Source organism: Salmo trutta, chromosome 17 (genome assembly GCF_901001165.1).
Source record: "Salmo trutta chromosome 17, fSalTru1.1, whole genome shotgun sequence".
NCBI lineage: Eukaryota > Metazoa > Chordata > Actinopteri > Salmoniformes > Salmonidae > Salmo > Salmo trutta.
In genome coordinates, this window is record NC_042973.1 from 11,373,321 (window position 1) to 11,507,943 (window position 134,623).

Genomic DNA, 134,623 nt, shown 5'->3' on the forward strand with positions numbered 1-134,623 from the left:
AGACTACCATTTTAAAATATGTACTTCATGCCATGAAACACGCAGAAACATGTGTGTGTGTTTTAAGTTTTCAATGAAATGTTTACTTGCAGGTTCCTTCTCTTCATGTGTTAAACTGTGGAATACCACAGGGCAGCTGCCTTGGGCCAATTCTTTATTTAATATATACCAACGACCTTCCCTATGCCTTAGCTGAAACTCAAGCTACTATATTTGCAGATGATACTACAATTTATGCAGCAAGACATTCCGTAAATACTAGGAATAGATTGTCCACCATCTATGCGTTATCCAGACAGAAAAGAGAAATAGGCAAAAGAACATTTCGATTTAGAGCAATAAAGAAATTGAATAAATTATCTGAGCAAACCAGAAACCTTTCAATATATAAATTTAAACATTATTTTAAAACAATTTAAATATAAGACACAGAAATGTTGTGGGATTACAGTAGATGAAGAATCAATATTTTTTAGATTGAGTTTATTGGTTCATTGTTAGTATATTGGTTCATTATGTTAGTATATTATGTATGTTTGTAATAGTGTGTTATATGTGAAAATGTGTTCGTATATAAATTGTATTTTAATGTTTGAGGACTCTTGGAAAATTAGTCCAAATGAGGACTAAAAGAGATCCAAATGAAATAATCTACTATCAAATGAAATAAAATTCAAAATCGCAACAATGCAACAAGAGTAAGAAATAGAAAAAGTTACGAACACGAACATAAAGTAAATGGATCAGTAGAATAGAATAAACATTTTAGCATAAGTATAATACAGGAAGGTACAATTTATACTACAGTATTTACAGGTGTTTCAAATGCGCAGTATTTCGCAATAATAATAATAAGAGTCTGGTAGTGTCACGGCTTACGTCGGTGAAGGAGGACCAAAACGCAGCAGGTATGTGCAGGCTCATCTTGACTTTTATTAACTATCAAAAATGAACACCAAAATAACAAACAAATACGATCGACAAAAAAACAGTCTGGTAAGGCACAAGGCTAAACACAGAACAATCTCCCACCAAAATACAAGACAAACACACCCAACTAATATAGGACTTCCAATCAAAGGCAACACCAAACAGCTGCCTTCAATTGGAAGTCCAACCCCAATTAACTCAACATAGAACCACACACACTAGACTAAACATAGAAATACATGAAAACTAAACAGTGCCCAAAAACCCCGGAATACTTATTCAAACACCCTTTTAACAAACACACCACGCTGAACCACATAAAACAATTACCCTCTGCCACGTCCTGACCAAACTACAATACTAATTAACCCTTATACTGGCCAGGACGTGACAGGTAGCAGTAGTTGTGATGTGTGTGTAGCATGTATGCATGTATGTACCAGTCAAAAGTTTGGACACAACTACTCAATCAAAGGTTTTTATTTATTTTTACTGTTTTCTACATTGTAAAATAATAATAAAGATATCAAAACTATGAAATAACACATATGAAATCATGTAGTAACAAAAAAAGTGTTAAATCAAAATATATTTTATATTCTTCAAAGTAGCCACCCTTTGCCTTGATGACAGCTTTGCAAACTCTTGGCATTCTCTCAACTAGCTTAACCTGGAATGCTTTTCCAACGGTCTTGGAGTTCCCACATATGCTTATTACTTGTTGGCTGTTTTTCCTTCACTCTGCGGTCCAACTAATACCAAACCATCTTAATTGGGTTGAGGTCGGATGATTGTGGAGGCCAGGTCATCTGATGTAGCACTCCATCACTCTCCTTCTTGGTAAAATAGCCCTTACACAGGCTGGAGGTGTGTTTGGTCATTGTCCTGTTGAAAAACAAATGATAGTTCCACTCAGCACAAACCAGATGGGATAGCGTATCACTGCAAAATGCTGTGGTAGCCATGCTGGTTAAGTGTGCCTAGAATTCTAAATAAATCACTGACAGTGTCACCAGCAATGCACCTCCACACCATAACACATCCTCCTCCATGCTTTACGGTATGAAATACACATGCGGAGATCATCCATTCACCCACATCGCGTCTCGCAAAGACACAAAAATCTCCAATTTAGACTCCAGACTAAAGGACAAATTTCCACCAGTCTAATGTCCATTGTTAACGTTTCTTGGCCCAAGCAAGGAAGGCCTGATTCACACAGTCTCCTCTGAACAGTTGATGTTGAGACGTGTCTGTTACTTGAACTCTTATTTGGGCTGCAATTTCTGAGGATGGTAACTCTGAAGAACTTATCCTCTGCAGCAGAGGTAACTGTGGGTCTTCCATTCCTGTGGCGGTCCTCGTGAGAGCCAGTTTCATCATAGCTCTTGAGGGTTTTTGAGACTGCACTTGAAGAAACTTTCAAAGTTCTTGACATTTTCCGGATTGACTGACCTTCATATCTTAAAGTAATGATGGACTGTCATTTCTCTTTGCTTATTTGAGCTGTTCTTGCCATAATATGGACTTGGTCTTTTACCAAATAGGGCTATCTTCTGTATACCCCTCCTACCTTGTCACAACACAACTTATTGGCTCAAACGCATTAAGTGTCACGCCCTGATCTGTTTCACCTGTCTTTGAGCTTGTCTCCACCCCCCTCCAGGTGTCCCCCATCTTCCCCATTATCCCCTGTGTCTTTATACCTGTGTTCTGTTTGTCTGTTGCCAGTTTGTTTTGTTTCTTCAAGCCTACCAGCGGTTTCCCCTCTGGTCCTGTCTCTCGATTTGTTCCTGTTTCCTAGTTCTCCCGGTGTTGACCATTCTGCCTGCCCTGACCATGAGCCTGCCTGCCATCCTGTACCTTTGCCCCACTACTCGGGATTACCAACCTCTGCCTGACCTGACCCTGAGCCCACCTGCTGTTCCGGTGCCTTACACCCTCTCTGGATTATTGACCCCTGCCTGCCTTGACCTGTCGTTTGCCTGCCCCAATTGTAATAAACATTGTTACTTCGGCAGTCTGCATTTGGGTCTTACCTTAAACGTGATATTAAGAAGGAAATAATTTGCGGAATTTAACTTTTAAGAAAGCACAGCTGTTAATTGAAATGCATTCCAGGTGAATACCTCATGAAGCTGGTTGAGAGAATGCCAAGAGTGTGCAAAGCTGTCATCTAGGCAAAGGGTGACTATTTGAAGAATCTCAAATAAAATATATTTTGATTTGTTTAACACTTTTTTGGTTACTACATGATTCCATATGTGTTATTTCATAGTTTTGATGTATTGAATATTATTCTACAATGTAGAAAATAGTAAAAATAAAGAAAAACCCTTGAATGAGTAGGTGTTCTAAAACTTTTGACCGGTAGTGTATATCTGTGTGTGTGTTTGTGCGTAAGTGGATGTGTTCTAAGGTGTGGAGAGTCAGTGCAGTTAGTCAGTCCAATTCAAGTGTTCAGCAGTCTGATGGCTTGTAGATAGAAACTGTCTCTGAGCCAGTTGGTATCAGACCTCATGCTCTTATGCAGTCTTGACAGAAAGCGAGTGAACAGCTCACGGCTGAGGGGTGTTGGGCCCTTGATGAAGTTGCAGGCTTTCAACTGGCATCGTTTCGAGTAGATCTCCTGGATGGGTGGGAGCAGGTCCCAGTGATGTACTGGGCTGTCTTCACCACCCGCTGGAGGGCCTTGCAGTCGTGGAGGGAGCAATTCCTGTAGCAGGCCATGATGCAACAAGTTGCAACCGCTCAGGACGCTCTCGATGGTGCAGCGGAAGTAGAGATGCTGATAAGTAGAAAAAAGTAGAGAAAGCCATGCAGTCGTGGCTCGTACCTGTGTTAAGGGTCAGTGTGGAGGAGGTGCGGTTTCCAATCTTCACAGCCTGTGCTCTGCCCTTCAGGAAGTCCAGGATCCAGTTGCAGAGGGTGGTGTCCAGACCCAGGGCTCTGAGCTTGGTGTCATACTTGGAAGAAACAATAGTGTTGAATGCTGAACTGTAGTCAATGAACAGCATTCTCACATAGGTGTTCCTATTGTCCAGATGTGTTAGGGCCACATGAATAGCGATGGTAATGGCATCTTCCATGGATCTGTTGGAGCGGTAGGCAAATTGGACTGGGTCCAGCGTGCTTGGCATGCTTGCCTTGATCTGGACCAAGACCAGCCTCTCGAAGTGCTTCATGATGACCAGGGTTAGTTCGAAGGGGTGATAGTCATTTGGGCATGTCACCTTTTTTCTTGGGGCACTGGGAAAATTTACATTTTACATTTTAGTCATTTAGCAGACACTCTTATCCAGAGCGACTTACATTTCATTTCATACATTTTTTTTCCCATACTGACCCCCCGTGGGAATTGAACCCACAACCCTGGCGTTGCAAACACCATGCGTTGCAAACACCATGCTCTACCAACTGAGCTACAGGGAACATGGTGGTCTCCTTAAAGTAGGTGGAGACTACAGCCTGGGGCAGGGACAGGTTGAAGATGTCTAGGAAGATGGTGGTCTCCTTATAGTAGGTGGAGACTACAGCTTGGGGCAGGGACAGGTTGAAGATGTCTGGGAAGATGGTGGTCTCCTTAAAGTAGGTGGAGACTACAGCTTGGGGCAGGGACAGGTTGAAGATGTCTGGGAAGATGCTTGCCAGCTGGTCAGCACACACTCCGAGGATGCGGTCAGTGATACCATCTGGGACGGCGGCTTAGTGAGTATTCACAAAGTTTTCCTCCCGTCATCCTCGGAGACTGAAAGCACCTGGAGCAGCGAGAGTCTTCCTTGATGCCTCGCTTTTGTCTGCCTCAAAGTGAGCATAGAATGTGGGAGGGAGGTGTAGGTGGGCACCACACAGCTGGACTTGCCTTTGCAGTGTGTGTGTGGCATATATAGTACTTTACAAAAATAATATACAACTGAGATTTCTATAAAAAGAAAGGGGGTACCTAACATGGAGGGGGGGGGGGTCTTAAAGGCAAGTACCTGCTAATAACATGTCTAAAAGATTGCTCTTGGCCAGTTGCTTTATTACTCTTGTCACACAAGTCCCCAGGTAGCAGTCAATTCTCCCCATACATCAAAATGATTAATTTAGCGTAAATGAGCACAGCCCTGAATAACCTTGAATGAGAGCAGGAGAGACGAAGAGTGGGAGGATTGGAAGAATATAATAATGTATTCATTAAGTGGCGAAAACCTCATAGTTACTCAATGCGCTTTGAGAGACTCAATTTTACACTCTATTAATGCAAAATATCAGTCTAAAATGTGTTCCATTTTTGAGCGTATGCGTAATAAACATGATTAAATTGTAATCGAAAGTCCTTTAGTTTCCATTTAGTGTTTTACCGCTCGAGTTAGTTTATTAAGGCATGTGCTGCCAAAGTCCTGATATGACTGGATAAAGTTGTACATCCTGAAAGCAGGCAGGCCTACGTCATTCAGAGATGATGAAGAGCAAAGACACGGATCAGTCGAGGCTTCAACATGATAAATTCTGAACTGAGCAGATGCCGGGTATGCAGAGAACAATGAGCCCTAGAGCAATAAAGCCCTTAAATTGAATTGTATTGAGAGAGAAATATCGCTGTAGGCCTAATATAAATGTGTCTTTATCATGACCCTTGGCTTTAAACCCTTTCGAAGCTCTGGACATTAGCCCGCATTAAGTTCTGGAGAAAGATGATTTGAGGAAAAGCAGCTGAGGGGAATACCTTCTCGCTTTAGAAAGTGTTCCCACAAAGAGACACTGCCCAGATTTACCTCCCGTTTATGTTCTTATTTGCATCAGTTCACAAGTTAATCCGATTTCTCTCCCAGACCCAAATACTCCGTGATATATGTGCTGACAAAAGATGGTCGGCTTGAAGGAATAAACAGTTTCCCAAAAATAAGAACAAACAATGGGAAACGAATGTGCATTTATACGAATTAACTACCAATTCAGCTTTATTGATGCATTGCCAAACGTGTTGTCGTTATTTTCATTAGGTCTATTAACCCTATAGTTAGTCTAATTGTCAGTTAATAGGCTTATTCGTTGAATATTGAAAATGATTATTAGGCCTAAATCATTGTCATCATTATAATAAGGGATTATCATGGCTATTAAGTCACCAAGACCCATCAAGACCCAAATCAGGAACAATTTTCTTCGACAATAAATCAAAGATTTAAAACAAGATAATACTTGCATGCCATCAAAACACCCATTCTGATGTTGAATAAACCTCTCATTAAAATGACTGGATCTGCCTAGATCATTGTTGTAGTAGATAGGCCTAATATGATAAAGTATCACAAATAAACATGGTTCATAGAGATATTGAACAGTCCATCTGTTGCGCGTAATGATCTCCAGGGCGCGCAGTAGGTCCTGCCAACCTGCTCAATCTACCAGGCTATGCCAAAACGGCTTATTCATCACATCACTTGATGTAGTCAATCAAGATGTGAAAATTGCACGACCTACAAATAAAATACAACACCATATTCGCCTTGAGTGTATTTTTAAAAGAATTAGCCCAGCATAGTTGTTATTGGCAATTCACCTCTTGACTGGATTGTGACTTTGTCGCGAGTGCCTACACGTTTTCTTTCCGTGTAAAGTCGAAACTTCTATGTATGAATATGGCCAAAGATCAAATTGAGTTTAAGATTCCCTCCCTTCCCTCACTTTCTCTCCTCTCTTGGAGAAATTCAACAAAATATGCAAGCACTACATTAGAAGGCTACTTTTCGCTGCCTTTAATTCCAGCCTAAACGGTTTTTCTCCAGGAGAAGAAATATTTTCTAAAAACCTTGAAGAAGAGAAGGGCATTATTGTTTTAATCCTCTTAGTAGCAGTCATTTTAAGTCCGTTTTTTGGAGGCTGAAATGGCGTCTTGTCTCCGCAATCCTAACCTAAATCCCTTGGGGCCGGGAGAGTTTCTAAAGGCTAGCATCTATTAGCCATCTCTCCACCGCAGTCTCCTCTGCAAGTGGCTCGACAAAGTCGAAAAGCAAATACAATTAAAGCATGAGTAACTTAATAGCCCTTTAAACACCTCAAACCCTGCATGCAAACCATTGTAATGATAGCGTCATTGAAGCCATTGGCACTTCTTGAATGAACAATCATAACTTCTTATTTACCACAGATTTGAATTAACCTATTATTAGTATTATTATTGCTATGATTATATGTAGGCTATTATAATGTTACATGCGTTTGCAACATGACATGGAAGATTTTAGTCAATATTCCGTGTTCCATTTGAAAATAGACTGTATATTGACCAAATATATACACACAGTAGGCTACAAAGGGCCGACATGCAAAACAATTACCAAATGTATATTTGAATTAAGATAATGAGTCTCAAGGAAACACGCAACGTGCGGGTTTCCTTAATGCATGACCTCTACGTACAATTAAAAGTTTATGGCCTAAGAAAATGAAATTAAAATATGTTTGTGTAGGCCTATATGGCGAGAATAATAATAATAATATTGATATTTTGATAGGCTTAATGATACTATGACTATAACATTAATGTCCAGGAAATGATTAATAAATGAATAGTTTAAATCAGTAATGAGAAAGCCTGCAGTAGAAGAAAGCTCTTTTGGTTGACACAGCAAAGGTCCATTTGAAATCCTGCATGACCTCACCAGGCGCTCGAGCTCCTTAAAGCCCATACGTCGTGCGCGAGCCCGTTAGATGGCAGCTCTCGGTATTCTCGAACGACTGGAGAGTGAGAGCACCGCGCGCAGAAAACGGACTACAGTATTCCTGAGGAGTTTGGAGTTCAAAAATGAGTATACAGGACTGAACAGCACGGAATTGAGAAGTAATATACAAGATGATACTTTGAATGCTAATATTTCATTTGAAAACAGCCGGACATAGGCTATAGGCCAAGACCCCACGGTCAGTGTACGTAAGAGGTAAGACCTTTTTGAAAGGCATGCATCTGTATAAAGAATCAGGTTGGACCTGTTAATCAAGTAAAATGATGTGTGTCTGTCATAATTCTAGTTTTATTGCATTTCCTTGCAACTTTAAACCTCTTCCATTTAAACCTTCTCATTATGCATGGTATACAAGCATTTCGCTACACTCACATTAACATCTTCTAATCATGTGTATGTGACCAATACAATTTGATTTGATTTGAAAGATCTAAACTGAAAATTAGACTTCAACATTATTTCATGAAATTGTTTTAATCTCCGGAATAGTTTCTTAAATTATCCACGTCTACCGGCCTAATTTTGGCCAAAACTTGAATATCGGGTTAATGTAGAAGAAAGTGTGTCACCTGTACAGGCATATCGGCGGGCCGATATTTAGCCTCTACGGTGTCTGGGAGAGAACTAAATCCACGGCAATTAGCATAATGAGTGTTAAATCAGCTCCCCAAGGCTATCTGACTTTGTCCACATCGAGAGATTCTTATTTTGAGTGATGAGAAGGATTTAAAGCCTCAATAAAGCAATTGTAAACAATATGTAGGCTACAGGCAATGACACTTATGAGGAACAGCCATATTCAAAAAAGGGCATTGTTAATCACACACACACACACACACACACACACACACACACACACACACACACACACACACACACACACACACACACACACACACACACACACACACACACACACACACACACACCTAGCAGTTGAAACCTATTTGCACCTACATTAGACGAGTAGCCAACAGGGGTTCCCTATGCATATATTTAACCTTACATCTACCACTGCCTCCGGGCAGTGGGGCGGGAGCCGCCATAGACCGGGAGAAACGGCTCCCATTCAACTCCAATACTCAGGGAGCTAAATACATATTTTGATAAGCACCTTCTGTCCCAGTCCCGGCCAAAGTAAAGTGTTCCCTAATGGCCTATGGCATATTCGAGTTTATTGTAAATCATTCCATTGTAAAAAAAAATAAAAAAATAAAATATATATATAAAATAAATGACAGTAAAAAGCAAGCCTAGGATTTAAGCCTGTATTTTAGGCCTATGATAATCCCTGTAAATGTGTCAGAAATGACCCCCTTATTACACTACTGTATTATTGGCAAGGCAAAAAATGAGACAATTTATAATAGGTATGCTTCCATCGTAAATTATAAATCAAGATTTGTATAGCATTCAAACATAGATCTTAGTAAATGTTCATGCTCCTGCATTTGGTGACAATAAGAACGCGACTTGATATAAGGTATATCCAGGTTATGAGCGTTCGATTCTGATTATTATTATGATTATATTAAGCTTTTATTACCCATTTTTATAATGTCACTTCGAGCATTCTACATTTCTGCATGATCAATGAATTACACGCTGAAATGTTAAGGTCGTGATAGCGGTCTGATACTATCATTTTGGTACTGTATTTAGCTTGATTGTTGGGGTACAAATTCCCGCTGTCACCCTTTGGGCTTTTCATTCCCAAGAGCATATAAAACACAATAATACCGTAGACTGTATACTCTTTTCCACATACGTTTCAACTCGATGTAAGCCTACTAAATGAAGAAAATAAACACATCCAAAAGGGGCATATTTTAATCCACATTTTTGAGGGATTAAAATTATATTCAAACAAATATTATTGTAGGCCTAGATACTTTTTTTACAGAATTGTTCAAAAAAAATTGAACGCAATATGAACGCTCATGAAGCTAGGCCAACTTGTCTTAAAATTAAATAAAACATGATTCGTTTTGACTTGTTTAATGCCCAGGATGCGATTAAATCCATAACGCACGGACAAACTTCTGATTCATGTGGTAGATAGCCTTTTCAACTGTAGGCTTGGGTGATTTTTATCGTAATCTATAGGCTTAATCTGTGTAAATAAAAACGGTTAGTTATGCTATTATGCACGCTATTGTGCTACACATTATGGATAATGACAATAATTAGGCAATTTATAGGACTCAATGAAAACATGATTATATCATTTCATAAATTAGTCTGGTCACACCCATTTATTTTGTGTGCTTTTTCAGAGAAAAGTGCCTGATTAATTTCTGATCATTGTGTAGTTTTCTGTTGACGTTTTTAAATTCTGCTACTGCTGTATGGGACATGTAGTTTGCCTATTTAGTAGGCCCACGTCGCTTCGCTATTCAGGCACAACGTCAAGTGCGATATTAAATGAATGAATATCAATATCAGCATTAATGTTGAGATAACACGGGAGAGTAGGCTAATTATTTCACTCAGCCCCTCGGGCTTTAGTGGGGGTACTCTCATGGGAAGGACTGCGAGCTCTCCGTGGGAAACGGGGTTTAAAGGTTTAGTGGCTGGCTAGGTTTCTCAATGCCGTCATATAATAATGTCACTTTCAGCTTGAAACTTCTTAAAGAAAGATATTTACAGTTATAGACATATAATAACTGATGTAATATTGGATCATGTCCAAATGCAGATTCGCCTTTAGGTAACTTGAAATCATCTACTGACAGTTTTAATAAAATGGGCGGCAGGTATCCTAGGTTAGAGTGTTGGGCCAGTAATGGAAGGTCGCTGGTTGAAATACCCGAGACGACAAGGTGAAACATCTGTGTATGTGCCCTTGAGCAAGGCACTTAACACTAATGTTCTCCAGGGGAGCATTGCTACTATGGCTGACCCTATAAAACAACACATTTCACTGCACCTATCCGGTGTATGTGACAATAAAACACCTTAAAACATCTTAAATTAATGGAAATAAAAAACGAAGTTTAATATAAATACATAACCTACATAAATACCAATGTAATACAAAAATGTTCGATAATAATTTAGGCCACTTGATGTTTGAATCCAGGCCTACATCTGCAGCCCAAGACTTGCTTACAGGTACATAAATCAAACACTGATATTACTGGTTTTACTAATTCAACAATAACGAATTGTTTGAAACAACAATTTATCCCTCTGCATTTACAGGTGACGAAGCCATGCAGCACTACGGAGTGAACGGATATTCTCTCCACGCCATGAACTCACTAAATGCCATGTACAATCTTCACCAGCAGGCGGCGCAGCATGCCCAGCACGCGCCCGACTACCGGCCGTCCGTGCACGCGCTCACGCTGGCAGAGAGACTGGCTGGTAAGAACTGGTGCACATTTACTCATTCGACTGCGTAAATCTGTCCATAAATCAGGAATATTTGCAATACAATCAGGCTATCATGCTGTGTGATGGACAAATATTATGTTGTCTTATGTTCAAAATGTGTTCTTGAGTTCAATGCAATAAATTGTTACATTGTTTCAGAAAGGCTTATTGATAAGCACTATCTGACCTGTCCCTCAATTAAATTGGCCCAATCTCTTTTCCTTCAACGGCTGCACATTTCAAGACATCATCCTCGAGGCCCGGTATGGCTCCCAGCACAGGAAGCAGCGGCGCAGTCGCACAGCCTTCACTGCCCAGCAGCTGGAGGCCCTGGAGAAAACCTTCCAGAAGACCCACTACCCTGATGTGGTGATGCGCGAACGCCTGGCCATGTGTACCAACTTACCAGAGGCCCGTGTGCAGGTGAGGATACTACTTAGTCAAAATAAATAAACTATTTCACCTGCATCTTAACTTTCAGTATTGGTTGTGTAGAAGAGGGAGAGTGGGGGTGATGAAGAGAAATACTTACTTAACCGTCTTAATTCCTGGTGGAACATAGGACCATGCTAAAGATCTCCAACGTTGCTGGGAGAACATAGGACCATGCTAAAGATCTCCAACGTTGCTGGGGTAACATAGGACCATGCTAAAGATCTCCAACGTTGCTGGGGGAACATAGGACCATGCTAAAGCTCTCCAACGTTGCTGGGGGAACATACGACCATGCTAAAGATCTCCAACGTTGCTGGGGGAACATAGGACCATGCTAAAGATCTCCAACGTTGTTGGGGGAACATAGGACCATGCTAAAGCTCTCCAACGTTGCTGGGGGAACATAGGGCCATGCTAAAGATCTCCAACATTGCTGGGGTAACATAGGACCATGCTAAAGATCTCCAACATTGCTGGGGGACCATAGGACCATGCTAAAGATCTCCAACATTGCTGGGGGAACATAGGACCCTGCTAAAGATCTCCAATGTTGCTGGAAACATAGGACCATGCTGAAGATCTCCAACGTTGCTGGGGGAACATAGGACCATGCTAAAGATCTCCAACATTGCTGGGGGAACATAGGACCATGCTAAAGCTCTCCAACGTTGCTGGGGGAACATAGGACCATGCTAAAGATCTCCAACGTTGCTGGGGGAACATAGGACCATGCTAAAGCTCTCCAATGTTGCTGGTGGAACATAGGACCATGCTAAAGATCTCCAATGTTGCTGGGGGAACATAGGACAATGCTAAAGATCTCCAACGTTGCTGGGGGAACATAGGACCATGCTAAAGATCTCCAACGTTGCTGGGGGAACATAGGGCCATGCTAAAGATCTCCAACATTGCTGGGGGAACATAGGACCATGCTAAAGATCTCCAACGTTGCTGGGGGAACATAGGACCATGCTAAAGATCTCCAACGTTGCTGGGGGAACATAGGACCATGCTAAAGCTCTCCAACGTTGCTGGGGGAACATAGGACCATACTAAAGATTTCCAACGTTGCTGGTCTCTGCTGCTTTTTTCTTCTGGCCATGAGAAGTGGATGTTTTTGAGTTCCGCTGTCAAGGAGTTCAAATGCAATTAGTTAAAATTATATTAGTCAGAATAAATAATTTACACGTTTGACACACCAAAGCCATGTAACAAATCACCAATATTGACATTATCAGAAGCCTTGGCTATTAGAGGATTATAGTTTATTACAAAGTGATGAAATTGTGTTTTTTACTGTATAACAACTGAAATCCATCCTCTCACCAGGTGTGGTTCAAGAACCGCCGCGCCAAGTTCCGCAAGAAGCAGCGCAGCCTGCAGAAGGAGCAGCTCCAAAAACAGAAGGAGGCCAACAGAGAGGGAGGTGATGAGGAAGAGGTCAAGACCACCGACCCTTCCACCCAGACATCTCCATCTCCCTCCTCCCTCTCGGAGACCATGCGGCCCCAGCCTGCGGAGATGAGTGTGGAGGTGAACGTCACCTCCCCGGAGGCCTCGGACAGCGAGTCGGCTGCGGAGGACAACGGTGAGGGAGATGAGGAGCTGAAGTGGGAGAGGCTGCAGGACACTCAGCAGCATCAGCATCAGGGGGAGGTGCAGCAGGGGGGTGCAGGGCTGCAGCCGGGAGGAGGATCTCCATCCTGCAAACGCTTCAGCCCCACACCAGGTGAGAAATCCCACAGACAATGGGCCATTAGACATATGTTTTTATTATACTGTAGATGCACCCTCAATTTCCTTAGGAGGCACATATGTCAATTTTTGTTAGTGTGCTTATCCCTTATCTGCAGGACTTCAGTGTATTCTATATTATTATGAATTAGTCTTGAAAGCGGAAAATACATCTTTCTCTAAAAGAATAAAAACTATAACTAAACTCTCTCTCTCAGACTCTCCCCTGGGCTCTCCCTCCCTCCCCTCTTCTAGCGGTGGCGTGGGCAGCAGTTGTGTGTCCCAAGGGTCCTATGCCTCGTCCCCCCTCAGCCTCTTCCGTCTGCAGGAGCAGTTCCGCCAGCACATGGCTGCCACCAACAACATGGTCCACTACCCCTCCTTCGACATGGGTACCCCCTCCTCTCTGCCCTACCTGGGCATGAACGTCAACATGCCCTCCCCCCTGGGCTCTCTGCCCTGCCAATCCTACTACCAGCCCCTGTCCCAGGCGTCCATGTCCCAGGCCCAGCAGGTGTGGAACAGCCCCTTGACGGGTCTCCAGGCCGCTCCGAGCAGCCTACTCAGCCTCAACAGCAAGACCACCAGCATCGAGAACCTACGTCTGAGGGCCAAGCAGCACGCTGCCTCCCTGGGCCTGGACACGCTACCCAACTGACCCCCAGACTGACCCCCCTGGGCAGGGCAGCTACCTGGGACACAGTCAGATGTTATGACCCTTTCTACTGACTGGACATTATAGACACTGCATCAGTTTTGTACACTGGGACTGCATGGGACTGGACATTAGATAAGAACCCTACCGGACTATACTTATTTGACAGCCTTGCAGGTGAGATACATAGACCCAGTGCAATCTCACTACTGAACAAAAAATATAAATGGAACATGTAAAGTGTTGGTCCCATGTTTCATGAGTTGAAATAAAATATCCCTGAAATTTTCCATAAGCACAAAAAGCTAATTTCTCTCAAATGTTGTGCTCAAATTTGTTTGCATCCCTGTTAATGAGCATTTCTCCTTTGCCAAGATAATCCACCCACCTGATAGGTGTGGCATATCAAGAAGCTGATTAAACCGCAGGATCATTACATAGGTGCATCTTGTGCGCTGGACAATAAAAAGCCACTCTAAAATGTGCAGTTTTGTCACACAACACAATGCCACAGATGTCTCAAGTTGAAGGAGTGTGCAATTGGCATGCTGACTGCAAGAATGTCCACTAGAGCTGTTGTCATAGAATTGAATGTTAATTTCTCTACCATAAGCCGCCTCCCAACGTTGTTTTAGAGAATTTGTCAGTACGTCCAACCGGCCTCACAACCGCAGACCATGTGTAACCACGCCAACCCAGGACCCCCACATCCAGCTTCTTCACCTGCGGGATCGTCTGAGACCAGCCACCTGGACAGCAGATGAAATTGAGGAGTATTTCTGTCTGTAATTAAAGCTCTTTTGTGGTGAAAAAGTAATTCTGATTGGTTAGGCCTGGCTCCCCAGTGGGTGGGCCTGACTCCCAAGTGGTTGGGCAATTGCCCTCCCAGGCCCACCCATGGCTGCGCCCATGCCCAGTCATGTGAAATTCATAGATTAGGGCCCAATGAATTGATTTCAATTGACTGATTTCCTTATATGAACTGTAACTGGGTAAAATTGTTGAAATTGATGCATGTTGGGTTTATATTTTTGTTCAGTATACTTCCTACCAAACCAGTTGGATCAGAGACTTCAAATGCTACACTCCTAAATCACAAAGCCGTCATCTCATATGGGGCAAATGCATTATGATCGTCTACAGTATATCTGATGATCTCAACAGTAGAGGTGGTGAGGGTGACCATAATATTAAAGATGAGCTTTGCATGCATCCTGAGACAGGGATTACAATGGCACAAAGATTGAATTGGTACAAAGATTGAATCAAGATTCCAGCCTCAGATGAAAACTCCCATTCAAACATTTACAACAGGACAGACTGGCCAGTTCAATAGCCTACAAATCCCACAATGCCCGGCACCTGGCAGATGGACAGTACTTCCTGTTTTAGAGCTACATCCAGAGAGGAAGAGGCAAAGCAAGATGGTTCACTCCGCCCAAAATCTGTCCACGAAAACAAAACTAGGGAGTCCTTTTTGTATGGAGGTCAATGAGTGTTGAATTTGGTCAACAAAAAATGTAATTGCTAATTTGCTACGGGAGGCTTATTTGATTGAATAGAAGTTTCATAGTGGATAGGTTGTCATGAATGCACTGATATAAGTGGACGCACGTGGCATTTTGGAGAAAAAAAAGATATAGGATGTGCCTGTTGTTCACATGCGTATCTGCCCTCTCATTGGCAAAAATGGTCTAACCTGATCTTGCCTCCTCCCGTCTGCCTTCCAACCCTCGAGGATATGTATTTCCATTGTTAGAGCAGTCACTAGACTATCTAGTCAATATAATAGATCTTTGCTACATCCCACCTGCAAGAATTTATTCCACATTGTACTGTTAATACCCCTCCATGTTTGTTTCCATCCCATCTGCTTGGTTAGGGAGTATAAGTCGGTGTCTCCTTTTGTGTCGGAGGACTTAGAAGAAATTCAACCTATTTTTGAATTGTTCCATTGTGGCTTAATGCAAAGGACCCACAGTAGAATGAGCCAGTACCTGCTTGGTACAGATTATAGTCTATGGAATCCTACAGGGCGAACAGAGCGACGTTCAAATATGAAACTGTTCAACCTATGTTATGTTCGCCTGGGTGCCAGGCTGTTTCTGCGTTCAAGAGCGTTGGTACATCCTTAAAAAGATGGCAAGAAAAAGATGGTGTTGTTGACTAAAGCAGAAACGGACTGGCACCCAGGCCACAGCTACAGTATATGTATTTTATCATTGTAGATCCCAGACCTGTACTTCTCAATTGTTTACTTAAATGTGAGTCATTTATCTGTTAAAATGCAAGGGAATAAACCACATGTATGAAGACTGATTAGTTAATGAGATTATTATTTTAGAGGTTTATTAAAATTATGCAAATTACAATTTATGAATGGTTTTAACCAAACAATTTTGTGAACACATCACAGGCTACAGATGACAAAGCTGGTTTGAACTCTTGTATTGTACGGGGAAGACAGCTTTAAAACTACTGTATCTGCACAAAAGTGCACACACATGTAGGAACACACACACACACACACACACACACACACACACACACACACACACACACACACACGACTTCCTAAAAGTTACAACTTTAGGATAGGAGAGACCATTCAGTATGAAATTAATACAATACAAATGACACTGAGCAAAAATATAAATGCAACATTGTTAAAGGATTTGGTTTTTCCATTTATGTTTTGGAGGTTGGACTTTAGCACCTATAGATCATTAGCACGTAGGGCACGCAGATCGGTGTCACCTCGTTAGTCAGTATGTGTTACACCTGTGCTGGTTGGCATATCGTTAGTGGGGAGGTGTTTCACCTGTGCTGTCCCAGGTGCTATTTAAGAGTGGCTGGCCCAGTGTACCAGTTGTCTGGATAGATGCGGAGGATTAACACTTTTAGTCGGCGCTCTCTATTTTGAGTTCTAAACAAACAATCCTGTTTTGCTCTACCTTTTTGGTTTGCTTCCTGTCTTTAAGTTTGGTGTGGGTTTTTCTTTCGTTTGCCTCTTCTTGGGCAAATTTAATTTAATGGGCGTTCATGGTGGTTGTCTTCTAGGTTCCAGGTGTTGTTGCTAATCAACTTTCAGAGGACACCCCCCCATGTGTCTTTCAGAACCCCTCCTAAAACCCCACTCCTTTTTGATTTGGTTGTTGGTCAGTGACTGTTAGTTCCCCCTTCTGTTTGAGCGACATTGTGGTCTTGCTCGGGAATGTAACAAAATGTAAAGGTGGTTTTCTGATTTAAAATAAAATAATCGCAGAAATGTTCCATACACACAAAAAGCTTATTTCTCTCAATGTGCGCACAAATTAGTTTACATCCCTGTTAGTGAACATTTCTCCATTGCCAAGATAATCCATCCACCTGACAGGTGTGGCATATCAAGAAGCTGATTAAACAGCATCATTACAGGTGCACCTTGTGCTGGGGACAATAAAAGGCCACCCTAAAATGTGTGCAATTGGCATGCTGACTGCAGGAATGACCACCAGAGCAGTTGCCAGAGAATTTAATGTTAATTTCTCTACCATAAGCCCCCTCCAACATTGTTTTACCGAATTTGGCAGTACGTCCAACCAGCCTCACAACCGCAGACCACGTGTAACCACGCCAGCCCAGAACCTCCTTATCCAGCTTCTTCACCTGTGGGATCATCTGAGACCAGCCACTCAGACTGCTGATGAATTTCTGCACAAACTATCAGAATCAGTCTCAAGGAAGCGCATCTGTGTGTTCGTCGTCCTCACTGCGGTCTGACTGCAGTTTGGCGTTGTAACTGACTTCTGTGGGCAAACGCTCACCTTTGATGGCCACTGGTACGCTGGAGAAGTGTGCTCTGCATGGATAAATCCCGGTTTCAACTGTACAGGGCAGATAGTGTGTATGGCGTTGTGTGGGCAAGCTGTTAGCTGATGTCAATGTTGTAAACAGAGTGCCCCATGGTGGCGGCGGGGGTTATGGCCTGTCCATACCATAACCCCACCGCCACCATGGGGCACTCTGTTCACAATGTTGAAATCAGCAAACCGCTTGCCCACACAACGCCATACACACAATCTGTATTCCCAGTCAGGGTAAGCTACGGACAACAAACACAATTGCATTTTATCGATGGCAATTTGAATGCACAGAGATACCGTGACGAGATCCTGAGGCTCATTGTCGTGCCATTCAACCGGCGCCATTACATTTACGTCCCCTCATGTTTCAGAATGATGCACGGCCTCATGTTGCAAGGATCTGTACACAATTCCTGGAAGCTGAAAATGTCCCAGTTCTCACCAGACATGTCACGTATTAAGAATGTTTGGGATGTTCTGGATCGACGTGTACAACAGCGTGTTCCAGTTCCTGACAATATCCAGCAACTTCACACAATCATTGAAGAGGAGTGGGACAACATATTTTACAGGTCACAATCAACAGCCTGATCAACTATGTGAAAGAGATGCATCACGCTGCATGAGGCAAATGGTGGTCACACCAGATACTGACTGGTTTTCTGATCCGTGCCCTACCTTTTTTTAAAGTATCTGTGACCAAACAGATGCATATCTGTATTCCCAGACATGTGAAATCCATAGGTTAGGGCCTAATGAATGTATTTCAATTGACTGATTTCCTTATATGAACTGTAACTCAGTTACATCTTTGAAATTGTTGAATTTTGCATTTATATTTTTGTTCAGTGTAACTACGCATCCCTCCCAAATACATGATCACTGTTAACACAATACACTACACAATTAACTTTCCATGTTACACCCAACACCCAATTATTTGGCGCAAACATGCACAGAGCTGAAGTCCCGGTTTCAGGACCCTCATCTCAAACAGAACACACACACAGCCCATGCCACTTGTCCACCGAATGCAGAGTAACTAATCCTAAAGGAAATGACTGAAGCACAGTGTCAGGCTCTAAAGAGTCCCCAATCCCCCTCCTCCACTTCCCTTCTTGGCCCTGTCAGTCAAGGTTTGGCTGCACCGAAACAGAATGCTTTGCCATAAGAAGGATTACCTTGGGTTGGGATATCGATGGATTAAGTAGGAACAGAACAAGATGAAATAGAATTGAAAGGGTTCCTAGAGTGAGCAAAGTTTAGACGCCTGTTTACCGTGGTCCACCCTCTCACTCCCTCAACCCATCAAATCAGAAATCTCTCTGTCCCACTTATGTAACGGAAGGATATCAAGTTGCAGAGTACATAAAAACGATAAAAAGAAAATAAAAAAAAAACTTCCTCTGTCATTATAAATCATTTGTTGATATTAAAAATCCTGCCAGAGAAATATTGTGTTGTTCAAGCCTGTGTGATTATGTGGTCCTGTTACATTAATCAGTGGGGTTTGTGCATGGACACACATTTGTGTATCGTGAGTTTGTGTGTGGACTGGTTAATGTGAATGCTGTGTGTGTGTGTGTGTGTGTGTGTCTGTGTGTGTGTGTGTGTACGACACTGCTAAGCCGCTGAAGGAAGGTTTCCATGAGCTCTTTGATGTGTATCTGGGTAATGTGCTATTAGGAGGGATTTTCCTCGTTGACAGCTCAGAGAATGTGTGGAGGAATTGCGATGCCAGCGGTCTAAGAGAATGCTGGAAACAGGATTAGGATCATATTCTGGCAGCGCCTGTCACTTCATCAATGGGCTAAGGTTCCCTGGGTGACAGCCCTCCTTCTCTGCCCGGCTAAAACCTTTAGTGGGCCCAGAAAGGGAGTGAAAGAGGGGAAAAAAACAATGATTAAATGAATGGTGCGCTATTATTTGGGTTGTGCTGGGACTGTGCTGGGATCAGGGGGGTATTGTGTTGGGAGGTCTAGGGGGCATGGATTTGGAGGGAGGGGTGGGGGGAGGAGGGAGTGCTGGGTGAATGACTGGGGTCTGGGAAGTTATGCTGCATTCATAACGTCTCGTAAATTGGTAAATATCAGCAAGCGACTAGGAAAAATCCACTTGAACACCCCTCAAACAGGTACATTCTAGTGGGAAACGTATCCATCATCTCTGAGCGTTGACTTCTCCCACATGCTAAACTCTGACATGACATATTAAAAGGAAAGTACCTACATAACAGCATTTTTGGCAGTTAAATGCAACAAAATATTATTTATAAAAACAATCAATTCTGAATTTTTAACACTATAAATTGTTTACGAGCATGACACGTGTACTTTCAGTTCATGGTTGACGCAGCTTGTTTGCCATCAGCATTCAACGAGTTCAAAGCCTGTGAAGGCCTAACACATTGGGCCCAGTTTACAAGCAGTATTTTCAGAGTTTCCCCGATGCCGCATTACACATGCATGCACGCACAAAAACACAGACCCAATCCATTGGCTGTTCATAAGGGAGGGTTGTTATACTGATGCTATCGGACAGGGAGGAGGCAGGCATGGCAGTGTCCCCATAAGGAGGAACAGCAGCAGGTGTATGGTGAAGAACAGTGTCCTGTGAACATTGACTTCTAGTAGAACATTCCCTTGTATCCAACTGTATCAATCCTGCATGTAATACATTTGTTGTTGAATGATGAATTGTTTCATACATGTAGTTGTCTGAGCTCTATAGCAGTCTGAATAATCCACTGATGTTTGGTCGACTCGGGAAAGTAAGTAGTGACCAATTAGATGGGTTAAGTATACAGATGTAAGATCTGAATTTGATCACCCTGTTGCAGGAGAACTTTCCTGCAATCCTTTTCAACGTGTAGGGTACTTGAAGTTTAAAAAAGGTTTCTGAAGTTCGTATTTTCCACTGATATTTCAGACTTGATTTTCCCTTATGAATGCATTAACCCCTACAAAAATGTCCATTAAATCATAAACCACATTTCCTGTTGCTGCAGGATTATTTTCCTGCTGTAGCAAACGAGCTCAAATTATGATCCTATATCTGTACTCAACTAGATGGTTTTTGTTGAATTTACTCATAGTTTACTTGATGGGATGTGTTTCTGCATATGACTAGAGGAAAAAGAATAGTTCATAACAATGAACAGACTATATAAAAAAAAAATATGTATTGTCACAAACACCGAATAGGTGCAGTGAAATGTGTTTTTCTACAGGGTCTGCCATAGTAGTACTGTGCCCCTGGAGCAAATTAGGGTTAAGTGCCTTGCGGAAGGGCACATTGACATTTTTTATTTCAGGTTGTCGGCTCGGGTATTCGAACCAGCGTCCTTTCGGATATTAGTCCAACTCTCTAAGCGTTAGACTACCTGTCTTCATATGCATATGAATGCATTCACAGCCCTGACTGCAGGATTACTTCACCGACTTCGCCGCTGAGAATGAGAAAAGTCACCATGTCACCATGACAGGGGTCAAAGGTTAGCGATGCTCCATTCAGCACTACCCACTCTCCCCCCGCAAGGACCAGGTCCATATGTCTGGGGCTCTTTGCCAGTGAACTTCTATCTACATAGCATTAGTGTTAAACAAGGAGAACTATCTGAATATACAACCACTTTTGTTATAAAGACACAATCCCACACATGACCACTTGTTTGAATTCAGCACAGGTCCTTAGAATTAGAACATCTTAGTTACTGAGGAGGATCGGATGCTGACTCTCAGCACAACTCAAACTCCATTAATTTGTTTCCTGACTTAATTTATTAAAGAAAAGATTCCGATTTTGAACGTTATATGATGTAAAACTCGTCATACCAGATGTATTTCTGCCTGCTTGAACAGCAATAGCTGAGATAAATATGAAAAAAGGAAATGACCACAGGAATCGATAGAACGTCGCTCAGAGATGCACAAAAACGATGACATTCAAAAAGGGTGAATCTTTCCATTAAGCAAGGTCACCCCAAAAAAAGTCTACAACCTCTCCTCACAAATTAACCTCACAAGCCTTGACTTAAAACCATGACTTCAAGGACAGAAGAACGTCAAAGGGTTATTAAGGTTAGGCCTGGTTAAGGTCAGGGTATAGGCTGCTACTACTTTCCCTTTAAAGCAGGGGTCTAACTCAATTTCTGGAGGGCTGTACGTCTGCTGGTTTTAGTTACGTCCTTTCAATGTGTTCAATTAAGACCTAGACAACCAGGTGAGAGGAGTTCCTTACTAAGACCTAGACAACCAGGTGAGGGGAGTTCCTTACTGAGACCTAGACAACCAGGTGAGGGGAGTTCCTTACTAAGATCTAGACAACCAGGTGAGGGGAGTTCCTTACTGAGACCTAGACAACCAGGTGAGGGGAGTTCCTTACTGAGACCTAGACAACCAGGTGAGGGGAGTTCCTTACTAAGACCTAGACAACCAGGTGAGGGGAGTTCCTTACTAAGATCTAGACAACCAGGTGAGTGGAGTTCCTTACTAAGACCTAGACAACCAGGTGAGGGGAGTTCCTTACTGAGACCTAGACAACCAGGTGAGGGGAGTTCCTTACTGAGACCTAGACAACCAGGTGAGGGGAGTTCCTTACTGAGACCTAGACAACCAGGTGAGGGGAGTTCCTTACTAAGACCTAGACAACCAGGTGAGGGGAGTTCCTTACTAAGACCTAGACAACCAGGTGAGAGGAGTTCCTTACTGAGACCTAGACAACCAGGTGAGGGGAGTTCCTTACTAAGATCTAGACAACCAGGTGAGGGGAGTTCCTTACTGAGATCTAGACAACCAGGTGAGGGGAGTTCCTTACTAAGACCTAGACAACCAGGTGAGGGGAGTTCCTTACTAAGACCTAGTCAACCAGGTGAGGGGAGTTCCTTACTGAGATCTAGACAACCAGGTGAGGGGAGTTCCTTACTAAGACCTAGACAACCAGGTGAGAGGAGTTCCTTACTAAGACCTAGACAACCAGGTGAGGGGAGTTCCTTACTAAGACCTAGACAACCAGGTGAGGGGAGTTCCTTACTAAGACCTAGACAACCAGGTGAGAGGAGTTCCTTACTAAGACCTATACAACCAGGTGAGGGGAGTTCCTTACTGAGACCTTGACAACCAGGTGTGGGGAGTTCCTTACTAATCAGTGACCTTAATTCATCAATGAGTACAAAGGGAGGAGTGAAAACCCACAGAAACTCAGCCTTCCATGGAATTAGTTTGACACCTGTGCTATAGAGCAGGGTTTCCCAAACTCTGTCCTGCCGAGCTAGAAATATATATTTTTTTAGCTCTGTTAAAATAGGTACTTCGTTTTGAATGGTTTTGGGCTACAGACAAGAGGTTTTTGGCATTGTAAAGGTGCAACCATTCAAAGACTCAATCAAGGACACTCAGTGACAGTTGTGGTTGCTTCGTGTAATGTATTGTTGTCTCTACCTTCTTGCCCTTTGTGCCCAATAATCTTTATACCATGTTTTGTGCTGCCAACATGTCATGTTGCTACCATGCTGTGTTTTCATGTGTTGCTGCCGTGCTGTTGTTTTCTTAGGTCTCTCTTTATGTAGTGTTGATGTGTGTTTTGTCCTATATTTTAAATTGTATGTTTTATTTTTAATCCCAGCCCCCATCCCCGCAGGAGAGCTTTTGTCTTCTGGTAGGCTGTCATTGTAAATAAGAATTTGTTCTTATCTGACTTGCCTAGTTAAATAAAAGTAAAAAAAAAAAATACATACACACAAAGCCATGCTCCGTTTGTTTTATGACATGGGCTTTGGTACAGCTGTCTAATAAGAATTGCCTAGTCTGTTCTAACAATTCTCACAGGCGAAGTATAATGATTCAAGTGATTGCTTGTGATGCGCGCCCCTCAAACTATACAAATGTAACAGCCTGAGCGCACCAGACTTGAAACAACAATACAGATGTAGCTGTGCCATTCAATGTATTATATGAGCGGCATTGGTGTTCCCAAGTCAAAATTCCACAGGTCACGTTTATAAGTGTGTTCCCAAAAATAATCAATATAATTTTTGTTTGCTGCACACCTGAGAGTTCCTCAAGGCGCCACGGCACATCGGTTGAAAACCACTGCACTAGAGCATCACCAATACCAACTGATCCTAGACCTGCTACTGGGCCAACTTCTCCTACGGAAGAACCACCAAGACTCCCTCCATTAGCGGCGCATAGTAACTCCCGGGTCTGATCACCCGTTTGAAACAATACTTTCACAATACGGCGTAAGGAGTTCGATTGTTGGCCGACAAGTTCTATAATTCCCGGAATTACAGACTAGCATGCAAAAGCTAAATCCTGCTCTGAAAAGTGGATGAGCCGGCCTGTATCTGCAGGCTTCACTAGCGGCTCCTCAGCTTTGTACGGCCGAGATGCTCTTCTTTCTCCCCCTGACTTGGGTGCCCAATCCTGACACACACTGTCTGCATTTTTGACTGTATGCGTTTAAGCACATTTGCAGAGCATTTATCTCCCCAATGTAAACCAATTTGGCTATAAGGGCTGCATGCCAAGCATGCCGCCAGAGGGAAGAAAGGAAAAACTCTCAAACCTAGCAGATTGTGCAAGAGGTGGAAGTGATGAGGTAGTGAGAAGAGAGGGAGGGAAGGACGAGAAGGGGGGTTGATGAATGCCTGAAAGCAGCAGAAAAAGAGAAGCGGAACAAACTTTAAAAAAATAAGTGTCCCTTGTCCAGAGGGGAAGCTTTTCAACGTTGAAATAGTGGTTCTTAAAACCGCTAGAACCTGGATCACGGAATTGTTGAGTCACAGAATCTTAGGAAATCATTCAGAACTCTTGGCTAATCCCGTCACAGAGAGATTTTCGGGCATATACTTTCAAGATATCCCAGCCCCTAAGCAGGAAGAAGCACAGTGCATTGAAAAAAGCTCCCTTATGCCACTTGTTCTACTCCATGTACACCTGTGTCAGCTGTCTGGTAATCTCCCCCATTCCTCTCCTCCTCCCTCCACATGCTCCCTCTTCTGATTGGAGAGTAATGGTGGTTGAAACGGACCAAAGTCCTAAAAGCCACCAATCTCACTCTGATGTCCCGTTGGAAGTGGCTTTCAGGTCTCAGAGGCAGAACTTTGAACATGTAGGAGCCAGGAGTCATGTTGCAACAGACATGACCTGCGAGTCTACAGCACTAGAACGACCACAGGGCTCCTTCGTCCCTGAAATGGCATATTAAGACAGAATCATATTAGTTTAGTTGGGGCGATAGTGTTTTTTTTGTTTGCACCCAAGCGGGATGTGAATGGGTTGGTATGGCTTTTGAAGTACCTGATCTCATAGCCTGAGGTTTCTGTAAATGAGGTGTTTGGACCTCTAACCACTGAGCCATGACATGAGGACCCTGCTAGACGGTCTGATATGTTGTGGTGTTTGGACCTCTAACCACTGAGCCATGACATGAGGACCCTGCTAGACGGTCTGATATGTTGTGGTGTTTGGACCTCTAACCACTGAGCCATGACGAGGACCCTGCTAGACGGTCTGATATGTTGTGGTGTTTGGACCTCTAACCACTGAGCCATGACGAGGACCCTGCTAGACGGTCTGATATGCTGTGGTGTTTGGACCTCTAACCACTGAGCCATGACATGAGGACCCTGCTAGACGGTCTGATATGTTGTGGTGTTTGGACCTCTAACCACTGAGCCATGACATGAGGACCCTGCTAGACGGTCTGATATGTTGTGGTGTTTGGACCTCTAACCACTGAGCCATGACATGAGGACCCTGCTAGACGGTCTGATATGTTGCGTTTTCTTGGTCTGGAGCCAGGTAAAGCCACCGTTGAATGTTGAGGTCTCAACTTTTCTCTAACTCTTGTTAGAAAACTCCCCAGTAGTACAGTGTCTATATCAGGACAGCCTTAGTCTCAGACCTGCTGAGATGGACAACGTACCTCAGGATTCAGTCTGAGTAAATGCCGTAAAGGTTTTAGTCCAACCATGCCCAGACCATAGGTTGATCATCAGTACAGGGTTGGTATTAGCAGAATGTGTGGTAGCAGGTACTTCTACCTCTGTGAGCATGATAGTAGGGAACCACTACAGGAGTTATATTAAAAACACACAAGTCATTAACTACAATCAGCTAACATTATTAAAACAATAATATCCTAATTACAGTTTGAAATCAAGCATTTAAGTAGAACCATTTGAATGTTATGAGAGAGAGATGGGGTGAGTGTGTCACTCAGGTATTTGCGAACAATCTACTCTCTCCTTGCTTGTCTAATGTGTCGACGTCAGTCGATCATATTATTCCACATAGTAAAGAGAATAGGAGTTTGTTGTGGTCGAAAACAAAAATACACTGTCCCAATGGGGCCCCATCCTAGGAGAGTTTAAAACATGTACATTTGTGTAAAAACAAAAACTAATATTTACAATACTTGGGGCTAACTCACAATAAGCGGCAGCCGTGGCACTCTGGCCCTGCCCATGGAACCGCTGTGTCATTAGGCCCCCCCCTCCCCCATCTATCCCTGCACTAAAGATACATCCTGTTATTGAGGAAAAGCAGTAAGCACTCAGACAATTATCTGTGCCACAAAGATGGAGAGAGGAGGGCAAAGATGAAGAGAGGAGAGACAAGGAGGGCAAAGATGAAGAGAGGAGAGACAAGGAAGGCAAAGATGGCAATTGGTAAAATGAGACAAGAATAAGAAGAGGAGATATAGGACAGAGGGGAAGGGGGAAGAGTACAGATAGCTGTGGTAGAGGGGGAAGCAAAGGAGGAAACGGGGAGGGAGAGATGGAAAGGTAGAAGTAGGAGAGCTATGGTAAAAAAGGGGCAACACTACAGCGTAAAGGGGAGAGGACAGCAGAAGATATGTGCTTGCACAAATACAGATGAGGAAAGATAGGAAGAGACAGAGTATACGCCACTCCATCATTAGAAATGTCCTATATGATGGCCTGTGAGTAACGGAGCCAGACTGCATCTTCATTTTCTAGAGTGTCTGATGTTAGCGAGGCGCAAGCTAGTACCACATATCTTAAATACCAGAGGGAGCACAATTTCTCCCCTTAATATTGCTGCGCCTGGATAGGAATGTTCGTGATTGACTGGGGACGAGAGTGGCAGAGATTGTTACTATTATCCTGGGTTCAGTCTCACATCCCACTACTGAACAAGATGATCAACCATTGATGGTATTGAATGGAAAAAAATGACAGTCAACACATGATTTGAATAATTCTGTTTGATGCAAATAAAAAATTTAAAAAAGTGTCGTCTTTGATCGTATAAAAATTACAGCATTATTGAGATGTACATAAACGACAATATTATAACCCAGACATGCACTGCAATGTAATGCTTTTATGTGTCACGTTTGGAAGACACTTGACCTCAACATGATAAATGTGCTCATTCCTAAAGCATGCACACACGAACGGCATCACATAGAGGGCTATATTAAATAATTGTTTAATTTGAGATACAAAAAACAGACAATTACATTTTAGTCATTTAGCAGACACTTATCCAGAGCGACTTACAGTTAGTGCATTCATCTTAAGATAGCTAGGTGGGACAACCACATATCACAGGCATAGAAAGGACATTTTTCTTCAATAAAGTAGCTATTAGTAGAGTCATAGGTAGAAGTCAAACTCATTTTCCTATATAATGATAAATGCATATGTTGGGGGGGGGGGGTTAATCTACTGAGGTAAAACATAATTTTTCAACTTCCTTGAGCGTGTAAGAAAATATTTCTTCCCATGTAGTTAAATTACTGATGAATTCCTATTTAAAGGTCTGGTGCGCTGATAGCAGCCAAGAACAAGCCTTAGTGTTTCTCAGTGCACTTGGATCGGTCTTCACTCCAATCTGCTTTCTTAGACATTTAGGATTACCTCGCATCACAAGAACAATGTTATATTGAATTTTTACTACTTCTAAAAACCAGTAACATTTATGTACATACATGTTTTAACTGCTTGATCAAACAGGTCACCGTTACCATTCTCTCCCTCTCCGTCGACCTCTCATTTCTTATCCTCTCTGACCAGCATCTCAACCTCTCTCATGAATCGCAGACAGAGCTCATCCTGCCAGGGCAGGGCCACACACTGGACAGCCACAGGAAGCCCCTCTCCACCAGTGACTGCCTGTAGACACACAGCATCCCAAAAACGTTAGTCCCAACCAATGATGTGCAGATCAGGGCCTGTACTCAAATCATTACATCAGAGTAGGAGTGCTGATCTAGGAAGTTGCCCACAGTCCATCCCTAGTAATCTAAAAGGCAAAACTGATCCTATAATCAGCACTTGTTCTCTGAGACGCTTTTTGAACATGGGCCCAGTGATCTGATCTCTGCAACACAACAACCAGGACCTCCATCTACTGGTTACATGTGGAACTGCAGCCTAAGATTCACAGGTCAGTAGCTACATGAAGACATACATTATTGAACAATTATGAGACCATAGTCTTGTATCATGTGCTTAGGATACAGGTTGTGCCATCTGCAATGGGTAGAATGGCCACTTCAAGTCAAGATGTAAATATGTTTGGAAAGGGCTAAATGTACTGTAAATATTTTAGGAGGAAGAGTTTGACTCCAACTACCTTTTTGTAGAGCTTGTCCCAGACGTCCCCATAGTTTCCCTTGTAGTGCCTGAGTTCTTCCTCATCCTCTGCTGTAACCGTGGAGACAGGAACCACCCCAGCAGGGAAGTTAAGGAGATTGTAGATAAAGGTGTAGGTGATTGTACCTGGAAAGAGAGATGGAGAGGAGAAACAACTTAATCACACCATCTTGTTACGCATTGGAAAACATAGCATGATTAAGTCAAATGAAAAGTCTAAAACCCCCAAAAGGTTAAGAAAAATCTTTGAGTGACTCCTAAGTAAATTATACAAGTGGCCTTGGACAACACAAAATCAACTCTAAGCAAAAACAGTTAACTTCCTATGCTATAAAAGACAAACCAAAACCCCATTTCATAAGGTGTTAATTTGCCAGAGAGAGAGGAGAGATGGGTACATACTGGTGAGCTGGCCACAGAGAGAGGAGAGATGGGTACATACTGGTGAGCTGGCCACAGAGAGAGGAGAGATGGGTACATACTGGTAAGCTTGCCAGAGAGAGAGGAGAGATGGGTACATACTGGTGAGCTGGCCACAGAGAGAGGAGAGATGGGTACATACTGGTAAGCTTGCCACAGAGAGAGGAGAGATGGGTACATACTGGTGAGCTGGCCACAGAGAGAGGAGAGATGGGTACATACTGATAAGCTGGCCAGGGTAGTTATGGATGTAGGCTGGACCAATCATGGGACACAGCAGCACATCCAGCTCACACCTCCTCCACTCTGCAATCACCTCATGCATGTAGTCCTTAGAGAACAGATAGAGCAACATTTCCCTCAGAACATTGACGCTCACAGCCTTCTCACCAAAGCTAGATGTGTTATACAGAACAAAAATATAAAATGCAACAATTGCATTTATTCTACTGAGTTACAGTTCATGAGGAAATCAGTCAACTGAAATAAATTCATTAGGCCCTAATATATGGATTTCACACGACTGGGAATACAGATATACATCTGTTGGTCTCAGATACCTTAATAAAAAGGTAGTGGCGTGGATCAGAAAACCACCATTTGCCTCATGCAGCACGACACATCTCCTTCACATAGAGTTGATCAGGCTGTTGATTATGGCCTGTGGAATGTTGTCCAACTTCTCTGCAATGGCTGTGCGAAGATGCTGGATATTGGAACACGCTGTCGTACACATCGATCCAGAGCATCCCAAACATGCTCAACGGGTGACATGCCTGGTGAGTATTCAGGCCATGGAAGAACTGGGACATTTTCAGCTTCCAGGAATTGTGTACAGATCCTTGCGACATGGTGCCAAGCATTATCATGCTGAAACATGAGGGGATGGCGGCGAATGAATGGCACGACAAGGGGCCTCAGGACTTCGTCACGGTATCACTAAGCATTCAAATTGCCATTGATAAAATGCAATTGTGTTCATCGTCCGTAGCTTATGCCTGCCCATACCATAACCCCACTGCCACCATGGAGCACTCTGTTCACGTCAGCAAACCACTCGCCCACACGACGCCATACACGTGGTCTGCAGGTTGGAAATACTGCTAAATTCTCTTAAACATTGGAAGCAGCTTATGGTACAGAAATGAACATTATCTGGCAACAACTCTGGTGGACTTTTATTGTCCCCAGCACAAGGTGCACCTGTGTAATGATCCTGCGGTTTAATCAGCTTCTTGATATGTCACACCTGTCAGGTGGATGGATTATCTTGGCAATAGAGAAATCCTCACTAATAGGGATGTAAACAAATTTGTGCACAAAGTACATTAGAGTGCCTAGTTTGAGAAACAGGCGCCTCACAAGTCCTCAACTGGCAGCTTCATCAAATAGTACCAGCAAAACACCAGTCAACGTCAACAGTGAAGAGGCGACTCCTGGATGCTGGCCTTCTAGGCAGAGTTCCTCTGTCCAGTGTCTGTGTTCTTTTGCCCATCTTTTCTTTTTATTGGCCAGTCAGATATGGCATTTTCTTTGCAACTCTGCCTAGAAGGCCAGCATCTCGGAGTCGCCTCTTCACTGTTGACGTTGAGACTGGTGCTTTGCGGGTACTATTTAATGAAGCTGCCAGTTGAGCACTTGTGAGGCGCCTGTTTCTCAAACTAGACACGCTAATGTAATTGTCCTCTTGCTCAGTTGTGCACAGGGGCCTTCCACTCTTTCTATTCTGGTTAGAGCCAGTTTGCGCTGTTCTGTGAAGGGAGTAGTACGCAGCGTTGTACGAGATCTTCAGTTTCTTGGCAATCTCTCGCTTGGAATAGCCTTCATTTCCCAGAAAAAGAATAGACTGACGAGTTTCAGGCCATTTTGAGCCTGTAATCGAACCCACAAATGCTGATACTCAAGATACTCAACAAGTCTAAAGGCCAGTTTTATTGCTTCTTTAATCAGAACAACAGTTTTCAGCTGTGCTAACATAATTGCAAAAGGGTTTTCTAATGATCAATTAGCTAATCCAAGTGTACCATTTTAAAAGGCTAACACAATGTGCCATTGGAACACAGGAGTGGTGGTTGCTGATAATGGGCCTCTGTACGCCCATGTAGATATTCCGTTAAAATATCAAAAACAAATCTGCCGTTTCCAGCTTCAATTTACATCCTTAACAATGTCTACACTGTATTTCTGATCAATTTGATGTTATTTAAAATGGACAATATTTTTTTTGCTTTTCTTTCAAAAACAAGGAAATTTATATGTGACTTCAAACTTTTGAATGGTAGTGTACATACTACCTCAACTAACGTGTGCCCCCGCACATTGACTCTGTACCGGTACCCCCTGTATAAAGCCTCATTACTAACCGGTGCCCCCGCACATTGACTCTGTACCGGTACCCCCCTGTATAGTCTCACAATTGTTATTTTATTGCTGCTACTTGTTACTTTTATTTCTTATTCTTATCCGTATTTTTAAAACTGCATTGTTGGTTAGGGGCTCGTAAGTAAGCATTTCACTGTAAGGTCTACACCGGCTGTATTCGGCGCATGTGAATAATAAAATGTGATTTGAAGCACCTTTGGCAGCGCTTACAGCCTCGAGTCGTCTTGGGTTTGATGCTACAAGCTTGACACACCTGTATTTGTGGAGTATCTCCCATTCTTCTCTGCAGATCCTCTCAAGCTCTGTCAGGTTGGATGGGGAGCGTCGCTGCACAGCTATTTTCATGTCTCCACAGAAATGTTCGTTCGGGTTCAAGTCCTGGCTCTGGCTTGGCCACTCAGGGACATTCAGAGACTTGTCCCGAAGCCACTCCTGTGTTGTCTTGGCTGTGTGCTTAGTGTCGTTGTCCTGTTGGAAGGTGAACCTCACCCCAGTCTAAGGTCCTGAGCGCTCTGGAGCAGGTTTTCATCAAGGATCTCTCTGTACTGCGCTCTGTTCATCTTTCCCTCGATCCAGACTAGTCTCCCAGTCCCTGCCACTGAAAAACATCCCCACAGCATGATGCTGCCACCATCATGCTTAACCGTAAGAATGGTGCCAGGTTTCCTCCAGATGTGACAATTCGCATTCAGGCCAAAGATTTCAATTTTTGTTTCATCATACCAGAGAATCTTGATTCTCCCTGACCAAGGCCCTTCTCCCCCGATTGCTCAGTTTGGCCGGGCGGCCAGCTCTAGGAAGTCTTGATGGTTCTAAACTTTTTCCGTTTAAGAAAGGAGGGCATTGTGTTCTTGGGGACCTTCAACTCTGCAGACATTGTTTGGTACCCTTCCCCAGATTTGTGCCTCAACACAATCCTATCTCGGAGCTCTATGGACAGTTCCTTCGACCTAATGGCTTAGTTTTTGCTTTGACATGCACTTTCAAATGTGGGACGTTATATACACAGGTGTGTGCCTTTCCACATCATGCCCAATCAATTGAATTTACCACAGGTGGACTCCAATCAAGTTGAACAAACTTCTCAAGGATGATCAATGGAAACAGGATGCACCTGAGCTCAATTTCAAAGGGTCTGAATACTTATGTAAATAAGTAGTTTTAAAAAATATATATAAATTAGCAAAAATGTCTAAAAATGTATTTTCGCTTTGTCATTATGGGGTGTTGTGTGTAGATTGAGGAAAAAAAGTATTATTTAAACCATTTTAGAATAAGGCTCTAACATAACAAAATGTGGAAAAAGTTGAGGGGTCTGAATACTTTCCTGAATTCACTGTATATACACAAACATAATATTGTCTGTGACTTGTTCAATGGAATGCAACACAGATCATTTTTAATAGACAGAGATATCAAGGTGTGAAATAATATTAATATGGCCTACGCAATCAAAAATAAAATTGTGCACACGCATGAGTCGCCTACAAAAGACTTTGCTTCTGCTGCAGCCGTCACTGTAAAATATAATGCATACGGCAGTCACTTCGCTGACCTCTAGACTGATATGTGAACCACACCGATTACCAAATGTTTACCTACTTCCACATCCGCGTGATGTCTCCACAGGTCTTGCACAGAGCTGGTGAAAAAGGAAATGGAGTAATTAATTATGGTTACTTCTGTATTTCATAAACACTGTTACTGATAGAAACCTGGAGAACAGGGCTGATCAGATAGCTCACCCAACTCCACGCAGGCTATCCAGAGAGGCAGCGATGCGGGGAAACTGAGGGAGGAAACCATGTCAGAAGTATTCCCAGTCGACCAAATTCTCCAGCACTTTAGACCAAATGCAAACTACTCTTCACACCCCTGTTAACTCCTGAGGGCAGGTGCACGTCAATTTGGCGGATGTATGACCCCTATGTCTCTTTACTGAATTTCCTTAAACCCCCAGAAAGTATTTGGAATTGAAAAATGCCTGTGGAATATAATCAAAACAAGTAATAGAATAAAAGCATTGATGCTACAGTGTCATCAATTGAATATGAAGTAGAAAGATGCACTCCTTAACAGGAATTACAATGACGCATAACTGTGAAGGAGTCATTGGGCGGGGGAATGGTTTCTCCAGCTCCTACGTCACTGTTTTAACCTTCCCCTTCACTTACTATAGGCTTGAGGAGAACGGAGAGGATTTTCTTCACAGTGCGAGGCAGACTGTAGGGGATAATCTGAACCCTGAGACACGGGTCGACAGGACCCCCTTTCCTGAAATAACACACAAAACAGAGTTTCTTTCATTGACAACATATTTTTGTTTACTGGATAGTTCATTTCACTCCCAGGGTTCATTGGGGTAGTTTTGCTAAACTCGTTGTGATTACCAGGGTCATGTTCATTAGGCCCAAAATGGAAGTAAACAGGTTGAAACAGGGAACAACATTTTTATTTAACTAGGTAAGTCGGTTAAGAACAAATTCTTATTTACAATGACGGCCTACACCGGCCAAACCCAGACGATGCTGGGCCAATTGTGCTCCGCCCTATGGGACTACCAATCACAGACGGTTGTGATACTCTGGTTTGAATCCAGGCTGTGTCTGTAGTGACGCCTCAAGCACTGCGACGCAGCGCCTTAGACTGCTGCGCTACTCGGGAGCCCACCAACATGGACTTGTCTAATGAGAAACACATTTTTGTTTTTCCGTTTCTAAATATTTTGCTACGGTGTGCCTTACTGAACACAACCCAGGGAAATTTGACTCACAGGTTGCTAAGCAAGGTAGTGCATCCGTCGCCTAAGAGACCCCTGATACCCAGCTCATGAATGGCATAGATCAGCCTTGGGGGACTGAAGGAAACCAACTAGATAGAGAGAGAGACAGAGAGAGAGAGATGGGGTGTGGTGGAGGGAGAGCACGAAAGATGGAGGGGTGGAGGGAGAGAAAGGAATGCAATTACATATCAATACAGTCATCGATCAAATTATAAACTAATGATGCTTATTTTTATGTTTCTGTCATTCAGCAGTCCAAGTCAACACTGTCTGATCAGTGTTCAACCAAGCTCTGATCTGGATTATCACAAATAGATGAGACTGGGGCTGGGGGGGTACTCACCGTGTGCCCTGCTTTCTCCAGCAACGCCTTGGTCTCCCTCAGGGCTCGGCTCATGCTTGGAGAGGGCATGGCATAGCCGTCATTCTCATAGTAACCAATCCTCAGGGGCTTGGAGCTCTGGTATACCTGGAGGAGAACATAACAGATGGAAAATCTTTCTATCACAAAATATAATGGTAATATATATACACTGAACAGAAATATAAACGCAACATGTAAAGTGCTGGTCCCATGTTTCATGAGCTAAAATAAAAGATAACGGAACTGTTCCATCAGCACCAAACAAAAGTTGTGCACAAATTAGTTTACATCCCGGTAATGAGCATTTCTCCTTTGCCAAGATAATCCATCCACATGACTGGTGTGGCAAATCAAGAAGCTGATTAAACAGCATGACCATTGCACAGGTGAACCTTGTGCTGGGAACAATAAAAGGCCACTCTAAAATGTGCAGTTGTCACACATAAGGCTGTGGGGGGGGGGGGAGTCACAAAATTTCGTCACCCGGTGATTGTCAAGCAAATAAGTGTCGGTCTCACTGTAATTGACGGTTAATTAGCAAACACATTTAACATCTCCTGGCTTCCACACATCCATCCATTATTTGTTTTAGACAGGTCTAAAGAAGCATGATATGAAGAAAATGTAGTCTACTTCAGAACAGAATGGCATACAGTGGGTTGTCCTTATGTTTGGTCCTGATCTGACTGTGGGCTACACGAGTTCATTTAGCAGACAAGATTTGCTTAGTATTCAGTGGCATTATTTTATATAATGAAGAATACAAGTGAACAAAGCTGAATAAAATAGGATATTTTCTCAAAACGACGAGGGAGTGCGCTAATGCAGTTAAGAAATAGGTACTCCTATGCGCTTAATTTAGGGTTTGTTCTACAAATGTTGGGCTATATGTTTTGATGTTTAATACATTGTAAGGCTGCATGATGCAACTCCAATGATGATTTGAAAAAAAGTTTCTTAAAAAAAGGCATGAGCTCTGCTTTGTTTTTTTTTGTGCAGGCTGTGCACACTGCCAGTCTCTCATTCACAATTTGAGAAGCACTTGATAATGCCTCGAATTTCCCAGTGGCATCCCCTTTGTGTGGCCATAATACACCCCGAAAAAAAAAAAACATTTCAGCCCTTCTCCCTAAATGCTGCCTGCTCCGAAGCACCGCTCATCTCACTCACACGATCAGGTCTTTCTCACAGGCTACAAATGCAGACACATCAGGGAGGCAACTGCACGCATCCTTATCCAATTCCAAGGTGCATATTGAAGATATTGGAAGAACTTTTCGTCAGCCAACAAGATGAGTAGGCCTAATGAACAGCAAAAGCACTAGCCTATGTCAATCTACTATCCCCCATAGTACAAAAGTTGATCACAATAAATAAATATCTGTACAATAAATAAATAAATATTCCAAACATAGGTCTGGGACAGTTGTGTGATGCGATAGATCCCAAATTAATATAACCACTAGCATCAAAAAAACTTTAACGCAATGTGGCTGACAACAGATGAGAACATTCAGCTTAAAAATGTTGATAAACTATTAGGCCATTTCTTCACATCGTAAGTGTAGCAATGCGCACATGGTAGTAGACTATAAGAGCAAATGTTCCAAAAACACCATTATCAAAAAAGAAACTGACACTTTCCCTGTGGTTTATTTTCATGCCAGCCAGGATGGCTATAATCCTGTGTTAACTAATATTAAGCACATTGCTTATATTTAAGTTAAAAAAATAAATATAGTAGCACTAGCCTATAGAAAGCTGATCCTCCTCTTTTCAGTAGAGGCCATAACTCTGTTTTCACGCGCAATTGCATAGCCTATTGAAATGTTGCGCAACATGAGCTCATGGGCTCTCAAAGTGTTCGATTAGATTTTCAAATACATTTGCATTGATGTCAGCGTGATTAAAGGGACAATAGGGTGCCGAGTAACTGGCAGTTAGCAAGTTTGGTAAGTTACAAATAACCATCAGCAGCATCAGAGCTTGGAGAAGCCTAGTTACCGTAACTAAACAGTCAAGTGGAATTTGACTGCCTTCATGACTCGTGACCGCCGGCGTGGCGGTAATACGGTCACCGCAACAGCCCTAGTCACACAACACAATGCCACAGATGTCTGAAGTTGAGGGAGCGAGCAATTGGCATGCTGACTGCAGAATGTCCTCCAGAGCTGTTGCCAGATAGAGAAATTAACATTCAATTATCATAAGCCACCTCTGTCATTTTGGAGAATTTAGCAGTATGTCCAACCGGCCTCAACTCCAGACCACGTGTATGGCGTTGTGTGGGCAAGCGATTTGCTGATGTCAATGTTGTGAACAGAATGCCCCATGGTGGTGGTGGGGTTATGGTATGGGCAGGCATAAGCTACGGACAATGAACACAATTGCATTTTATCAATGGCAATTTGAATGCACAGAGATACCATGATGAGATCCTGAGGCCCTTTGTCGTGCCATTCATCCATCACAATCACCTCGAACAGCTACTGAAGAGGAGTGGGACAACATTCCACAAATCAACAGCCTGATCAACTCTACGCGAAGGAGATGTGTCACGCTGAATGAGGCAAATGGTGGTCACACCAGATACTGACTGTTTTTTTTAAAAGATATCTGTGACCAACAAATGCATATCTGGATTCACTGTCATGCAAAATCCATAGATTAGGGCCTAATTAATTTATTGAAATGGAGTATTTTCCTTAAATGAATTAATTTTTCCATTTATATTTTCTTCAGTATAATAATAATAAAAAAATATGGATCTACCATTATATTCTTTAGGGATATCTATTGGACCACAAATCAGGTTTCCATCCAACCTCTTTATACGAGTAAAGTACATTTTTGTGACAGGCCCGATGGGCACGGATAATTTGTCACTAAACTTTCCAAATGTCAACAAAGCAAAATATGCTAGACAAGGTGGGATCTTTTTGTGTCTTTAAAATGAATAATGCAAGAAATGTCGGTGTAAGCGCATAACCATCATATGGGCGTAAACTTGGAGCCAAGCGATGACGTGTGGTCCTCCCAATACGACTCGTCAGGAAAGCATGCAGTTTATTAGACAACAGATGAAATAAGTTACGATGAACTTCACAGGGGGGTGAAAGTGCAAGGTGATGAGCTTGATGCTCCTTTCCAATAAATATCGAGGGTCTTATTCTGGTGACATGATGATCGATGCGTGGCTGCCATTTGACAAATACAAATATTGTTGCTCTCTTGTCCATAATAATCTCATCATGTAGACTAAGAACACCTGCTCTCTCTAGGACATAGACTGACCAGATGAAAGCTATGATCCATTATTTATGTCACTTGTCCAACCGGTCGATTGCAATCGACTAGGCAAATCGTAGTCGATCACCAAACATTTCCTATTTATTTTTTCGTTTAGCGCTGTTAGCGTTAGGTGCACTTGATTCAGCAGCCCTCGGGTCAGGAAGGCAACGTGTTCCCATTTTGACCCATTTCATGTGTCTGAGGTAGAACTCTGCATACGCGGCAGGCCCAGAGAGCAAATCAAGCGCACCTATAGGCCTACTGCTGGCCAATCAGATAGCTCAGTTCACGGTGTCTGCAGTTTCCTCGAGCCAGACTGTAAAAACAAGCCACAGGCGCACAGAAAAGTTGATACTGTGAGATTTAAAAAAATTAAGCCATGACTAGAGAGACTCAATGAATAGTGTAAAGAGTTACTGTTTTTATAAAAGTGTTTAGGTTGTTATGCCACACTTTGTTCAACACTTTTATAAGCTATAAAAGGTGTGTTGCGTTATATAGCGAGTGTACCCACTCTGGTATTGGCATGTGCAGGGTTTGATGGCTGGACCATTTTTTTTGTTGTTGGGCAGACTGGTCAAAATGGACACTTCCACTCACACTACAACCAGCACTGCAGCTTCAATGAATGAGTACAGCAAAGTGTTTCGATAAGCTTGCATTGTTATTATCTGCTTTTGTCTTTTTTTAAATCTAGGCATATTTAACTTTCTCTGGTCCTATGAGTAACAGGCAGAAATAATGCAGTACGACTTGAGTTTCGCCATCAGCTGGAAGGAAAACTTTCCCCTTTTATCAGCGGAGGGAGGGGGAGCGGAAGGGCAGTGAGAAATTATTACCAGTGTGATCATATACCAAAAATTTTGAAATATAATTTCAAAATGGTCTGAGAAGAACAATATTGGCAGGGGAATTCAAGCATAGGCCCAGTACATTGCCACTGCATATTGGCTATGGAATACTGCACAAACCTCAATGCTACATAAGTGTTTTTAATAGTTTGTTGCATAGGCGTGTTTTTTAAGCATATATGCATACACATACTTTTTTTTATCAAAGAGATAGATCTCGACTTGCTTTTGGACTCAAAGTGATCTTGACTCAGAAAAGGTTGGTGACCACTGCTGTAGATGAAGAGGTTAAAGAAGGATTTTAAAGCCTTGAGACATGCATTGTGTATGGTGTGCCATTCACAGGGTGAAGGGGCAAGACAAATGATTTAAGTGCCTTTGAACAGGGTATGGTAGTAGTTGCCAGGCGCACCGGTTTGTGTCAAGAACTGCAACGCTGCTGGGTTTTTCACGCTCAGTTTCCCGTGTGCATCAAGAATGGTCCACCACCCAAAGGACAACCAGCCATCTTGACAACTGTGGGAAGTATTGGAGTCAACATGGGCAAGCATCCCTGTGGAACAGTTGACACCTTGTAGAGTCCATACCCCAATGAATTGAGGCTGTTCTGAGGGCAAAGGGGGGGTGCAACTCAATATTAGGAAGGTGTTCTTAATGTTTTGAACACTCAGTGTATCTGCTAGCTGTTGGCTAGTGCGCACATGCCCAGGGGCAGACTGGGACAAGAATTTAACCCTGGCATTTTATCCACGCCAGCCCACATCGCCAACTCTAAATATAATACCCACTGCTAGTAGCCATGTATTCATCCAACAGTAAATTGAATGTCCTTTGCAGTGGTAGGTTACTACCCATGAGGCCTATGCCCTGCCAATAGCCAAATAGCCTACAAAAAACTGACACCCTCCTCTTTGACAGGGACAAGTGGACGAAGCTTCCAAAGCTGTGCTTTTCCTGAAATTGCATTTTGAAATTTTAAGCGATCAGAGCGCATTGGGGGAAGAGGATAATGGCTTGGTCATCACAGCAGCAGGCCCCCGCGAGGGCACAGTGGCAGGGCAGACACTTTCATTACAGGAATCATGAGGACAACGCACTTTACTGTTCGGTCAAATGATGGTTTTAGCCCTCCCAAGAACAGGACGTTTTGTGTGAGGTGACAATGTAGAAGTTGCTCTTTCTACGTTTGTAGGCACCCTTTCTGTTTTTTACGATCCAGGATCTTGGCTGTCTAACTGATTACAGAGTCCGAGCAGGTCTCTTTGCTAATGCCACATTAGACGTTGAATGCGTCTGCGTGACCTCAGTCTATCAGAAAACTGGGCTGGCACATCTTGGTAAGGGGGGGCGGTCATTGCCCACTGATCAGAGAAAGGCTCATTTTCGCTTAGTACAACAGAGAACGTGTGCAAAAATCTTTCAAACAAATCTTAACAGCCCCATGGGCCGCAGGCCATGTCACATTTTCATTGTTTTATTTTTATATGAAAAAAATGTGTCAATTTTGACCAGTCTACCCAACAACAAAAAAAATGGTCCAGCCATCAGACCCTTCACATGCCAATACCAGAGTGGGTACACTCACTATATAATGCAATGTTTTGCGTGAGGAAAATACAATGGAAACCCATTTAACTTGGTAGCATCAGAGCAAGAGAGAGCGAGAGAGAGCGAGAGAGAGCAAGAGAGAGCGAGAGCGAGCGAGAGCGAGCGAGAGAGAGCTGCATGTGAGCTCTCACATTTTTCAACATGTTTTTTTACAAAAAGGAAAGATTTGGAGTTAGATAAACTTGGATTTTTCCACATGGCCTTCGCTCCAGGTTAAAACTCCAAACCTACAACCTAATTTTGGCCAAAATTACCAGGAGAGATTACTACTACCAAGGTTTCCTTTTTCCAAGCTATACAGAGGGTGCTCTGGCAAACAAACAGCAGAGACCTGAGGACACCATCCAATCTGGAACTGAGTAAGTAGTGTTAGGTCTGATGCTATTTTGAACACCAAGAAGAAAGTACATTACAATGATAGATTTTACTTTATGGGGACTGAATGCTGAGTTAAGGCTGCCAGGCTCGCAAGGACAGACCAGACAACTTCAATTAGCACCGAGGTGTGAAGTGAAAGGTGTCGATGCCTTTGGGCCCAACAAGTGGCAGGAGTCCCCTTTGAAGCCCCCTCCTGCTGTTTAAAGACCATCCACTGGCATTTTCTACAATAAATATGCCTCCAGAAATAAAAGCTTCTCCCAAGTGGGACTCCCGTTGCCCGCTGCTTGGATTCCACCTGGCGATCTGTTCCCCGTCTGTCCTCGCCTGTCTCCCCCTTCCTGGTACAGGTACCCTCACCACACTCCCACCTCTCTCCCGAGCCTTCTCTCGCATCCAGCACACACACACTGCTGGGGCGAGTGACTCTGAACTTACAATGGCTACCCCCAAATGGTTATACATTTTGTTTTTTTCTTGCGCATTTTGCTATTTACCTCATGACTCCTGCATGCTTTGTTTACTACGAACCTTCTTTACCCAACCGTGGGACAGACTGTTGGTTCCCACACTCGGGACTCTGACTCTATTGGTTACTGTAAAGGGATTTATTCCCAAAATCTGTCCCTGTCTTCCTAAGGTAACACGCCGGAAACAGTGCACCCCCTGAAATTGGGGTTCCATAACAGGCCGGTAAATATCTAAAGGTCGACAGAGACGGTGACGGGATCCAACCTACATTGCTTTTCCAAGCCTACAAGACGAAGGTCAGTAAGTCTTTATTCACGGATTTGGGGAATTGACATCTAGGCTACATTCAGAGAAATATTTGAATGATTCTTGTGTGGTTTGGACATTGATCTCTAGATCTGACTGCGCATTCTAAGCTGGTGACCTCTCTTTAGAATGTTGTGTAGAGAACCCTGATAAAGGTAGTATTCTATGCAATTGGAAGATAGGAACTGGGAGTAGAAGCCACCTAGGAATGGTTAAGTCCTCAGTGACTTTGTCCGAAATGACATAGGGTATCTGCACTACCAGTGTAAACTAGCTAATATTGAGATCTAAGAGAACGATTTGTTATTAAACCTGATCAAGGATATATTATACAAGCCATAATGACGAGGTATTTACCACTGTAAACTAGCGGAAAGAAGACATGTACATAGATTGTGAGAATATACATTAGAAAAAGACGGTAGCAATTGAGTAAGAGAGTAGAAGCACATACACATAGAAGGCAAATAGAATGAATACTCATTGGAAATTTCCACGGGGGTAAGAAGATAATTGCGTGTGAGGTAGATATATTGATCAGTCAAAAGCCATAAGGAACAACGGAAAAATGGGCTGTTGACCAGGGCCTTACAACCTCTGGTAAATAGCTTATCGTTTTATACATGTGAGACCTAATAATCTATTAAAAGTCATAAAAATAATTATTCTAAGATCCTAGAGGAAATTAACAGTAGGTAAGGAATACACACAGAAGTTTTTGAATAACGGCAGACAGAATAAGATAATTATTTGCGTGTGAGAGATATATTGAACAGTTAAAATGAGTATAACTTATGGTTGTATACGTGTGAGATCTAAATAATATATCAGGATTCATACAAATAATTATTCTAAAATTCTAGGAAATATTAACAGTATGTATTTTTCAACATAGGTTAAGGATAATAACGGTAGAAAACACACACATAGAGAGTAATAGAACGCACACATAGATTGTGAGGAGAAGCATAATAACAATAGTAATTGAACGAACATGAGTAGTAAATCCTCTCAGACGGAGAGGACTCCCAAGGCCCCCACAGAAACACAGAAAGGAGGACAGTATTTAGCAAACTTATTGAGAAAGTGGATAGAGGTAGAGAAAGGGAGGAACTCGAGAAAAGTGGATAGAGACAGTCGAAAGAAAGGGGGAGATAGATGCTTTAACTGTAACAAACCGGGTCATTTCGCTAGAGATTGTGAGGCACCGTGTAAACACTGCAATAAAGTAGGTCATAATCACCGCGACTGTAAAAAGAGTGAACCGGTTGAGTTAGAGCATCAAACAGTAACTATCGGGGTAACTGTTTAAGAAAAATAAATGTGGATAGGAATAATGAAAATACATGTTTCAACTGTCAGAAGTCAGGGCATTATGCAAGGGATTGTGAGGCAACCTGTAAACATTAACAAAACAGGCCATAAAAACCGAGATTGTCAGAAGAAGAAAGAGAAAGGGGGAAACAGGGAGAGTGGAAAATGGATGGAACCAGACGATAGAGTGTTTGAATTGCAATAAGACAGGACATTCCGCCCGAGAAGGTAAGGCTCCCTGTAAACATTGTGACCGAGTAGGACAAAACCACCGAAATTGCAACCCTAAGCAATAGCGTTGGTGGTCCAGTGGTAGAATTCTTGTCTACCACGCGGGAGACTCGGGTTCGTTTCCAAGACTATGCATCAGTGGATTTAAATTTGAGTTGCTGATTGTCATTCAACTGTTGGTATGTTTTGCCTGGAAAAGATACGGTTGTTAGTGTTTGTTTAAGATATAAACCGACGTTCTGATAGCTTGTTTAATTTAAATTGAAAGACGAATGCATTCAAAATAATAGCGAGGCGAATTCAGTAATGTACGCTGTCTGTTGTTTAAATGGCCTGCTGAGAGGACATAGAGAATGGGAGTTGTATTTAAATAACTGAATCAAGGAAGAGACAGTTACCTAAATCTAATGAATTATAATGAGCGGATAGGTGATTGCGATAGAGTAGTACCCACCAAAATGTGTTTTTTAGTTGAAAAGAGTTGAAGTATTTTATAAATTTGGCGATTTACATGGTACTTTTAAAGTAGTAGACATTTCATAAGTGTGAAGCCGAAAGAAAGGAGAAAGTTGTAACATATGTTTTAATCTTACGATAGAGGTAAGGCACAACGTTGTTTGAGTAGGGGTTATATTTTGTGGGGAGGTTTATGGCAGTGTCTGGGAACATTGTATGTCCTCTCTTAGATCTCGCACTTATCCTGTGATAGTATATGGCATAGAGGTTCACTCCCCCCAGTGAGCCTGTCCAGGAGTGGGGTCAAGAGGGGGTTTGCTTGAGATGGGAGTATCTAGAGTTGCCATTGGATGAAATGGTGTTTTTGTTCTATGAAGTACCAGGGACGAGATTAGAACCTCGTCATTAGGGATCAAACTGAACGATAATTTATAGCGAATGCTATCTAGATACTCCTCTCTAAAGTAAACAGTCTTTCTTTGTGAACCGTTCCTAACTATCTGTGGTTTGTCATGTCAAAAGGGGGTGGATCTTTGCTATAAAATATCTCTGCAGCCATTGTGTAATCACCTTATTGAATGGTTCATTCAAGATAGTGCATTATTGAAGGTCAAGAGCTTTTGCAAAAGTATCTTAATCTAACCACACTGTCCGATTTCAAAAAGGCTTTACAACGAAAGCAAAACATTAGATTATGTCAGCAGAGTACCCAGCCAGAAATAATCAGACACCCATTTTTCAAGCTAGCATATAATGTCACAAAAAACAAAACCACAGCTAAATGCAGCACTAACCTTTGATGATCTTCATCAGATGACACTCCTAGGACATTATGTTATACAATACATGCATGTTTTGTTCAATCAAGTTCATATTTATATCAAAAACCAGCTTTTTATATTAGCATGTGACTAGCATGTGACTAGCATTCCCACCGAACACTTCCGGTGAATTTACTAAATTACTCATGATAAACGTTCACAAAAAAACAACAAGAATTATAGATACAGAACTCCTTTATGCAATCGCGGTGTCCGATTTTAAAATAGCTTTTCGGTGAAAGCACATTTTGCAATATTCTGAGTAGATAGCCCGGCCATCACAGGCTAGCTATTTAGACACCCACCAAGTTTGGTACTCACCAAACTCAGATTTACTATAAGAAAAATTGGATTACCTTTGCTGTTCTTCGTCAGAATGCACTCCCAGGACCTCTACTTCAATAACAAATGTTGGTTTGGTTCAAAATAATCCATAGTTATATCCAAATAGCGGCGTTTTGTTCGTGCGTTCAAGACACTATCCCAAAGGTAAAGAAGGGTGACGCGCCCGACACGTTTCGTGACAAATTTTCAAAATATTCCATTACCGTACTTTGAAGCATGTCAAACGCTGTTTAAACTCAATTTTTATACGACTTTTCTCGTAAAAAAGCGATAATATTCCGACCGGGAAACCCTGTTTTCGTTCAAAGACCAAAAAATAAAAACATGGTGTCGGCTCGTGCACGCGCCTCAGTCTCATTGTTCTCAGATCGACCACTATCCAAATGCACTACTGTTTTTCAGCCATGGCCTGCAAAGTCACCATTCATCGTTCTGGCGCCTTCTGAGAAGCCTATGGGAGCGTTAGAAAATGTCACGTTATGCCAGAGTGGTGATCCTAACTGACCTAAAACAGTGTTTTTTTTTTTTACTCGGATTAAATGTCAGGAATTGTGAAAAACTGAGTTAATACTTAATATGTATTTGGCTAAGGTGTATGTAAACTTCCGACTTCAACTGTATCTACTGCAGTCCTCATCCGCCACATACAACACCCGTTCTGCCAGTCACCTTTTGCTAAAGGTACCCAAAGCACACACATCCCTGGGCCGCTCCTCTTTTCAGTTCGCTGCAGCTAGCGACTGGAATGAGCAGCAACAAACACAAACTGGAAAGTTGTATCTCAATCGCTTCATTCAAAGACTCAAATCATGGACACTCGTACTGACAGTTGTGGCTGCTTTGTGTCATGTATTGTTGTCTCTACCTTCTTGCACTTTGTGCTGTTGTCTGTGCCCAATAATGTTTGTACCATGTTTTGTGCTGCTACCATGTTGTGTTGTCATGTGTTGCTGCCTTAGGTCTCTATGTAGTGTTGTCTCTAGTCCTAATTTTATAGATAGATAGATAGATAGATAGATAGATAGATAGATAGATAGATAGATAGATAGATAGATAGATAGATAGATAGATAGATAGATAGATAGATAGATAGATAGATAGATAGATAGATAGATATAGTCAGTTCCGGTGCCGACAAAGATGGCCGCCTCACTTCGCATTCCTAGGAACCTATGCAGTTTTTATGTGTTATTTCTTACATTGTTACCCCAGGTAATCTTAGGTTTTACTACATACAGTCGGGAGGAACTATTAGATATAAGAGCAACGTCAACTCACCAACATTACGACCAGGAATACGACTTTCCAGAAGCGGATCCTCTGTTTGGCCTACCACCCAGGACAATGGATCGGATCCCAGCCGGCTAGCCAAAAACAACGGCGCCGCAGAAGGGGCAGACGGAGCGGTCTTCTGGTCAGGCTCCGTAGACAGGCACAACACGCACCGCTCCCGAGTATACTACTCGCCAATGTCGAGTCTCTTGATAAACAAGGTAGACGAAATCCGAGCAAGGGCAGCATTCCAGAGAGACATCAGAGACTGTAACGTTCTTTGTTTCACAGAAACATGGCTCACTCGAGACACGCCATCTGAGTCGGTACAGCCACCTGGTTTCTTCACGCATCGCACCGACAGAAACAAGCATCTCTCTGGTAAGAAGAAGGGCGGGGGTGTATGCCTTATGATTAACGAGACGTGGTGTGATCATAACAACAAGTTATGAACTCAAGTCATTTTGTTCACCCGACTTAGAATTCCTCACTATCAAATGCCGACCGCATTATCTACCAAGAGAATTCTCTTCGATTATAATCACAGCCATGTATATCCCCCCCCAAGCAGACCCATCGATGGCCCTGAACGAACTTCATTCGACTCTATTTAAACTGGAAACCACATATCCTGAGGCTGCATTTATTGTAGCCAGGGATTTTAACATGGCTAATCTGAAAACAAGGCTCCCCAAATTCTATCAGCATATCGGTTGTGCTACCAGGGCAGGTAAAACCCTGGATCATTGTTAATCTAACTTCCGCGATGCATATAAGGCCCTCCCCCGCCCTCCCTTTGGAAAAGCTGACCACGACTCCATTTTGTTGCTCCCAGCCTATAGACACAAACTAAAACAGGAAGCTCCCGCCCTCAGGTCTGTTCAACGCTGGTCCGACCAATCGGATTCCACGCTTAAAGATTGCTTCGATCACGTGGACTGGGATATGTTCCGCATTTCTGCGAACAACAACATTGACGAATACGCTGACTCGGTGTGCGAGTTCATTAACAAGTGCATCAGTGAAGTCGTACCAACAGCGTCTATTAAAACATTCCCCAACCAGAAACCGTGGATTAATGGCAGCATTCGCGCAAAACTGAACGCGCAATCACTGCTTTTAATCAGGGCAAAGTGACCGGAAACATGACCGAATATAAACAATGAAGCTTTTCCCTCCGCAAGGCAATCAAACAAGCTAAGTGTCAGTACAGAGACAAAGTGGAGTCGCAATTTAACGGCTCAGACACAAGAGGTATGTTGCAGGGTCTACAGTCAATCACGGACTACAAAAAAAATAAAAATAAATCAGCCCCGTCGCAGATCACGATGCCTTGCTCCCAGACAGACTGAACCAGTTTTTTGCTCGCTTTGAGGACAATACAGTGCCACTAACACGACCCGCTACTGAAACCTGCGGTCACTCCTTCACTGCAGCCAACGTGAGTAAAACATTTAAACGTGTTAACCCTCGCAAGGCTGCAGGCCCAGACGGCATCCCCGGCCGCGTCCTCAGAGCACGCGCTGACCAACTGGCTGGTGTGCTTACGGACATATTCAATCAATTCTTATCCCAGTCTGCTGTCCCCACATGCTTCAAGAGGGCCACCATTGTTCCTGTTCCCAAGAAAGCTAAAGTAACTGAGCTAAATGACTACTGCCCTGTAGCACTCACTTCCGTCATCATGAAGTGCTTTGAGAGACTAGTCAAGGACCATATCACCTCCACCCTACCTGACACCCTAGACCCACTCCAATTTGCTTACCGCCCCAATAGGTCCACAGACGACGCAATCGCCATCACACTGCACACTGCCCTAACCCATATGGAATACCTATGTAAGAATGCTGTTCATCGATTACAGCTCAGCATTTAACACCATAGTACCCTCCAAACTCGTCATTAAGCTCGAGACCCTGGGTCCTGGACTTCCTGACGGGCCGCCCCCAGGTGGTGAGGGTAGGTAACAACATCTCCACCCCGCTGATCCTCAACACTGGGTCCCCACAAGGGTGCGTTCTCAGCCCTCTCCTGTACTCCCTGTTCACCCACGACTGTGTGGCCATGCACGCCACCAACTCAATCATCAAGTTTGCAGACGACACTACAGTGGTAGGCTTGATTACCAACAACGACCAGACGGCCCTCGGAGTGTGGTGTCAGGAAAATAACCTCGCACTCAATGTCAACAAAACAAAAGAGATGATCGTGGACTTCAGGAAACAGCAGAGGGAGCAGCCCCCTATCTACATTGACGGGACAGTAGTGGAGAGGGTGGAGAGTTTTAAGTTCCTCAGCGTACACATCACGGACAAACTGAAATGGTCCACCCACACAGACAGCGTGGTGAAGAAGGCGCAGCAGCGCCTCTTCAACCTCAGGAGGCTGAAGAAATTTGTCTTGTCACCAAAAATACACAAACTTTTACAGATGCACAATCGAGAGCATCCTGTCGGGCTGTATCACCGCCTGGTACGGCAGCTGCTCCGCCCATAACCGGAAGGCTCTCCAGAGGGTAGTGAGGTCTGCACAACGCATCACCGGGTGCAAACTACCTGCCCTCCAGGACACCTACACCACTCGATGTCACAGGAAGGCCAAAACGATCATCAAGGACAACAGCCACCCGAGCCACTGCCTGTTCACCCCGCTAACATCCAGAAGGTGAGGTCAGTACAGGTGCATCAAAGCTGGAACCGAGAGACTGAAAAACAGCTTCTATCTCAAGGCCATCAGACTGTTAAACAGCCATCACTAACATTGAGTGGCTGCTGCCAACATACTGACTCAACTCAAGCCACTTTAATAATGGGAAAATTGATGTAATCAATTTATCACATGCCACTTTATATTATTTATATTAGATAATATTTACATAAGCTACATTATTCATCTCATATGTATATACTGTACTCTATACCATCTACTGCATCTTGCCATCCTGATGTAATGTATCACTAGCCACCTTAAACAATGCTGCTTTATATGTTTTCATACCCTACAATACTCATCTCATATGTATTTACTGTACTCCATACCATCTATTACATCTTGCCTGTGCCGTTCGGCCATCACTCATTTATATATTTGTATGTACATATTCGTATTCATTCCTTTACACTTGTGTGTATAAGGTAGTTGTTGTGGAATTGGTAGATTACATGTTAGATATTACTGCCTGGTTGGAACTAGAAGCACAAGCATTTCGCTACACTTGCATAAACACCTGCTAACCATGTGTATGTGACAAATACATTTGATATACCCAGCCCCCGCATGAGGCCTTTTGGTTGGCCGTCATTGTAAATAATATTTTTTTCTTAACTGACTTGCCTAGTTAAATAAAAGGTTAAAGAAATAAAAAAAATGTTTTTATTCGGTACATGGGAATTTAACCGCAAAAGGTAGTTATGTGCACTACGTCACCACACACAGCCTTTTATCCACAACAAGTCAATTTGATGTAAACAAATCTCTGGTGGGGAAAATGCACGTATTGTTCTTATACAGATTTTACACGATTCACATGAAAATCTGTCGCCAAGTGGATGGAAACCTAGCTAATGATACATATATGATAAAAGGCTCCAGGGTGAAGTTTCTATCTCCCACTTTCCTAACCATTCGTGGGGAAAATGCAAAACTGACCCAAGACCAGCATCTGGGGGCAACTTCTCCCTATGATAGAGAACCCACCTGTTGGTTGAATGGGATGGGTGGTACCGTGGGGTCCAGGATGAACATGTGGTCACAGAGCAGAGCATGCATACAGAGAGCCAGGCTGTCTACGTCTCTTGCCATGGGCCCAAGGGACGACAACACTGGAACAAGCACAACACAAACAACTTGTGTCATCGTGACAGTAGAAAGTCAGTCACTAAAAGCTAACAATACCATTAGTTACCATGTCGTTACTATACCAGAGCTACTGTATATAATGCATTAAGCACCCTTTGGAAATAATTACTATATTTTCCGCCGTATCAAAGCAGCGCTCACTTTTCTTTTAAAAATTATTTTTTGTAGACCTTATGAAGAACTGACAGAGGGGTCAAGTAAAATGTTATCAATTTATTTACTATGCATGAGCAGGGATAAAAGTTACATGTTTGAGCCGTACCTGACTTTTGGCCCCGGATACAGGAGCTAGCACCTCGCAAACTAAAAAACAACAAAAGGAACAGAGAAAGTCAGTCAATATCTAACCAAGCCTGGGAGTCTTGTGATGTACTCTTTCTTTGAACTGTGCTCAAGGTTATGAGCATTGTAAAAGATAACATGTTAGGCCAAGTCACCATGAGATACACCAATTCACTAACAGATGCATTTGATAGAAACACTAAGGAACACTGACAGACATACTAAGAGTAACAGACCCAATAACACACCCACCCACCTCAGCCTGTTGGCCGTGGGCTTGAAGCCACAGATCCCACAGAAGGATGATGGGATGCGGATGCTGCCCCCGATGTCGGACCCTATGCCCAGAACCGAGCCCCCTCCTCCGATCAGCGCCCCTTCCCCGCCCGACGAGCCCCCTGACGTCTTCTGGGGGTTGTGGGGGTTCAGAGTCAGCCCATAGATAGGGTTACCACAGTCAAAGCTGGAAATGAGGACAATAAACTTATTTTTAGGACATATTTAAAGGACTGCTTGCTAACATGACACATGGCATGACCAACCAGCTTTACTCTGGGTGTGGACTAGCCTGGTCTTAGGGCTTCAACGAGCACCACATCCACACATTCCTCAAGTCAAAGCTCTTGCACTAAATGACATGGCATACTGTGGTGCAACTGGCACGTCTCACCTACTACAGTATGTCAATGTAGTTCAAGTGAATGTGGCGATCAGTCACCAGTTGACATTGTTTGGTATCCAAATAATATTCTGAATCTCATTTGTTGCATTCACAAGTCTAAAATAACTATTTACCTTTGCAGGCCTTGGGGCACGTTGGTCTTGACGAAGGGAATGGCGCCTTGTCTCTTCAGCACTTCAACTAGCACACTGTCCCCTGTGGCAGGCAGGTCCAATTTACAGATTACGCCACACGTAGAGTCATGACCCTAAACACAAAAACAGGAGGAAAAACTAAAACAAGAAAATCATTCATGTAAAAAAAAAAATACTATTTCAGTAGACGTGAACATCTCTGAACCATGTTACCGGTAGGGCTATTTTAATTTTACCTTTATTTAACTAGGCAAGTCAGTTAAGAATAAATTCTTATTTTCAATGACGGCCTAAGAACAGTGGGTTATCTGCCTTGTTCAGATTTGTACCTTGTCAGCTCAGGGATTTGAATTTGCAACCTTTCAGTTACTAGTCCAACACTAACCACTAGGCTATGCTGTCACGAGAGATTCAACTATACTGAACAAAAATATTAAACGCAACATGAACCAATTTCAATGATTTTACTGAGTTATAGTTCATAAGGAAATCAGTCAATTTAAATAAATTAGGCCCTAATCTATGGATTTCACATGACTGGGAAGGGGCGCAGCCATGGGTGGGCCTGGGAGGACATAGGCCCACCCAATGGGGAGCCAGGCACAGCTAATCAGAATGATTTTTTTCCTAAAAAAAGGCTTTATTACAGACAAAAATACTCCTCAGTTTCATCAGCTGTCCGGGTGGCTGGTCTCAGATGATCCCGCAGGTGAAGAAGCCAGATGTGGAGGTCCTGGGCTGGTGTGGTCTGCGGTTGTGAGGCCGGTTGGACATCCTGACAAATTCTCTAAAACGACGTTGGAGGCGGCTTATGGTAGAGAAATTAACATTACATTCTCTGGAAACAACTCTGGTGGACATTCCAGCAGTCAGCATGCCAAATACACATTCCCTCAAAACTTGAAACATCTGTGGCATTGTGTTATGTGACAACTGCATATTTTAGAGTAGCCTTTTATTGTCCCCAGCACAAGGTGCACCTGTGTAATGATCATGCTGTTAAATCAGCTTCTTGATAGGCCACACCTGTCAGGTGGATGGATTATCTTGGCATAAAATAAATGTTCACTAACAGGGATGTAAACAAATATGTACATAAAATTTGAAATAAATTATCGTTTTGTGCATATGGAAAATGTATGCAATGTCTTATTTCAGCTCATGAAACATGGCACCAACACTTTACATGTTGCATTTATATATTTTTTCAAGTATAAAAGCACAATCTCTGAACCCAGAACCATGTTACCGGTTGGGCTTATGTCATTAGAGAGTCAACTAGAAGCAAACAAACATATGTTACAGACAGGCCTACTGTGGAGCAGCTTCCTGGACACAGATTAAGCCTAGTTCTAAAAAGCATACTCTATCTCCATTTAAAAGTGTTTTAGTCCAGGACTAGGCCTAGGTACAGGGGAAAAGGGCAATGAAACACACTGAAATGACACCTAATCAACACTACCTTGTATCCAATATTTTCCTTGATACTGACAGGGACCCCATAAAGGAGACCATCCTTGTGAGAGTCAATATCCTCCAGCTGATCCCAACTTTCCAGCAGGACCTCAGTGCAACAGTTCAGTCTCCTATTCACCTCCAAGGTCTGTGGGGAAACAGCATGGGAGAAATCAATGGGACTGCTTTAGTAGATTGATAGGCCTAGTAGCATGGTCCCAGATCTGTTTGTGTTGTCAACTCCTATGGTCATGGTAACAAGAGCACAAACAGATCCCAAACAGATCTGGGACCAGGCTAGATTGATTACCACACCCCACAATAAATGTTGCCTAATAGGTGATAGGCCTTCAATACAACAACATGCATTGTTTTATACAATACAGCTGCATTTGTTTTGTAAACACTGCAGAAATGATTCAAGCATGTCATCATAAACTGTGTACAAAACATTAGAAACACCAGCTCTTTCCATGACAGACTGACCAGGTGAAAGCTATGATCTCTTATTGATGTCCCTTGTTAAATCCACTTCAATCAGTGTAGATGAAGAGGAGTCAGGTTAACGAAGGATTTTTAAGCATAGAGACAATTGAGACATGGATTGTGTATGTGTGCCATTCACAGGGTGAAGGGGCAAGACAAAAGATTCAAGTGCCTTTGAATGGGTATGGTAGTAGGTGCCAGGCAAACTGGTTTGTCTCAAGAACTGCAACGCTGCTGGGGCTTTCACGCTCAACAGTTTCCCATGTGTATCAAGAAAGGTCCACCACCCAAAGGTCATCAAGCCAACTTCCACACAACTGTGGGAAGCATTAGAGTCAACATGACCAGCATCCCTGTGGAACGCTTTTGACACCTTGTAGAGTCCATGCCCCAACAAACTGAGGCTGTTCTGAGGGCAAAAGGGGGTGCAACTCGACATTAGGAAGGTGGTCTTAATGTTTTGTACACTCAGTGTAAACATATAGACCTTCAAGGCTGTCGGCTGTGACAATCAATTTAAATACATTAAAGTCAGTTAATGGTTTGCAGAAAACATTGCAGGAGTAGGATATGACCCGTCAAAGATCACTGACTTAGGGAACAAAACTAGGTCACCAATGCCTGCAATGAAAACAAAACTATTAAAAGAAAAATGAGGCAGTCCAAAAAATGCACATTAGAAATAGCTGGTATAAGCTATATGTGAATACTGGGGGTGTTGATTGGATTGTGCATTACCTTTTCCATGTATGAGTGGAACACAGCTTGTGGAGTTAGTGTTCCATCCTTCAGTTGTTTGGACAGCTCAGCCAGGGACAGTGAGAGGATGAGAGAGGTGTCTGTCTCAGGGTGCTGACATGGGATTCAAAGAAGGAGAGTATGAACATTGGGTAGGCCTATACCACCAGATATCTATCTAGTTACCCTTTCTGAAAATCGAAATGAAATGTCATGTTATCTCAGTCAGTGGGCAAGTCGTGTAGGGGGTCCTCTGAATACCCCCTACTCCTCTTTTCATTTGATGCATGCATGGCAAAGTGAAAACTGGTTTGAACATGAACTTGGAGTGAGTTTGACATGAAATAGATCAGTTGTGATATAGTCCTAGAGTGGCTGACAGCACGTTCGAGTCACAGCTGTGTCTGACTAATCAGCCGTGTTGAATGTTCATTCGTTGTTAGCTAGCTTTCGCTTAGCCTATTCATAGAGGCAGAATCCACCCTTGGGTTCTCGAGAGCAAATTTTCGCTAAACTAAAGTCAAACTTACCGACTCGTTGAACTGACAGACAGCATACTCTGCTCGTTGCAGCGACTTTTCTCTTCGCACTTTTGCCTCTTGAATTTTCTTCCACGACTGTTGGTGTCCGAACCATTTCAGCAAAAGGACCAAGGCACTTGCACCGCATGCTGTGGCTGACAGAATCACTGTCCATTTCGGCTTTGCTCCAAAAACAAGTTGTTTATAGTTATCCATTCTGTCTATGACGCCTTTAAAGCTATCCACCTAGGACAACAGACTTTCTAAACTAATGTGATAATGTTGAATGGGGGGACGTGCCATGCATCATAAACATTATAGTGTGTGATTGCGGCCCGCAATTCGGGGCGTTCCTTACATGTAGTTATTCATGCATCTACAGAAACGCCCCCTATCGAGCATCCCATTGGTTCCCGAGCACACCATCTTCACGCTTGTGTGATACTTGATATTCGGGATTTCCCCTGATTGTCTATGCGATTAAAATGTGTGTCAAAAGGGAAATAAAAGTATTATCTGAGTTTTTCAGGGGCGAAGGACATGGTCTACCAGAGTCCTAGCTAGCTAACAAGTTAGTAGTGTCCTTCGCTCCGGGCTGCCAATCACCTGCCCTCGTGGTTAACAGAACTGCAGGAAAGCAGTGCCCGACAGGCGTGGGCGAAGTACACTGTCTACGGGTGTCCTAGGTATCGTTAGCTACCGAGGTAAAGTTGGTTGTCACAGAATCATCAAGCTAGATATGATGTATTCTATAAATGTCTAGCATACTTTTACGACCTTTGTTTTGAGTAGAAATTCCAGTTTTGACTTGATAGAAATACCTAAAATCTATAAAATGGTATTTAAAGCAGTATAAATCAATAACTAATTCACTGTTTGTCATAGAAACATCAAACGATGTATGATTTATTCTATAAATGTCTAGCATACTTTTACAACCTTTGTTTTGAGGAAAAATGCCAGTTTTGACGATAGAAATACATAAAATCTATAAAATGCCATTTTAAAGCGGTATAAATCAATAACTAATTCACTGTTTGTCACAGAAACATCAAACTAGGTATGATTTATTCTATAAATGTCTAGCATACTTTTACAACCTTTTTTTGAGGAAAAATTCCAGTTTTGATTTGATAGAGGGCATGTAGTCCGTCTAGAGGGCGTGTGGTCAAAGTTCTAACGAGTCTGTTATACCCTATTAGAAGGGGCCTGGCAGAAAATTCTGCATCTTCAGTCATAATAAATTACATTACAGGAAGAAACGACGGGACGAAGGGGTCAGGCCTGACTAACAAAGAAGACCGGTGGATGGATCATGAGGACCAAGACAACCAAGAGGATCAACATGGACATTCCACAGTGGAGATAAGAAAAACCAAGAGTGAACCATAACATACATTTTTACTGTATATATATACAGTGAGGGGAAAAAAGTATTTGATCCCCTGCTGATTTTGTACGTTTGCCCACTGACAAAGAAATGATCAGTCTATAATTTTAATGGTAGGTTTATTTGAACAGTGAGAGACAGAATAACAACAAAGAAATCCAGAAAAACGCATGTCAAGAATGTTATAAATTGATTTGCATTTTAATGAGAGAAATAAGTATTGTCGCTTTAGAACTATTTTAGAACCTTTTAGAACTAACAATGCATAACAAATGTGGTCCTCTTTTTTCCCAGTCTTCAATGCGAAGCAAGACTGCTCAATGTGTGCTTTGCGTCATCCACAGAAAAATAATGACCATCTGGGTTTATTTTTGTGGAATTTTTATTCAAAGACTGACATTATTGTAATGTTTGATATTACAACATTGATGTGTGATACCTTTTTATCAACACATACGTTTTTTGCAAATGTATGCCTCTATTACTATATGATTTATATTGCCTGAATACTCAATGATGATTAACACCTCAGTTATGTGTGCTTCTGTCAGGGTTGTGGTCAAATGCATGTCATTTAAAGTCAATTTTGCAATTTAACAAAAATCCAATTTAATTTGAAAATGTTCCTCATTACAAAAGCGTGTAACATAATTTGGGTATTCCAGAAAATGATTGGAAGGGGCCTCTCTGCTGTTATATTAGAGATGTATAAATAAATGACTGGTGTGCCTTGTAACTACTTTAAAATGTGGAACTGTTGCACTAAAAATGCAAACATTGATTTGCCATACAATTTAAGATTGTAAACATTGTACAAATTTGTAAACATTGTCTAACTTCATATATAACAAATTGAACTTGAAATTAACATTTCTTTAAAGTTTTGCAAATAAATGCATATTTTCACTTTTTTCTGCGACAATCACTGAATTAGTTGAATGCAATATTTGAGATTATGTATTTCTATCAAATCAAAACTGGAAAAAGTATGCTAGACATGTATAGAATAAATCATAACTAGCTTGATGATTCTGTGACAAACGGTGAATTAGTTATTGATTTTTACATTTTTAAATGGCTTTTGGCGAATGTCTATTGAATGTGTCAATATAAAACCAACTTCACCTCGATTCGTTAGCTAGCTACCGATCTCGTCTGCTGTGTACTGGGGTCCTAACTAGCTAGCAACGTGTCCTTCGCTCCCGCTTGCTTGCTGTACACCTGTCCTCACCGTCGTTAATAACATACCTGGGGGCGAAGGAAGTGTCTATCTACCGTTGTCCTAACTAGCTTGCTGCTGTTGTCGCCCTCCGCCTCTTATTCTGTGGGGTTTACTGTAATGTACCGGAGTCCTATTTTAGAAATGGACCTATAGAAGTATGAAGAGGGGTTCCTGCATGTGCATGAACGCCCCGAATTGCGGGAGTCCTTCCGGGCGGGCTCGAGACAAAATAAGGAAGTAACTACTAGCAGAGGAAGCCGAAGCGAAGCCTAGTTTTGCCTGTGTACGGTAGAGGGCGCAGTTGGGGGTCCAGTTCATAGATCCTATTAAGTTAGTATTCTAATTCCTAATTCTATGATCCAGTTTGCCTTCGGATGGTTGCCTGGCTACCCAGTCTCATTGCTCTGGCCAAACGCCATGCCACGGTCTTCTCTGCAATGAAGTAGCTATGTAGCGATCGGTAGAGGCACAGACATTCGGATGGGGAACCTGTGATACATATTTCATGGCACATTAGGCCACTCTTGTGCCATATAGTATGATTGTATCTTATCAGGGACTGTTGATTGCATGAAGGCATGCAATACAAGAGGTTTTCATTATGTGAAATTGTGTTTAAGCAAAACATAAAACACAATTGTAATGCTTTGCAATTATCCAGTTTAGACCAATGACCAAATTAATGTATGCTGCACTTGTCAAATTGATGCATCATTCTCAGTCTCAATAGCTATACCGCCAGCTGGTAGACAAGATTAGACGCATCATCCAATATATTAAAATCAACCACAGAAAACAAACACTGATTCAACACTTCATTTATAATTTATTCACATGAACAGATACAGAGTGTGTATGAGGTTACAACTTAGACTCAGAGGAATCCTTTAAAACCAGGTACTTGTCACTTAAGTTAAATGGTAGTTGTCTATATCTGACAAGGAACTTCCGCCAGTAGTGCAGGGAGCTGGAGGGACTTTACTTGACAGAATGAAAGACTTTGTGAGCCACCTGTAGGACAGAAATTAAAGGACAAGTTATTGCAAACTGTCTTGTACAAATGTATGCAAAGTGAGTGACACTTGTCTCCTAAAGTAGCTAGTTATCCCATCCAAAGTTGGGAGTATTTTCTATTCATTCCTCCTGTCTGACGATAGAAAGCACACAGCCTTATCACCAAATGAGGTTCGGTCCACTCATATGACCCTGTTTCTCCACAGCCTTCTCCTCCATCCTGTTATTCAACTACTGTTCTCAAATTCTAACATTTCCAATCATCAGGAACTTAATGAAGGAGGAGCATGCTACAGTAAATCCACTGACTCCTGGATATAATCTTGCTTGTAGAAGTTCAAATGTTGAGTCATCTAATTTACCCATGCATCAGTTGTGGTGGTACACCTGGATGATTAGCCCAATGCTGACAGTAATACTAGGCTATTATTTTCCCTAGATATAGGGAGGGAGTATACTACTACGCATCTCTCGAATACACTGACTGCATCTCAATAGTCTTAAGTCGCTTCCTCTCCATCATCTGCACTGACGTGAAGGAACTGGACAGGTGAAAGCAAACACCCAGTATGGTTTCAACCACAGTTCTGTCAATTGTTTTCAGAACAGTACAGATGAAGGAGAGGAGACAAGGTGAGGAAACCACTATATACTATTAAGATGAACCCACTGATATCACTCTCCTGTCAGTCTGACAGCCAGCCTCAGTGTCATGTTCATTCTTGGCAGACAGAGAGATCTACCTCCAGCCTACATACAGTACCAAGTCTGTAATATCTATGTGTTTCAAGCAAACCACTTATAGTCCCTGTGCACAAGAACGCCAAGGTAGCCTGTCTAAATGACTTTCGCCCCGTAGCACTCACATCTGTAGCCATGTAATGCTTTGAAAGGCTGGTCATGGCTCACATTGACACCATCATCCCAGACACCCGGGACCCACTCTAATTCACATACTGCCCCAACAGATCCACAGATGATGCAATCTCTATTGCACTCCACATTGCCCTTTCCCACCTGGACAAGAGGAACGACTAAGTGAGAATGCTGTTCATTGACTACAGCTCAGTGTTCAACACCATAGTGCCCTCCAAGCTCATCACTAAGCTAAGGACCCTGGGACTATTCACTTCCCTCTGCAACTGATGGGCCACCCCCAGGTGGTGAGGGTAGGCAACAACTCATCCACCACGCTGACCCTCAACACGGGGTCCCCTCCTATACTCCCTGTTCATGACTGCATGATTGCGCACAACTCCAACACCATCATTAAGTTTGCTGAAGACACTACAGTGATAGACCTGATTACCAACGATGATGAGACAGCCTACAGGGAGGTGGTCAGTGACCAGGCAGGTGTGTTGCCAGGACAACAACCTCTCCCTCGACATCAGTAAGACAAAGTAGCTGATCATGGACTAAAGGAAATGGATGGCCAAGCACGCCACCATCCACATCGACAGGCTGTAGTGGAGAGGGTAGAGAACTTCCAAGTTCCTCGGTGTCCACATCACTAAGGAATTAACATGGTTCACACACACCAACACAGTCATGAAGAAGGCATGACAACACCTCGTCCCCCTCAGGAGGCTGAAAAGATTTGTCATGGGCCCTCAGATCCTCAAAAAGTTCTACAGCTGCACCATTGAAAGCATCTTGACTGGCTGCATCACCGCTTGGTATGGCAACTGCTTGGCATCCAACCACAAGGCGCTACAGAGGGTACTGCGTACGGCCCAGTACCTCACAGTGGCCGAGCTCCCTGCCTTCCAGGACCTCTAAGCGGTGTCAGATGAAGGCCCTAAAAATGGTCAAAGACTTCAGGCACCCAAATCACTGATTATTGTACTTTTAAATAGAGGTCGACCGATTAATCAGAATGGCCGATTAATTAGGGCCGATTTCAAGTTTTCATAACAATCGGTAATCAGTATTTTTGGCCACCGATTTGCCGTTTTTTTTTTTGTTCCACCTTTATTTAACTAGGCAGGTCAGATTAAGAACACATTCTTATTTTCAATGACGGCCTAAGAACGGGGTTAACTGCCTTGTTCCGGGGGGATTCGGGGATTCGTTTTTGCAACCTTCTGGTTACTAGTCCAACGCTCTAACCACCTGCCTTACATTGCACTCCACGAGGAGCCTGCATGGCAGGCTGACTACCTGTTACGCGAGGGCAGCAAGAAGCCAAGGTAAGTTGCTAGCTTGCATTAAACTTATCTTATAAAAAACTATCAATCTTAACATAATCACTAGTTAACTACACATGGTTGATGACATTACTAGTTTATCTAACGTGTCCTGCGTTGCATATAATCGATGCGGTGCCTGTTAATTTCTCATCAAATCACAGCCTACTTCGACAAACAGGTGATGATTTAACAAGCGCATTTGCGAAAAAAGCACTGTCGTTGCACCAATGTACCTAACCATAAACATCAATGCCTTTCTTTAAAATCAATACACAAGTATATATTTTTAAAACTGCATATTTAGTTAATATTGCCTGCTAGCATGAAATTGTGTCACTTCTCTTGCGTTCATTGCACGCAGTCAGGGTATACGCAACAGTTTGGGCCACCTAGCTCGTTGCATTACTAATTTGCCAGAATTTTACGCAATTATGACATAACATTGAAGGTTGTGCAATGTAAAAGGAATATTTAGACTTAGGGATGCCACCTGTTTGATAAAATACGGAACAGTTCTGTATTTCACTGAAAGAAAAAACGTTTTGTTTTCGAGATGATAGTTTCTGGATTCGACCATATTAATGACCTAAGGTTCGTATTTCTGTGTGTTTATTATATTATAATTAAGTCTATGACCTGATAGAGCAGTCTGACTGAGCGATGGTAGGCACCAGCAGGCTCGTAAGCATTCATTCAAACAGCACTTTCGTGTGTTTTGCCAGCAGCTCTTTGCAATGCTTCAAGCATTGCGCTGTTTATGACTTCAAGCCTATCAACTCCCAAGATTAGGCTGGTGTAACCGATGTGAAATGGCTAGCTAGTTAGCGGGGTGCGCGCTAATAGTGTTTCAAACGTCACTCGCTCTGAGACCTGGAGTAGTTGTTCCCCTGGCTCTGCATGGGTAACGCTTCTTCGAGGGTGGCTGTTGTTGATGTGTTCCTGGTTCGAGCCCAGGTAGGAGCGAGGAGAGGGACGGAAGCTATACTGTTACACTGGCAATACTAAAGTGCCTATAAGAACATCCAATACAAAGGTATATGAAATACAAATCGTATAGAGAGAAATAGTCCTATAATTCCTATAATAACTACAACCTAAAACTTCTTACCTGGGAATATTGAAGACTCATGTTAAAAAGGAACCACCAGCTTTCATATGTTCCCATGTTCTGAGCAAGGCACTTAAACCTTAGCTTTCTTACATGGCACATATTGCACTTTTACTTTCTTGTCCAACACTTTGTTTGTGAATTATTTAAACCAAATTGAACATGTTTCATTATTTATTTGAGGCTAAATTGATTTTATTGATGTATTATATTAAGTTAAAATAAGTGTTCATTCAGTATTGTTGTAATTGTCATTATTACAAATTTATCGTCCAATTAATCGGTATCTGCTTTTTAAGGTCCTCCAATAATCGGTATCGGCGCTGAAAAATCATAATCGGTCGACCTCTACTTTTAAATTTGAATTGAAAACATAGCTAAAATCTATCCAAACCTGTACACAAGTGGTTCCTCATATGTAAGACGACAGTTGATGATAGTGTTGTTGTCGTTAGAATGATATATTATTGGATGTAATGTATTGGTATTTTGTATTGTTTTAGTGAGTTTTTGTATTGTGGCTGTGTAATTGTCCTTAGCTGCCCAGGGACTACGGATGCAAATTATCTTTTGGCTATCCCCGGCACATTTACATGGATGTTGCATTATTGATGTTGATTAATGTGCATTGTCCCCTATAAATAATTAAAACAATACATCAGACTGTTCTCTCTGCTACTGCACGGCAATTGGTACCGATGCAACAAGTGTGGAACCAACAGGACCCTGAACTGCTTCTACCCTCAAGCCATAAGACCACTAAATAGTTAACCATATAGCTACCTGGACTATCTTCTTTTGCAGTAACTCTTGACTCATCACATACCCTGCCGCTGCTACTAATACTTATTATCGATCCTGTTTCCTAGTCACTTTACCCCTACCTATATGTACAGTTGAAGTCAGAAGTTTACATACACTTAGGCTGGAGTCATTAAAACTCGTTGTTCAACCACTCCCCAAATTTCTTGTTAACAAACTATAGTTTTGGCAAGTCGGTTAGGACATCTACTTTGTACATGACACAAGTCATTTTTCCAACAATTGTTTACAGACAGATTATTTCACTTATAATTCACTGTATCACAATTCCAGTGGGTCAGAAGTTTACATACACTAAGTTGACTGTGCCTTTAAACAGCTTGGAAAATTCCAGAAAATGATGTCATGGCTTTAGAAGCTTCTGATAGGCTAATTGACATCATTTGAGTCAATTGGAGGTGTACCTGTGGATGTATTTCAAGGCCTACCTTCAAACTCAGTGCCTCTTTGCTTGACATCATGGGAAAATCTAAAGAAATCAGCCAAGACCTGGTTCATCCTTGGGAGCAATTTCCAAACGTCTGAAGGTACCACGTTCATCTGTACAAACAATAATACGCAAGTATAAACACCATGGGACCACGCAGCCGCCATACTGCTCAGGAAGGAGACGCGTTCTGTGTCCTAGAGATGAAGGTACTTCGGTGCGAAAAGTGCAACTTAATCCCAGAACAACAGCAAAGGACCTTGTGAAGATGCTGGAGGAAACGGGTACAAAAGTATCTATATCCACAGTAAAACGAGTCCTATATCGACATAACATGAAAGGCCGCTCAGCAAGGAAGAAGCCACTGCTCCAAAACCGCCATAAAAAAGCCAGACTACGGTTTGCAACTTCACATGGGGACAAAGATCGTACTTTTTGGAGAAATGCCCTCTGGTCTGATGAAATAAAAATAAAACTGTTTGCCATAATGACCATCGTTATGTTTGGAGGAAAAAAGGGGAGGCTTACAAACCGAAGAACACCATCCGAACCGTGACGCATGGGGATGGCAGCACCATGTTGTGGGGGTGCTTTGCTGCAGGAGGGACTTGTGCACTTCACAAAATAGATGGCATCATGAGGGAGGAAAATTATGTGGATATATTGAAGCAGCATCTCAAGATATCAGTCAGGAAGTTAAATCTTAGTCGCAAATGGGTCTTTCAAATGGACAATGACCCCAAGCATACTTCCAGTCAAGGTATTGGAGTGGCCATCACAAAGCCCTGACCTCAATCCTATAGAAAATTTGTAGGCAGAACTGAAAAAGCGTGCGCGAGCAAGGAGGCCTACAAGTCTGACACAATTTACACCAGCTCTGTTAGGAGGAATGGGCCAAAATTCACCCAACTTATTGTGGGAAGCTTGTGGAAGGCTACCCAAAACATTTGACCCAAGTTCAACAATTTAAAGGCAATGTCAGGAATTGTGAAAAACTGAGTTTAAATGTAATTGGCTAAGGTGTATGTACACTTCCGACTTCAACTGTACATATCTATCTCAATTTGCTCGTACCCCTGCACATAAACTCAGTACTGGTACCCTGTTTATATAGCCAGGTTATCGTTAGTCATTGTGTATTTATTCCTTGTGTTTATTCTATATTTTTTTCTCTCTGCATTGTTGGGAAAGGCACGTCAGGAAGCGTTTCACTGTTAGTCTACACCTGTTGTTTACGAACCATGTGACAAATAACATTTGATTTGAGTTCTATCAAGACCTGCAGGCATTATCAACGGAGTCACATGCACTCTCATGCCTGCTTGTATGTATTCCCTTGCACCCCCCCTTCTTCACTGTTGGTGAAAGTGTCTGGGTAGATCTCACATACACAGTGGTCCCGCGCATGGAGGAAGTCGAAAAGCTCCTCGGTGCAGTCCTCTCTGGTTTCGGACTTGGAGCCGACCCTGGATTCACAGTCCTCCAGTTTCGCCCTGGCGTGGACGCAGTGCTCTGCCTGCGCACACTTGTCCCGCACAACCTCAAGTGGGTCCTGGAACAGATTAACCAAGGTCATTAAGTACACAAACCATCTATTCCCCTAGACTGGTCTCAGATCTGTTTGTGCTATAGACAACATGTCTGGCATAACAAACGACCATAGACTTGGCTATAGCTCAAACAGATCTGGGACCAGGCTATCTATTCCCTCCAGTTGCATGACAACGAGTTAGCTATGTTAGAACATTTTATGTGGGTTTTAGAACAAATGCAAGGTGGGCAGATTATGCTGCATCCAACCAAATCGATTCATACCACCATATCTTCCTCCTCCTCTTCTTCCTCCTCTTCCTGAAAGAAAAACACATTTTAAACCACTCGAAACATTACACCGATGTTACACACACACAAGGTTGTTAACTAAGCTAGCTAGCGCGTACTATTTATTGCCACTGGTTGATCGAAAGCAACCTAGCAGATTATTGGCTAACTAGCTAGCGAATTTGCTAACAAATCTTCTAGCCACGTTGGCTCTCTCAAGTTTGGCCTTTAACAAATGAGCCCGTTCATTATTTAACGAGATATTGAATAAAACATGGGGCGTTCACGTCTTACATCTTCAGGTTCCCCGTTCAGGATCATTTTCTCCTCGAAAACCATGACGTTTATGCTCTTGACCTGGTATGACCCACTGTTAGATGATGAATTTGATGTTGGAGGACGGACCAGTCCAGGTCACTCACCGGATGTTATCATGGCGTCACATTACGTCGGTGTCCACTAGTTACCACAGTCACAAAGTCGAAATTGTACAAATCTTTTTTTGTTCCCTTTTGGTCTTAATTTAAGGTTAGGCATAAGGTTAGCAGTGGGTTACGGTTAGGGTTAGGCTTAAGATCACATTTTAAGAAGATAAATTGTAGAAATGGGCGAGGTTTATAACTTTGTGGCTATGGTAACTAGTGACGACCCGCTACTTCTTCTATGTTTAATAATGGCACCTGGTTGAATCACTGTACGCTACTGCTGCGTTGTGCAACGGAGTAGTTACATACCGTTTAAAGGGATTCAGGCACGTACAGCACAACCATTTCACATCTAGAACAATTTCCCAAATTCGAAATCCCAATAAACAATTTCTAAATGAAACACCACAAATATTATCTAAACTAAGATTATATTTTACTACTCCAGTTGTATGTGTTTTCCCTGTAAATTAAGTTAATTGGTGAGCACTATTTGATTAGATTAGATTGATATATGACACATGCCTTTGATAGTTCAACCTCAGCTCTGTCAACCACAGCACGAACACACACACTTCACACACACTTAGGCCAGAGAGGACAGACTCTCTGCCCAAAGGTTAGCATCTACATTGTGTTTTTTATTTTTTATAGTGTCGCTTGTAGAGTTTACAATGTTATCTGAGTCACTAATATTTTAATGTCACTGTCACTATCAACCTAATAATGTTTAAGTACAGAGTGACATATGAGATATCCAAGATCAAAGGGCAAAGTCCAGGAAAAAATCTAAATTTGATTGGCCCTTCAAGTGCCCCTATTCAAATGATGTGATGATCAGAGCAACAATATCTTTATTTTTTATTTCACCTTTATTTAACCAGGTAGGCCAGTTTAGAACAAGTTGTCATTTAAAACTGAGACCTGGCCAAGATAAAGCAAAGCAGTGCGACAAAAACAACAACACAGAGTTACACATAAACAAACGTACAGTCAATAACACAATAGAAACATCTATGTACAGCGTGTGCAAATGTAGAAGAGTAGGGAGGTTAGGCAATAAATAGGCCATAGAGGTGAAATAATTACAATTTAGCATTAACGCTGGAGTGATAGATGTGCAGATGACGATGTGCAAGTAGAGATACTGGGGTGCAAAAGAGCAAGAGCATAAATAACAATATGGGGATGAGGTAGTTGGGTGTGCTATTTACAGATGGGCTGTGCACAGGTACAGTGATCAGTAAGCTGCTCTGACAGCTGGTGCTTAAAGTTAGAGAGGGAGAAATGGGACTCCAGCTTCAGTGATTTTTGCAATTCGTTCCAGTCTTTGGCAGCAGAGAACTGGAAGGAAAGGCAGCCAAAGCAAGTGTTGTCTTTGGGGATGTTGGTGCTGACATCTTCAGGACAGGAATACCGGTTTACTTAACGGAGGAATAAACACACATGTTCATCATTGGTGTTTTAACCAGAACAGGGGAAAATGCACTTTATTTATTTTCGCACATGCGCAGTCATACATCTCTCATAGGGCATGACTGTACCAGTGTAAGAACACAACTCAACAACATATTAGTCCACATGCCAACACCCCCACTTGCTCTTATACTGTACAAGTCGTATTCAACCTAACTTTATCAACACATTTAGCTTACAGTTATTCATCTCACAAATGTCAGTTTATATTCCAAACATGTAACCCAAGAATTTTTAATTTTTGAACTTCGTTACAGGTTTAGTCAAAACATCTGCAGCCATGTCTGCCCGTTGGACAATATTCAATACTTATTTTACCATCACTGAGTGCAGATCGAATGAAATGATATCTGATGTCGACATGTTTACATCTCTGACGACATACTGGGTTCTGTGTAAACCATTTTCACTAAGGTGATCATGCAACATTTTGTTCCAGTTCCTTCCTGACTGTTTCAGGCCGTACAGTGACTTGTTCAGTTTGCAGACTAGTTGCTCACCTGTATCTGACCTGACTTCAAAACCCTCTGGTTGCTCCATGTACACTTCACAGTCAATAGGAGCATGTAGATATGCTGTTTTGACATCCATCTGATGTAACTCTAAGTCATACTGAGCTGCTAGCTGCATCAAACAGCGTACTGATGTCATATTTGCAGTTGGAGAAAAAGTCTCCTTATAGTCTATTCCTGCCACTTGACTATACCCCTTTGCAACATATCTTGCCTTGTATGTCTCAGTCTCATCTGAATTGTTTTTGACCGCATAGACCCACCTGCCCCCCACTGCATTTTTACCCTCTGGCAGTGTGGTTAATGTGAATGTATCATTTTCCCTAAGGGAATCCATCTCCTCCTTCATAGCAGTAGCCCAAATCTCTGATTTTGGTGAAATCATTGCTTCTTTGAAGGTTTGTGGTGCATTGCACATTACTCTGTAGCAGTAGTCAACACTAGGTGGTATCTGGTCATCACATTTCACTTTACACTCATAGTCTTTTAAGTACTGGGGTTTCTTCCTCGCTCTGTCTGGATAGCGTGGACTCTGACCATCTGAAGTCTCAATTTGCACATCTTGTGTCTCTTCTGAGTTTTGATCTGCCATCTTGGCTTTCGGCATGGGGTTTTCAAATCTCTCCCCATGAAGATCATCACTGATTTCCAAATCTGTCTGAGTTTGGTGTTCGACTACACCTTTTGTAACACACTTGACTAATCTGTTTTTAAGAACTTTCCCAGTGTCTGGGTAGTAGACTAGGTATGCTGGACTATTTTTATCATACCTGACAAAAATACCCTTTTCACATCTTGAGTCTAACTTTTTCTTGTTCTGTCTATATGCATAGCAAACAGATCCAAATTCTTTAATCTTTGAAAGATCAGGCTTTCTCCCAGTAAACATGTAGTGTGGAGTCTGTCCTACACGCTTATTGTAACACCTATTGCGAATTACTGCAGCAGTCATTACAGCATATGTCCACAAGTTCTTTGGTAGGTTGCTTTCAAGTAGCATGCATCTTGCCATTTCGAACAGTGTTCTCCAATTTCTCTCAGCGGTCCCATTTTGATGGGGTGAGTAAGGGGCTGAAGTTTCATGTCTTATGGCGTTCTTACTGAGCAGTGACTGGAACTCTTTGGCTGTGAATTCTGTGCCATTATCTGACCTGACACACTTTATTTTCCCATAAGGGGTCACATCAGCAATACACTTCTCAGTAGCTTTTACAGTATCACTCTTTGCTTTTAGGAAATACACAAAAACTGCCCCTGAATAATCATCCGTAAATGCTAGAGTATATCTGAACCCATCTTTCGCCTCTGGCTCAATAGGGCCAGCCAAATCAGTGTGCACAAGCTCAAGAGCCGCTTTTGCCTTTTCATCAGGCTCTCTGATTCTGCTCTGAACAAATTTTCCCTGAGTGCAGATTTCACAGTTGAGGGTAGATTTGTCAATCTTACCTGTGATTTTCATTCCCTCTGTCACATTTTCTAACTTTGACACATCCTCAAAATTACAGTGGCCAAGGATTTTGTGCCATGTGTGAATATCATAGCACCCATGACATCCATCATCATTTTCATCACTTACAGTGTTAAGATAGTAAAATCTATCGTACTCCTCGATGTCAAAAGTGGTACCGTTCTTGTGGATGAGCTTGTTACACCCCTGTCGAAAGTTGACTGAAGCTCCGTTGGCTGTCGCTGCTTTAACATAGAAAATGTCCTGTGGAAACGACGGCACGTACAGCGCCTTCGTCAGCGTTGTTTTTACCCGACGACCCGTGTTGTCTCTCAGGTAAACCTCCGCTGCACCTCTCCTCTCCGCGACACCATTCGTTCTTGTTCCGTCAGCCAGCTCCACGGAATGTTTTTCCGGTTTGAAAGTCTCGTCAAACTCCTTAAACTTCCCGATGTCCGTGACTATATGTGACGTTGCTCCCGTATCAACCATCAGCCCTTTCTGTTTCAGTCCACTAACCTGACAGTCACTTATTCTGAATGCAAATGTGTGGCATTCAGCATCTGTTGCTTGTTTCACATTGTTTCTTCTTTTTCGTCTGCAATTTGCGTCAGTATGAGTGGAGCTCTTGCAAAAACTACACCACTGTCTCCGTTCTTTGCGCTCTCCAGTAACGGTACATTCCCGGGCCTTGTGCCCTTTCTGGCCACAGTTGAAGCAGGTTATCTCGGTCCCTTTATCTCTCCCTCTTGGCCAGCTAACTTTAATGTTACTTGCCTTGATCACGTTGTCGTCAGTGGAAATGGCGCTAAACTTCTCGGTGCTTTCATAGCTCCTCAACTTGGTTTTGAACTTGCCAAAAGTTGTCGGCTCGTCACTCTGCGTTATGTGGATGGCAAACGGCTTAAATGATTCGGGCAAACCTTTCAGAATCATTGCAATCAACAGCCCGTCACTTAAAGTCTCTTCAGCATTTCTCAGTGCTGTAATAGCCGTCTCAGCACGAATGATATAGTCCGTAACACTTTCGTCAGCGGCTTTCTGAAGAGAAGTTAGTTCAGTGTAGAGGCTAATCACACGTGGCTTCCCTTTACCTGCATAATGTTCCCTCAATATCTTCAACGCTTTTCTCCCATCATCTGCTGCTTCTCTCATTATCAGGGAAAGGCTTTTATCATCCAAAACCTGTATCAATTCAGCATAGGCTTCTTCATTTTTCTCTCTGTCTTCTTCATCTTCATCCACGCTCAATATGGCGGCCTTTAGCCCAAGCAAACGCAAGTGCCCCAAAAACTTTGTCTCCCATAACTCGTAGTTTTTTTCATCTCCGTCGAAATATAATCTATTCCATCGGCTTCCATGTTCCCTCCTGGGCCCATAACCTGTTGGTGCTGACATCTTCAGGACAGGAATACCGGTTTACTTAACAGAGGAATAAACACACATGTTCATCATTGGTGTTTTAACCAGAACGGGGACAATGCACTTTATTTATTTTCGCACATGCGCAGTCATACATCTCTCATAGGGCATGACTGTACCAGTGTAAGAACACAACTCAACAACATATTAGTCCACATGCCAACAGGGGATGACCAGTGAAATATACCTACTGGAGCGCGTGCTACGTCTACAGCTATGTTCACCAGTGAGCTGAGATATGGCGAGGCTTTACCTAGCAACGACTTATAGATGACCAGAAGCCAGTGGGTTTGGCGACGGATATGTAGTGAGGGCCAGCCAACGAGAGCATACAGGTCGCAGTGGTGGGTAGTATATGGGGCTTTGGTGACAAAACGGATGGCACTGTGATAGACTACATCCAGTTTGCTGAGTAGAGTGTTGGAGGCTATTTTGTAAATGACATCGCCGAAGTCAAGAATCAGTAGGATAGTCAGTTTTACGAGGGTATGTTTGGCAGCATGAGTGAAGGATGCTTTGTTGCTTTGAAGCCGATTCTAGATTTCATTTTGGATTGGAGATGCTTAATGTGAGTCTGGAAGGAGAGTTTTCAGTCTAACCAGACACCTAGGTATTTGTAGTTGTCCACATATACACAGGCAGTTAGGAAAGCAAAGGCTAGCTTTTTCAAACAGAAATTTGCATCCTGTAGCACTAATTCCAAAATTGATTGGTTCCTGACTTCCCTGAAAAGTTGCATATCGCGGGGGCTATTAGATGCTAATGCAGAACGCCACAGTATGTTTTTGTGCTGGTCAAGGGCAGTCAAGTCTGGGGTGAACCAAGGGCTATATCTGTTCTTAGTTCTACATTTTTTTAATAGGCATGCTTATTTAAGACGGCGAGGAAAGCACTTTTAAAGAACAAGCAGGCATCCTCTACTGATGGGATTTTTAATTTTTTTATTTATTTATCCGTTATTTTACCAGGTAAGTTGACTGAAAACACGTTCTCATTTACAGCAACGACCTGGGATGAGGTCAATATCTTTCCAGGATATCCGGGCCAGATCAATTAGAAAGGTCTGCTTGCGGAAGTGTTTTAGGGAGCGTTTGACAGTGATGAGGGGTGGTCGTTTGACCGCGGACCCATTACGCACGCAGGCAATGAGGCAATGATCACTGAGATCCTGGTTGAAGACAGCAGAGGTGTATTTAGAGAGTAAGTTGGTCAGGATGATATCTAAGAGGGTGCCCATGGTTGCGGATTCAGGGTTGTGCATGGTAGGTCCCTTGATAATTTGTGTGAGATTGAGGGCATCTAGTTTAGATTGTAGGATGGCCGGGGTGTTAAGCATGTCCCAGTTTAGGTCACCTAACAGTACAAACTCTGAAGATAGATGGGGCAATCAATTCACATATGCTGTCCAGGGCAAGGGGGTGTATAATAAGCGGCAACGATGAGAGACTTGTTTCTGGAAAGGTGGATTTTTAAAAGTAGAAGGTCGAAATGTTTGGGCACAGACCTGGATAGTATGACAGATCTCTGCAGTAGATTACAACTCCACCCCCTTTGGCAGTTCTGTCTTGTCGGAAAATGTTATAGTTAGGGATGGAAACTTCAGGATTTTTGGTGGCCTTCCTAAGCCAGGATTCAGACACGGCAAGGACATCTGGGTTGGTGGAGTGTGCTAAAGCAGTGAATAAAACCAACTTAGGGAGGAGGCTTCTAATGTTAACATGCATGAAATCAAGGCTTTTACGGTTACAGACGTCAACAAAGGAGAGCGCCTGGGGAATGGGAGTGGAGCTAGGGGCTGCAGGGCCTGGGTTAACCTCTACATCACCAGAGGAACAGAGGAGGAGTAGGATAAGGGTACAGCTAAAGGCTATAAGAACTGGTCGTCTAGTGCTTTCGGAGCAGAGTAAAAGGAGCAGATTTCTGGGTGCGAAAGAATAGATTCAAGGCATAATGTACAGACAAGGGTATTGTAGGATGTGAATACAGTGGAGGTAAACCTAGGCATTGAGTGACGATGAGAGAGGTTTTGTCTCTAGAGGCCCCATTTAAACCAGCTGAGGCCACCGCATGTGTGGGGGGGTGGAACAAAATTGCTAGCTAAGGCATATTGAGCAGGGCTGGATGCTCTACAGTGAAATAAGACAATAATCACTAACCAAAACAGCAATAGACAAGCCATATTGACATTAGGGAGAGGCATGTGTAGCCGAGTGATCATAGGGTCCAGTGAGTAGCTAGGCGAGCTGGAGACACAGCGATTCAGACAGCTAGCGGGCCGGGGCTAGCAGATGGGCCTTCGTGGTACGTCGCAACAGAAGAGCCTGTTGAAACCCCCTCGGACGGTTACGTCAGAAGTCCAGTCGTGATGGATCGGCGGGGCACCGTATCGGCAGTAAAAGGGTCCAGGACAATTGGCAAAATAGGTATTGTAGCCCAAGAATTGGCTGATGGACCTCTTCAGCTACCCGGGAGATGGGCCTAGCTCGAGGCTAGTTCCAGGCTAACTGGCGCTTGATTCGGGACAGAGACGTTAGCCAGCAGTAGCCACTCGGATAGCAGCTAGCTAGCTGCGATGATCCAGTGTAAAGGTTCAGAGCTTGCGGTAGGAATCCGGAGATGTGGTAGAGAAAAAGCAGTCCGATATGCTCTGGGTTGATATCGCGCTGTGCAGACTGGCAGGAATTGACCAGGCTGAGGCTGGCTGATGTCCAAGTTAATGGTGATGACTGCTAGCAGTGGCTAACTGACTACTAGCTAGTAGCTAGTTAGCTGGCTAGCTTCTGATGGGGGTTCCGGGGTAAAAAGTGTAAAAAATAGCAGATCCGTACCACATTGGGTGAGGCGGGTTGCAGGAGAGTATGTTCAGTCCGTAGATGGAAATTGAGAGAAAAAAATATATGAAAAATATTTCAGATATATATACGAAGAAAAATATATATACATGGGACGGGACGGGAAAAGACAAACAGACGTCCTACATCTGTTGTATTCGGCACACGTGACAAATAACATTTGATTTACTAAAAAGCTCTGGTGAACACAGAGAATAGTGGAATTGATGTCATAGACTACTGGGATAAGGGATAAGAGTGACAGTTTTGTGTATGGGAATGTTTGTATTGTTGATTGGGACTTCCAATTGAAGGCAGGTGTGTTGAGTTGCCTTTGATTAGAAGTCCTATATAGGTGTGTGTGTTTTTCTTTGGGGTTGTGGGTGGTTGTTTTTGCACTGCGTTTATAGCCTGCAGAACTGTAGCTGTTGTCACCTTTATTGTGTTGTTAAGTGGATGCTTTACTCCTTATTTGTAATTAAATATGAGTATTCACATACCTGCTGCGCCTTGGTCCATTTCTGAAGACAGTCGTTACACAGTTAACATAATTACATGAGCAGTTTCACTCATCATCAATAAGCTCATAATAATCATACATCCTGTTTTGAATGGTCATGAGACAGTTATTTACATAGATGGTTTCACTCATCATCAGTAAGCCCATGTCTTGTTTTGAATTGTCAAATGACATAGACTAGGCAAGGAATAAATAGTTTTGTACAGTGAGGTGTTGTGTGCTATATTTGGGTTATAGATTTTGATGCTGTACAGATATAATGACAATCCATGTCTGAATGAATGGGATTATTTTTATTGTTATTGTTGATTTATGAAATGGAGAGACTGCTTTTCATTCATGTGTTCATTTGAGATATACAGTATTGCAGAAGATATGAAATAAGTATGATTAAGCTAAGTATAGATAAAAAGGACTTGCCTTGACTGACCTTTGAACTACAGTGCCTTGCGAAAGTATTCGGCCCCCTTGAACTTTTCGACCTTTTGCCACATTTCAGGCTTCAAACATAAAGATATAAAACTGTAATTTTTTGTGAAGAATCAACAACAAGTGGGACACAATCATGAAGTGGAACGAAATTTATTGGATATTTCAAACTTTTTTAACAAATAAAAAACTGAAAATTTGGGCGTGCAAAATTATTCAGCCCCCTTAAGTTAATACTTTGTAGCGCCACCTTTTGCTGCGATTACAGCTGTAAGTCACTTGGGGTATGTCTCTATCAGTTTTGCACATCGAGAGACTGAAATTTTTGCCCATTCCTCCTTGCAAAACAGCTCGAGCTCAGTGAGGTTGGATGGAGAGCGTTTGTGAACAGCAGTTTTCAGTTCTTTCCACAGATTCTCGATTGGATTCAGGTCTGGACTTTGACTTAGCCATTCTAACACCTGGATATGTTTATTTGTGAACCATTCCATTGTAGATTTTGCTTTATGTTTTGGATCATTGTCTTGTTGGAAGACAAATCTCCGTCCCAGTCTCAGGTCTTTTGCAGACTCCATCAGGTTTTCTTCCAGAATGGTCCTGTATTTGGCTCCATCCATCTTCCCATCAATTTTAACCATCTTCCCTGCCCCTGCTGAAGAAAAGCATGCCCAAACCATGATGCTGCCACCACCATGTTTGACAGTGGGGATGTTGTGTTCAGGGTGATGAGCTGTGTTGCTTTTACGCCAAACATAACGTTTTGCATTGTTGCCAAAAAGTTCGATTTTGGTTTCATCTGACCAGAGCACCTTCTTCCACATGTTTGGTGTGTCTCCCAGGTGGCTAGTGGCAAACTTTAAACGACACTTTTTATGGATATCTTTAAGAAATGGCTTTCTTCTTGCCAGTCTTCCATAAAGGCCAGATTTGTGCAGTATACGACTGATTGTTGTCCTATGGACAGAGTCTCCCACCTCAGCTGTAGATCTCTGCAGTTCATCCAGAGTGATCATGGGCCTCTTGGCTGCATCTCTGATCAGTCTTCTCTTTGTATGAGCTGAAAGTTTAGAGGGACGGCCGGGTCTTCGTAGATTTGCAGTGGTCTGATACTTCTTCCATTTCAATATTATTGCTTGCACAGTGCTCCTTGGGATGTTTAAAGCTTGGGAAATCTTTTTGTATCCAAATCCAGCTTTAAACTTCTCCACAACAGTATCTCGGACCTGCCTGGTGTGTTCCTTGTTCTTCATGATGCTCTCTGCGCTTTAAACGGACCTCTGAGACTATCACAGAGCAGGTGCATTTATACGGAGACTTGATTACACACAGGTGGATTCTATTTATCATCATTAGTCATTTAGGTCAACATTGGATCATTCAGAGATCCTCACTGAACTTCTGGAGAGAGTTTGCTGCACTGAAAGTAAAGGGGCTGAATAATTTTGCACGGACAATTTTTCAGTTTTTTATTTGTTAAAAAAGTTTGAAATATCCAATAAATTTCGTTCCACTTCATAATTGTGTCCCACTTGTTGTTGATTCTTCACAAAAAATTACAGTTTTATATCTTTATGTTTGAAGCCTGAAATGTGGCAAAAGGTCGAAAAGTTCAAGGGGGCCGAATACTTTCGCAAGGCACTGTATATTCTGAACTCTGATTATATATCGTTGAGGTTCTATTTTGACTTTACCTGGCACCTTACAGGAGCAGAGTATGTTCAAGCTAAAAAAAAATGCTGCGTTTTGTTTTTCAGGAAAGTAAATAAGTAAAGTAAACACATTTTGTATACAATGTCTTCCAGAAATATCATTTCCAGTAAAAAAAAATTAAGAAAGAATTTGAATGCAATTCTAATACACCACTCTTACAATATCAACGTCATGATGCACCAGCTGTATGCTGGAATTCTCTCCACCTCTACTACCATACAAAATTCAAAATATTTTAGACAGGTTTGACAAACAACGCTATTCACCTTCATCAACCAGTTCATGCAGGGCCTAGTCCTACACAAAGCACAAGGAATTCATATCAATCGTATTTACTTGATTCCTCACATCCTCTCTCCTCGTCTCCTTCTCAAGGCACATTGGAGCAAAAGATCTGAGGTTCCTCCCCTCAGATCTTCTCCTCCAATGTATTTTGAGAAGGAGGCAAGGGGACAGAACACAAGGAATCAACAAAATACAATAGAGATTCACCCAAGGTGTCTTATCGAGGCAAGGCACAGATTTTGAAGGGCTTTGGTCTACTGGTGATGCCCACCTGGCCCTCCAGGCCCAGCTCCCAGCCCTGTGGAGGTGTGAAGGTGAACCTCTGGAGCAGAAAGGTGAAGAACAGAAACAGCTCCATCCTGGCCAGCTGCTCCCCTGGACACATCCTCTTACCTGAGAGAGAGTAGAGCGCACGCACGCGCGCGCGCGCACACACACACACACACACACACACACACACACACACACACACACACACACACACACACACACACACACACACACACACACACACACACACACACACACACACACACACACACATACCTTTAACATGAGGATGGCGTGTGTATGTGTTTGTTCTCCACTCTTCCACCGTCTGTGTCTTGGCAGATTATATGGAAAATGAAAACCTGAACAATTCTGTTTACTGTATCCTCAAGACCGTGCAGTAGTACATTTAATTTGAACAACTGTTTCTCTGGTAGGGAGGATTGAAGGAGGATAGTTTTGTGATACATGTTTGGGAGACAAATTAAGGGGTTTAGTTATGAATTAACAGTATTACACTAACATTTTACATTTTAAAGGGTAATGGAAACACTTTAGGAAGTACATCTAAGCAAAGAGATGTATTCAATCCACTAATACTAAACATGTGCATTTAACATAAACACATCTCTACATTTAGTATTTTGATCCTCGTCAAGGTTTATTTGAGCTATGGTCAGCGCCATTTTAAATTGCCATAGTAACGACTGACGCCAGTGCGTCACTGGCAGGAATCATCAAGTTGTCTGTGGTGTTGAGGCTTCGATCACACCGACAGCATCATTGCATTTCGGTACACCAGAATTACATTTATTTCCAATGAAACGCTGCGTTTGCCTTGCAGCATTGTGTTACAGAGGCAGTTGCAGTACGTTCGGTGTGGTGCAAACATTGGATTTGTTGAATGGCCTGACAAAAATGGTAGCAGAAAGTGAATGTTGAACTTTTGTTGCGTACATATTCAGATGATGCTGCATGCTATTTTGCGCAACGACGCTGTCAGAGAGTGGCGCTTCGAACACACCAACATTCACCTTCTGCTACCATTTCTGTCAAGCCATCTATGCATACAGTTTGACGCATACATTCAAGAAATCCAATGCACGCACTGCAACTGCCTCTGCAACACAATGCTGCAAGGCAAACACAGCGTTTCATTGGAAATTAATGTAATTCCATGTAGGCAGTTCGTTTTAGATAAAGGCTAAATGGCATATATTATTTAAGTCTGCTTTGACTATGTGTAACCGATGTGAAATGGCTAGCTAGATAGCGTTTCAATCGGTGACGTCACTCGCTCTGAGACCTTGAAGTAGTTGTTCCCCTTGCTCTGCAAGGGCCATGGCTTTTGTGGAGCGATGTGTAACTATGCTTCGTGGGAGGCAGTTGTTGATGTGTGCAGAGGGTCCCTGGTTCGAGCCCAGGTAGGGGCGAGGAGAGGGACGGAAGCTATACTGTTACATTGGTGCCGTGACCCGGATCACTGGTTGCTGCGGAAAAGAAGGAGGTCAAAAGGGGGGTGAGTGTAACCAATGTGAAATGGCTAGCTAGTTAGCGGAGTGCGCGCTAATCGTGTTTCAATTGGTGATGTCACTCACTCTGAGACCTTGAAGTAGTTGTTCCCCGCGGCTTTTGTGGAGCGATGGGTAACGATGCTTCGTGGGAGGCAGTTGTTGATGTGTGCAGAGGGTCCCTGGTTCGAGCCCAGGTAGGGGCAAGGAGAGGGACGGAAGCTATACTGTTACATATGCCAACTAGCTGCCCAGTGTAGTTACCATTCCTTTTCAATACATGACAGCCACAGCAATGGAAGTCACTGCTCTAGCGACAGGGACACGGATTAGTGCGTGTTGAAAGTAAATTTATTTTAAAAGCAAGTTTCTGGTTACGCTTGAACCTGTTGTTATAGTGGACAAGCTAACTAATACTATTTTTACAAAAGGCGCAGGCACTATGTCTTGAAAAAAAAGGCTAGATTTACTAAATGAACTGGTTTTATTCAAACTCAAACCCTACGTAAATGCCTTTGCTTCTGGGTATGCGCGCCTTAAGGAAGAAACAACACGCGTCGTACACCTTGTCTAATTCTCCCTTGTGCCCATAGGGTGAACGGACAATAAACTGCCAGCCTGTATGGTAAGCAAACAAAATGATTGAAGTTAGTCTGATACCGAAACTAAATCACAATGTATTTATGAGCACGCCCCATTATTGGTTAGAATTAGATTTCATCAATCATGACGCTGTCTGCGATTCTAACTCCGGCCGTCTAATCTAAAGGTACATGTCTTACCATCTCGCCAAAAGGCGCTGGTGATACACATCGTTATAAGATACTGATTATATATATTGAGCACCTATCCACTACTGATATTAACCTTAAACAATTTATAATAAAGCAACATTTCACAAATTATTTAACTGGCATATCGGCTGCTGACTGGTCGAGTAACTTCATAAGGATTAGTGACACGTCCAAGAAATACATCGCCAGACAGACAGACTGACAGGAACCTCTGACCTGGATGTAATACATCACCATCCAGACAGACTGACAGGAACCTCTGACCTGGATGTAATACAGTCACCATCCAGACAGACTGACAGGAACCTCTGACCTGGATGTAATACATCACCATCCAGACAGACTGACAGGAACCTCTGACTGGATGTAATACACCACCATCCAGACAGACTGACAGGAACCTCGGACTGGATGTAATACACCACCATCCAGACAGACTGACAGGAACCTCTGACTGGATGTAATACATCACCATCCAGACAGACTGACAGGAACCTCTGACTGGATGTAATACATCACCATCCAGACAGACTGACAGGAACCTCTGACTGGATGTAATACACCACCATCCAGACAGACTGACAGGAACCTCTGACTGGATGTAATACATCACCATCCAGACAGACTGACAGGAACCTCTGACCTGGATGTAATACATCACCATCCAGACAGACTGACAGGAACCTCTGACCTGGATGTAATACAGTCACCATCCAGACAGACTGACAGGAACCTCTGACCTGGATGTAATACACCACCATCCAGACAGACTGACAGGAACCTCTGACTGGATGTAATACACCACCATCCAGACAGACTGACAGGAACCTCTGACTGGATGTAATACATCACCATCCAGACAGACTGACAGGAACCTCTGACCTGGATGTAATACATCACCAGCCAGACAGACTGACAGGAACCTCTGACCTGGATGTAATACATCACCATCCAGACAGACTGACAGGAACCTCTGACTGGATGTAATACAGTCACCATCCAGACAGACTGACAGGAACCTCTGTCTGGATGTAATACATCACCATCCAGACAGACTGACAGGAACCTCTGACCTGGATGTAATACATCACCAGCCAGACAGACTGACAGGAACCTCTGACCTGGATGTAATACATCACCATCCAGACAGACTGACAGGAACCTCTGACTGGATGTAATACATCACCATCCAGACAGACTGACAGGAACCTCTGACTGGATGTAATACATCACCATCCAGACAGACTGACAGGAACCTCTGACTGGATGTAATACACCACCATCCAGACAGACTGACAGGAACCTCTGGATGTAATACATCACCATCCAGACAGACTGACAGGAACCTCTGACTGGATGTAATACAGTCACCATCCAGACAGACTGACAGGATCCTCTGACCTGGATGTAATACATCACCATCCAGACAGACTGACAGGAACCTCTGACCTGGATGTAATACAGCCACCATCCAGACAGACTGACAGGACCCTCTGACCTGGATGTAATACATCACCATCCAGACAGACTGACAGGAACCTCTGACCTGGATGTAATACATCACCATCCAGACAGACTGACAGGAACCTCTGACCTGGATGTAATACATCACCATCCAGACAGACTGACAGGAACCTCTGACTGGATGTAATACATCACCATCCACTGGGATTTTGTGCTGTATCTACACACACACACACTCATACTCTAGCCATTATCTAGCAGCATCCCTCTCACAACAGTTTGTGTTTGGCTACGCCGACCCTCTAGCTGAGACGGCATGTCTCTGCTGTTACTGCTACGAGAACAAACTCTTTGATCTGAGGCAACGATCCGCTCAAACATGAACGGCTTCAGTAGGTTTATTGGCTCCCTGACTAACATTATTTCATTCTCTGTAATAAACTAATTCTCAGACTCGGAGCTACTCGGTAAATTCAGCCATTTTTGGGAGTTACAAAATTCTCTCCTGCCAGTGACGCAACAATGCTAATATAGCGATTTACGGTTACAGTTACTTGCCATTCTAAATCCTAGGGTTTCCATTCCCCTTTAAATGCATGTTAATAATATATTACCTATAGAAAATGGGATGAAATTTTCTTTTTTGACAAATTTTCCATTTTTATCCAGGAAATGTCCAGGATTGAACAGATCAGGGGTTGCATACTCATTTCTGTCCTGTAGGATTGGTTTTAACATTGGAAGCACCATCATTCCCTGTGCAAAACAGAAGAGTCAATTTGTCAAACGTCATTGCCAGTAAAACCTTCAGTGTAAAGTCAACATGCACTATTGAACCAGCACGCATCAACTCAAACATTCAGTTGATCATGTACTCCAGCAGTAGAATCACAACATATCCATCGACCCTACACCCACCTTGGGCACTAGATACCCCGCCACGGTGGTGTCCTTATTGGCCACTCTGGGAGGCGTGAAGGGGACAATGTTCCCAAACCTCTGGATCTCATGGATCACAGCATAGGTATACGGCATGTTGGCTCGGTCGTCCATTGAGGGCTGGCGTGCCGAACCTATGACCTCATCGATCTCCGCTTGCACCTTCTCTACGGAGGGAGAATGAGGAAGTAAATGATTGGCTGGAGCAGATGGCTGCATAGCGCATACAGTATAATGGATTAACAAAGCCATAAAACAAGTCATTTTCCTGATAAGCACTAGGCTATTATAACACTAGGCTATTATAACACTAGGCTATTATAACACTAGGCTATTATAACACTAGGCTATTATAACAGAGTACTGTTAGGGCCTGTTTACGCTTAGCGCCTATTTCCTGAACACAGATGAAGCCTAGTTCTGGACTAAAAAACATACTCAATGAAAACGTTCTATTGTGTCTGGAAAACCAGCCATTTGACACCAACATTTTTTAATACTAATAGATGTGTTCCTGCCAGTGTCACACTTTGAATGTCGGGGTACTTGGCCATGTACAGCATTGCCCAGAGAAGGGTGTTGGACGTTGTTTCTGTCCCGGCCCCAAACAGATCCACCACGCAGTGCAGCAGGTTCTCCTCAGTGAAGCCAGCCGCCCCATCCTGATTCTGCAGGGGGAATGGTCATCAGGTGATGTCAAGTTGAGGGCAAATCATCATGCATTGTCAGGCTGTGGGGAGTTTGCTGACAAAGTCATATTACACTACAAATGTACAATTTTCTTGACGAAATTAGCCCAAAATATGACAAACTATATTAACACGGCTATCGTAATTCTAAAGAGATGAGAGTAGATCACAGGGAGTAACTGTTAAAGATAGAAAAGAGCTGAAAAGGTCCGGCTGTGGTATTACCTTCTCTATCTCTTCCAGGTAACAGTCTATGTAGTCTCTGGGGTATTACCTTCTCTATCTCTTCCAGGTAACAGTCTATGTAGTCTCTGTGGTATTACCTTCTCTATCTCTTCCAGGTAACAGTCTATGTAGTCTCTGGGGTATTACCTTCTCTATCTCTTCCAGGTAACAGTCTATGTAGTCTCTGGGGTATTACCTTCTCTATCTCTTCCAGGTAACAGTCTATGTAGTCTCTGTGGTATTACCTTCTCTATCTCTTCCAGGTAACAGTCTATGTAGTCTCTGGGGTATTACCTTCTCTATCTCTTCCAGGTAACAGTCTATGTAGTCTCTGTGGTATTACCTTCTCTATCTCTTCCAGGTAACAGTCTATGTAGTCTCTGGGGTATTACCTTCTCTATCTCTTCCAGGTAACAGTCTATGTAGTCTCTGGGGTATTACCTTCTCTATCTCTTCCAGGTAACAGTCTATGTAGTCTCTGTGGTATTACCTTCTCTATCTCTTCCAGGTAACAGTCTATGTAGTCTCTGGGGTATTACCTTCTCTATCTCTTCCAGGTAACAGTCTATGTAGTCTCTGGGGTATTACCTTCTCTATCTCTTCCAGGTAACAGTCTATGTAGTCTCTGGGGTATTACCTTCTCTATCTCTTCCAGGTAACAGTCTATGTAGTCTCTGGGGTATTACCTTCTCTATCTCTTCCAGGTAACAGTCTATGTAGTCTCTGGGGTATTACCTTCTCTATCTCTTCCAGGTAACAGTCTATGTAGTCTCTGGGGTATTACCTTCTCTATCTCTTCCAGGTAACAGTCTATGTAGTCTCTGGGGTATTACCTTCTCTATCTCTTCCAGGTAACAGTCTATGTAGTCTCTGTGGTATTACCTTCTCTATCTCTTCCAGGTAACAGTCTATGTAGTCTCTGTGGTATTACCTTCTCTATCTCTTCCAGGTAACAGTCTATGTAGTCTCTGGGGTATTACCTTCTCTATCTCTTCCAGGTAACAGTCTATGTAGTCTCTGTGGTATTACCTTCTCTATCTCTTCCAGGTAACAGTCTATGTAGTCTCTGGGGTATTACCTTCTCTATCTCTTCCAGGTAACAGTCTATGTAGTCTCTGGGGTATTACCTTCTCTATCTCTTCCAGGTAACAGTCTATGTAGTCTCTGGGGTATTACCTTCTCTATCTCTTCCAGGTAACAGTCTATGTAGTCTCTGGGGTATTACCTTCTCTATCTCTTCCAGGTAACAGTCTATGTAGTCTCTGTGGTATTACCTTCTCTATCTCTTCCAGGTAACAGTCTATGTAGTCTCTGGGGTATTACCTTCTCTATCTCTTCCAGGTAACAGTCTATGTAGTCTCTGGGGTATTACCTTCTCTATCTCTTCCAGGTAACAGTCTATGTAGTCTCTGTGGTATTACCTTCTCTATCTCTTCCAGGTAACAGTCTATGTAGTCTCTGGGGTATTACCTTCTCTATCTCTTCCAGGTAACAGTCTATGTAGTCTCTGGGGTATTACCTTCTCTATCTCTTCCAGGTAACAGTCTATGTAGTCTCTGGGGTATTACCTTCTCTATCTCTTCCAGGTAACAGTCTATGTAGTCTCTGGGGTATTACCTTCTCTATCTCTTCCAGGTAACAGTCTATGTAGTCTCTGGGGTATTACCTTCTCTATCTCTTCCAGGTAACAGTCTATGTAGTCTCTGGGGTATTACCTTCTCTATCTCTTCCAGGTAACAGTCTATGTAGTCTCTGGGGTATTACCTTCTCTATCTCTTCCAGGTAACAGTCTATGTAGTCTCTGGGGTATTACCTTCTCTATCTCTTCCAGGTAACAGTCTATGTAGTCTCTGGGGTATTACCTTCTCTATCTCTTCCAGGTAACAGTCTATGTAGTCTCTGTGGTATTACCTTCTCTATCTCTTCCAGGTAACAGTCTATGTAGTCTCTGGGGTATTACCTTCTCTATCTCTTCCAGGTAACAGTCTATGTAGTCTCTGGGGTATTACCTTCTCTATCTCTTCCAGGTAACAGTCTATGTAGTCTCTGTGGTATTACCTTCTCTATCTCTTCCAGGTAACAGTCTATGTAGTCTCTAGTGTATTACCTTCTCTATCTCTTCCAGGTAACAGTCTATGTAGTCTCTGGGGTATTACCTTCTCTATCTCTTCCAGGTAACAGTCTATGTAGTCTCTGTGGTATTACCTTCTCTATCTCTTCCAGGTAACAGTCTATGTAGTCTCTGGGGTATTACCTTCTCTATCTCTTCCAGGTAACAGTCTATGTAGTCTCTGGGGTATTACCTTCTCTATCTCTTCCAGGTAACAGTCTATGTAGTCTCTGTGGTATTACCTTCTCTATCTCTTCCAGGTAACAGTCTATGTAGTCTCTGGGGTATTACCTTCTCTATCTCTTCCAGGTAACAGTCTATGTAGTCTCTGGGGTATTACCTTCTCTATCTCTTCCAGGTAACAGTCTATGTAGTCTCTGGGGTATTACCTTCTCTATCTCTTCCAGGTAACAGTCTATGTAGTCTCTGGGGTATTACCTTCTCTATCTCTTCCAGGTAACAGTCTATGTAGTCTCTGGGGTATTACCTTCTCTATCTCTTCCAGGTAACAGTCTATGTAGTCTCTGGGGTATTACCTTCTCTATCTCTTCCAGGTAACAGTCTATGTAGTCTCTGGGGTATTACCTTCTCTATCTCTTCCAGGTAACAGTCTATGTAGTCTCTGGGGTATTACCTTCTCTATCTCTTCCAGGTAACAGTCTATGTAGTCTCTGGGGTATTACCTTCTCTATCTCTTCCAGGTAACAGTCTATGTAGTCTCTGGGGTATTACCTTCTCTATCTCTTCCAGGTAACAGTCTATGTAGTCTCTGGGGTTGGACGGGTTCCTGTCCTCTTTGTGTTTCTCTACTTCCTCTCTGATAAACTGCTTTATGGTACCAAGGTTGATGAAGGCTGATTGGTGCTTCCCAGGCAAATAGTGCAGCAGTGTGGGAAACTGATTATACATCTGTCGAAAGAACAGGAAATTAGCCTGAGAAGGTAGATTTCCTGAGGAGAATGTGTGTCCTCGCAGATGCTGTGCACTATAATTCACTTTGCCAAAGAGATACACTGATCACCCAACAGAGAATAGCAGACACGTCTGTGTCGTTGTAAACATACCCGTCCACAGAAGGTAGCAGGCAGCTGTAAAACGTCCTCGGAGCATTTCAGCATGTGGTGGAAGTGGTGGTCGTTGTATTCAAACCTACAACCAAACACCAGGGTGCAAATGATGTTGGCCACTGCATTGTTGGTGACGTCTTCAGGGTTAAAGGGCAGGCCTGAAACAGTTCAGAGGTTGGGTCAAAGATGGTGGATAAATGAAGATGTCTTACTCAGACAGTTTAGACACAGATTCAACAATGAGCCAGATATTTCACCGGATGTATAAGTGTGAAGCATCTGGTTGACGTTTCCAATCAATAACAAATACGGTGATGAGAGGAAGTGGCCAGCAGTGGGAGATCATGGACCGAGATGGATTTTGGCCAACATTATGAAACATTTGATCTCAATACAGTTTTCTGTTCCAAAAACTAAAATCTGTTATGAACAGATTGGACTCAGTTTTGTAGATTTTACCCTTTGCCATAGCAAAAAAAAAAGTATTGTTTAGAACTAGTGCAAGGGCGAATTGAGTTATTGCACACACGCGTTCCCTAATGGAAATATGCAAATAAGATGCTTGTTCATAGCATTCATTTACAAGTAGAGAGAGGATACCTTGATCAGAGACGGTTGGAAATGAAAGCTAAGAAACATCTGGACTTCACAATAGCAATGTTTTGGGTTTGAACGCAAGATAGCAATTAACCATACAACAACTAGCCATTCTGGATAAGAGTGCCAGTTAAACAACTGAGACTGTGGTTCATGCCCTGGTTTGGGCACCATAAAAGTGTACCATAAACGCTGACTTCACCTCTCTCTGCCAAGTAGACATCACACAGGAAGTGGCTCTCCTGCAGGATGGAGGTCTCCAGGGTCTTCTTTCCCACTCCAAAGTATTTGAGCGTGGACACGGCAAAGCGCCTCTGCTGCCGCCACATGTGACCGTTAGAGGAGATCAGGCCTAGATAACCATCATCCGGTCAAGACATAGAGACAATGACAGAATTACTAAGATTAAATATGACTAAATAAGACCCAATATGACTGTGTGGTTCTGCCTGATGGGTCATTCTTGAATTGTGGTGGTAAATGCTTTCCTTTAACTTTGGCACCATTTTGTAAAAACACAAAAATGGCAAAAACGTGACAAATAATACGTCTACTGCAGTTTTATTTAACTGTTATTTAATGCGAAAACCAATGTAAGTCCTTTATACTGAAAAACATATATTTTTATGTATTGTAGAAAATACCAGGGGCTAGCTAATTTGCTTGTCCCATTGGTGATATGTAGAAGTGTAGTGAAATGCTTTGGGGATTTAGAGATATTATTGTGAATGCTAGACAGTGGGGGAAAAAGATATTGTACAGATCAATAAAAACAAAGGTGGCTATTAAAACACCTTTTTTTTTTACTAGCAGATTGTGTTTCCTTCAGTGTTATGTCATTGTTGTTACCGCCTTGAAAATCACTGATTACAAAGATATAGAAGGATCTTGAGCATTCTCTCCAGTGGCAAACGGTTCTTAGGGGAGGGGTCTATATTAAAGAAAATGACGTCATAAATGTGAGGATTCTATTGATCATGTGGTGTGTCCAAATCCAAAGTGTCACTTGGTGTCAATTTAAATAAAGAGAAATAACATTGTGAGCAAAATTATTAATCATATCACTTTAGTAAATGTTTTTTAAAAGATTGTGACCTCCATTTTAGAAAATGTACCAAAAATGTCTCATTGGTGTTATTACTCCTACTGGTGGCACAATGTCATAATGGTCAAAATTATTTCAATTAATTAAACCAAGGTTTCCCAAACTCGGTCCTGGGGCCCCTCCTGGGTGCACATTTTGGTTTGTGTACCCAGGAGTTTGGGACCCTGCATTAAGCTACCATATTAGCCTACCCAAGCCTCTGCTTATCCTGTCGTTCAGGGGGTAAGATGGCCGATCGGTGAAGGTGTCGGCCTGATCCACAAAGGCTTCCTTAAAGCCTCGGAGACCTGAGAGGAGCACACAGCGGTTCCCTCCACCCAGGTCTAGTGTAGTCACATCCCCGTAGCTCTCTACAAACTATAGAAAACACACTTTAGTGAGCATGTCACACTAAGCACACTAATTCCATCATCATTTATTAGATAGGCTATCCACAATAAAAACAGATGATTACAGAATGACTACATCCAATTGGTCACTGGGTATAGCATTTTTTGTTCTTGTGGAAAAGCCTAAGGAGATGTGGGGGAAAAAAAGTGCTATCTAGAACCTAAAAGGGTTCTTCGGCTGTCCCCATAGGAGAACTCTTTAAAGAACCCTTTTTGGTTCCAGGTAGAACCTTTTTGGGTTCCATGTACAACCCTCTCCCCAGAAGGTTCTACATGGAAAGCAAAAGGCTTCTAGCTGGAACCAAAAAAGGGTTCCACCTGCAACCAAAAAAAGGGGTTCCTATGGTGGACAAACGAAGAATCCTTTTGTAACCTTTTTTTCTAAGAGTGTATAATTTGAGCAGTTACACATGACCTTATCTCTCACGTGTCCTTACCTTTTTAAAGGAGCCTATGTGGTCCTTGATGCTGATATTCAGCATATTCCCAACAAAAGGCAGGGGGAAGGGGCCTGGTGGGTAGTTCTTAGGAGGCAGATCATGGATGTACTTGGTCACCAACAGAACCAAGAGGAACAGGAGGACCCCCTTGGTATCGATCCACTGTCCCACCAGACAGACTAACGCCTCCAACATGGTGGAAACCCTCACTGAACTCTCTGGTAATGCGTACAGTAGCAGTAGAAACCCTGAGTATAAGTCTTTACTCTTAAGGCATGTATTAGAAGATCACATGCGGTCAGCGGACCAAACCGTAAACTTTTCTCTAGAATAAACAAGTCTTATTCTGTAAGAGAACATAAATCCGTGGAGGACTGCAGTGATATAGAGCAGAGTTCAACAGCTTCTGGCTTTCACAAATGTAAACACATTCCTTGCCTTTCCGGCCAAACCAATGAGGAAAAGGCTTCCTAAAATGGTACTTACATTTGTAGTTTGGTGTGATGTCTCAGCCTATTCAGACTGACTTTTACTGGGGCAAGAATTCAGTCCGGGATACTTGTACATTTGTTACGCAATAGCTGCACAATGAAGGTCTCTGTGATAGGCTAGTTTTGTAAATGGGATTATGTAAAATGCTTGTATAAGGTTACACAAGGGAGTATTTGCCTGCAATGTGCCAATACAGACTACTACATTCTATTTCCTAATATTTTTACACGTGTAGACAATCTACATAGAGAAACTTTCACTTTATTTTATCATTGATGATTTCCAATCATTAAATAACACAAACTATAAGCACGTGAGAGCTATATTACATAACAATACATAACAGCACCATCCACGTAGTAAAGGTCAAATACAGACTTGGTACACAAGATCAACAATAATCAACTAAACTGTGAAGGGCTCCCTTGCATTACTGTTACGTGAATTAAGTTATCAATGTTCTTAAACCGAACTTCAATTAAACTACTCAGTCTACCCCCCAGAGGGTGTAAGATTCTGGTTTAATGAAGTAGACGGAGACCCAGCTTACAATGGTCAGAATGTTTATTTACGAGAGCTCTGCCTAAAAATGAGGACACAGATCAGTAGAGAACTCCACCCCGCTTTAGGCGGCTGTATTTTTCCACAGTACACATACATTCTTTATCACACTTCTGCAACCTGTCTCCTAATCTTCTGCCCACCTAGCCGTTTTCGGGCAGTTGTTCCCCTCCCTAACTCAGGGAGGCCCCTTTTCCTGTTACTTTCACAAGGTCGTATTATCAACTCTGCCCTGCTCATTTTGAAATAGTAACAGTGTCTTACTCATAAACAGTCTACTCACACACAGTATTGGATTATAGTCTTTAACACATTATTATAGCCTTATAATTCTAATACATTTCACAAAGTTATATGGATTCAGAGTGGAATACTTTAGTCAAAACCTTAAACAGATCAATTATCTTATCAATTACATAACATGTTTTTCAAAACATTATTTTCCCTTCCTACAGAGATCTTCCCTCCCTGTCACCCTCCAAAGGTGATGAGAACCTGCCCAGAAACAGAATGGATTGGGTCTGGTTGTGTCTAATGAAGAAAATAAATGGGTGGTCTGCCGTGAAGTAATGCTTGTTATTGAAACCGTACATTATGCCCTCTGCCGCTGTGGACGCACCTGCCTCTGTGCCTCTCTCATTCACTTCCACGAAGGCCTTGTGGGCTACAGTGGATAGGCAGACCCTATCTTCCATCGCTGCGTTCATCCCAGATAGGTCCGCTCTGACCTGGTCGAACACATCCACCATGCCCAGCGAGGCCAGGAGTGTGTTTAGCTGGTAGTCCTCCTGCAGTTTAAACTTGGGGATTGAAACCTGGACTTTGGTCCTCGTGCCCATTTCCTGCCGTCTGGTCCACTTGTGGATCCTCTCCGGTGTCAGCTCTCTCCCCAGCTGTGTCAGACAGTGGATAATGACAAACAGGGGATGATGTAACCACAGGAGGTTGGTGGCACCTTAATTGGGGAGGACGACCATGTGGTAATGGCTGGATCGGAATACGTGGAAAAGTATCAACAACATCAAACACATGGTTTCAATGTGTTTGATTCCATTCGCTCCGTTCCAGCCACTATTATGAGGCGTCCACCCCTCCACTGGATGTAAAACAGCACAGCTCTACATTGGCGGTATATGAACCTTGCTTCCAGTCTTATGTACGTTAACGCATTTAAAAGGTAAGAAGAGATATGTTTTTGTAGTCAGTTTGTGGAGAAATTTGCTTCGTGACATATTACTTTCCAAGCAATTAAATGACAGCAGAGGTTTTCACTATATCTACATATCAGTGGAGGCTGCTGAGAGGAGGACGGCTCATAATAATGGCTGGAACGGAGCAAATGGAAAGGCATCAACCATGTTTGATGTATTTGATAACATTCCACTGATTCCGCTCCAGCCATTACCACGAGCCCGTCCTCCCCAATTAAGGTGCCACCAACATCATGTGCTTCATACTGGAAAAGTTGTGGATGTATGATCCACAGAGTATTGAACCATGGTCTTCCACGCAACACAAGACTAATAGTCCTCTGAGCTGTGGTGACTTGACTTTAACATTAATCTGAAGACTGTTATTTATCTAAATTACTGAAATATGTTTATTTGTTACCTAATTAAATTAATCATGTAATGAGTAACTCATTAGGATCTGGGGAACCACAAGAGCGGTTCTTTAAAGAGTTACCATCTCCCCAATTAAACTCTAAAAGGTCTTTACCTATCACATCTATAAACAGTCAACTTATTAATCATAACCTCGCATCATATCATCATTCTGAACAGTCGTAACCTCCTTGCATCTGCAAAATCCCGAACCTTACTTCAGTACTGCACAAATTGGTTTATTTATTTACTAGCTAATTAAATGGTAACACAGGACAAACATACACAGTTAATATGTTAAAAAACAAGTCCCTAGCGGAATGACAACAATGTGGCTGCTTGTTACAAAAGAGATGGAGAGGGAGGGAGAGAGGGGGACAGAGACACTGAACATTGGTACTTTCAGAAACTACTCTCACTTACAGTAACCATATACTTTGCACACGAACCGCCGCCTGCTTTGAGTAACAAATCATGAATGTATTTACGTGAAATTCCTTGGTTCGCCGGATCTCTCTCTTGGAAAGGGAGTTGGGCCTTTTCGCGGCACGCTTGTAATGCTCTGATTGTTCAAAAGAGTTCCAACAAGTCTTCTACCGTTGTTCTTCTCTGTAGTCCGATATCCGGTGACTTGTCATGTTGTCCTGAACAGAACTACAGAGTTTATTTTCCTTCCATTAGCTCTTTGAAGATAGGTTAGCCAGCCGTGTCGATGGTTCCCAGTGGGGTGATGAGAGTAGCGTAATACGATGGTTTGAGCAGAGTATTAGAATGGTCCTACTTAAATTCGCTTTCGAAGATACTTTACTTAGGACAGCCAATCAACCATACCAATTGATTGTCCGGGAGGTGACTTTATCGTCTCTACCTTGTGTTGAGATTCACAGTTCAAACCACTTTAAACGTGCAGCTGCAGCTTTATGCTTTTCTGGTCTAGTATGTTAATTTCTTGACTCATCATTTATACAGTTTGTTTGAAAGGGGCGGTTCCGTCAGGCTGACACACTCTCTGACCTCACTTTCTGACCTCACTTGGGGGGTGTAACTTGTCACTTGACTTGATCTCTTATAGTTTCTCAAATCACATTCCTCTCTTAACAGAAATACTTTCATCATTTTTCATATTACATGCACAATGCATAGTATGGAAACTTTGTACATGTAGTGGGTATACTTTCCAAGTTACAGTATTTCCTTCATAACATTTTTAATGACATCACAAAATAACAAACACAATGACATTAGTGTTCTGTAGATCGCCTCTGACCATTCCCCACTTTCTATGTTAGAAATATTGTTCCAGTATTTGCTTTTGAACGTGTTAGAGTTTCGTCAGGAAAGGTCTCTTGAAACAAAAGACATGCCTTTGGTGAATATTGGAGAGGGAGACATCAATCTTCCCCCCTTGATTTACGACAGGACGTGAGTTGTTAATCACCACTAGCTCTTTCCTCCCCCCCTCTGCGGGTGAGAGGGGGTCTGATTGAAGTTATTCATTGCAAACCTGATCTGACCTATTTCGATTCTCATGGACAGTCATGACAGAGCTAAAGGCTGGGTCAATAGTGGTTTTGGCTACACCTACCTTCAGTAACTGGTCAGGGTCATTGGAATCTGCAGGCAAAAGGAAGAACATGCTCAGCTCCTCCCCTTTATATGGAAGCTCCAGAATTTGGAGTTTGAACTGGGATATGTAGTTGTATGGTAACTTCTTGACTTGAACCATCATCTGCACCTGTCTTTTCTCATTCTGAAACCACACAGGGTCATACATCAATAATCACAGTACAAATGACACACACACACACACACACACACACACACACACACACACACACACACACACACACACACACACACACACACACACACACACACACACACACACACACACGCAATCCAGAACCATGTTTAGGACTGTATATCCACAAGTTTTATGGCTTGAACAATTGGGGGGGGGGCTGGTTGCAATTATGCATTGTTGCAGACAGTGGATTTTCCACACTGATTTCAGAAGTATGTTTTTATGACTCAAATGGAGTATTTTCCGACACTGTAATTCTCTCACCTCATTGACTTGAAAGGTTTGTTCCCTGGTATCAGCTTCATGGAACTCACTTATCCATTGTGCTTTAAAATAGACTGCATTCACAAGAACCAACCTGGTCATGCTGCTTAGAGATCCAGGTTTCAACATCACTTTAATTTTATCTGTAGATAAAGAACACAAATAATGAACGGATTCAACTACTGTCGTTGGAGCAGACACATCCTTACATTAACGTACAATAGTTATATTTTACACTCCTGAGTTACACCAGTCATCTTACTGTCTGTTTTCTTTTCCACCCAGCTGTTGATTTGTGCTCTGGACTCCTCTGCAGCCCCTATAAAGTCCATAGCCTTCAGCTCTGCATGGTAGAACTTCTGTGTGGCTGCAATGAACTCCTAGAGGAACCCTAAAGAGTCACTCTAAACTAAAGCAGCCGAGCATAGTACCAAAGAGTCTGGAGCAGAATATTTCCAATGGTCATCAATTTATTTCCTATATTTACACAATTCTCAAATTAGGGGAAAGAGGAATGGCAACATTTGCAAACAAGGCAGATATATTCAGTAGGGCTACTGCCTGCTGCTAGATATTTGGGAAGGGGCTGGTCTAACTCACTGGGAAGAAGTTGAAGGTCTCTTCTCCATACAGGCAGTTGACCAGTTTCAATTGGTATGAAGCTGAGGGTTTGTTGATGTTTGAGCTGAGTTTTTGAAAATCAGAGTGGACATCAGTGGCAGTGTCGAGACACAGGGTCTAGGAATAGTAGAATGAGTGAGTAGTATCTCTTACACACACTTGCCAGGTTGAGTGCTGTGGCAAAGACAGACAGGGCTGGTAAATGATCATATACACTTAGAACAAAATAGGTTGCTGGTGTGTGTGTGTGTGTGTGTGTGTGTGTGTGTGTGTGTGTGTGTGTGTGTGTGTGTGTGTGTGTGTGTGTGTGTGTGTGTAGGGCTACCTTTGCCATCTGTTCGGCGGTGTCTCCTTTGGCCCCCAGGTAGACCATGGCCAGAGCTGAACTGATGCTCAGAGGGGAGAAAAATATGTTTCCATCTGCATGGTTTTCACTCAGTATACGGTAAAGGTCCAGAGCAAACGCTGTGTTGGAGTTCCGAACAGTGGCTGAAGGGTTGTTGGACCTATTTGGACTTTGTTGCCGAACGTAGCCGCTGAAACAAGATCCCATCTCAACTCTGCGAAGAATTATGGATGAGAAAGGCTACTCATCCATAATTGTTATAATGACATCAATATAGATTATATTAAACAGATGTCTGTCTGTAAACAATGGCTATGAAAAAATAGAGATAAATATAGTCTACTTACATTGGTATTTGTCGTTGCTCTGAAACCCCTTTTCCTTCTACCGTTTATCAAGGACAGTTCTTTTACAAGTGGGAGTGGTTGCAGGAGAAGGAGATAAGGATGTGGTTTCCCTTTTCTCAGTGGTTCCCTCTCCCATCGACTCTGTGTCAGTATCATAACCCTGGCGTAGTTACCACTTTACAAGCTATAGAAATAGGCCTCATTGTAAATATACATGTATCTATGTGGGTCTTACATAGGCTGCGTTTACACAGGCACTAATTGGTATTTTGACCAATCATATCAGATCTTTCCACTTCAGATTTTTTTCAAAGCTGATCTGATTTTCTGTTCCCAAAACTAGATTATGAACAGAGTTAACTAAGTTTTGTAGGCTTTACCCTTTGTAAAAGTTGATTAAAACCGAGTTCTTTAGAGGAGTGCATATGGTAATAGAGTTTTTGCACACACGCACTTCAGAGTAGGCGTTCCCTAACGGAAATATGCAAATACATGCTAGAACGCGCCAATAGGATCTCGCTAGCTCGTGCTTGACTCTGCCCCCCTCCTTGCTTGTTCTGCCCACTATGACTCATTTGTTGCCATTGGAAACGACGGGTTGTGGTCTATCTTGGTTGAGCTATAAACATTTTTGGTGGGGCGTTGCCAAGGCGTTCACTCGTTTGAATTATTAAATGGCGACATCATGTGGCCAAGGCAGAAATACACGCAAGGAAAGCAAGGTGGAAAGAGTTTATGAATGTATTTCTTTATTTTAAATCCCTAAGGTCGTTGTCCGCAACCCGCTGAAATCGAATTAGCATAATACAAAAATCCCCATACAAAACCATCAGTTTAAACTAGAGATATCTGTTTTTTGCATTGGATGCATCTCAATCCCCTCTGTGGAAAGATGAGACTCACGAACACAACAAGTACATGTCGGTTGTTTTGCTTGAGGACTAGGACTCACAAGAATGGAAGTATATAGAGACTGTTGGTGGCAAAAATAATGTCCAAAATAATAACAAATGTTTCATGATCTTTCTTAAATCTTTCAGATATTTTTCATGTAGTGATACTTTAAGGGGTCTTAAAATTCAAAATCAAATAGCAAAATGCGCATGACCAAGGGTGCTCCATTCTTAAAGGGGACATCAGTAATTAACAGAACATAACACTTGGTATGACCTTCTTTAAACAATTCCATATAGCTTAGGGGAACCCCTGCCCCCACCCACCTTCATTAATACCATAAGCAACAGACTTGCAGCGGGGTCTATGTATTCGCATATTTCAGAGTTCAGTAGGCCTATCCTTTAAAAAAACTAATGCATTTAATCAATTAAAGAACTGATAGCCTCCAAGGCCACTGTCAGACTATCCCTTTTGGAGACCGCATAAGTTGCACATTTCTTGACAATATTGTTTAGAACATTTGTTTTAGGACTGATGCCCAACTGCACATTCTACTCAATGCATTGAGCAGATCCCTGAGGTTGTCTTGTTTGGGCAAAAAGTCCATCCTCTGTCCTCTCTCCTCTGGATTCTTTCCTCCATGACCCAGAAACCGATAAGTGTTGGTGGAGCGTGTCAATTTATTAGTAGGCAAAAGGAAAACGGTTCTCCCCTAATCGATACCCTCCTTTCAGCGAGGAAGGCAAGTGTAGGCTATCCTACCAATAGAGACAGATAGAGAACTCATCTTTGTATCTGTGCTAGTGATGTGTAGATCAGCAGTTTTTACGCCTGCAACTGCTAATAACCCATCTGAAACCGCAAGACTATATGTGAAAAAGTGAAAATCTGAGGCCCCCACCTGACCCTAACCCGCTAATATAGAAAATGCACTGCACTGCACAGTCCGAGACAGGGGAAGGATTTTTTTGTCAGGGGGTGCATGATTCTTTGTGCCTAATTTATATATGTTTCTGCTTAGAATTTCCTACATTTTGGTAGGCTACTTGTTAGTCAACTTGTCTATAATTAGGTACAGTGCATTCTGAAAGTTTTTTTTTACACATTTTGTTACGGCCTTATTCTAAAATGGATTAAATTGTTTTTTCCCCCATCATTTATCTACACATAATACCCCATAATGACAAAGCAAAACAGGTTTTTCGATTTTTTTTACTTATAAAAAATAAAAAACGGAAATATCAGATTTACATAAGTATTCAGACCCTTTCCTTAGTACTTTGTTGAAGCATCTTTGGCAGCGATTACAGCCTCAAGTCATCTTGTGCAGGACGCTACAAGCTTGGCACACCTGTATTTGGGGAGTTTCTCCCATTCTTCTCTGCAGATCTTCTCAAGCTCTGTCAGGTTGGATGGGGAGCGTTGCTGCACAGCCATTTTCAGGTCTCTCCAGAGATGTTTGATGGGGTTCAAGTCCGGGCTCTGGCTGGGCCACTAAGGGACATTCAGAGACTTGTCCCAAAGCCCCTCCCGTGTTGTCTTGGCTGTGTACTTAGGGTCGTTGTCTTGTTGGAAGGTGAAACTTCGCCCCAGTCTAAGGTCCTGAGCGCTCTGGAGCAGGTTTTCATCAAGGATTTCTCTATACTTCTCTCTGTTAATCTTTCCCTCGATCCTGACTAGTCTCCCAGTCCCTGCCACTGAAAAACTTCCCACAGCATGATGCTGCCACCACCAAGCTTCACCGTAGGGATGGTGCCAAGTTTCCTCCAGATGTGACGCTTGGCATTCACCGCAAACTTCCGGTGAATTTACTAAATTACTCACGATAAACGTTCACAAAAAACATAACAATTATTTTAAGAATTATAGATACAGAACTCCTTTATGCACTCGCTATGTCCGATTTTAAAATAGCTTTTCGGTGAAAGCACATTTTGCAATATTCTGAGTAGATAGCCCAGCCATCACGGGCTAGCTATTTAGACACCCACCAAGTTTAGCCCTCACCAAAGTCAGATTTACTATAAGAAAAATGTTATTACCATTGCTGTTCTTCGTCAGAATGCACTCCCAGGACTTCTACTTCAATAACAAATGTTGGTGTGGTTCAAAATAATCCATAGTTATGTTCAAATATCCTCTGTTTTGTTCGTGCGTTCAAGAAACTATCCGAAGGGTAAATAAGGGTGACGCGCCCGACGCGTTTCGTGACAAAAAATGTCTAAATATTCCATTACCGTACTTCGAAGCAAGTCAACCGCTGTTTAAAATCAATTTTTATGCCATTTTTCTCGTAAAAAAGCGATAATATTCCGACCGGGAGTCGTTGTTTTAGTTCAAAGACAGAGAAAATAAAAACATGGGATCGCCTCGTGCATGCGCCTCAGTCTCATTGTACTCTGATCGACCACCATCCAAATACGCTAATGTTTTTCAGCCAGGGGCTGCAAAGACATCATTCAGCTTTTTCCCGGGTTCTGAGAGCCTATGGGAGCCGTAGGAAGTGTCACGTTACAGCAAAGATCCTCAGTTTTCAATAAAGAGAGTCAAGAAGCCCAAGAAATTGTCAGACAGGCCACTTCCTGTAAGGAATCTTCTCAGGTTTTTGCCTGCCATATGAGTTCTGTTATACTCACAGACACCATTCAAACAGTTTTAGAAACTTTAGGGTGTTTTCTATCCAAAGCCAATAATTATATCCATATTCTAGTTTCTGGGCAGTAGTAATAACCAGATTAAATCGGGTACGTTTTTTATCCGGCCGTGTAAATACTGCCCCCTATCCCTAACAGGTTTTAAGATTGATTGTTTTTTATAAGATAAGTTTAATGCTAGCTAGCAATTTACCTTGGCTTCTTGTTGCCCTCGCGTAACAGGTCGTCAAAAATCTGTTGCCCTTGCGTAACAGGTAGTTGCTCCTCGTGGAGTGCAATGTAAGAGAGGTGATTAGAGCGTTGGACTAGTAACTGGAAGGTTGCAAAAACGAATCCCTGAGGTGACAAGGTAAAAATCTGTTGTTCTGCCCCTGAACAAGGCAGTTAACCCCCGTTCCTAGGCTGTCATTGAAAATAAGAATGTGTTCTTAATCTGACTTGCCTAGTTAAATAAAGGTGTAAATTAAATAAAAATAATTTGGCAAATTGGTGGCCAAAGATACCGATTACCGATTGTTATGAAAACGTGAAATCGGCCCTAATTAATCGGCCATTCCGATTAATCGGTCTACCTCTACTGTGGATGTATTTCAAGGCCTACCTTCAAACTCAGTGCCTCTTTGCTTGACATCATGGGAAAATCTAAATTAATCAGTCAAGCCCTCAGAAACAAAATTGTAGACCACAAGTCTGGTTCATCCTTGGGAGCAATTTCCAAATGCCAAAGGTACCACGTTCATCTGTACAAACAATAGTACACAAGTATAAACACCATGGGACCACGCAGCCATCATACATAGGTCCCGTGTGGCTCAGTTGGTAGAGCATGGTGTTTGCAATGCCAGGGTTGTGGGTTTGATTCCCACAGGGGACCAGTACGGGGAAAATAAATGTATGAAATGTGTGCAAAAGGGGGAGGCTTGCAAGCCAAAGAACACCATCCCAACCGTGAAGCACGGGGGTGGCAGCATCATGTTGTGGGGGTGCTTTGCTGCAGGAGGGACTGGTGCACTTCACAAAATAGATGGCATGATGAGGATGTAAAATTATGTGGATATATTGAAGCAACATCAAGACATCAGTCAGGAAGTTAAAGCTCCCTCACGACGCCAGGACAGCGGAGTCAATCACCACCTTCCGGAGACACCTGAAACACCACCTCTTTAAGGAATACCTGGGATAGGATAAAGTAATCCTTCTACCCCCCCCCCCCCGAAAGATTTAGATGCACTATTGTAAAGTGGTTGTTCCACTGGATATCTTAAGGTGAATGCACCAATTTGTAAGTCACTCTGGATAAGAGCGTCTGCTAAATGACTTAAATGTAAATGTTAAAGCTTGGTCGCAAATGGGTCTTTCAAATGGACAAGGACCCCAAGCATACTTCCAAAGTTGTGTCAAAAAGGCTTAAGGACAACAAAGTCAAGGTATTGGAGTTGCCATCACAAAGCCCTGACCTTAATCCTATGGAAAATTTGTGGGCAGCACTGAAAAAGCGTGTGCGATCAAGGAGGCCTACAAACCTGACTCAGTTACACCAGCTCTGTCAGGAGGAATGGGCGAAAATTCATCCAACGTATTGTGGAAGGCTCCCCGAAATGTTTGACTCAAGTTCAACAATTTAAAGGCAATGCTACTAAATACTAATTGAGTGTATGTAAACTTCTGACCCACTGGGAATGTGATGAAAGAAATAAAATCTGAAATAAATCATTCTCGCTACTATTATTCGGACATTTCACATTCTTAAAATAAAGTGGTGATCCTAACTGACCTAAGACAGGGAATCTTTACTAGGATTAAATGTCAGGAATTGTGAAAAATTGAGTTTAAATGTATTTGGCTAAGGTGTATGTAAACTTCTCACTTCAACTGTATATATACATATATTTTTTTAAATACATTTGCAAAAATGGCTAAAACCTGTTTTTGCTTTGTCATTACGTGGTATAGTGTGTAGATTGATGAGTTTTTAATTTTTTTTAATCCATTTTATAATAAGGCTGTAACGTAACAAAATGTTGAAAAAGTCAAGGGGCCTGAATACTTTCCGAATGCACTCTATGTTGCCCAAGAAGACATAATAAACCCTTCCTCACCACAATTATTGAATAAATGCTTAAATCTAGTTGACATCTCTAAAGTTTTCTGTCATCTCTGCTTCTTTAGTGGAGCAAAGGCATTTAGGGACTGAGGATTAAATGCCATAACTCTGTGCAAAATTTCCAAATTACATCCGTTTGATTGGTTCTAAAGATATTAAGACGATGTGAGAGGTTATAAACCTACAGTCAGTGTCCAGATTTCAGTTTCCATTTAACCCATCTGAACAGTAGACTACAGTTCCCTTGATGTGCCATTGGCCTATTTGAAGTCCCCATCTTGTGACTGTCCAATTTGTATAGCGCCTCACAATCATCACGCTCCTATAATCCTCTTTAACTACTTCACCAAATCATTCCCAAACATTACTTTTCTGGCCCTCACTTCTCTTTATTTTAAACTCTCAATTTTGCAGCTTTTCTCTTATTGAATTAAACTCCTATGTTGTCCTTTTTGCCTATGTGGATCGACAACCTTTTCCTGCCCGCTCCCAAAAGCATTTGATTGGCGTGTGCGTAAAGTTAGATGGTACGTCCTCAGCACTCCATTTATGTTTTTGACCGGTCTTAACCAGGTGCACCGAGGGTCATCGTAATGTTTACATAGTGGGTTAAGAGAACTAACGTAGCAGGTTAGGATAATTAAGGTGGCAGGTTCAGAAAATTAAGTTAAGGTTAGGAAAGGAGTTAGGTTTAGCTAAAATGCTACAGTTGTCAACAATCGGCATGTTGTGCAACCCAATCATCCAGGCAAAACGGTATTGAGTGGCAACAGATCTGCCCAATTAGCTGATTCGCTTTTCCATACATCCTGTTTTGTTGATCCGCCCACTTCCAGACACCATGTATGCAGTTACCCATGATTTTTTAAATCAGCTATTGTTTTCTTGAAGGAGAAAAGTATGCAAACAGAAAAAAAGTATATGCTACTAACCCTTTTGCCTATAAAATGTCTTGCACAACTAGCTAAATTTGTTTTTTATTAAAAACATTTTTTTATTTTTTTATACTTTATACATTTATTTTGTAAACGTCGTTTGCGTGACTGACTGATCTACAAATAACATGGAGTAGTTATTTATGATTTATGAATATTATTTTTGTTGATCAGTCTGCCGGCAGTTGCCTGCAATGTCAACTGCTATGTCAAACAAGCCCTCTCATTTAAAACAAGCGTATTTTTAAACACTTTCCCTCTCCTCTACTACCTTTAACGTTTTTTTAAAATGAGGCCAGGGGAAGGTTTAGAGAGGACGCAGGAGTTTAGCAAATTTAATTTGAGAAAAGGAAAGGCCACTGAGTCTGAGTTGTTGGATCGACAATGTCCATAATGAACCTGCTCTTGTGTTATGTTTTTTATTTTATTCATCAAGCAATTCAGTATTAAATTGCACTTTATATTAATTAATTCATTAAACTTTAACTTGAAAACGTAAGGATAGCAAGGCAAACTTTCTTATTTTTTTTTAAAAAGTCAAACAATGTTTGACTTCATAATCAGTTCTCTGAGACTTGATTATGACGTCGGGCATTAGTCGATGTGAGATGTGTCGGTAAAAACAACCCGAGTCAGGGATCTTTTTCACTGACTGTACACTGAGAAGATTACACAAGATTTAGGTAATATTTTCTAAATGTGATGTCCTTGGTTTTATCATATGTGCATGTTTAGCCTATTTTCCCATACGTTTATTAATTGATTTCACCTCGCAAGATGCAAAGGAAAGTTACATTTACATTTACATTTAAGTCATTTAGCAGACGCTCTTATCCAGAGCGACTTACAAATTGGTGCATTCACCTTATGATATCCAGTGGAACAACCACTTTACAATAGTGCATCTAAATCAAGTTGCCACGATTATTATTTAATCATTGAATAGAAAGGGGGAAAACTGTTGCTGACCAGATATTGCCACAGGGTGACGCGAAAAAAAGAGAGATCCTAAGAGACAGCCTTAACTCAAAATAAGAGGGTGTTTTGCAACTGTCTGTCTGGCCCGCGGACTCCTCCTCCTCCTAACTGTCAGTAGCAACGTCCTGGTTGAGTCCCGTTTGCCTTGTGCTAGCAAATACTGTATCATTTTTTGGGGGGTGAAAGTGTTACGAAGAGCCAACAAAGGGGTTGGCTCTTTATACCCCGTCCTGTCTGCCACTAAGTTGTTGTTCGGAAATGTGTAGGGCTGCTGGTTGCAATTAGCCAAGTTATCGTTCCATTAGAGAGGGGTTCCGTTTGACAGCTCGCCGCCTGGGACAGGGAGCTCGCGCTCTGCCTCTGCCTTACCCATGATGGCGACCCAAGAAGCGGGTAAGGACAAAATATATCCGTTTGTTTATGCATGTTTAATGGTTCTAGCTAGTTACAGTAGCTATGCTGTGAACTCGTGACGTGCTGTAACTAACAGTTTTGCAAGGCAGATTCATTACTTTTTTCTCATATGGGGATGCTGCTGTTTGTGTCCGTGAGACGGCGGCTGAAGTGTCAGCATCTTGTTGATAAAACATAACGCTTACTGATGTTCACAACACGCACGAGTATCTCTTTGACACACACAGCCTTTTGAGAAATAGTTTCCAAGCTTCTAGGGGCACAGTCAACACATTTCCTATTATTTAGATGGCAATTATGTGCTGTCTCTCTCGGTCTCTTTCTCTGTGTGTGTGTGTGTGTGTTGTGGTCTCTTTCTCTGTGTGTGTGTGTGTGTGTGTTGTGGTCTATTTTTCTTATGTAGCCTGGCTGTGTGTATGGCAGTAGTCATGCTAGACCTGCCCCTCCCTTAACAGGAACACAGAACGTTCAAACCCAAACTCTCCTCTCTGATGTTCTAGGAGGAACATCATCCAATTTACTAATGAGGATCAGCTTCAAGCTGTTACGGAAAGACACGTGTCTTTGTTTGTGTGGATTTTATACCGCTGTCCTCCTGTATGTGTGTCAGGTCTAAGGATGCTTTTTTGTAGTGTGTGGACTGGATTTGTGTCCCCATGTAATTATAGGCTAGCGAGCTACGAAATAAGAAAATATTCAGACCCCTTTACTTTTTCCACATTTTGTTAAGTTACAGCTTTATTTAAAAAAAATCTCAATCTACACACAATACCCCATAATGACAACGTTTTTAGACATTTTTACAAAAAAAACATACCTTTTTATAAGTATTCAGACCCTTTGCTATCAGACTCGAAATTGAGCTTTGGTGCATCCTGTTTCCATTGATCATCCGTGATGTTTCTACAACTTGATTGAAGTCCACCTGTGGTAAATTCAATTGATTGGACATGATTTTAGAAAGGCACACATCTGTCTATATAAGGTCCCAAAGTTGACAGTGTATGTCAGAACAAAAACCAAGCCATGAGATCGATGGAATTGTCCGTAGAGCTCCAAGACAGGATGATGTCGAGGCACAGATCTGGGGAAGGGTACCATAACATTTCTGCAGCATTGAAGGTCCCCAAGAACACAGTGGCCTCCATCATTCTTAAATTTAAGAAGTTTGGAACCACCAAGACTCTTCCTAGAGCTGGCCGCCCGGCCAAACTGAGCAATTTGGGGGAAAGGGCCTTGGTCAGGGAGGTGACCAATAACCCTATGGTCTCTGACAGAGCTCCAGAATTCCTCTGTGGAGATGGGATAATCTTCCAGAAGGACAACCATCTCTGCAGCACTCCACCAATCAGGCCTGTATGGTAGAGTGGCCAAACATAAGCCACTCCTCAATAAAAGGCACATGCATGCCAAGCGTCACGTCTGGAAGAAACCTGGCACCATCCCTACGGTGGCAGCATCATGTTGTGGGGATGTTTTTCAGTGGCAGGGACTGGGAGACTAGTCAGGATCGAGGGAAAGATGAACAGAGAGAAGTATAGAGAGATCCTTGATGAAAACCTGCTCCAGAGCGCTCAGGACCTTAGACTGGGGCGAAGGTTCACCTTCCAACAAGACAACGACCCTAAGCACACAGCCAAGACAACACAGGAGGGGCTTTGGGACAAATCTCTGAATGTCCCTTAGTGGCCCAGCCAGAGCCCGGACTTGAACCCCATCAAACATCTCTGGAGAGACCTGAAAATGGCTGTACAGCAACGCTCCCCATCCAACCTGACAGATCTTGAGAAGAATGGGAGAAACTCCCCAAATACAGGTGTGCGAAGCTTGTAGCGTCGCACCAAAGAAGACTCGAGGTTGTAATCACTGCCAACGGTGCTTCAACAAAGTACTGAGTAAAGAGTCTGAATACTTATGTAAATAATACATATGCAAATAATACATTTGAGAAATTCTAACTTGTTTTTGCTTCATCAATTTATAGAATAATGTGGTGGAAAAAGTCAAGGGGTCTGAATACTTCCCGACTGCACTGTAGATGAGAGGGGTTGATTAGCTTGCAGGATCAGGGAAAGAAAGAGGGGAGGAGAGCTTAGTGAAGGAGGGAACTGAAGGCTATTGTAATGAGAAGAGGATTGGGAAGCAGGATAAAGCGCTGAGACGGCAAGAGATGCCATTTTCAGTAGAATAGAGGATTTGAGAGAATTAGCCTGTGGTACAATATGTTCAGTGACGCTAAAGCTTCTTTTCACACCAGAGGAAGGTAATGTATTCCGGACTCCAGTGCATAACAATGAGAATGCTATTAATGTAGGCTACTTGAACCTGGCTGGCTGGATGTTTTTACCCAATCTCATGGTGTTGGCTCAATCCCACTTGATCACTTGACCTACATCAATGTCTTTTTGTCTGTCAGTAACCATGGAAAAGGACAGACACTGCTCTATGCCCTAGCAACCTAAACTTGTTGTTAGTTGTTTACTGTAGTGTTGTCAGAGCTGCTGATAGTGTGGGCCATCTTCCTTCTTCTCAACTCTGTTGTCTGAATTTGCATATCACTCACATGTCTGACTTCCTGTCTCACCACACACCACATCCTCTTACACCTTATGCCATGCCTTTACCCTGTATTTTGGCTTCTCTGCAGTACTAGTTACCAGAGGTGTGGACTCGAGCCATGTGACTTGCACTCGTCTGACTTGAGTCACAAATTTGATGACTTGACTTGGAGCCTCAAGAATTGGGACTCAACTTTGACTTGAGACTGACTTATTTATCTGGCCAGGTTTTGTCTCTGTGGATTGCTCTCCACGCAGCCAGAGACAGTACCGCACTTGCAAAAAAATGGATTGGTTAGTGAAATGCACACACTGCTCTCTGATTGGACCAGCAAACTGTCAATCACAGGTCTGAGCTTTTTTTTGTGTGTTATTTCTTACAATGTTACCCCAGGAAATCTTAGGTTTTACTATATACAGTCGGGAGGAACTATTAGATATAAGAGCAACGTCAACTCACCAACATTACGACCAGGAATACGACTTTCCCGAAGCAGATCCTCTGTTTGGACCACCACCCAGGACAATGGATCGGATCCCAGCCGGCGACCCAAAAACAACAGCGCCGCAGAAGGGGCAGACGGAGCGGTCTTCTGGTCAGGCTCCGTAGACGGGCACATCGCGCACCGCTCCCGAGCATACTACTCGCCAATGTCCAGTCTCTTGACAACAAGGTAGACGAAATCCGAGCAAGGGCAGCCTTCCAGAGAGACATCAGAGACTGTAACGTTCTTTGTTTCACGGAAACATGGCTCACTCGAGACACGCTATCTGAGTCGGTACAGCCACCTGGTTTCTTCACGCATCGCGCCGACAGAAATAAGCATCTCTCTGGTAAGAAGAAGGGCGGGGGTGTATGCCTTATGATTAACGAGACGTGGTGTGATCATAACAACATATAGGAACTCAAGTCCTTTTGTTCACCTGACTTAGAATTCCTCACAATCAAATGCCGACCGCATTATGTACCAAGAGAATTCTCTTCGATCATAATCAGTCGTGCATATTCCCCCCCAAGCAGACCCATCGACGGCCCTGAAAGAACTTCATTGGACTCTATGTAAACTGGAAACCACATATCCTGAGGCTGCATTTATTGTAGCTGGGGATTTTAACAAGGCTAATCTGAAAACAAGGCTCCCCAAATTCTATCAGCATATCAATTGTGCACAACCCGGGCTGATAAAACCCTGGATCACTGTTATTCTAACTTCCGCGACGCATATAAGGCCCTCCTTTCGGAAAATCTGACAACGACTCCATTTTGTTGCTCCCCACCTATACACAGAAACTAAAACAGGAAGCTCCCACGCTCAGGTCTGTTCAACGCTGGTCCGACCAATCGGATTCCACGCTTCAAGATTGCTTCGATCACGTGGACTGAGATATGTTCCGCATAACGTCGAACAACAACTGATGAATACGCTGATTCGTTGAGCGAGTTTATTAGCAAGTGCATCGGTGATGTTGTACCCACCGCGTCTATTAAAACATTCCCCAACCAGAAACCGTGGATTGATGGCAGCATTCGCGCAAAACTGAAAGCGCGAAGCACTGCTTTTAATCAGGGCAAGGTGACCGGAAACATGACTGAATACAAACAGTGTAGCTATTCCCTCCGCAAGGCAATCAAACAAGCTAAGCGTCAATATAGAGACAAAGTGGAGTCACAATTCAACAGCTCAGACACGAGAGGTATGTGGCAGGGTCTACAGTCAATCACGGACTACAAAAAGAAAACCAGCCCCGTCGCGGACCACGATGCCTTGCTCCCAAACAGACTAAACAACTTCTTTGCTCGCTTTGAGGACAATACAGGGCCACCGACACAGCCCGCTACCAAAACCTGCTGTAGCCAACTTGAGTAAAACATTTAAACGTGTTAACCCTCGCAAGGTTGCAGGCCCAAACGGCATCCCCGGCCGCGTCCTCAGAGCATGCGCAGACCAGCTGGCTGGTGTGTTTACGGACATATTCAATCAATCCTTATCCCAGTCTGCTGTTTCCACATGCTTCAAGAGGGCCACCATTGTTCCTGTTCCCAAGAAAGCTAAGGTAACTGAACTAAATGACTACCGCCCAGTAGCACTCACTTCCGTCACCATGAAGTGCTTTGAGAGACTAGTTAAGGACCATATCACCTCCTCCCTACCTGACACCCTAGATCCACTCCAATTTGCTTACCGCCCTAATAGGTCCACCGACGACGCAATCGCCATCACACTGCACACTGCCCTAACCCATATGGACAAGAGGAATACCTATGTAAGAATGCTGTTCATCGATTACAGCTCAGCATTTAACACCATAGTACCCTCCAAACTCGTCATTAAGCTCGAGACCCTGGGTCTCGACCCCGCCCTGTACAACTGGGTCCTGGACTTCCTGACGGGCCGCCCTCAGGTGGTGAGGGTAGGTAACATCTCCACCCCGCTGATCCTCAACACTGGGTCCCCACAAGGGTGCGTGCTCAGCCCTCTCCTGTACTCCCTGTTCACCCACGACTGCGTGGCCATGCATGCCGCCAACTCAATCATCAAGTTTGCAGACGACACTACAGTGGTAGGCTTGATTACCAACAACGACGAGACGGCCTACAGGGAGGAGGTGAGGGCCCTCGGAGTGTGGTGTCAGGAAAATAACCTCACACTCAATGTCAACAAAACAAAGGAGATGATCGTGGACTTCAGGAAACAGCAGAGGGAGCATCCCCCTATCTACATTGACGGGACAGTAGTGGAGAGGGTGGAGAGTTTTAAGTTCCTCAGCGTGAAATGGTCCACCCACACAGACAGTGTGGTGAAGAAGGCGCAGCAGCGCCTCTTCAACCTCAGGAGGCTGAAGAAATTCGGCTTGTCACCAAAAACACTCAAACTTTTACAGATGCACAATCGAGAGCATCCTGTCGGGCTGTATCACCGCCTGGTATGGCAGCTGCTCCGCCCATAACCGGAAGGCTCTCCAGAGGGTAGTGAGGTCTGCACAACGCATCACCGGGTGCAAACTACCAGCCCTCCAGGACACCTACACCACCCGATGTCACAGGAAGGCCAAAAAGATCATCAAAGACAATAACCACCCGAGCCACAGCCTGTTCACCCCACTATCATCCAGAAGGCGAGGTCAGTACAGGTGCATCAAAGCGGGGACCGAGAGACTGAAAAACAGCTTCTATCTCAAGGCCGTCAGACTGTTAAACAGCGGCTGCCAACATACTGACTCAACTCTAGCCACTTTTAATAATGAAAAAATTGATGTAATCAAATTATCACTAGCCACTTTATATAATGCTTACATACCCTACATTACTCATCTCATATGTATATACTGTACACTATACCATCTACTGCATCTTGCCATTTTGATGTATCACTAGCCACTTTAAACAATGCCACTGTATATAATGTTTACATACCCTACATTACTCATCTCATATGTATATACTGTACTCCATACCATCTATTACATCTTGCCTGTGCCGTTCAGCCATCACTCATTTATATATTTGTATGTACATATTCGTATTCATTCCTTTACACTTGTGTGTATAAGGTAGTTGTTGTGGAATTGTTAGGTTAGATTACTTGTTAGATGATACTGCATGGTTGGAACTAGAACTAGAAGCACAAGCATTTCGCTACACTCGCATTAACATCTGCTAACCATGTATGTGACAAATAAAATTTGATTTGACGTGCAGTGAGAAGGTTTTGTGTGAAACTGAGTGGGGAAAATTACATACAGTACCAGTCAAAAGTTTGGACACACCTACTCATTCAATGGTTTTAATTAAATGTTTTACTATTTTCTACATTGTAGAATAATAGTAAATCAAATAAAAATTGTATTAGTCACATGCGCTGAATACAACAGGTATTCAGCGCATGTGACCTTACAGTGAAATGTTTACTTACGAGCCCCTAACCAACAATGCAGTTTAAAAAAATACAGATAAGAATAAGAGGTAAAAGTAACAAGTAATTAAAGAGCAGCAGTTTAATAACAATAGCGAGACTATTTTCAGGGGGGGTACCGATACAGAGTCAATGTGTGGGGGCACCGGTTATTTGAGGTAGTATGTACATGGAGGTAGAGGTATTAAAGTGACTATGCATAGATGACAACAGAGAGTAGCAGTGGTGTAAAGAGGGGGGGGGGGGCACTGCAAATAGTCTGGGTAGCCATTTTATTAGATGTTCAGGAGTCTTATGGCTTGGGGGTAGAAGCTGTTTAGAAGCCTCTTGGACCTAGACTCGGTGCTCCGGTGCCACTTACCGTGTGGTACCAGAGAAAGCAGTCTATGACTAGGGTGGCTGGTGTCTTTGAGAATTTTTTTTCAGTGCCTTTCTCTGACACCGCCTGGTAGAGAGGTCCTGGATGGCAGGAAGCTTGGCCCCAGTGATGTACTGGGCCGTTCGCACTACCCTCTGTAGTGCCTTGCGGTCTGAGGCCGATCAGTTGCCATACCAGGCGGTGATGCAACCAGTCAGGATGCTCTCGATGGTGCAGCTGTAGAACATTTTGAGGATCTGAGGACCCATGCCAAATCTTTTCAGTCTATTGAGGGGGAATAGGTTTTGTCATGCCCTCTTCACGACTGGTGTGCTTGGACCATGTTAGTTTGTTGGTGATGTGGACACCAAGGAACTTGAAGCTCTCAACCTGCTCCACTGCAGCCCCATCGATGAGAATGGGGCCGTGCTCGGTCAACTTTTTCCTGTAGTCCACAATCATCTCCTTTGTCTTTATCACGTTGCGGGAGAGGTTGTTGTCTTGACACCACACGGCCAGGTCTCTAACCTCCCTATAGGCTGTCTCGTTGTTGTTGGTGATCAGGCCTACCACTGTTGTGTCATGGGCAAATTTAATGATGGTGTTGTAGTTGTGCCTGGCCGTGCAGTCATGAGTGAAAAGGGAGTACAGGAGTGGACTGAGCACGCACCCCTGAGGGGCCCCTGTGTTGAGGATCAGCGTGGCGGATGTGTTACCTACCCTTACCACCTGGGGGCGGCCCATCAGGAAGTCCAGGATCCAGTTGCAGAGGGAGGTGTTTAGTCCCAGGGTCCTTAGCTTATTGATGAGCTTTGAGGGCACTATGGTGTTGAACGCTGAGCTGTAGTCAATGAATAGCATTCTCACATAGGTGTTCCTTTTGTCCAGGTGGGAAAGGGCAGTGTGGAGTGCAATGGAGATTGCGTCATCTGTGGATCTGTTGGGGTGGTATGCAAATTTGAGTGGGTCTAGGGTTTCTCTGATGATGGTGTTGTGAGCCATGACCAGCCTTTCAAGGCACTTCATGGCTACAGACGTGAGTGCTAGGGGTCAGTAGTCGTTTAGGCAGGTTACCTTAATGTTCTTGGGCACAGGGACTATGGTGGTCTGCTTAAAACATGTTGGTATTACAGACTCGGACAGGGAGAGGTTGAAAATGTCAGTGAAGACACTTGCCAGTTGGTCAGCGCATGCTCGCAGTACACGTCCTGTTAATCCATCGGGCCCTGCGGCCTTGTGAATGTTGACCTGTTTAAAGGTCTTACTCACATCGGCTGCGGAGAGCTTGATCACACACTCTTCCGGAACAGCTGGTGCTCACATGCATGTTTCAGTGTTATTCGCCTCGAAGCGAGCATAGAAGTAGTTTAACTTGTCTGGTAGGCTCCTGTCACTGGGCAGCTCTCGGCTGTGCTTCCCTTTGTAGTCTGTAATGGTTTGCAAGCTCTGCCACATCGGACGAGCGTCAGAGCCGGTGTACGACTCGATCTTAGTCCTGTATTGACGCTTTGCCTGTTTGATGGTTTGTCGGCGGGCATAGCGGGATTTCTTATAAGCTTCTGGGTTAGAGTCCCGCTCCTTGAAAGCGGCAGCTCTGGCCTTTAGCTCAGTGCGGATGCTGCCTTTAATCCATGGCTTCTGTTTGGGGTATGTACATATGGTCACTGTGGGGACGATGTCATCGAAGCACTTATTGATGAAGCCAATGACTGATGTGGTGTACTCCTCAATGCCATCGGAGGAATCCCAGAACATATTCCAGTCTGGGCTAGCAAAACAGTCCTGTAGCTTAGCATCTGCTTCATCTGACCACTTTTATTTTACTCATCTAGTCACTGGTGCTTCCTGCTTTAATTTTTGCTTGTAAGCAGGAATCAGGAGGATAGAATTTTGGTCAGATTTGCCAAATGGAGGGAGAACTTTGTATGTGTCTCTGTGTGTGGAGTATAGGTGGTCCAGAGTTCTTTTTCCTCTGATTGCACATTTAACATGCTGATAAAATCCATTTTACCAAATTTCTAAGTTTCCCTGCATTAAAGTCCCCGGCTACTAGGAGTGCCGCCTCTGTGTGGGCGTTTTCTTGTTTGCTTATGACTGAATACAGCTCATTAATGCTGTCTTAGTGCCAGCCTCTGACTGTGGTGGTATGTAGACAGCTACGAAATTTACAGATGAAGGTAGGTAGTGTGGTCTACAGTTTATCATGAGATGCTCTACCTCAAGCGAGCAATAGCTCGAGACTTCCTTAGATATCGTGCACCAGCTGTTATTTACAAAAATACATAGTCCGCCGCCCCTTGTCTTACCAGATGCCGCTGTTCTATCCTGCCTGTACATTGTATAACCAGCCAGCTGTATGTCGTTCAGCCACGACTCTGTGAAGCATAAGATGTTACCGTTTTTAACGTCCCTTTGGTAGTTTAATCTTCTGTGTAACTCGTCGATTTTATTGTCCAATGATTGCACATTTGCAAGCAGAATGGAGGGAAGTGGAGGTTTATTCGATCACCTGCGAATTCTCAGAAGGCAGCTGGACCTTCGGCCCCTCTTTTTCCGCCTCCTCTTCACACAGATCACGGGGATCGGGGCCTGTTCCTGAGGAAGCAGTGTATCCTCAGCAGACCAAATTACAGATTTCCACTGGTCAAATGTCCATTGCTTGTGTTTCTTGGCCCAAGCAAGTCTCTTCTTCTTATCGTTGTCCTTTAGTAGTGGTTTCTTTGCAACAATTTGACCATGAAGGCCTGATTCAGGCAATGTCCTCTGAACAGTTGATGTTGAGATGTCTGTTACTTGAAATCTAAATGTATTTGGGCTGCAATCTGAAGTGCAGTTAACTCTAATAAACTTATCCTCTGTAGCAGAGGTAACTGAAATTTTCCGAATTGACTGATCTTTGTCTTAAAGTAGTTTCTCTTTGCTTATTTAAGCTGTTCAAGTCTATATTATGGTAAAATCTTTTACAAAATAGGGCTATCTTCTCTATACCACACCTACCTTGTCACAACACAACTGATTGGCTCAAACGCATTAAGAAGGAAAGAAATTCCACAAATTCACTTTTAACAAGGCACGCCTATTAATTGAAATGCATTAAGTCAAGTCATGTTTGGGCATGTTTTTCGTTATTTTTACTATTTTCTACATTGTAGAATAATAGTGAAGACATCAACTATGAAATAACACATGGAATCATGTAGTAACCAAAAAAGTGTTAAACAAATCAAAATATATTTTACATTTGAGATTCTTCAAAGTAGCCACCCTTTGCCTTGACAGCTTTGCACACTTGTGGCATTCTCTCAACCAGCTTCATGAGGTAGTCACCTGGAATGCATTTCAATTAACAGGTGTGCCTTGTTAAAATTACATTTGTGGAATTTCTTTCCTTAATGCGTTTGAGCCAATCAGTTGTGTTGTGACAAGGTAGTGGTGGTATACAGAAGGTGACTCCGAACATTTGACTGGTACTGTACATATGAGATGAGTAAAGCAGTATGTAAACATTTATGTAACTAACTAGTGTTCCATTATTAAAGTGACCAGTGATTCCATGTCTATGTATATAGGGCAGCAGCCTCTAAGATGCAGGGTTGAGTAACTGGGTGGTAGCCGGCTAGTGATGGCTAATTAACAGTCTGATGGCCTTGAGATAGAAGCTGTTTTTCACTCTCAGTCCCAGCTTTGATGCACCTGTATTGACCTCTCCTTCTGCTAGTTCGCTAATGCTAATCCGTGCTAGCGCTGTTTGAAAGTTGAAGTTCATTCCTACACAGCCACAGTTAGCATTGCACTGAGTAAAATGTAAGGTACTACAAAAAAAAATCCTAAAGTTAGTTTTATCCCTAACCAGATCTAGCTTTGTCAGGCTTTACCCAAATCACTTTGCAGATCTGGGTTTGATAGCTCTAGCCTTTTCATATGACTATGCCAATGCTGCCTGTGTAGTATTCAGGCCTTACTGTAAGGTGAATTACTGAGATGTCTTTTATTGTACAATGGGGGGGTTGGGGGGGGGGGGGGGGGGGGGGGTGCATGAGAGAGCAGCGTGAGGTGCTGTAGATTAACTGGATTAGAGATTATACAGGAGAGCATCTGTCAGAGAGCCTCTCTCCTACCACCAGCTCTGGGCTACTGCTACCACCAGCTCTGGGCTACTGCTACCACCAGCTCTGGGCTACTGCTACCACCAGCTCTGGGCTACTGCTACCACCAGCTCTGGGCTAGCGCTATGCTACCTAGGCTACCTCTTGGGAACCTCAACTCCCTTTTTACTGTAACTGTACATCATCTCTATATATATATATATATATATATATATATATATATATATATATATATATCTAAAGCCTAATGACTGTTACAAAGTGTTATATTATTGATTTGCTTTGTGTGTGGGATCCGTCCTGTTAAAGCAGTTTGTATAACACAGTATCCTGTATGAGGTATTGTCTCTGTCTCTCTCTCTGTCAGACATGTCGCGGCGCAGTATGAGGCTGGTTTTAGGGGGATACTACCACCAGTCATCAGACGATGATGAGTCCTCCTCAGTTTCCTACAGGGAGAGCCCCGTGAGGTGTGTTTGTGTTTCATGTTTTACCGTATAGCCTAATACAGTAGGCCTGACAAAGTTGCTTTAACAAAGCCCTTTCTCTCGCTCTCTCTTTCTCTCTCAGGGTTTTTACTAAGAGGAAGACAGGTGGTCGTAAAGTGGCGGCCTCTCGTACCTCCAGCCGGGCCAACAGCGTGGCTAGCACCGCTAGCAGCAAGGGTAGTACAGTGGAGCCACCCATCAATGCTGAGGACTACATTGGTACGGTTCACACCACTTCCTGCATCCGCAGTCCTATTGACACTCACTCAGTTACTTTCATTGTCTAGGCCTATACTGTATTCTCTGTACAGTATAGCTTTGTATTGCAGCTGCCTCTTTGTCTATGGTTATAGTTAGCTATTATGGCTATTCAAAACTAACCGTCTGACTCTCTCTCTTTGTCCCCGCACCCCCTGCCCTTCAGGGGTCTCAAGCTTGGTTCAGAGGAGGAAGACCTTCCAGGAACCTCCGGCCCCAGCCCCCAGCCTGAACCTGGCTCCCAGCCCCAGGGGCTTCTCGTCCTGCCAGACCGGCCTGAACCAGGCCCAGAGCCATAGCAGCGCCATAGACAGCTCTGGTTACTCCTCTTCAGAGGCAAGACGTTTCAGAGGATACTCTGGAGACTCCTCCTTAGGCGAACAAAGGGTTAGCGCCAGCCAGAGATCTGGCACTAACAGGACAAGTGCTAGTGCCAGCTGGAGTGAGTACTGTGTGTGTGCTAGTGTAGCATTAGCTGGTCTCTATGCTTGTAGCTTGTTTGTTAGCATTAGTTTTATCTCTGTCTCCTCCTGTAGCCCCTCCGTTTATCCCGGCCGATGTGGGGAAGGCCATTCTAATTGCCATCCTCCTCATACTCTTGACCTTCGGTGAGTGACATCACACCACAGAATCAGACAGTCTATAGAACTTCCATGAAAAGAACCAACAGCACTGTTACTTTATTGGTGCCAGCAGTACATTGTCCACAGATGACATGCCTAACCATAGTACTTACTGACAATTTAAATAACAGAAGTACAACACACACACACCCATTGTTGACGAGCAAAAATTTTCTAAATGTTGTCTGTGTAGCCTGTCCTGTATGATAATGTGCTCCTTAGTGTATTCAAGTCTATTCTACCCCTCTCTGCTAGGCTGCTGGCACCTTGCCCCTTTGGTATGGGCCACCCTGACTTCAGCCCTGAATGCTATCACTATGACCCTGAACCGACCTGTCATCACCCCGACTCCGCCACCTGACTTCACTACGCCACCTGTCTTCACTCCGCCTGTCAAGGCTATGGTAGGATCTGATGGGACCACATACCCGGCAATAATCTCTCTCTCTTGATTTGGTAGGATGCTGCATTGACGCTCTGCATTTGTACTCCTGGATTGTACAGTTAAAAGCTTGTTTGTTGAAACTCTTTCTGCAGGATGGAGCTTCGGTATTTCATTCTGATCTGGAAGCCAAGATGAACACCATCCTGGTAAGAGGGACAAAGAGAGAATGCACAAACTATACTGCATTTGGGTGAATTAATTTGGTTAACTGACTTGTTTACGTGTTCTCCCGCAGAGAGAAATAGAAATTCTTAAGAATTTGGAACACCAGCAGAAATTTGTAACCGAGGTGAGTACTCTATAGTGCAGTATTATGTGGTATGGGGTCTCATAAGGTCCTATAACAGTCTAGTATGGAGAACAGGGTTTCAGTTATAGATGTCTGTAGTAGTGTAATAGGGAGTTATTTTATAGGGCTCTATAATAGTGTGTTCTTTATAGATAGATAGTCTCTCTCTCTATCACACGCGCGCACACACACACATGTAAAGATATATATCTTTACGTGTGTGTGTATATATATATATATATATATATATATATATATATATATATATATATATATATATATATATATATATATATGTATGTGTATATATATATACACACACACACACGTATACACACACACACGTATATACATATATACATACACACACACACACACACGTAAAGATATATATCTTTACATGTGTGTGTGTGTGCGCGTGTGATAGTCTCTCTCTCTCTCTCTCTCTATCTATCTATAAAGAACACACTATTATAGAGCCCTATAAAATAACTCCCTATTACACTACTACAGACATCTATAACTGAAACCCTGTTCTCCATACTAGACTGTTATAGGACACTATATATAACACTTAAACAACACAATGTAACTCCAAGTCAATCACACTTCTGTGAAATCAAACTGTCCACTTAGGAAGCAACACTGATTGACAATAAATTTCACATGCTGTTGTGCAAATGGAATAGACAACAGGTGGAAATTATAGGCAATTAGCAAGACACCCCCAATAAAGGAGTGGTTCTGCAGGTGGGGACCACAGACCACTTCTCAGTTCCTATGCTTCCTGGCTGATGTTTTGGTCACTTTTGAATGCTGGCGGTGCTTTCATTCTAGTGGTAGCATGAGAGGGAGTCTACAACCCACACAAGTGGCTCAGGTAGTGCAGCTCATCCAGGATGGCACATCAATGCGAGCTGTGGCAAGAAAGTTTGCTGTGTCTGTCAGCGTAGTGTCCAGAGCATGGAGGCGCTACCAGGAGACAGGCCAGTACATCAGGAGACGTGGAGGAGGCCGTAGGAGGGCAACAACCCAGCAGCAGGACCGCTACCTCCGCCTTTGTGCAAGGAGGAGCAGGAGAAGCACTGCCAGAGCCCTGCTAAATGACCTCCAGCAGGCCACAAATGTGCATGTGTGCTCAAACGGTCAGAAACAGACTCCATGAGGGTGGTATGAGGGCCCGACGTCCACAGGTGGGGGTTGTGCTTACAGCCCAACACCGTGCAGGACGTTTGGCATTTGCCAGAGAACACCAAGATTGGCAAATTCGCCACTGGCGCCCTGTGCTCTTCACAGATGAAAGCAGGTTCACACTGAGCACGTGACAGACGTGACAGAGTCTGGAGACGCCGTGGAGAACGTTCTGCTGCCTGCAACATCCTCCAGCATGACCGGTTTGGTGGTGGGTCAGTCATGGTGTGGGGTGGCATTTCTTTGGGGGGCCGCACAGCCCTAAATGTGCTCGCCAGAGGTAGCCATTAGTTACCGAGATGAGATCCTCAGACCCCTTGTGAGACCATATGCTGGTGCGGTTGGCCCTGGGTTCCTCCTAATGCAAGACAATGCTAGACCTCATGTGGCTGGAGTGTGTCAGCAGTTCCTGCAAGAGGAAGGCATTGATGCTATGGACTGGCCCGCCCGTTCCCCAGACCTGAATCCAATTGAGCACATCTGGGACATCATGTCTCGCTCCATCCATCAACGCCACGTTGCACCACAGACTGTCCAGGAGTTGGCGGATGCTTTAGTCCAGGTCTGGGAGGAGATCCCTCAGGAGACCATCTGCCACCTCATCAGGAGCATGCCCAGGCGTTGTAGGGAGGTCATACAGGCACGTGGAGGCCACACACACTACTGAGCCTCATTTTGACTTGTTTTAAGGACATTACATCAAAGTTGGATCAGCCTGTAGTGTGGTTTTCCACTTTAATTTTGAGTGTGACTCCAAATCCAGACCTCCATGGGTTGATAAATTGGATTTCCATTGATTATTTTTGTGTGATTTTGTTGTCAGCACATTCAACTATGTAAAGAAAAAAGTTTTTAATAAGATTATTTCTTTCATTCAGATCTAGGATGTGTTGTTTAAGTGTTCCCTTTATTTTTTTGAGCAGTGTATATGTGTTTGTGTGTGTGTGTGTGTGTGTGTGTGTGTGTGTGTGTGTGTGTGTATATATATATATATATATATATATATATATATATATATATATATATATATACACATATATATATATATACACACACACACACACACACACACACACACACACACACACACACACACACACACATAAAGATATATATATATATATATGAACACACTATTATAGAGCCCTATAAAAGGACTCCCTATTACACTACTACATACATCTATAACTGAAACCCTGTTCTCCATACTAGACTGTTATAGGACGCTATATATATATATATATATATATATATATATATACACATACACACACACACTACCGTTCAAATGTTTGGAGTCACTTAGAAATGTCCTTGTTTTTGAAAGAAAAGCAACAACAAAAAATAGTCCATTAAAACAACATCAAATTGATCAGAAATACAGTGTAGACATTGTTAATGTTGTAAATGACTATTGTAGCTGGAAACGGCTGATTTTTAATGGAATATCTACAGAGGCCCATTATCAAAAACCATCACTTCTGTGTTCGAATGGCACGATGTGTTAGCTGTTAGCAGTTGTTATTCTTCAATAACACAAACCCAAAAGCAAATCGGGGAGAAAAATGTATTTATTTGAAAAGGACAAATCATAGATGCTATGCTGGGAGGTAGATGTTCATTCCCCCTGTTGTCCTCAGCTTTTCTCCACAGAACAAATAACAGGATGTCATTTATAACCCCCCCCCCCAACCTAGCCTGGGGTTGACCAATCAGAAGTCCTTGCAGTACAACTGGGCCAATGGCCAAATAACAAGTATCCTGCTCCAGACTCAATGTACAGAACGTAGCTCTGAGTTCAGGACTGACAATCCACAGATTCTGAACAGTTGTTGAACTGAAAACCAACTCCTATTTACATTCCCTATTGACCATAGTATTCTATTTAGTTTAGTACTCTCGTCCTCATCCTCTGCGTTGTGTGTTTTATCTTCAAAATATTCTTAAATAGCTAATCTAAGTTTATCATTTAAAAGGCTAATTGATCATTAGAAAACTATTTTGCAGTTATGTTAGCACAGCTGAAAACTTTAGTACTGATTAAAGAAGCAATAAAACTGGCCTTCTGTAGACTAGTTGAGTATCTGGAGCATCAGCATTTGTGGGTTCGATTACAGGATCAAAATGGCCAGAAACAAAGAACTAACTTCTGAAATTCGTCAGTCTATTCATGTTCTGAGAAATTAAGGTTATTCCATTTGTGAAATTGCCAAGAAACTGAAGATCTCGTACAACGCTGTGTACTACTCCCTTCACAGAACAGCGCAAACTGGCTCTAACCAGAATAAAAAGAGGAGTGGGAGGCCCCGATGCACAACTGAGCAAGAGGACGAGTACATTTGAGTGTCTAGTTTGAGAAACAGACGCCTCACAAGTCCTCAACTAGCAGCTTCATTAAATAGTACCTGCAAAACACCAGTCTTAACATTAACAGTGGCTACTCCGGGATGCTGGCCTTCTAGGCTTTGCTGGTGACACTGTCTGTGATTTATTTAGAATTCAAGGCACACATAACCAGCATGGCTACCATAGCATTCTTCAGCGATACGCCATCCCATCTGGTTTGCGCTTAGTGGGAGTATCATTTATTTTTCAACAGGACAATGATCCAACAAACCTCCAGGCTGTGTAAGGGCTTTTTGACCAAGAAGGAGAGTGATGGAGTGCTGCATCAGATGACTTGGCCTCCACAATCACCCGCCCTCAACCCAATTGAGTTTGTTTGGGATGAGTTGGACCGCGGAGTGAAGGAAAAGCAGACCATTTTTTTATTTAACCTTTATTTAACTAGGCAAGTCAGTAAATTCTTATTTACAATGACGGCCAAACCCGGACGACTCTGAGTTAATTGTGCGCCGCCCTATAGGACTCCCAATCACGGCTGGATGTGATACATTCTGGATTCGAACCAGGGACCATCTCAGCCTCTTGCACTGAGATGCAGTGCTTTAGATCTCTGTGCCACTCGGGAGCGCAGCATATGTGGCAACTCCTTCAAAACTGTCGGAAAAGTATTCCAGGGGAAGCTGGTTGAGAGAATGCCAAGAGTCAAGGCAAAGGGTGGCTACTTCGAATCTAAATTGTAAAATATATTTTGATTTCTTTAACACTTTTTTTTTTGGTTACTACATGATTCCATGTGTTATTTCATAGTTTTGATGTCTTCACTATTATTCTACAATGTAGAAAATAGTAAAAATAAAGAAAAACTCTGGAATGAGTAAGGTGTGTCCAGATTTTTGTCTCTGTCTGTCTGTCTGTCTGTCTGTCTGTCTGTCTGTCTGGTTCTATAGAATTGTTGTATATTTACGTATATGGTTGAGATGTAGTCTTTGTGCTCGTCTATCCCAACAGATGGTAGAGAGACTGCAGACAGACTTGGCAGACGTGAGAACAGACATGAGGGACGTGAGAGTGAGAGTGGACAGGTGAGTGTGTGGCCGGCCCAATCCAGAACCTGCCCCCTTGCTTCTGCCCCTAGCCCCTACCTCCTAGCATCTACCTCCTGTCCTTAGCCCTAGCTCCTGTCCCATGCTCCCTAGGCACTTGGGAAGATTTGAAAGGAGTGAAAACATAGTCCCATGCTTTTTCTGTTAACCAATCTAATGTCCCAAACTTGTTTGCAAAACAAACTTTGGATTTAAGACAATCTTGACTTGGCCTTTAAAATGTTTTGTGAGTTTGCTGTCTCAGGGGGTTGAAGATAAATATCTCTGTTTCTCAATGGACAATTAAGTTCTATTTTTTTCTATTGTAGTGTGAATCCGCTGGATTGGGAGCATCGTTTGAGCCAGCAGACAGCCGGCTTCACCAGTCAGGTGGGCGAGCTGAAGGACCAACACACACACGTCAGGCAGAGAGTCGCTGCCCTGGAGGACCAGAGTGCCACGGTAATGTACACAAAACACGCAAACTCAAGTCAAGTGGTTCTGCATAAGAGATGGTGCTAAATAAACTCAAATATGAATGGCTGAGTCCAAAATGGCACCCAATTCCCTACATAGTGCACTACATTTCCCATTTTAGTCATTTAGCAGACGCACTCCTCCAGAGCGACTTACAATTACTTTTGACCAGAGCCCTATGGTAGTGGGAATGGGGTGCCATTTGGGACAGAGTAAATGATGAGCCTTCCTAACCTAATGGATGTGGTCTCTCTGTGTTGTGTAGCTGGGGAAGCAGGTCTACTCTGTTCACAACCAGCCTCCTCCAGCTCCCAACCCCACCACAGCCAACACACACCTGACCCCTGAGCTCGAAGAGGCCATGGCCAAATGGCTGCATGAGAATTTGCCCCAGAATGAGCCACAGATGGTGAAAGAGGTTGTGAAGAACTGCAGTCCCCTATTGGCTGACAGGATGCCAGACTTTGCGTTGGAGTCCCAAGGTGCCAGTGTTGTGAGCACGCGGTGTTCCGAGACGTACCGTACCCGCTCGGCATGCGTGTCCTTCCTGGGTGTACCCCTCTGGTACCCCTCTGAGAACCCCCGCACTGTTATCCAGGGCCAGGCGGTGCAAGCTGGGAAGTGCTGGGCGTTCCACGGAGCGCAGGGCACCCTGGTCATCGCCCTGTCTCATCCTGCCCACATCACCCACGTCACCATGGAGCACCTGCCGGTCTCCAACGCGCCCACCGGACGCATCGACAGCGCGCCAAAGGCCTTCTCTGTCTACGTGAGTCATCTGTGACCTCTAGCCCTTCCCTGACACTCTATTCAGTGCACAACCTTTGCCCAGAGCCACATCTACATAATCTACTGTTGAAGATTTCCTACAGAGATGTTTAGAGCAGTATGGTGAATATCTTTAACGCTGATGACTCATTTGTCTTTAAAAATCGGTCTCATCTCTTTCTCTCTCTGTGCAGGGTATGTCCACTGAGACAGAAGATGGCACCTGGCTGGGAACCTTCACTTATGACCAGCACGGAGGGGCAATCCAGACCTTCCAACTGCCTGTGAGTCGCATCATTTAAACTTTGCCTCGGTTGTATTCATTAGTACACACCGTTTCAAAATGAAGCAAAACATTTTGCTACAGAAAATGAGTGTTTCTTATTGGACAAGTTCAGGTAGTCCCTCCCTCTTTCAGTTTTTCTTCCATTTGGTGCCTAGTGAATACGACCTCCGGTTAGGATTACTAGGTTATTTTTGGGGGGCGTGAGACATTAGTCGGGCTCAATGTTTATGCAACAGCCTATAGCTGAAATAAGCCTGGAATAGAACTGGACCAGGACCAGGACCATAGAACGAAGTTCTAACTACCTAGCTAGTAGCTACTGTTGACCCTAATGCAATATCCATTGAGTCATCAGTTGTGTTGCTTGTTCTAACCCTTTACCCTTCCTGTTTTCTGTCAGAACCCTACCAGGGCCATCTATTATTACGTGGAGCTGCGCGTTCTGAGTAACTGGGGTCACCTGGAGTACACATGCGTGTACCGCTTCCGTGTGCACGGACACATGGCCTCCTCCTCCAAGTGAGAGGCGTTCACCGTCCACCCCAACCGCAGACCTCCGAGGCTTCGCTTTCATATCAGAGCAACATTCTTTTTGCATCTCAACATTATGACGGACCATTCTAAATAAATTTCTTTATTTGGCGTAATCAGGATGGCTTCCTAAACTGGCTTCTGCCAGGTGTGAGGTCAGAGGTCAGCAGGGGTTAAAGTTACAATTTGCAGTTTAATTTCTGGAAGAGGTATTGACCTGGCTAATAGGAGTGTGGGGATGGGTTTTTGAGAGTGTCAAATTGAACTGTTTGTCTGCGTGTGTATGCTTTTGAGCATCGATTATTTGTTTGCATTTTAACGCCCGGCCACAGCGGACAAAGATTTCAGATTGTACTTTGAATGTGTGTTTATGACAATCCCTCCTGTGTTGCTGGGCTCTTACTTTGTTTAATTTCATCTGTGTCTTACAATTATATACAAAGGTTTAATTATGGTTAAAAAGAACGTTGTTGGATGTATATTTTGCAAGTATCAAGATGTATTGTTCATGTATTTTATTAGTCCGATAAGAATTTAATGTAATATGCTTGTAAATGATTTTTCTGTTGGTCTGAATGGTTAAGTCTCGACGCACCTTGCCAATAAGCTTCCTAATACAGGATGAACTATATGATTGTAGATGCTTTCTACTTTGCATTTGGTAAGGTACTGGTGTTTCAATGTCCTATAATAATAATAATAATAATAATAATAATAGAGACTAGAGAGAAATAGACAGGTGCACACTGAGGTTGCAACGTATTGTCTTGTTTAATTTTTTAAACCCCTTTTTCCTTCCTAATTTCATGGTATCTAATTGGTAGTTACCGTCTTGTCTCATCGCTGCAACTTCCATACAGACTCGGGCGAGGCGAAGGTCGAGAGCCGTGCGTCCTCTGAAACACAACCCAATCACGCCACACTGCTTCTTGACACAATGCCCACTTAACCCGGAAGTCAGCCGCACCAATGTGTTGGGGGGAACACCGTACACCTGGCAACCGTGTCAACGTGCATGCGCCCGGCCCGCCACAGGAGTCGCTAGTGCGCGATGGGACAAGGACATCCCTGCTGGCCAAACCCTTCCCTAACCCGGATGATGCTGGGCCAATTGTGCGCCGCTCCATGGGTCTCCCAGTCGGGCTGGCTGCGACAGAGCCTGGATTCTAACCTAGAATCTCTGATCAAAATTGGTAAAAAGACAAATTAAGACTTAAAATAAAACAAAAATAAATGCTGCAAGCCATGTAAACTAAGCTGTATTTTTGAGTTCAGACACTACGTTCCAGGCCTCCTGAGTGGCACAGTGGTCTAAGGCACTGCATCACAGTGCTGGCTGTGCCACTCGGGAGGCCTGGAACATATTGCCTCCCGAGTGGCACAGTGGTCTAAGGCACTGCATCACAGTGCTGGCTGTGCCACTGGAACGTATTGTCTGAACTCCAAAATACAGCTTAGTTTACATGGCTTGCAGCATTTATTTTTGTTTTATTTTAAGTCTTAATTTGTCTTTTTACCAATTTTGATCAGTTTAATAGTGTATGCACGTTTTAATTTTTTTTTTCAAATGCAAGGTACAAATCATAAAAAATAAATACATCATTTCTCTGACCAATTTTACTGCAATACTTGAATAACTTTCACCTCAAAGCAATGAGTCCATTGCAATGATGTCTAAATGTCAGGCTTTTCTACTTCTAAACCTTGTACTTTTTTCTAGTGTTTGATGAAAATAATCAGGAACTTTTTTTTTTTTCATGTTTTAAATCATTATGTTTACAATTACAGTATTATGTGCAGCAGTGGTAGCTACAGACTAACAAAAGACTGATCACAAAAAGGACCTATACAGTATGATTAGCTCTCAATAGCATTTTTTTGAGGTATTATGTTTTTCTGATGTTACGGCAGTGAAACATCATACTTAACGCTGGGTCAATTTTAAGTTTGTCCAAATACAACAGAATATAAGTAAATAATTTCCCAATAGGAATGCAGTTCAATACCTGAAATGACTGGCTATGTATCCACCTCATTTTCGAATGCTTTTAAAACACGGAAGCCAAATGTGGAAAATATATACTTCCTCCATGCTAGCGCATTATCATAATTCATATATACAGCACCATTCAAAAGTTTGGAGACACCTACTCATTGAAGGATTTTTCTTTATTTTTACTATTTTCTACGTTGTAGAATAATAGTGAAGACATCAAAACTATGAAATAACACATGGAATCATGCAGTAACCAAAAAAGTGATAAACATATCAAAATATATTTGAGTTTCTTCAAAGTAGACACTCTTTGCCTTGATAACAGCTTTGCACACTCTTGGCATTCTCTCAACCAGCTTCACCTGGAATGCTTTTCCAATAGTCTTATAGGAGTTCCCACATATGCTGAGCACTTGTTGGCTGCTTTTCCTTCACTCGGGGCGACGGGTAGCCTAGTGGTTAGAGTGTTGGGCCAGTAGCCAAAAGGTTTGCGTGATCGAATCCCTGAGCTGACAAGGCAAAAATCTGTCGTTCTTCCCCTGAACAAGGCAGTTAACCCACTGTTCCTAGGCCGTCATTGTAAATAAGAATTTGTTCTTATATTGGCACGAAATGGGATAAAACATTTTGAAACAGGAAGGTAGTACCTGAAGTTGTTTTAAGAATTCAGAATTGTTTTGTGTTGCAAAATTGTTGCTACATTGTACCCAACTGAATATGGCACAGGTGAACATAATGCTCATGATATTGGTTTGTATTTATTTAACCATGTGCATATCAAACATAATTGAATGAAGGACATTGTGTTATTTATGAGTTTTTCAAATACTCAGTGGTCTATATATATTTATTTGCTATGGATCAGGTCATTGATAATGCATCAATATTGTACCATGTAATTAATGTAAGGTAACATAAAATGACTGCAGAAGTCTTCCCTTGGACTGTTATATCCAAGTCCAGGCACTCGTGTGGGTTTGAAAGTTAAAAAATACTTTAATTTATGGGCTACACCATTATTAAAATCGTATCAGCTTACTGCGTCTGATACAAATTGGAGGAGATGCAGTTATATAGCCTTGATTCACTTTGTATCAGACACCCTGATGAAGGCCTAAGCCGATACGCATTAGTGTGTTTTAATAATGTTGTAGCCCATTAATGAAAGGCTTCCTAACTTTCAAACCCACCAGGTTCCTTGACTTTGATTGTTTATGCCACTTATCACTTATTTGATGTTAGAATTTTCCCATATGCTTTTCAATTCCTATTCCCCTCAAAGAGCACCTGTGGTTGTTTTGGAATACCTGAAGCGCTTCTGCTACGGCTTTTCTTTCTTTAAGGTGTTATAGACATGAGTGATAAATAAAACTTCTCAACCCTGTTGCTTTTATCAACTCATTATTTTAACTCAAATTGCTCAGCAATGCTTTAAAGTAAAGCTACAGTGGCTTCAGAAAGTAGTCATACCTCTTGCCTTATTCAACATTTTGTTGTGTTACAGCCTGAATTCAAAATGGATTAAAATAGGTTTCAACCATTTACCCACAATACCCCATATTGACAAAGTGAAAAGTTGTTTTTATTAATTTTTGCACATGTCTCATTTACAGAAGTATAAGAATATTTTGAAGATAAATACACAACGCAGAGACAGAGGTCGAGAGGTCAAGAGTACTAAAAGTCAATAGGGAATTATCAATGGAAATAGTTGGTTTTCAGTTCAACATCTGTTAGGAATGCCAGTCCTGAACTCATAGCTATGTGTGGCACGCTCTCATTGGTCCAGCCTGAAATAGGATATTTGTTATTTGGTCACTGGCACAGTTTTATTGCAAGGAATTCTAATTGTCAACCACAGGCTAGGGATGGGTTATAAAGTACATCCTGTCCTTTTGTTTTGTGGAGAGAATCACAGGGGAAAGGGGCGCATGAACATCAACCATCAACCGCCCCGCATGATTTGTTCTCTCTGAATAAACCTATTATCTGTGAGCTGCTCTGACAGCTGGTGCTTAAGAGAGGGAGATATGAGTCTCCAGCTTCAGTGATTTTTGCAGTTCGTTCCAGTCATTGGCAGCAGAGAACTGGAAGGAAAGGCGGCCGAAGGAGGAATTGGCTTTGGGGGTGACCAGTGAAATATACCTGCTGGAGTGCCTGCTGCGGGTAGGTGCTGCTATGGTGACCAGTGAGCTGAGATAAGGAGGGGCTTTACCTAGGAAAGACTTATAGATCACCTGGCGCCAGTGGGTTTGGCGACGAGTATGAAGCGAGGGCCAGCCAACGAGAGCATACAGGTCGCAGTGGTGGGTAGTATATGGGGCTTTGGTGACAAAACAGATGGCACTGTGATAGACTGCATCCAATTTGCTGAGTGGAGTGTTGGAGGCTATTTTGTAAATGACATCGCTGAAGTCAAGGATCGGTAGGATAATCAGTTTTACTAGGGTATGTTTGGCAGCATGAGTGAAGGATGTTTTGTTGCGAAATAGGAAGCCAATTCTAGATTTAATTTTGGATCGGAGATGCTTAATGTGAGTCTGGAAGGAGAGTTTTCAGTCTAACCAGACACCTAGGTATTTGTAGCTGTCCACATATACACAGGCAGTAGGAAAGCAAAGGCTAGCTTTTTCAAACAGAAATTTGCATCCTGTAGCACTAATTCCAAAATTGATTGGTTCCTAACTTCCCTGAAAAGTTGCATATCGCGGGGGATATTCGATGCTAATGCAGTACGCCACAGGATGTGTTTGTGCTGGTCAAGGGCAGTCAGGTCTGGAGTGAACTAAGGGCTATATCTGTTCCTGGTTCTACATTTTTTGAATGGGGCATGCTTATTTAAGATGGTGAGGAAAGCACTTTTAAAGAATAACCAGGCATCCTCTACTGACAGAATGAGGTCAACATCCTTCCAGGATACACGGGCCAGGTCGATTAGAAAGGCCTGCTTGCTGAAGTGTTTTAGGGAGCGTTTGACAGTGATGAGGGGTGGTCGCTTGACTGCAGACCTATTACGGATGCAGGCAATGAGGCAGTGATCGCTGAGATCCTGGTTGAAGACAGCAGATTGGTATTTGGAGAGCAGGTTGGTTAGGGTGATATCTAACCAACCTGTGATATCTAACCAACCTAACCAACCTGTTTACGGATTTGGGGATGTACCTGGTGGGTTCATTGATAATTTGTGTGAGATTGAGAGCATCAAGCTTAGATTGTAGGATGGCCGGGGTGTTAAGCATGTCCCAGTTTAGGTCACCTAACAGCACGAGCTCTGAAGATAGATGGGGGGCAATCAATTCGCATATGGTGTCCAGGGCACAGCTGAGGGCAGAAGGTGGTCTATAGCAAGCGGCAACGGTAAGAGACTTGTTTCTGGAGAGGTGGATTTTTAAAAGTAGAAGCTCAAATTGTTTGGGCACAGACCTGGATAGTAAGACAGAACTCTGCAGGCTATCCCTGCAGTAGATTGCAACTCCACCCCCTTTGGCAGTTCTATCTTGTTCGGAAAATGTTATAGTTAGGGGTGGAAATTTCAGGGTTTTTGGTGGTCTTCCTAAGCCTGGATTCAGACATGGCTAGGACATCCGGGTTGGCAGAGTGTGCTAGGGAGGAGGCTTAGGGAGGAGGCTTCTAATGTTAACATGCATGAAACCAAGGCTTTTACGGTTACAGAAGTCAACAATTGAGAGTGCCTGGGGAACGGGAGTGTAGCTAGGCACTGCAGGACCTGGATTAACCTCCACATCACCAGAGGAACAGAGGAGGAGTAGGATAAGAGTACGGCTAAAGGCTAAAAGAACTGGTTGTCTAGTGCGTTCGGAACAGAGAGTAAAAGGAACAGATTAATGGGCGCGGTAGAATAGATTCAAGGCATAATGTACAGACAAAGGTATGGTAGGATGTGAATACAGTGTGGGTAAACCTGTGCATAGAGTGACGATTAAAGAGATATTGTCTCTAGAAATATCATTTAAACCAGGTGATGTCACCGCATGTGTGGGAGGTTGAACTAAAGTGTTAATTAAGGCGTATTGAGCAGGGCTAGAGGCTCCACAGTGAAATGAGGCAATTATTACTAACCAAAACCGCAATGGACCAGGCATATTGACGTTAGGGAGAGGTATGCGTAGCCGAGTGATCATAGGAGTCCAGTGAGTGGCTTCAGGCAGCTAGCGGGCCGGGGATAGCAAGCTAGCAGAAGGGCCTTTGAGGGACGTTGTGACGGAAGAAAGTCTGTTGTGGCCCCCTCGTGCTGTTACGTCAGCAGATGGATCAGCAGGGCTCTGTGTGGTAAACCAGGCCAAATTGTCAAAATAGGTATAGTAGCCAAAGAATTTGTCCGATGGGCCTCTTAAGCTAACAGTCCGATGTGCTCTAGACAGCTAGCGGGCCACGGCTAGCAGATGGGCATTCAGGGGACGTCTGTATGAGGTAGAGCGATGGGGTAGTTATTCAAAAATCATGTTAACTAGTATTATTGAACACAGAATGAATCCATTTCACTTATGTGATTTATGCACATTTTTACTCCTAAATGTATTTAGGCTTGCCATAACAAAGGAGTTGAATACTTATTGACTGAAGACATTTCAGGTTTTAACTTATTCATTTCTAAAATTCTCTACAAACAAAATTCCATTTTGACATTATGGGATACTGTGTGTAGATCATTAAATTCAGGCTATAACGCAACAAAATGTGGAAAAAATTGAAGGGGTGTGAATACTTTCTGACGGCACTGTAAGTAATATGGGAGTTCGGTTTTACACACCCCATAGTCTTAAACCACTGGAATTAGTATGCCAGTTCTATCCTCATACCCGCTAAAGTGTGCACCTGTTCACGTTCTATCACAAACTGGTTTAATGACATTTAGGTTTGTTACATCTTTTACTGTCCTAATGTGAAGTCAAGGGGCGCGTTTGAGTGGTAAGGCTAAAAACAACCGACTGTAGGTAAAAGTCGAGGAGTGAAGTCAGGGGAGGTGCCTCTGCAACAGCCAAAAGTCAGACACTAATGTGGTTTTCTAACAGCAAGGCTCAGATCAACATGGCAGTGTTTGCCAATGTTTATAAATGTTTTTCTTTATAATGTCTCCAACCCTTATCACACACTCACAAACTGTAAATATACACTGCTCAAAAAAATAAAGGGAACACTTAAACAACACAATGTAACTCCAAGTCAATCACACTTCTGTGAAATCAAACTGTCCACTTAGGAAGCAACACTGATTGACAATAAATTTCACATGCTGTTGTGCAAATGGAATAGACAACAGGTGGAAATTATAGGCAATTAGCAAGACACCCCCAATAAAGGAGTGGTTCTGCAGGTGGTGACCACAGACCACTTCTCAGTTCCTATAATTCCTGGCTAATGTTTTGGTCACTTTTGAATGCTGGCGGTGCTTTCACTCTAGTGGTAGCATGAGACGGAGTCTACAACCCACACAAGTGGCTCAGGTAGTGCAGCTCATCCAGGATGGCACATCAATGCGAGCTGTGGCAAAGTTTGCTGTGTCTGTCAGTGTAGTGTCCAGAGCATGGAGGCGCTACCAGGAGACAGGCCAGTATATCAGGAGACGTGGAGGAGGCCGTAGGAGGGCAACAACCCAGCAGCAGGACCGCTACCTCCGCCTTTGTGCAAGGAGGAGCAGGAGGAGCACTGCCAGAGCCCTGCAAAATGACCTCCAGCAGGCCACAAATGTGCATGTGTCTGCTCAAACGGTCAGAAACAGACTCCATGAGGGTGGTATGAGGGCCCGACATCCACAGGTAGGGGTTGTGCTTACAGCCCAACACCGTGCAGGACGTTTGGCATTTGCCAGAGAACACCAAGATTGGCAAATTCGCCACTGGCGCTCTGTGCTCTTCACAGATGAAAGCAGGTTCACACTGAGCACATGTGACAGACGTGACAGAGTCTGGAGATGCCGTGGAGAATGTTCTGCTGCCTGCAACATCCTCCAGCATGACCGGTTTGGCGGTGGGTCAGTCATGGTGTGGGGTGGCATTTCTTTGGGGGGCCGCACAGCCCTCCATGTGCTCGCCAGAGGTAGCCTGACTGCCATTAGGTACCGAGATGAGATCCTCAGACCCCTTGTGAGACCATATGCTGGTGCGGTTGGCCCTGGGTTCCTCCTAATGCAAGACAATGCTAGACCTCATGTGGCTGGAGTGTGTCAGCAGTTCCTGCAAGAGGAAGGCATTGATGCTATGGACTGGCCCGCCCGTTCCCCAGACCTGAATCCAATTGAGCACATCTGGGACATCATGTCTCGCTCCATTCACCAACGCCACGTTGCACCACAGATTGTCCAGGAGTTGGCGGATGCTTTAGTCCAGGTCTGGGAGGAGATCCCTCAGGAGGCCATCCGCCACCTCATCAGGAGCATGCCCAGGCGTTGTAGGGAGGTCATACAGGCACGTGGAGGTCACACACACTACTGAGCCTCATTTTGACTTGTTTTAAGGACATTACATCAAAGTTGGATCAGCCTGTAGTGTGGTTTTCCACTTTAATTTTGAGTGTGACTCCAAATCCAGACATCCATGGGTTGATAAATTGGATTTATTTCCATTGATTATTTTTGTGTGATTTTGTTGTCAGCACATACAACTATGTAAAGAAAAAAGTATTTAATAAGATTATTTCATTCATTCAGATCTAGGATGTGTTATTTTAGTGTTCCCTTCATTTTTTGAGCAGTGTATGTTACATATATATATATATATATGTGTGTACAATCATTTAGTGAGAGGGAGCCTCAAATATCACATGCATTTGTATATCCACTGTAGCCTGCTATATATGAGTTGCAACAAACTTGGTTCCTGTTCCAGTCTCGTCTTTGCTCACGTTCGGGTGAGTCAAACAAAAAGACTCTAATGATTGGTTGACAATAGAGTCTCCCACTATGCAGGCGATGGCTGCCGGATGGAGTTGGTGAAGAGCAACTGCAGTCAAAACTTCATGACCTTTGATCACATGATTATTGTAACGGTCATGCAGTCGACATGTAGGCACAAATCAGACAATTTTTATCACATAATGCAACACACTTTGAAAGGCGGTGACCAAGTGTTCCACTCGAACGCGCCCATTATGTTCAACTACTTAAAACAACAGGCTCGTTTGTGTAGTAAGGTGAAAGCAACCGACTAGACGAAAGTCGATGAGTGAAGTTGGGAGAGGTGCATCTGCGACAGCCAAAGGTCAGACACTGATATGGATTTCCAACAGCAACGCTCAGTTCAACTTGGTAGTGTTGCCATTGTTTATAAAAGTTATTCTTTGTCAAAATAAACGTCTTCAACCTCCATATCATGCACTCACAAATATGTGTGTACATAGTACTATCAGTTGGTGAGAGAGCCTCAAATATCACATTCAATTGTACATGTCCACTGTGAATCGTGGCAAAGTTTGTTCATGTTTCAGCCATGTCTTTGATCACGTTCACGTGGGTCTAACAAAAACAACTAATGATTGGTTGACCGTAGAACCTCCCACAATGCAGGCGATGGCGCTGCAGGATGAAGTTGGTGTAGAGCAACTGCAGAAATGTTAAGTTGACTGCAGTCAAAACTTCATGACATTTGATCACATGATTTTTGTAAAGTTTATGCAGTTGTCATATAGGCGTAAGGCTGACAATTTGTATCCCCATAATGCAACAGGCTTTGGAAGGCGACTTGACAAAAGTGATCCGCTCAAACACGCCCATTGGCTCGAATCTAGGTTGTGTCTTTAGATTTAGAGAAAATGTGAAACTAAGGAAGAATTTTTCACCACTGTCATTGGTCATGTTCGAGAGGATCAAAACCTTAATGTGTCATAGTAAATTGTGACTGATCTGAAAATAATAATGAGTAGTTATTTATGATGTAGGGCTCTTTGTAGGTCAGTCAACAGTGGCTTGCACTGTTGGTTGCAATGTTGAACAAGCCAATTGATTTCTCAAACCCTGGTCTGGTCTGCTTCACGAGTGTTTCCAGGTTGAGAAACTCTGTGGTTTGACCTGCTGGCAGCAAAATTGATGCACAAGTATGGGTCACTGAGGTATAAAGAACTGGAGACAGCATTCAAGACAGCCAGCCGACAGTTGTTTTCAACATAAGTTTGCATACATCGTTTTGTGGTAGCTGCCATCTTGCTAGTTACCGATAGCGTCATTGCATTTCGGTACACCAGAATTACATTTATTTCCAATGAAAGGCTGTGTTTGCCTTGCAGCATTGTGTTACAGAGGCAGTTGCAGTGCGTTCTGTGTGGTGCAAACGTTGGATTTATTGAATGGCCTGACAAAAATGGTAGCAGAAAGTGAATGTTGAACTTTTGTTGCGCACATATCCAGATGATTACCATTTTACTCTAACACTGTAGGTGTTAGAGGCGTTGCTGGGACTATTTTGCCTGTGCACTAGTAATGGAGCAGCACGAGCAGCAATGTCATCATGAGCGCAGGAAGGTTTTGGGCAGTCTGCCAGTGTTGCCAGGGACTGCATGGCTGCAACTAGTTGGGGGAGGTGAAATCTGATTTTGCACCACGACAGTTACCACAACCACTAGAAACATGAAATGTAATTTTGTGTATGCAGTTGTATGCAAGTCATTTATTGAAGACTAAATCATATGTGCTCTAGCTAGTTGTACGTGTACGTTGTGACGTACAGTTAGTTGTATGATTTCTTTATATTCAACACAATGCAATCCCAACAATGCACACAAATTGTTATAAAATAAAACGTTTGGGAAAATAGTTTCTGCAAAAGCTATGCAGTTATGATTTTGTTACGGGAATTTTCGAATCCCAATGATAATAATTAACAATCAATAAGCCTTGACTAATCCCCAAGGTTTGTAAGACACTGGGTTAATAATAATTAGGCAAGGACTCAGCTTTCTGCAAAAGGTCTGTACAGTTTATTCAGAGAACGTTCTAAAGTCAACAATTAGGACTGTCCTTTTATATTCTTATCTTTAGACCACTCCCTTCTCAAACAACCAGTACTTTTCCACTAACCACAAAGAACCATAAAAATTTGCCACATTCTTCAAGGCTTTCACCTCCCCTCCCCCTTTATGGCCTTCTTGGTTTGAAACCTCTCCAATGTTTTTCTTTTACCTAATCTACAACTTCACTCAGTTTACATCCCTACTAAAGAATATAACCTCAAAGTTTTACAATCCTAATCGATCTCCCCATATCCTGATTTTATCTTCCCATTATTCTTAAACATATCTCCCTATTCTATAATAACAGAGTGGGACAGTTAAGTCATTTTCCTAACACATAGAATAATTTGTAACAGATTTGCCTGTTAATAATTTGAGATGTGTTCCAATGAATCACTCAGTTAATCAGTAACGTTGTCTAGTGGCATCATACACCTGACCAACCTCACTCATTGTTTCTGTCTTAAGTAACCTAATATCTTTATCTGTGAGATTGAAATTCAATGTATACAACATTGTGTACTGCACACAAAGTTTTTTTTACATTTTGTGTGCCTGTCATGAATTTCCAATGAGCAATTTGTGTCTATTTCACAATCTGTGATACTGGATTGGCTAGAGTATCTGGTAAATATAATGGATTATCTGTGTCAAGGGGTGTTGTGCTTGTTACAGCCCACAGAGGGAGCCGCTGCCTAGTCAGTTGAACGAGAGAGACACCAGATAAACTAATGATTTAAACCTTATATTCAGGGTGAGTTATAAAGCATAGCATAGATGCATAAATTCCTCCTGCAGGAATTTGCCGATTACGGCTTAATTTGACCTATTTCTGCAGAAGTGTGAATTGTTGTTGTGATGGCACTGGAGGGGATGGCTGCTGTTTTATTGGCTCTTAACCAACCGTGCTATTTTTATATATTTTTTTAACGTTATTCTTAACTTATTTTGTACATAATGTTGCTGCTACCGTCTCTTATGACCAAAAAGAGCTTCTGAACATCAGAACAGCGATTACTCACCTCGAATTGGATAAATAGTTTTTCTTTAATGAGTCGGACAGGAAGGATTTACTCCAAACACCCGAACAGGCCCTCATCCCCGTCATTCGCTGGAGAAAGAAACAAAGATTTCACGGAAAGAGCTCAGAGTGCCTTGTGACGATCAGGCGACGAGCGGCTAATCTGACTTTGCCCTCCGTACTGCTAGCTAACGTTCAATCGCTGGAAAATAAATAGAATGAACTGAAAGCACGTATATCCTACCAACGGGACATTAAAAACTGTAATATCGTATGTTTCACCGAGTCGTGGCTGAACGACGACATTAAGAACATACAGCTGGCAGGTTATACACTCTATTAGCAGGATAGAACATCAGCCTCTGGTAAGACACAGGGTGGCTGCTTACGCATATTTGTGACAACAGCTGGTGCACGATATCTAAGTCTAGAGGTTTTACTCTACCTCAGGCAAGCATCTCATGATGCCAATGCCATGATTACTGTATATATGTGATAACCTTTGTATGCTTGCAATGCACAATGATAGAAAAGTACTGGGTAATGGAGATGTACTGTTTTAGTTCTCAGGCTGAGAACTGTCTGCACCTGCTGATAGTCACGCAGCCTCAAGGCCAGCTTATAGTAGAGTGAGAGAACCTGATCACCGACAACGAAGAGACAGCCTATAGGGAGGTCAGAGACCTGACCGTGTGGTGCAATGACAACAACCTCACCCTCAATGTGATCAAGACAAAGGACATGATTGAGGATTACAGGAAAAGGAGGACCGAGCACGCCCCCATTCACATCGGGGCTGTAGTGGAGCAGGTTGAGAGTGTCAAGTTCCTTGGTGTCCACATCACCAACAAACTAACATGGTCCAAGCACACCAAGACAGTCATGAAGAGGGCACGACAAAACCTATTCCCCCTCATGAGACTGAAAATATTTGGCATGGGTCCTTAGATCCTCAAAAGGTTCTACAGCTGCACCATCGAGAGCATCCTGACTGGTTGCATCACCGCCTGGTATGGCAACTGCTCAGCCTCCGACCGCAAGGCACTACAGAGGATAGTGTGTACGGCCCAGTACATCACTGGGACCAAGCTTCCTGCCATCCAGGACCTCTATACCAGGCGTTGTCTTAGGAAGGCCCTAAAAATTGTCAAAGACTCCAGCCCCCCTAGTCATACTGTTCTCTCTGCTACCTCACGGCAAGCGGTACCGGAGCGCCAAGTCTAGGTCCAAGAGGCTTCTAAACAGCTTCTACCCCCAAGCCATAAGACTCCTGAACATGTAATCAAATGGCTACCCAGACTATTTGCATTGCCCCCCCCCCCCCCACGCTGCTGCTACTCTCTGTTATTATCTAGTCACTTCAATAACTCTACCGACATGTACATATTACCTCGACACAGGTGCCCCTGCACATCGACTCTGTACCGGCACCCCCTGAATATAGCCCCCGCTATTGTTATTTACTGCTGCTCTTTAATTATTTGTTATTCTTATCTTACTTTTTGGGGGGTATTTTTTTAAACAACTGCATTGTTGGTTAAGGGCTTGTAAGTAAGCATTTCACTGTAAGGTCTATCTATACCTGTTGTATTCGGCGCATGTGACAAATAAACTTTGATTTGTCTTGCAGGAATAAATGAATACAGCAGGATCTGCCTCTGCAGAGTTTACTTCAGGAATTAGCCTTGACCTGCAGAAAGGTACCTACCTTGTCCTGCAGGAATATAAAAAAAACCTGCAGGATCTGCTGGATTTCAGAAAGTTCTGCAGGAGTCCTGCAGAAACATAGGCAAAACTCTGATAGTTATCAACATTAGTCACCTGCACAATTCCTTCACAGAAGCTCAAATTCCTGCAGGACATTTTGTCAGGGTTCTTCTTTTTTTGTAAGGGGGTTGAAATGAACAGATATAGAATACAAATGATTTTGCTGTTACAATATCCAACCCCAGTAGTCCTACGGGGTCAGCCTCAGAGCAGCACCCAGAAGCATGCTAGGGGTTAAGTGCCTTGCTCAAGGGCACCAGAGCAGTAGGAGCCACCTGGGATGTTCATGCCAGCAACCCTCCTGGTTGCCATGTGACTCTAAATAGGTTGTGAAAAAGTTGCCTAAATTGTCCTGCATCACCACTTGAGGGCAGCGTGAGATTGAAACTCTTAGTAGACGCCATCTCTTTGCAGTACTAACCTGTTCGAGTATAAATGTAGCTGTATCTCAGGAGACACCATATATTTCGGAGTATTTTCAATTCTGTCGTATTAAACATCACATTCAGCCCATGTTAAAGCACACAGCTTTATTCAAACAGAACATTCAGCCCACATTAAAGCACACAGCTTTATTCAAACAGAACATTCAGCCCACATTAAAGCACACAGCTTTATTCAAACAGAATTGGTCCTATTTTTTCATATTTCTTGGCACTGCTAGAGGCTAAGGAATTATCCTGATGTGATGAACTGTA

The 134,623-nt window shown here is 42.9% G+C and overlaps 6 protein-coding genes and 1 long non-coding RNA gene across 9 annotated transcripts; 3 read left to right on the forward strand and 4 right to left on the reverse strand.

The window, feature by feature from the left end:
- The first annotated feature begins 7,644 nt into the window (after positions 1–7,644).
- On the forward strand, positions 7,645–14,021 carry LOC115151291 (diencephalon/mesencephalon homeobox protein 1-B-like). The gene is made up of 5 exons (XM_029695236.1): positions 7,645–7,856; positions 10,866–11,030; positions 11,284–11,462; positions 12,804–13,203; positions 13,427–14,021. Exons 2-5 carry the CDS (start codon positions 10,877–10,879, stop codon positions 13,864–13,866), a joined length of 1,173 nt encoding a protein of 390 aa, XP_029551096.1. The 5' UTR covers positions 7,645–7,856; positions 10,866–10,876; the 3' UTR covers positions 13,867–14,021.
- A 13,124-nt stretch (positions 14,022–27,145) lies between these two features.
- Positions 27,146–54,829, reverse strand: LOC115151581 (vitamin D3 hydroxylase-associated protein). The gene is made up of 15 exons (XM_029695629.1): positions 53,796–54,829; positions 53,266–53,379; positions 52,049–52,189; positions 50,566–50,699; positions 50,027–50,233; positions 49,751–49,791; positions 49,327–49,451; positions 34,266–34,391; positions 33,914–34,011; positions 33,315–33,414; positions 32,886–32,929; positions 32,743–32,782; positions 28,981–29,089; positions 28,319–28,464; positions 27,146–27,855 (listed from the first exon to the last, which is right to left on the reverse strand). Exons 1-15 carry the CDS (start codon positions 54,000–54,002, stop codon positions 27,733–27,735), a joined length of 1,755 nt encoding a protein of 584 aa, XP_029551489.1. The 5' UTR covers positions 54,003–54,829; the 3' UTR covers positions 27,146–27,732.
- On the forward strand, positions 42,256–42,450 carry LOC115151583 (uncharacterized). The gene is made up of 2 exons (XR_003867327.1): positions 42,256–42,287; positions 42,346–42,450. It is a non-coding gene; the product is annotated as an uncharacterized LOC115151583 (long non-coding RNA).
- A 2,375-nt stretch (positions 54,830–57,204) lies between the features above and the next one.
- LOC115151582 (cytochrome b-c1 complex subunit 6, mitochondrial) lies at positions 57,205–64,227 on the reverse strand. The gene is made up of 4 exons (XM_029695630.1): positions 64,077–64,227; positions 63,777–63,812; positions 63,352–63,513; positions 57,205–57,409 (listed from the first exon to the last, which is right to left on the reverse strand). Exons 1-4 carry the CDS (start codon positions 64,119–64,121, stop codon positions 57,377–57,379), a joined length of 276 nt encoding a protein of 91 aa, XP_029551490.1. The 5' UTR covers positions 64,122–64,227; the 3' UTR covers positions 57,205–57,376.
- Positions 64,228–74,624: 10,397 nt separating this feature from the next.
- On the reverse strand, positions 74,625–87,027 carry LOC115151584 (cytochrome P450 2J5). The gene is made up of 10 exons (XM_029695631.1): positions 86,926–87,027; positions 86,437–86,657; positions 85,802–85,967; positions 84,708–84,857; positions 83,906–84,066; positions 83,574–83,750; positions 80,347–80,485; positions 79,797–79,984; positions 79,493–79,634; positions 74,625–75,232 (listed from the first exon to the last, which is right to left on the reverse strand). Exons 2-10 carry the CDS (start codon positions 86,632–86,634, stop codon positions 75,057–75,059), a joined length of 1,497 nt encoding a protein of 498 aa, XP_029551491.1. The 5' UTR covers positions 86,635–86,657; positions 86,926–87,027; the 3' UTR covers positions 74,625–75,056.
- A 147-nt stretch (positions 87,028–87,174) lies between these two features.
- On the reverse strand, positions 87,175–92,560 carry LOC115151585 (leukocyte elastase inhibitor). 2 transcript variants are annotated; one of them, XM_029695634.1, is made up of 7 exons: positions 92,479–92,560; positions 92,111–92,345; positions 91,765–91,902; positions 91,427–91,544; positions 91,165–91,307; positions 90,682–90,846; positions 87,175–88,385 (listed from the first exon to the last, which is right to left on the reverse strand). In XM_029695634.1, the coding sequence occupies exons 2-7, from the start codon at positions 92,336–92,338 to the stop codon at positions 87,942–87,944; spliced, it is 1,236 nt and encodes a 411-aa protein (XP_029551494.1). In that variant the 5' UTR covers positions 92,339–92,345; positions 92,479–92,560; the 3' UTR covers positions 87,175–87,941. The 2 variants fall into 2 exon arrangements, with proteins under 2 accessions (XP_029551494.1, XP_029551493.1); XM_029695633.1 differs by having other exon boundaries at positions 92,111–92,371; positions 92,479–92,557.
- Positions 92,561–99,660: 7,100 nt separating this feature from the next.
- LOC115151586 (SUN domain-containing protein 1) lies at positions 99,661–120,817 on the forward strand. 2 transcript variants are annotated; one of them, XM_029695636.1, is made up of 13 exons: positions 99,661–99,751; positions 111,764–111,866; positions 111,967–112,103; positions 112,309–112,584; positions 112,679–112,750; positions 113,021–113,169; positions 113,303–113,356; positions 113,446–113,499; positions 118,045–118,118; positions 118,448–118,580; positions 118,861–119,364; positions 119,558–119,647; positions 120,050–120,817. In XM_029695636.1, the coding sequence occupies exons 2-13, from the start codon at positions 111,766–111,768 to the stop codon at positions 120,170–120,172; spliced, it is 1,767 nt and encodes a 588-aa protein (XP_029551496.1). In that variant the 5' UTR covers positions 99,661–99,751; positions 111,764–111,765; the 3' UTR covers positions 120,173–120,817. The 2 variants fall into 2 exon arrangements, with proteins under 2 accessions (XP_029551496.1, XP_029551495.1); XM_029695635.1 differs by lacking the exon at positions 99,661–99,751 and adding an exon at positions 100,146–100,439.
- Positions 120,818–134,623: the final 13,806 nt, after the last annotated feature.

Bases quoted from the DNA above. Each gene is read 5' to 3' on its own strand.
- LOC115151581 (XM_029695629.1), bottom strand. From the start codon at position 54,002: ATGGATAACTATAAACAACTTGTTTTTGGAGCAAAGCCGAAATGGACA. The intron at 53,380-53,795 runs GTAAGTTTGACT...ATCCCATGTCAG, and splicing joins TCTGTCAGTTCAACGAGTCG to CACCCTGAGACAGACACCTC. The intron at 32,783-32,885 runs GTGAGCTATCTG...CTTTTTCACCAG, and splicing joins GATAGCCTGCGTGGAGTTGG to CTCTGTGCAAGACCTGTGGA.
- LOC115151582 (XM_029695630.1), bottom strand. From the start codon at position 64,121: ATGGTTTTCGAGGAGAAAATGATCCTGAACGGGGAACCTGAAGAT. The intron at 63,813-64,076 runs GTAAGACGTGAA...TTTTTCTTTCAG, and splicing joins TGAACGGGGAACCTGAAGAT to GAAGAGGAGGAAGAAGAGGA. The intron at 57,410-63,351 runs GTATGTGAGATC...TCTGTCCTACAG, and splicing joins TCCATGCGCGGGACCACTGT to GTGGCTCACAAAGTCTTTCA.
- LOC115151584 (XM_029695631.1), bottom strand. From the start codon at position 86,634: ATGTTGGAGGCGTTAGTCTGTCTGGTGGGACAGTGGATCGATACCAAG. The intron at 83,751-83,905 runs GTATGTTTACAA...TTCTTTCGACAG, and splicing joins CTGCTACCTTCTGTGGACGG to ATGTATAATCAGTTTCCCAC. The intron at 75,233-79,492 runs GTAATATATTAT...ACTCTCTCTCAG, and splicing joins TTTCATCCCATTTTCTATAG to GTAAGAGGATGTGTCCAGGG.
- LOC115151291 (XM_029695236.1), top strand. From the start codon at position 10,877: ATGCAGCACTACGGAGTGAACGGATATTCTCTCCACGCCATGAACTCA. The intron at 11,031-11,283 runs GTAAGAACTGGT...GCACATTTCAAG, and splicing joins GCTGGCAGAGAGACTGGCTG to ACATCATCCTCGAGGCCCGG. The intron at 13,204-13,426 runs GTGAGAAATCCC...TCTCTCTCTCAG, and splicing joins ACGCTTCAGCCCCACACCAG to ACTCTCCCCTGGGCTCTCCC.
- LOC115151585 (XM_029695634.1), bottom strand. From the start codon at position 92,338: ATGGGATCTTGTTTCAGCGGCTACGTTCGGCAACAAAGTCCAAATAGG. The intron at 91,308-91,426 runs GTAAGATGACTG...CTTTATCTACAG, and splicing joins GGTGGAAAAGAAAACAGACA to ATAAAATTAAAGTGATGTTG. The intron at 88,386-90,681 runs GTAGGTGTAGCC...TGTCTGACACAG, and splicing joins ACCCTGACCAGTTACTGAAG to CTGGGGAGAGAGCTGACACC.
- LOC115151586 (XM_029695635.1), top strand. From the start codon at position 100,418: ATGATGGCGACCCAAGAAGCGG. The intron at 111,867-111,966 runs GTGTGTTTGTGT...TTTCTCTCTCAG, and splicing joins TACAGGGAGAGCCCCGTGAG to GGTTTTTACTAAGAGGAAGA. The intron at 118,119-118,447 runs GTGAGTGTGTGG...TTTCTATTGTAG, and splicing joins GTGAGAGTGAGAGTGGACAG to TGTGAATCCGCTGGATTGGG.